The following is a 144,179-nucleotide window of genomic DNA, read 5'->3' on the forward strand; positions in this document are numbered from 1 at the left end:
AGTGGTTTCAGTTAGTATCAGGACTCAAAATCAACATCGGCAAGTGTGAGATTTTCCCGGTAGGTGAGGTTGCTAATATTGATGCCTTGTCTAATGTTCTCAAATGCAAGGTGGGCTCCCTTCCCACTATTTACCTGGGCCTCCCATTGGGCGCTTCATATAAGGATACTACGGTTTGGAATCTAGTGATCGAGCAGGTTGAAAAAAGATTAGCAAGCTGGCAGAAACGGTATATGTCAAAAGGAGGTAAGGAAGTGCTTATCAAAAGCACTTTATCGAGTATGCCCACCCATTACTTATCCTTATTGCAAGCACCGGTGAGAATCACAGAAAAACTGGAGCGACTTCAAAGGAACTTTCTTTGGGATGCGGCGGATGGAACTAGAAAGTTTCATCTAGTGAATTGGCAGACAGTCACTTCCCCAAAGTAGTGGGGTGGACTTGGAGTGAAAGACCTTAGGGTATTTAACAGAGCTTTAATGGGGATGTGGCTGTGGAGATTCGGGGTAGAAGAGCATGCTCTATGGAGGGAGGTCATAGTAGAAAAGTACGATTCCATGGGAGGGGGTTGGAGGACCAAGGCAATTACAACACCTTTCTGGTGTGGCATGTGGAGGAGCATCATGAAGAATTGGGAAGCATTCAGTGGCAACATCACTTACAGGGTGGGAGATGGAAGGAGAATCGGCTTTTGGAATCATAGGTGGTGTGGAGAGTATACTCTGAGGGTCTCCTTCCCCCACGTCTTCAGAGTTTCAAACCAGAAGGAACTGATGGTCCAACAGATTCGTAAGGAGCATGAAGGGGGTAGTATGAGACCTCTCATTCAGAAGGAACATACAAGATTGGGAGATTGCGGAACTCCAAGATTTGTTGGCACTGCTATATGGCCAAGACAGGCCCCGACCATCCTGCGACTCTTGGAGATGGGGCTTGCGTGGCGATGGTTTGTTCACCGTAAAGTTCTTTTACCAGAGTAGGTTGGTGAGAAAGGAGACCACTTTTTCATACTCCTCGATCTGGATTCCTAGGGCGCCCACGAAGGTGTGCTTTTTTGCATGGCTAGCGGCGAGAGGAGTGATCTTGACTGCTGAAAATCTCCGAAAGAGAGGAATTACACTTGTTAGTTGGTGCTACATGTGTAAAAGCTCAGGGGAAGAAGTTGATCACCTTTTGTTGCATTGCCCTGTGTCCTCTGCTTTGTGGAGGGCAATCCTGAATCTTTTTGGTGTTCAATGGGTGATGCCAAGCACTGTAAAGGAAATCTTATATAGCTGGGCCGGTTTCCGTAGAAGAAGAAAGCAAAAGGCGTGGAAGTTCGCCCCGTTAGCTCTCATGTGGATAGTATGGGGGGAGAGAAATAGGAGAGCTTTTGAGGAGATTGAGTCTCCTTTTTCACATCTTAAGAATAGTCTTTTATCTTTGATCGCTTTTTGGTGCACTCATTTAGCCCCTACTTGTATAGAAAATTGGGCGTCTTTTGTAGAGAATCATGTTCTGATGTAAATTCTCTACGTTTTGGTATACTTCGTGTATACGGGAGTTCTCTCCCTTTTGATTAATACAATTTACCTTATCAAAAAAAAGTTATCGGCGCTAATGCGTTGATGTTAAATTTGAATTATAAAAGATGGCAACATCTGCTTCTCCACGGAAATACGAAAATAGGGAGAAGTCAACCAAATAAGGTGGATTAAAGAATGAGAAAAATTCTCTTACTTTTTCTTGCCGTAAGCTTTTAGTTGGTTTCCTTTCCTTTTTCTTGGATAAGCTTTTGTGGCTGACTGGTTGTTACTAGACAACACAACATCTGCGTTGACATGTACCATATCGATTCACCATAATTTTCTTTGATGTTTGTGGTGATTTGAGTTCAAGAACATGTTACCAATTAACTCAGATACTTTATTGTACTTTTCAGCCTGACTTCTTGGTTTTATGTACAGGAATTTGTCTAACATCTTTTTTTGTGCATCATGCAGTTGTATGCTGTACAATTTCACTTGTTCATTACTTGTGTGCTTTTTCTTAGTCGAGAGGGCTTCAGGCGAGCATGCATGAGGGCTGACATTTATTGGTACTATTGGATTTTTTTTTCATGCTTCTTTTAGTTTGTTCTTTGCATTTCATTTCAGAACTTCTTTTAGCTTCAATAAATAAAATTATCAAATCAATTCCGTCTCTCTATATTGAAATTAAAGAGTTCAATGCTTATCTCGTGTAATAAGCATATATTTTGCTTCAAGTTGTTATGGTCATAGTCAATAAAATGCTCTTTTCTGTTTTTGTCGGGAAATTATGAAAATCTGTTTTATGTGATCCACATTATACCTAATTATGCTTGTTATTTACCAATTGGAATAGCGGTGAAACTAATCTCCAGATTATAACTTCTTTAAAAAGAAAATACTATATTTGTACTTACACAAGAACCAGGTAGGTGTATTACCAAAGATTTCCATTTAAGTTGCAAAGAGCTCAAAAAGTTTGTAAAATCATCCACTTCCTTTTACATTTTCCTGTCTTCTCCACTAAATTCACCGTTTTTTTCTCAGCATTGACGTAAAAAATGTAAAAGGCCTATCTGGTGAAGGACTTCCACGTCTGTAACAACGTGGATAATCAGTTGAAACTTTCTAGAGGTTCTTGACAAAGACGACATCAAATAGGTGGTTAAGGTTTTGAGTTCTCAGAATAAATATGTGAGACAGGGCTAGAGGATATGACATTTTAGAAAACCAAATGTCAGATGTTTGACCATTCAGATGGCACTCGTAATATAAAGTTCAATTAGCTAACAGACCCCTAAAGTTAAGCAAATAGAGGGTGTAGTCTATCTGGTTTGACATTGTGTAGTGCCAGCGGGATGAGTACATGAAGGTTCTTTTATCTTTTGTTTCTGTCATTCTGTTTCTTCTTTGAGACTTTCGTTAGAAATATATATAAATATACCTACATATATATTGGATCTGCTTTTGAAGTTTGGAAGTCATTGTGTTTAAATTGCAGTGGCGGATCATCAAGGAGAGAAAATGCAGCAAAACTGTTGAAAGTAGCATGGATGACCCTCCCTTTGGGAATAATTGTCACATTTGCGGGATGTCTTTTTGTTATGTGGTGGCAAGAACTAAGTTACTCTAGTCAATATGCACAGGCTATATGGATAAATGGTGAGCTTAAACTTTGATATACAGTCTTTAAGGCATTGTGTTGCGTCCCTATTCTACAAGCTGGTTATCAATATGAGTCAGGAAACCTATGCTTTCTATGGTTAAATGGTTGCATCTGTTTTCGGCTTTTGAACTGTCACTTGTGAGGGTTTGTATGTATGCGCTTCAGAAGTCATGTCGTTGGCTGTTTGTCTTTGGCTTCAATGTGATTTTAACATAATCCTGGCCTGCTTAGAACCGTTTCTTCTACCTACATCTGGTTGGAGGTTTGAGACTTGAATATATCATGTATTGGATTGTCCCTGAAGTTGATTTTGGCGTGACTTTTTGGGGGAAAATTCTCGTCTGACTTTTTTTATTTTTATTGGAAATTTTATTTCCATTGACCAGGTTTTGCATGTATACTGGAGCTACTAGCCGAACCCTTTTACATCTTATCCCAGAATTTACTTCTCCTTAAGTTGCGTCTGATTGTTGAAAGTGCAGCTACCCTTTCACGATGCATAGCTACCTACATCCTCATTGTAAAGCTACCTGGCATGGTAAACAACTATTGATCGTCTTCATTATTTACTCTTTTATAGTTTTCATTTTTTATTTTTATCTTTATTACGGTAAAGTTTAAGTGAGTTTACTGTTAGGTGCTTTCCAGTCATGTTTCTTTATAACATGAAGTACTGCCTTAAATTGTTTATGCAAAAGATGGATCCTATTGTTGCTCGGTGGAATAATATACCTCTTGAGGATTGAATTATATTATGAATAGTAATCATATCGCGTTAATTTATGAAGTTTAGTCCTAAAAAATGGCTTTGATGAAATGCCAATTTGACCATTGAATGTGTGCAGAAACAATGTTTTGCCACCCATCTACATAGTTTGAAGGCTAATGTTTAGTTAATCTAGTTTTTGGTGTAATCTTAAACATATAAGTGATGTAAATTCTCTGATGGACTTTATTAGATGTTGTCATTTCTTAAAAGGACCCTACTTTTGTACTTGGTTGCATCTCCGTGATGCTTCTGGTAATTCCAATTGCTAGAAGGAGCTGCCAGCACAGTAAATATTTGGTGGATTTCAGCAAAGTTATCCATCATGCCTTATTTCACACATTCTTCCTTTGATAATTCAAATTTGAAAGACATGATTCCATTTACTTATTTAATTTTTGGTCCACCATTTCTGGTAGGTGAATGAGTTTTTATCTTCTGTAGTTCCTAATTTGATGATCTTTCAATAAAATCTGCGTAATTTTTTCCATGTCCTAGGTCTATATGCTTGCATGAGTTACTTGCAGGGATGCCTGAACTTAATTTGGTTTAGTTGTGGTGACAAATTTTGAAAATCAAAATTTCAAATCTTCAGGAGAAAGCATAATACCCATATTTAAGATTAGGATTTCTTACTTTCAGGAGAAAGCAATTGTATTTGCCTTGTCACAAGTCGCATTTGGAGCGTGTGTGTTCTTTGGCTACTGGGGCTACTTTCTTTTTTTTCACATGTATAGCAGTTCTGAGCTCTTCCCTTTTGGGTAAGAATTCTAATGTTTACTCATCCTCTTTTGTTCGCATGCATGTTATACGCTTCATATTTTCTTTTGATAAGTGATATGTAAAGTAAGGCACAAGCGGGTGCTTATAGCAGATTTACAGACAAAGCACAAAAACATCTAGAGAGAGAGAGAGAGAGAGAGGGAGGCGGGAGAGAGAGAAAGATGGAGAGAGACAGGTGGTAGTAGATGCACATAATGCATCTGTATTGGTCCTAAAGAAAAAAAGTCATCTTTTTATGAGAATGGAGCTTTTTCCTTCTTTTGAAAGTGGGGGTGGCTGGGGCGTGAAGAAATACAAAGGAATGAGTGGAAGCCTGCTCTGGTTTGGTTCTATCAATTGTTTAACTTTGTTCACAAAATCTCTCTGCACTCCTCTCTTATATTGACAGTCATTTTCTTCTTGTCATTGGAATTTATTTTATTTGACAGTCAACACCCTATTAGTGTAGGAAATGGAGGCATTGATGAGCAACTTTCGAAAATGTGTATGTTGTTTACCTTTCAATCTTGCCGCAAGTTGCTTCTTCAAGAAGGAGAAAAGATGGTTCTTGTGTGGTTGGACACACCATATAACCAAGCAGTATATGGGCTTGTAGACAAACTAGGTATGCTTTAGCTAACTATTATTGCCTTCTACTTACGGCCTTTCTTAACAAAGCAGCATATTGCTTAAACAGGTCATATATTTTACCGGATACAAACATATAAATTGATTTTTCAGGCAGCTTAGTGGTTAGGCTGGTATTTCTCCCATTTGAAGAAAGTTCATATGCTACATTTGCAAGGTCTGCATCAGGTTTATTCGCCTTCCTCTTAGGACTCTTGTTGGTTATAGGACTTCATTTAATCATTTTATTTTTTCAATTCATATGTTTTTCTAAATCTTGCTTAGTTGTTGTCATGGTGACTAATGCTAATTTGATTTCACAAGGGGGAGGGGAAGTGCAAGGAGAGGGAAATTCATCAAGTTACTTCCTTAGTTGCACTATTGTTCATATATTCTGACACACAATTATTAGGAGAGTAAAAGATATAAGAATTCCTCCTTTTCTGTCTAGATTTGGGAGGTTAGATGGCCCATTTTTGCTTGCTTACCAAACAGGGAAATGACAAATAATCATCCTTCTACATACCTCTTTTCGCCCTACAGATCCTGTTCTTAACATGATTTATTGATTGGCTCGTATGGAAGTTTTTCATGCCTTATTGAAAGACAAGACGCAGATACAATGGTGGTTCCTCAAGTGATGCATGCCTATTAAGAAATACTTCTGAACCAAAGGTTTACTGGTTTTTACTAGTTGTCGGCATGTTTTACATTTCTGGTTTGACTTTTCAGGATTTTGCACAGAAGCTAAGAAATAGATAAATGAGCTTATCTTTTTCTTTAACCATAACAACCTACATGAACTATTGCTTTTGACTATTTTCTGATGCTACTTGGTGTATTTATTTCTTTTAACCGAATTTTGCTTGGTTTATTACTTCCATGAACTAGGTTTATTGGTAACATGAAGGTACTGTGCACTTGTCAGACTTAACCTCTTCCAGGATCTCAATCTGTAGGCCTTTGATCTTAATCTTTTCAAAAAAACTGGTATTTGAAGAAAAAGTATCTTCGATAGCAAAAGGCAAAAGGCCATCTTATTTTTCCTAAAAAGCTTCTTTGACTTGATGACAGAAATTGATACTGTATTCTCCAAGAATTCTGGTTTAGTGCACCAAAACCCAATGAGTAGCTATATTTCAGCCATGGCTTACAGCTTCATCTCCAAACTTGCTACCATTTACTTAACCTTGTCTCTGATATTACATTATTGGGGTTTGTCGCCACCACAAAGCTGTAAACCAAAATTTTAACTTTATGCTAATGACTTTCTTCTGTCATTCAATTTGAAGTGGCAATTTGATACCTCAGCTGTTTCACTGTTTTGACAGGTAAAGACACGCAGAAGCAAAAGAAATTGGGAAAAAGTTTGACTGAGGCTTTGAAACTTGTTTTACTAATAGGTAACTATGACATCTTACATAATTGAACTTGCTTCAACATTACTTTGATCTTCTCTTTTTCATTTTTATTTATTTATTTATTTGCATCTGTTTTGGAAATCATTGTAGCTATAAAGCTGGACTCGTCGTTACCTACATTTACTTATCCTACTGGCTCATAATCAACATTTTCTAGTAGTTTTACCCAAGTCTCAATTTTCCCTGACCGTTGTCTTAGCAAACATTGGCAAGACTTCCCTAATCCAGTTTTACAAAATTATCGACGTCAGTGTACAAATGATGTCAAGCCTTTTTGGAAATGATTCTACTGGTAAACATTCTGGGTGCTAATCATCGACCTTCTGACAACTTATACGGTATGTCTGATGCACATGCATAGGAAGCGATGTATTTTCTTACAGGAATTCAACCTAGTCTTTCGAATATGAGTATTGCTTCAAAATAAGAGTAAGGATCCTCTCTGTCCTTGTTAATTACTCTTTATACAGTCCTGTATAATATGGCAGAAAAATGCGAGACATTTCTCCCTTTCGCATCATATGGGTTATCTGGAATGAGAAATACGAGATGTTTGAAGGACAAGCTATAGAGTAAAGCATTGTTATTTTAAGCATATTCTAGGCAAACAGAAAGATTTAAATTGCTTAGACACTTTTATGAATTTTTTGGGAGCTCTAAAGATGAAATCTTTTGTAAAGTTAAATGTAGCACCTTGTTGGTGCCATTATGGTAATGTGAAGAAAGAACTCTTTCTGTGTTACCCCCCCCAAAAAAAACTCTCCTCAACTCTCTATGGATCCAAACTCAATCTATGCCAGTCTTTGTTGCAGAAGTGACATTTTTTGTAATGGACTACTAAATCTTGAAGCTAATAAAAACCTGAACTAAAAATATCTTCTTTTGGGCACACGACTAGTGTGGCGACAAATTCACAATCTACCTAAGGAAAAAAAAAAGTACATGAAAGCCTCAAAAGATGGAGGCCGATGTACAAGACTCAGCATTTAAGACTTAACTAAGACTATAAAATGTGTGGAAGACTTGCTACCTGGCTGCCACTGAAATAGACAGCTTCCAAAATATGATACGTTCTCTAGGCTTGCTTTTGCTGGGGCATTTGCTTGGTTAATCAGCATCATTACCATATGCTTCAAACTAATTGTTTCTCTTTTTGATAAATATGCCTCAAACAATAAATTGACACACATTATGCTTCACTTGCTGCTTGTATTTATTACACTGAAAAACTTGGTAAATTTTTATTTCATTTTGGCTCTTAGGTTTTTCAGAATGAATTAGACTCTAAATAGCTTATCTTCATTTTCAAAACTGCTTTTCTTGTAGGTTTGGTTGTCATGGCCTTTGGCCCTAGCTATTCCTACTCTTTCGTCAGATTGCTGTATGGTCGCAAGTGGAGTGATGGAGAAGCTTCAACAGCTCTACGATACTATTTCCTCTATGTAATTCTGTTGGCTATGAATGGTAAGGTCATGTTTGGTTTTCATAATAGAAATCGATTATAATATCTTAAATAAGTGATTATTGAATTTTTTTTATCACTGTTATATAATAACTAAAACCAATTAGAGTTAATGAAACAAATTTGATAGGATTACTGATGAATAAGATAAATGATCCCAAATAAACTGTTTCGCTCCATATTTTATTTGAGTAACGCTAAGTGAGCAGAAAAAGAAGTTCCGTGCTGAAAGGTTTCTGTAATACTGAAATTTGAGGGACCCCCTCAGCAACTGTCAAGTATTTTGGAAGGTCCAGAACGAATCCTATTCCTATCCTTCCTTTTCATTAATTATTTTGGGTGCTTAGGATTCAATTTGATTAGCTACCTTGAGATTTACTATAGGTTTTCTAGTTCAGAAAAATGCTTCTGATCATGAATATTGTGGGCTTTTGACTGCTTCTCAACTCTGTAGATTTTTATATTTGGGCAGCCCATATGTATTGGTGCTTCTGTGATTCCTTTGTATTTTTAACCGGGCCACAGCACATGAACTGGAGCTGATTTACTTCCATACACTCAAATGTGATACTTGGCACCTATTCAACCTATAGCACTCAGTAAAGAAGGCTGGAGAATGTCGAAAACTCTGGAAAACAAACTAGTTTTAGCAACGGGATTATCTTATGAAGTTGGCACGAGATGAGTTTAAATGGAGTAACATGATAAGTGAGTTAATATAACCGATCCCAACTTTTTGGGACTGAGGCGTAATTGTAGTAGGATTATCTTATGAAGCAAGAAGCAGTGTATGATGATAATTAAGAAGGTTCGGTGAAACTTCAAATTTAGTAAATAATGATGTGGGGACATAGCTGTATATATATGGGATAAAAGGTTGTGAAGATTGGAACTCCCAACCTAAGTTGCTCCGACACGGCAGTTTAGGTGCCGCACCCGTGTCGACACGACACTAGTATGGGTGTGGGATCCGTACCGAATCTGGTCAAACAATTTGGGTACTTTGACCCTGACGGATGGAAAAATTCCTGACAGATACAATTTGATTCCGGAACTAGAACCAAAACTAGGGTAAATTTGAAGAAAATAGCATATCTCATCCAGGAAATCAATCCTTTACTTATCTACAACTTGAGAATAAAAAAGGAATTCACACTTTACAAGCTATACGCAAGTATTCCACAAAATTTCTCGAATTAAAGATATTTTTATTTTTTTGAATTATTTTTAGCCGGATTCCCGCACCCGTACTTAGAATTTACATCTCGAAGGATCCGACCTCTAGATCCGCACCCTTGTCGGACACCCACACCCGTGTCCGAGCAACTTAGCTCCCAACTTTGGACTTCTATTTTAATGTGTTTGAGTTTGTAAATAACTGTACTGCCGCAGCCTCCACGGCAAAAGTTTCTTAGATAAGAGTACTGTTCATGTTTGAAACTTCTGTGAGGGATGCAGTTTTTGAGCTTTCTGATAAATTTTGGCAAAGCACAGCTGAAGCTCTTAACTGGAATCTGGCCATATTTATCCACCAGTCATTTATTGTTGAAGCGCTACAACCTTGATGCGTGCTTTTGAAATTGGTGACTTTTGTCTGACTTTTTTGGCAGAGGAGAAACTATTGGCAAGTTTCTCGTCTTATTAAATTGTGTGAAAGTTTAAACTGTTAGAGAGTGTACACTTTTATTTACTTAATTATGTCTTAGCACGCCTTCTCACGTGCTAGCCTGATAATTTTTATTGGACAAGCATGTGAATATTTATTAATGGATGGTGGTGCAGCTTGAACTCAGTGATACCATGTGAAATTGTGTGAATCACCTCATCTTAAAGCTTATAATGTTAGAGAGGGGACATTTTGATTTATTTAGTTATTTCTTAACATGTTCAAATGCCATTTGATGGACACCTTTCTTAAATGGTGTGTGGAGCATTCGAGAACTTTGTTACCAGCACTGCCTTTATGAATTGTTATTATTGGAGGTTTTAGCTCATTTTTTCGTACAAATTAGATTTTTTTAATTTTATTATTTATGAAGCTGTTTATTCCCTTGACTTTTGCCTGATAAGGCTACTTATTGCTTTTACATAACTGATAGAAAGCTTATATATTCGTTTTCAAGTAGCTGAGATCTACAATGAAGTATGTTCCCTTCTCGTTTTGCAACCTGCATTATTAATTGCAATAATTGTACCACTGATTTGCTATGTATTTGCTTTCGGCTTGTGAAGACGATATGTTGAATTTGCCCTGGCCTATTAAAGTTTTCTTTAGCTTTACCACCCTTAAGGTTTACAGATACTATTCTGAAATTGTCGAGTTTTTCTTCGTCTTTGGTGCAGGAACATCTGAAGCATTTTTGCATGCAGTCGCAAACGAGATTCAACTCAAGCGCTCAAATGATTCCTTGCTTGTGTTTTCACTGATTTACGTGGTGTTAAATGTTTCTCTTATACGTTCAGCTGGTGCAATTGGGTTGATTTTAGCAAATTCTTTGAGTATCCTTTCCTGATGCATTAAAGTGTTAGATTTCTTCTTTTCCTGAAATTCTGACAGTGGTTGCCTTTTTTTTTTTGGGAAAATTGTTGATCAGTGTTTCGCACTGCAGATCTTGATTCAAAAATAAGGCAAGGTCTTACAGTTTGGTGGCGGGTTCTGATTAGGTTGTCGAGGATAGTGAATATCATGTTTGTAACGCTAGTTCCTTGACTTGTTGAAAGATATGGCTTTAAGGATCACTTACTCAGCAATATTCATCAGGAACTATTTCCAGGTATTTGCTAAGCATGTGAAATTATTTTGCTTTACATCATCAAAACCAAGAAATTATCTGATGCTTGAGGATTTTAAATATTTAAGTATTTCAGAAGTCAAAAATTTCCTTGGATGCAGACGAAAACGATGATCTATTCTTTGGATTTTTTTTCTCAGGGTTCGTCCTCATTTTCCTTTCGTAGCTGCCTTCCCTCTGGTTGGACATTTCTGCTTCTTTCTGGAGTAGTCACTCTAATTTCAGAAAAGATATTTTTGGATCGGGATGACTTCTGGAAGACATTCAGCGTTCACTTCATAGTGGGCGTCACCAATTTCATGCTAGCAGCCTTTATCATGTAAGTTTGTAGGGAACTTACGAAAATGACCTTTGCAGCGCTAACATTTTGTTGTCCAATGCACTCTGTGAACTAGAAGTGTAGTAAACTAGGCTCAAATACAGAAAATCAAAACTTAAATGCTCCAATTTGGAAGTCCTGTAACTAAATTGTATTCTGAAAAGCATGACGTGTATATTTCTGAATCTTATCTATCTTAATCTTCAGCTATCGTCGCGAGAGGAGCTTTATCAACAATATCATACGTTTCCGGGAGCATGCTGACTGAAGAAGAAAATCACACTGCAGTAAGGATTTATTTTCCCCCATCTTTAATACTCACAATTCTTTTGTCTTTTATTTTGATGTTGACGTTCACCTAGCATGATGTCTCTCAATGCCAGGTCAAGCAAGAACCTTAGTCATCAGTTATTTTATGGAGAGAAGATGGCATTTAGCTCTTTGATGCATATTGGCAATTCTTTGTTGCATTTAAAGTGAAAGTCATAGTTTACTAGGTATGACAGAACTCTGGTTTGATGTTTTCATGAACTGGTTCCTGTTCCTTCTATTTTGGCCGTAATATTAGCTTAATGCTGCAAGCAGGTGTTTTCACTTTGTCGGGTTTCCACATCAAATCCAAGTGGTTTTGGCATCTCAGAATTGTAATTGTTGAAATCAATTATCTGAATTTTCCAATCGTAAAAGAATGCGTACTTTCAGATAATGTTCGATGAAGGGTGAGAAATTAACTTATTAAGAGACCACATCTTTTTACCTATTAAAAGACAACAAAATTATTAGCTGTTTATAGAGACCACTGATTAATTTGTTTGGTTTACAATGTTCTTTTTCTGCTTATTTTCGATTTCCAGAGGTGGGTTGTCTTATTCTGGTCTTTGCTTTGGATTTCACTTTTTTTGCAAGAATATCCTAGATCAACCAGGATCAAGAACAGATGATAATATAAAGTGATAAATCGTTGTGTTCCCAAGTACATGATACATTGACAGCGTAGTGATTTCCACATATTAATTTCCCGTATTTTATAAATTGGTCGATTATCTTATGCAGTTCTTTTTGTTTCATCTTTCTCCTGCATTTGACACTCATGTCACCTAAGTGATGCAAGGGGCAAAAGGTATCACTCTTTCACTGCTTTCGCCTTTATTCCTTTCTTTCAAACATTATTTGATTGAATTGGAGAACTGATGCAGTGCAGTGGCAGTAAGAATGGTGTCGTTACTATATTGTGCATCTGTAGCAGTATTGCCCTATCTTTTCATTGGTTTCCTTTTCCCTTTTTTACAAGGTAAAATTATGCAGTATTATTAGTGTGGCATCTAATATGTATACCGTGGTTTTTTGGGTAGAAATAAATTTATTCAGGAGCTTTACTATAACATGACCTTAGAAGCCTTCTGTTCAGCATTAATAGAGGGATTCATATAGTCATCTTATCAATTCTGTTGTCCAGTGCTCGGATGCTCGGATTGCCTCCAACTGCAGTAAAACTTATAAAATCTTTGTTCCTAGTTTGGTTCCTCTTAAAGGATAAAATCTCATTCCTGCTTTTTGCAACTCATAAGTGATCCTCATATAGAAATCAAGTTTAACCAAATAGATAAGAGATGTATACATAGGTCTTCAGCAGAGTGATAGTCTAAGCCATGGAAAATAAGTTATCATAGAGGACTATCATGGTTGTATGCGTTGTCTTCCAATGTCTATATAAGTGACTAGTAATGTAAAGAGTTTGGTAGTTATAAGCAATGAAAACTTGGGCAAAAAAGGTAGCCAAAGTGGGGAAATGAAACCTATGATGATTAAGTAGAGTAGGTCTTAAACAGGTATTCTTAACAAGAAGGAAGAAAAGGTAGACAAAAATTCAAACATTCTTAAGCAAGATGATTATCTTGTTTGTTTTTTGCTTGAAAGGTTGAACCCTTTTTTAGTACACCCCTCCCTTTGCTTCAAATTGCAGAAATTAGATATATAGATACCAAAGGTGTAAATGTGTCTTAGGTTGTCTAAATCGGTTTTTGGAGATTATGCATTATTTGGGGGTTGGGGAAGCAGAAGGCTGACCAACCAATGTAAACTTCACTAAACATAGTCGGTTCCAAATTCAGATAAAGGGTGAGAATTGCAGTTATGGCTAGCATAAATTGTCTAATTATAAAATAAAAAAATCTCTAAATTCTGAATAGATCATACAGAAGATTATATTAACAACAACTAATTTTGGATATACCTATATTTGATTGAAAGAAGAGAAAACTGAAAGGTGGAGAGTAGCAAAAGTTGAAAAGATGGGAAGTTTCTTATGAGCCTTGTCAACAATAAGTGCAATGGCCCCAGGTTTGTATCATTGTTTCATTGGTTTAAGCCATACAAAGATAACTCTGTTCACTCAAGTGTCGATACAAAATAGGGCGTGCGCGAATTTTGGAACATCTTTTGTGTTCGCCATATATGTTGAGTTTTAACTATTGTTCACTATATTTTCGGATAGTTAAACTAAGTTTCTTTAATTGTTTATTGTTTATTGATTTTACTTAAGCTGAAATTATTAGTCCTAACTTGATTAAACTAAGTTATTGCTTGATGCTACTTTGTTTCATCTTTCCTGCGCCGAGGGTCTATTGGAAACATGCTCTCTATCTTCTCAGGGTAGGGGTAAGGTCTGCGTACACACTACCCGCCCCAGACTCCACTTGTGGAATCCGACGGGATTTTATGTTGTTGTTTTAGGGGTTTGGGATACAGTACAGTTTCCTAAACTATTGCATGCTAAACTAGGAAAAATGTTTACCTGCAATGCACATTGTGGCATGGGTTTGTTCATTTTCCACTTAATGAATTTCAAGTCTCAGGTGTAGAGCTTTAACTTTCAACATTTATGAAAATGCTATCACTGTCATTTTTTTGAATGCTTAAGAGCAAATGAATCACAGCTATGTCATTTTGTGTGGCACAAGCTGTTAAAAAAATAATTATCCATTTATATTCATTTGTTATAGGTAGGGTAAAAGAACAGTTATTACAAATAGTAGAAAGACAAAGGATCAATTAGTCTCTTGGACAAAATATTATATATCTTGGAGGAAATGATTATCAAGAGGAAATAAGAGCATCGTGATACCCTTTTTCCTGTAATTTAGCAAATATACTTTTGGAAATTCCTAACAAACAATCTCAATATAATTTCTACTCCTTTTTAACTAATTATACTTCATTTAAAAGGCATAAATCATTTTGTTTTCTATTTATTCTTTGGACACGATTTTAGGTGGGACATAATGCTCCTATATCTTCACTTTAAAGCAACTTCATTTATGAGTTGCAATGATATTTATGGGGCCTCCTTTGAAATCCTTTTGTTGTCAATCTTGAATTTCTTACATCACTCTTAATGTTCAAATGTTTCCAAACGAGTAATTATGGGAATAGTTAAAAAAGTCACATGTATGCCTTAATTACCTTCTTTAGCTATCTAATCACCAAAAAGCTCAGCTTATTTTCAATTCGATCATTATGAAACAAAGATTTAATGCTCTTTGCAGATTAGGTCGTGTTCGCTACGCTCCTAAATTGTACATGTCCTATTAGGATTTAAATTATAGTGTAAATATATTTACCTACAATTGAATTTTCTTATAAGTATCATTTTCATCAAGTTATTAATTACTCCCTCCAATCTATTTTAATTGATTTTCTGGTTGTTTTCACAATTAAAGTGGACAGGAGGTAGCCGTCTCATATTAACTTACTAAAAATAGTTCTCAAATTATTTGTTATTTTAGAAGTTTAAGACAAAATTGATTGTTTTTTCGTTTTTTATCCTCAGTAATAATTGTTTTTGACGATGAATATAACACATAAATAGAATAAATATTCAATGAAAAGATATTATATCTTAAGACATAAATAAGAGTAGAATAATCTTATTTCTTTTTTCGTTAATATTTCTTAAAGGATATGCGAGAAATACAACAAAGTAATACCTATCTTATAAAGTGAACCAATCGTATCGTTAGTGTTTGAAGCTTAAACTCTACTTGGAAATAGCCTTTTTTGCCTAAGCAAGTGTAAGGGAATGTTTTGTTGACTAGAGATGGGACTTTGACATGCCCTTTCTCAATCTCCTTCACAGCTTAATGATTTTGTCCTCCACTAGGACAAAAGTAAAGTCATTGTGTGGTAAATGAAATGCTCTTTTCTCCTAAAGTTATTAAACTATTTTTTTTGTTTAAGAAAACACTTTAGTTTTTTTTTTAAGTATTACAAAAAGTCTAAGCAATTTTGTACAACTATAAAGTCACTCAAGTATTATAAAAAATGTATCTTTAGTTTCCTCCTAGGCACTGATTGAGTGACTTTTGTTACAAAAATAGTTTAGTACATTTTTCGTTAAAAAAAAAAGAGTCGTTTAGTAACTTTTGATGCAATAGCATAAAAGTTAGAGTGATAATTCATGAAATTAATTCAAAGAAGTTCTTGTAGACTATTGATATGGCCTCTATCTGTAGGGAAATGGATTGCTTTGAGGGTCAATTCTTGTTTGGTACCTCCTTTGTTCCAAAATAATTTATGGGATTTGAAGTACGAGAACAAAATATTTAATTTTTTATAATTAAAACATGTAAAATATTGGAAAATGTAATCAATGAAGAAATATTTGAGTGTCTAAACAGTATTGGTGTCGTATAAACTGAGCTGACATGTTCTTTTTCTTTTTTCCCTTTTTCTTTTCCTCATTCAATCGCTTTTGCTCAGCATATTTTTTTATAATTTTGGACTCATTCACTATTCATATTGACTGTCAGCTTTCAGCTGCTTTCTCAGCTTCTGTTAATTTGTACTGTGCTCAGCGAAATTCAAGATTTTATAAAGGGTGAAAATAGGGAGAAAGGGACCAAATTTTTACAGTGTTGATACGAAAAGTAGAGACAATAACTGTTCTTAATTTATCTTAATGCATTTGCATGGATGTTACATATCATATCTTAATCTATTGTGTTGCATTGTATCTTATTGTTTTCTTTCGTTTCATAATTGTTTACCCTCAAAATCAGATAACAATTGAATTTGTTAGTGGTTTTAAAGACATGCGGATTAATTTGATAATGAAATATAAATTAAAATGCGATTAAAATAAATAATGACATAGTAAATGCAAATCACACGAATTAGATAATTTCAACCTAGGGAGGTTGGATATCCTCAAGTTGGAAAGATGCTCAGATCGGTACCACGTCACCAAAGAATGTAAGAGCCTCAAGAACTAATAATGATATATTGTTTATGAGTGTAAATATGTAATTTACAACATATCCAATGAATTGTAAGGTCCCCTTTGTATATTAGGGGAGACATACTTTTTAAGATATTATTTTATTGTTCTATAAAAGGCAAAAGTCCTTGATTTGCTGACTGTTGATCCCTTTTTTTACGTGTTCCGTGATTTTCGCCGTTATGATCGGTTAGTTGCGGGAATTGCGGACGCATGTCGGATAAGTTGGCAAGACTTTCTTTGAGACCGTTAGAACCGAGATCGGTTACATTTTCGGTAAACTAGAAGGCAAATCTGATAGTTTCGATAACTAATTTTGACAATGCTCTGGGTCCGGTCTTAATTACCATATTTCGATCCTGGTTGATTGTGTTGGACGCTAGATCGAACTTCGAGCTCGACTTTACCCGATTACCATATTTCGACCCTGGCTTACCATGTTGGATGCTCGATCGAACATCGAGCTCGGTTTTACCCGTATACAAATAGTCCCCTAATTTTTCGGAGAGTAGGTGACGAGAAACGATATGAACTCCCGATTCTCACTTCGATAAATCATGACATAAGCGACAAAAAATAGTTAAAATGTCCCGTCGGTCCAGTCTTTCAGGCATTAAATGTGTGTCAGTTAATGGTCGGCCACTCCAGGATGTGAACCGTCGTTTGGAAAACTATAAATATCCTTCCATCCATTCATTTGAACTTTACATTCAAACTTTTTGCTCTTGTGCTTTAAGAAACTTTATCACTCTCACTTTCTGATTTTCTGGTTTACATTCAAACTTCTTCCCTTCTGGTTTTCTGAAAGCTTCCATAAGAGTTGCCTATCTGCCAATCACACCTTCTCTTTCATCAACACCATCATTTCTCCACTTTTTCACTATTTAAAAGTAATGGCAAAGACTTCAAAATCCGTTCTATTCTTACGGGGTGCTCAACCGAAGCCGATTTCAAGGTCGAAAAAATATCCTCGGTACCGGGTCGGTGTGAGCCGATCTCGAGATATATATGCTCGGTCATCGAGAGTGTCTTCACCAAGGTCAATGAAGATTGCAACTAGGCTGATAAGCACGTAGTGGTCCCTACGCCCGAGGAAGCGATTACTACCCACGTGGAGAGTTTTTTAAGTGTTTACACTTACCCCTTCACGCTGGACCCCTTAGATCCGACCATCATTACCTTCTGTAAGAGGTATGAGGTGACCCTCTGTCAAATTCATCATTCGTTCTGGAGGATAGTAATTCTGCTCCGCTTCTTCGTGAGCAAGATCGAGGGGTATCCATTCTCCATCGACCATCTCATGCGTTTGTATAGTCCCCGACTCTATTGATGGGAATTAATCAAGCTTGCACGCCGGGCTAGTAAGGCCCTGTTCTCGAGCATCGATGAAGACCGGGACCGAGGTTGGTTAGGCCGATTCGTCCGAGTGAAGTCCTCGGATTTAATCCATGCCGATTATATGCCATTTCCTGAGAATTGGAACATGTCACGTAAGTACAATATTAGTTTCAAGGTTTTGTTCATTACGCTTCCCTTCCTTTTCTTTTTTCATTAGTGCCTTGTGGTGGTGCAGTTGTCGCTCAGATTTCGGAAGCAGTTCCTCGACTCAAGGAGTGGGTCGAGGGTATTGCAACACAGAGATCATACTCCGAGAGTTCGTGGCATGAGCTTTCGAAGGGCCGATGGGAGGCCCGTTCCCGAGGTGATATTTTTATTTAAGTTACATTTGACCTTAATTTCACGCCGTCGATTTCTGATTTGTTTACTTTCTTTTTGCAGGTTTACCAAAAGATGTTGAAATGAGGCCTCTATCCGCTGACAATGATGTCTTCACTGAGCCCCCTGCTTCGAAGCAGGATAAAGAAAAGAAAAGAAAAAAGGCTCCGAGTTCTCTGGGCCCCGAGAAGGACAAATTGAAGAGGCGATTGGTGCTAAAACCCAAGGAAAGCACCAGTGCTCGAGCACCGTCTCCGGATTCACTCCACCGATTGAGAGATGAATCCGATGTGGAAGGAGGGGCCTTTGATCTGATGGATAGCGTGCCGCCTCAGCCCAATGGGCAAGGAGCTTCCGAGCCGGATGTGGGTAAGGTTGACCATCATCAAGTTAGAGAAACTGAGGCGGCCAGGGCCGAAGCCTCGCAAGCTGCGGGCAACGCTTCGAAGGAAGCACTTGGCGAAATAGAGATTGTCGAGTCACCCTCATTTAGAGAATCGATGTTTAACGAGGCGCAAGCTACTAAAAAATGCCCCGCTGAAGGGACTCATGGAACGAATGACCTTTTCCGCGGTATCTTCGATGGCGTGGATTCGACGGCAAAGGAAGATGCTACCGGGTTGGGAGACTTAGATATACCGAGGAAAAGCCAATCCCAGGAAGCAAGTGGGCCCTCTTCGAGAACGAGATTGGCCGGTAAATTTCCTGCTCTGAGTGCATATCTCGATCGGAAACGTACCATTATTTTTTCAGTTCGGTACCACATAACCAAAGAATGTAAGTGCCTCAAGAACTAATAATGATATATTGTTTATGAGTGTAATTTACAACATATCCAATAAATTGTTAGGTCCCCTCTGTATATTAGGGGAGACCTACCTTTTAAGGTATTATTTTATTGTTCTATAAAAGGCTAAAGTCCTTGATTTTCTAATAGTTGGTCCCTTTTTTTACGTGTTCCGTGATTTTCACCTTAATGACCAGTTAGTTGCGGGAATTGCGGACCCCTATCGGATAAGTTGGCAAGGCTTTCTTTGAGACCGTTAGAACCGGGACCGGTTACGTCTTTGGTAAACTCGAAGGTAAATCTGGTGGTTTCGATGACTAATGTTGACAATGCTCTGGGTCCGATCTTAATTACCATATTTCGATCCTCGTTGATTGTGTTGGATGCTAGATCGAATTTCGAGCTCGACTTTACCCGATTACCATATTTCGACCCCGGCTTACCGTGTTGGATGCTCGATCTAACATCGAGCTCGGTTTTACCCGTATACAATAATATCATACACCGGCAATTCGTAAAATAAGCTTATAATATTACCAAAAAAAGTATAGGATAGGATAAAATAATTATTAAAAAACGTATGATAAAGAGTAAAATAAATTTATAATTACGGCAAGATGAGAAAAAAAAGGTAATGATGTGATCACATCAAATTGCTCATTACATAATAAAAAATTTATCAATACGAGTGATACAATAAAATTTAAATAATAACGAAAACAAATATTGTATTTAAAGTAACAATAACAACTAGAAAGTTTATATACGTAAATATATGTATGTATGTATTTTGGCTGAAAACTATAAAGTTGGTAACCATGACAAAGTAAATCCAAGCAATCGCTTTAACCAACATTTTAATTAAAGGAAGAAACAGTAGAAGCTACGCTCCCACATAAATAATCCTTATATATATACTTATTTAATCAACACTCTGACACTATCATTGCATTCTTTTGTGGTAGGATTTGTTGTTTAGTCATATTCAGTCGACCCTTTTCTACTTTTATTTTTTATTGTGGGTTTCGAACAATACAAATTTGAAATTCACTGTCATGAAAAAGATACAAAATGATACCCTCATATATATATATATATATATATATATATATATATATATATATATATATATATATATATATATATATGTGTGTGTGTGTGACAATATATATTTTATGTGTGTGTGACAATATATATATATATATATTTTATATATTCGATGATCGCGACGGCTCATTGACTTCCGCTCAAACAATATATATAAAGTTAAAATTATTTTTTATGCTTGTAGATGTTAAATCTTTTTGACTTGTTCGTGTATTTATTTTTAATATTTCGAATTCTGTTGGTAAAAATCTTGGCTCTGCCATTAGCGGTGATTTAGGAGTTTGAGCTAGGTTTTTAGAATTATTGGCTACTGCCTTACAAATTAATAGGTGGCTATTTATAGTGATTATTAAAGTATCATAAAGGTAGTCCGAGGAAAACGAACTAGCCTGTGCATGGATTTTTGAGGGAAGAACTCCACTCAAAAGCATATAGTGTTAGAGTTCAGCTTTTATCTAGTAAGTAATACAATATAAAATGAATTTTTTACTCGATTAAGTCATACGAGTAATAACAACATATCCAATGTAATCTCACAAGTAAAATATGAAGAGGGTACTATATATGTAGACCTTATCCGTACCTTGTGAATGTAAAGAAACTATATATTTCCGATAAACATTCGACTCAAAATAAAAAAATTTATTTTTTATTTTATAAGTTTTTATTCTGTTTTTATATGGCTTTTTGGTACTGTCCCTTCTTGTCTATATTTTCATTAATGTGGTGATTATGCTTTTCTGGGCCGAGGGTCTATTGGAAATAACCTCCTATCCTCACAAGGTAGGGGTAAGGTCTGCGTACACACTACCCTCCTCAGACCACACGATGTGGGATAATACTGAATATGTTATTGTTGTTGTATAGTAATATGGAGTAGTATAAAATGAATTTTTACTCTGTTAAGTCATACATGTAAGTTGTAACAGTCACATTAAGTAGAATAGTTAATTAGGAACCTGACCAATAAGTCAATAGCCTACTATAACATTAGAATATATATATATATATATATATATATATATATATATATATATATATATATATTAATAGTGTAAATTTGGATTATTCGTGTATACAAGTTAATTCCTTAATTAAATTAACACTTTAACATAGAGATTAAAAAAAAATTATTTTATGTGTCACATAATAATATAACTTATGTAAGGTTCACCTATTACGTGGCTCATGGGTCCCACATGCTAGCTTTAAATCATAATGAAAGAGATACTCCCTCCGTTCCAATTTATATGAAACTGTTTGACTGGGCACAGAGTTTAAGAAAAAATAAAAAATTTTAGAATTTGTGATCCTAAACAATTCAAAAAGGGGTTCAGAGTATTTGTGTGGTTATAAAAGATTTTTATTAAATATAGAATTATAATTTTAAGTAAAATTATTTCTAAATTTAAAAAAAAATTATTTTTTTTGAACTGATAAAAAAAAAAAGGTTCACATAACCCGAAAAGGAAATAATAATTATCTAGCAAGACTTAGCACTGGGAAAATTATAACGGCAGTGAGTTTGAAACAGAGTTCACGCCCAGAGGGACCCACCTAACAGAGGATTGTGGGACCCAGACTCCCCACGCGAGTAAAGCCTGACGAGACACACGTATTACTGTATTTAGGGAACCACCAAACAATATGACGCCAAAAGTGTAAAAATAACACGAGCTACCAGTTTTGAACTTTGATAACTAAAAATAGCTAGAGTTTGTAAAATTATTAAAAAATAATTATTATTTTACTGTAATATAAAAATTTTAGTATAATATATTAGAGATTAGTATATTTGTGTATGAATTTCATACTGAAACTTCAACGCATGAAAAATTTCAGCGTAATATATTAGAGATTGAAGCACATGTGTATGAATTTTCATCATATTATGCTGGAACTCCAGTATATCATGCAGGAATATTTTTCGGATTTTGAATAATGTTTTCGTTCAGATTTATCTTTACATGAAAAGTGATTAAATTTTAATTATTTTTTAAATTATATCTATTTTTCAATTATCACTAAAAAATCTGGCTATTTTTTCTTTTGTGAACGATGGGTATGAAGGAGACATAACCAAAGTTGCGCCCCACTTAATTGTGGGGGCACAACACTTATCCTGTAACTGCGCTCTACCCTTTTGGTCTTGAGATTTTTACATGATAGGTCTCTTATTTAAGACTATATATATATATATATATAACATCCATCACTTGTGGTTTATTTCAATAAATAAAGATTTTTTTTATTATTTTGGGGGGTTAAAAAAATAAATAGATCTCACTAAATCCGGGATTTATTTTATTCCCTTCTTCTTTATTAAATATTTCTCTCTCATCTATATGGTAATAAAAATATGAAAAATTCATTTTTTTTGGAGTTTAACTTTTTTAATTGTTTGGACATTTAGATCTAGGCGAAATGGCTTCTTGGCCACTTAAATTTGACGGGGTTTTAAAAGCCGATACATAAACTTTCAACTTTTTCATTTGAACACTCGAACTCATTTTTTCCAACAACAACAACATACCTAATTTTATCCCACACCGTGGGGTCTGGGGAGGATAGTGTGACGCAGACCTTACCCCTACCTTGTAAGGATAGAGAGGCTATTTTCAATAGACGCTCGGCTCAGGAAAGCATAATAAGCACCACATTAATGAAAATATAGACAAGAAGGGACAGTACCAAAAAGCCATATAAAAGCAAAATAAAAATAATAAGATATTAAGGTAATCAACAATAAAAGAAAATTACGGTTAGTCATAAAAACGAACTGCCCACAAAAAGCGAGACTGCGTGCCAATACTATTGTTATGAACACTCTAGACTACATACTCTACTACCCTAATCCTCGACCGCCATAACTTCCTATCAAGGGTCATGTCCTTGGTCAACTAAAGTTGCGCCATGTCTTGCCTAATCATTTTTTCCGTAACTAATAAACACATTTGACCATTGACCATGCCCATGTGGCGTCAGTTGGTCCTAATCAGCAGTCCGCGTGAGGAACATGACGCACATGAGCGTGAAAACCCCCTTCTCAATGCCCAACAGTACAAAATGGGTTGTATTTAAGTGTCTTCTTATTCATTCATTCTAAAATACCCTCTTACTCCATTTTTAAAAATCTAAAGCTTAATTCCTCCTTCTTGTAAAATTTGAAGCTCCATTTTTAATTTTTTTAATTTTTTTCAGACCGTAAAAATGATGAAAAGTTGTATATTTTGTCATTGTGGAGTTAAAGCTAAGTTTTGCATCACTTGGACTAAACGAAACTCGATTAACAGATAATAAACGAAAACAACAAATATGGGTAAGTGATTATGATCGATTTTGGAAGGGGGTGAGTGATTATGATCAATTTTGGTGGTTGCTGTAAACCCTAGGGTCAAATTCAGCGATAAGCAGATCAATGCCATTCTCGAAAAGGTTTTTCGAACTTATGGAGAGTTCATCGATGGCGAGAAGGGCCTTACATATGATGGCCTATTGCGTGCCTACTATGATGGCCTATGGGCCTTACATATGATCCCCTCACTTTTCAGATTCTTTTCACCTTCTCTGATCATCAAAATTCTGGAATGAACAAGGGAGGGTTTGGTCAGAGAGATGTTAAATGAGGGGAGGGGGGTCGGTCTATGGAATGAAAGAGGGGACCAGGGTTAGGATTTTCGTGCCCTTGACGTGTAAGACATCCATTGGTCATTTGCTGACTGGATGAACACGTATGTGTATGTGTAATACACGCGCGCATGGTCTCTTGTCAGATGTGTTTATTAATTATGGAAAAAATGAGTTCGAGTGTTCAAATGGGAAAATAAAAAGTTTATGTATTGACTTTTAAAAACCCGACAACTTTATGTATCGGCTTTTAAAAATCCGACAAGTTTATGTATGAAGTAATGTAACTTAAATTCATTAAATATTTAGAAAACGCACATTGTATAACCACATATTTTTTTATTTAATAATTTTATATTCTATTACATTTGAATATAACATTTACAGATTCATCGTATCTTTCTAGAATAAATTTAATGATTTATGTTATTTTGTTAGTATAAATTTGTCATAATAAATTTAAGAATCCTTTATGCCATAATTTTCTCTTTCTTTTCACTATTTTCTCTCCCTTCCACAAAATTCAATCACTAATAAAATGAACGGCTTTAAACGTGAAGCATTCATGAGTCATTTTTATACTTCATATATAATAATAATACTATATAATATTTAAACAACTACAATGTGCTCTAAATATATAATATTTTTATACAATAAATATGTGGTATATTTTATATTATAAAATTTAATACTCCGAATATACGTCATATATATTTATCATATTGAGAAAAAGAATTATATACTATGTATATCCAAATAAAATAAAATTTTATACTAATAATATTTAATTTATACTTCATAATATACTTATCAAATAAATATTAATGTATTATACAAATTATATAATTTGTATAATATCTAAATATTATAAATATCACTTATTCATCCAAGTATGCACTATTATACGAGCATTCACGTTTATCAATAAAATATAGTTATACCACCAAATAAAACGTTACCAATTGAAATAGAGAGAAAGTACCAATAAAATCATAATTAATGACAATTTCATTATTAGATGTGAAATTCAAACCTTTTGGTTTTATATTTAAGGAAATGAGCACTTCAGAGCGTGATTGTAGGTAAGGGTATAAAGCTTTCTACTAGAAATATAATTATTTAGTTGTTTTGAATGCAAAATATCTATTGTTGCTATGTTTGTGAATATTTTTCTTAAATTTTGTCTATTTATGTTTTTTGCCCTCTTAATCTTTGGGTCTACTTCTGCCCTGACTGGGATTTCTCTAAGGTCGTATGAATTTAATTGGAAAACTAAATAGCATAGTTGCTCTCTAAATAATGAGTAAGTTATATATTTATTTAGTCAGTAAAAAATAATTATATTTTCACACATATATATATATATATATATATATATATATATATATATATATAGAGAGAGAGAGAGAGAGAGAGAGAGAGAGAAATATGTATAAAATATATATATTATATGTATAATATATTACTGTACAAAAAACATCAATGCGTCAACTATTATTTTTGGGAGCGGCTATATTGCGTAGTTTTACTAAAAATAATAGCTGAAAGAATATATAGTTATTATATATCAATGTAATATATATAATTTTTATTTATTTAGCTAGTAAATACAATTATTTTTATCGCGCGGCCAAATATCTATCTTACCCAATTTAATGCTGTTACAATTGAAAGTGCCTGTTGACGGAAGTTCTGAATAAATAGTAACACTATGTAAATTCTAGATTTTTCGTAGTACAGTAAAGGGAAACAATTGGAGACAGTGTTATAACTTTATTCTTTGTCAATGAATACACTTGAGTATCTTTAATGATACAAAGTAATGCCCATCATTTTTAAAAAATTACCAAAGTCAAATTGATAGGAAATAGCTGGTATTAAATACATTATTCACTTCGCTATTGTCCAAAAAATAATAATCATTAAACAAGTGAATATTAGGATAGCACCTGAAAATTATGCTTATTAGCAGTTTATTTAATATAGTGAACTAAACCTTTTGCGAATGTTTTATGTTTCGGTTAAATATGTGATCTTTCATCGATGGTCCAGTGTTTAATATTTTTATTTATTTTCCCCTCTTGAACATAATTAATAGGAAGAAGGGAATATGTAATTATGCAACAATGTTCAAAAAGCCAGTAATATTCAAATTCGTAATATCATTCAGAAGATTCATCCCTTAACTAACAAAAAGATCTTAGCAGAATTGTTACACATATGAAATTGAGTACATTTTTTGCAAACAAAAAAAAAATCATTTATTTCTCGAAAAGACATAAAAAATATGTTCAATGTTATAAAATAAAAACTGTAAAGTAAATAAATCGAAGACAAGTATAGAGAGAGATTGATATATTATTCAACTTCAAACTCATGTACATAATGAACTGAAATCTCTTATATTTATAGAAGAAAGGAAGTTGCTACTACAAGTTGCTGTGTAAGCTGCTACTGCAAGTTGCTGTGTAAGCTGCTTGTAAGCTCCTACGGCAAGCTGATGTGTAAACTTCTTGTAAGATGTTATTGTACCAGTTATAGATAATCTTCTAAAGAAGTAATATTTATCCACAACGGAGTGTCGAAATGATAAGCTTCTTCAAGAAATTTATTTCCAATAGAGTACTAAATATATAAACATATTTACGGCGGAATCCAATATGAATAAGCTTATTCAGGAAGCTTATTTACAACTGAGGCACATCCATAATATAATATATTTATAACATTCAATTTCAATCTTAGATTGGTTGATTGTCAAAGCCTTCTATAATATGTTGGAGGAGATTGATTGGACTGTATATCGTTCCATATTTCGTTTTTTTTTTTTTTAAAATTGAATTCTCTAAAACTTAAATATAAGTATCACTTGAGTAAATCTAAAATTCTAGTATCAACGCTCAAATTGTAACATCTTAATCATGAAGTTATTCTTTTGGAATCAGTATTTTGTTTAGTAGTATAAAGTATAGAAAAAGAAGAAAATATGCTGAAAAAATGAAAAGAGAAGGAGGACCAATAAAATTAAAAATTGGGAGAAATGGAAAATTACTTTCTTGGATCCTGAGACTGCTAGAGACATTGCCACTATTATTGCCAAAAATCAATATCATTCTGTTTGGGATGGTTAAAGAAAAAGAAAACAAGGAATGATGAAAAAGTGGTGCCTAGATAAAACAAAAAAGAGAAGGAGAAAATAAATCAAAGAAAAATCAAAAAGTATTGCAACAGAGCAGACAAAGGAGAAAAGAAAATACTAAGAAATAAAGATGTGAGGCACAAAAAGCAAAAGAAAACAGAGAAATAGACTTGTTAGCTTTACCAAATGGTGATGAATTGTGTGAATAGAAGCATGGGAGTTACATAAAGAAGTAACAACAAAAAACTTAGAGGAAGAGGAAAAATTGGTATTGTTGAATTTGAGGTATTGGAATTTGAGTTTAAATCCTATACACTAATAGTGTAAAAGAATTTGTACATTATTAGATTATTTAAAAGATAATTATATATAGTCGTCTATTATAAATAAGATTAGTGACCCACAAATAACAATAACAACATAGTCAGTGTAATCCTACTATATAACAATAACAACATAGTTAGTGTAATCCTACTATATAACAATAACAATATAGTCAGTGTAATCCCACAAATGAGATCTGGGAAAGAGAATGTGTATGCAGACTTTACCCCGACATTGTACAGATAAAGAAAATATTTTTCATAGACCCTACAAATATAAACACAACAATTTAGAACAAGTGATGCAGGAATCAAGAAGGGAAACATGCAGAAACAATAGTAATCTAATAATATATTAAAGCAGAAGTAGCATCAGGAAGTAATTGAAAACTAAGAAAAAGAAACCATAATAGTAAAGCTACTGGTATGGGAAGAAAAAGGAAAAAATAATAATTTTTTTACACTATCACTATATACAAGTCAAATCCTTTGAATTTTACATATGACTCTTTTTCTTTTCTTTTCCTTTCCTTTCCCCCTCTCTACTCAGACAAACAAAACAAACTAGGTAACTAATCATCATGAAACATCCTCTATATCCAACACTAAGAAAAAGCAATTCTAACCAACAAAACATTACTTCCCTTAAATTTACCACTCTTTACAAAGCCTATTTCTCAACCATTTCCTACACAAACACAACCCCAAAACCATGAACCATTTCCTTTCTCTCTTTCTCACTACATCTTTCTCAATTCTCTTCTTTCTCACAAAAATTCCACTTGTTTTGTCCATTACCACCACCTCTACTTCAAATCTTTCAATTCAACTCATTTCTCTTTTGTCCTTAAAATCTTCTTTTCAAGATCCTAACAATACATTCCAAGATTGGAATCCCACAACCACCTTCTCAAAATTTAGTTTTCAACCCTTTTGGTGTTCATGGTCTGGCATTAAATGTGACACAAAAACAAGCCAAATTACAACACTTAATCTCTCAAGAAGAAATCTTTCTGGTAAAATTCCACAAGATATTAGATTCTTGGTACATTTACACCACTTAAATTTAAGTGGAAATTCTTTTGATGGTCCTCTACAAACAATTATTTTCCAATTTCCTTTCCTTAGGACACTTGACATTAGTCACAACTCTTTTAATTCAACATTTCCACTTGGCATTACTAAGCTCAAATCTCTCTCACATTTAAATGCCTATAGCAATAGCATCACTGGCCCTTTGCCACAAGAAATTGTTCAACTTCAAAATCTTGAGTACTTAAATCTTGGTGGAAGTTACTTTGATGGTGAAATTCCAACAAGTTTTGGAAATTTCAAAAAATTGAAATTTTTACACTTGGCTGGAAATTTACTGTGTGGTAAAATCCCACTTGAGTTAAGTTTCTTGAACCAACTTGAACATATAGAAATTGGATACAACAATTACACTGGCAATATTCCTTCTGAAATTTCCTCTTTATCAAATTTGGCCTATTTAGACATTTCTCAAGCTAATCTCTCTGGTGAAATTCCATTTCAATTAGGAAACTTGAAAAATCTTGAATTTTTACTTCTTTTCAAGAACCATTTTATTGGCAAAATTCCTCAGAGTTTTTCCAAACTGACATTGCTGAAATCACTGGATTTATCAGATAATCATCTCTTTGGCACAATTCCAACTGGATTTTCAGAATTAAAGGAGCTGAATATGTTATATTTGATGAACAATAATTTAACAGGTGAAATACCACAAGGAATTGGTGAGCTACCAAATCTTGAATTATTATCTCTTTGGAATAATTCACTCACTGGAATTTTACCACAAAAATTAGGATCAAATGCAAAGTTACAAAAACTTGATGTCTCTTCAAATTCTTTGTATGGTCCCATTCCACCAAATCTTTGTCTTAGCAACAAGTTAGTTAAACTCATCCTTTTTTCAAACCAGTTCAGTGGTAAGATTCCTTCATCCTTAGCAAATTGCACAGCATTATCGCGGTTGAGAATTCAAGACAACAAAATCAACGGCTCGATTCCTTTAGGATTCGGGTTTTTGCCAAATTTCACATACATGGATATCAGCAAGAACAATTTTTCAGGTACAATTCCAAAAGATTTTGGAAATGCCGTGAAAATGGAGTACTTGAACATATCTGAGAATTCATTTAACAGCGAGTTGCCTGAAAATATTTGGAAAGCGCAGAGTTTACAGATATTCTCCGCAAGTTACAGTGGACTTATTGGAAAGCTTCCTGATTTTAAAGGGTGTGAAAATTTGTACAAAATTGAGATTGAAGGAAATAATCTCAATGGTAGTATTCCATGGGATATTGAACATTGTGAAAAGCTAATTTCGTTAAATTTTCGACGAAACTCGCTTACTGGAATCATTCCCTGGGAAATATCTGCAATTCCTTCAATAACAGACGTTGATTTGTCACATAATTTTCTCACTGGGACAATTCCTTCAAATTTTGGCAAGTCTAGTACATTGGAACATTTTAACGTGTCATATAATCAATTAACAGGTCCATTGCCTTCTTCAGGATCAATATTTTCTACATTTCATCCGTCGTCGTTCATTGGAAACGAAGATCTTTGTGGTATTATTATACATAAACCGTGTAGGACGGACAGACTCAACGACGGGGAAATAGAAATTCGGCGACAACCCAAACAAACGGGCGCCGGTGCAATAATCTGGATTGGGGTTGTAGCATTTGGAGTAGTATTGTGTTTCCTCTTTGTGGGTGTCCGATGTTTCTATTTGAATTATAGCCAAAGATTTTCAAGTGATAAGGTAATTGGACCGTGGAAATTAACAGCATTTAAAAGGTTAAATTTCACGGCAGATGATGTCCTGGAAAGCATAACAACCACAGACAAGATACTAGGAATGGGATCTGCAGGTAAGAAACATCCTAAATATTACGTCTTTGTCTCAATTTATGTGATGCAGCTCCGATTTCAAAAGTCAAATGAGATTATTTTTTTGTCGCAAGCTTTTGATATGCATTTTTAATATTCTGAATTGTCAAAATACTGTGACCTGAAGAACTTTTTATATAGTTTCCAAATATGTATTTTTATTTCAAAAAAACTTTAGTCGTTTTGTCATAAAAACTGTAAATTTTTTTAAAATATAATATTTGGAGTTAAGTTGAAAAATAGTATTTGGAATTTGAAATTATGTTTGGACTTGTATTTCACTTGAAAAAATATTGCAGTTTTGTGAGTTGGGAAAAAAAAAATTCAATTTTTAAAAAAAGTGGGCTTTTGTAAAACTCATTTTCTTAAAATCTTCAAAAACTTACAAAATTTCATTTTCAAGAAGTTTGACTCTCGAAATCCGAACTACATCAATAATAACTCAGAACGTTGATTCATCTTGATCTGCCTCAGGTACAGTGTACAAGGCAAAAATGCCAGGTGGCGACATCATAGCGGTGAAGAAGCTATGGGGGAAGCAGGTGAAGGAGACAATAAGGAAAAGAAGGGGTGTATTAGCTGAGGTTGATGTCTTAGGCAACGTAAGACATAGGAACATTGTGAGACTATTAGGTTGTTGCAGTAACAATGAGTGTACCATGTTGTTGTATGAGTATATGCCTAATGGAAACCTAGATGACTTGTTGCATGGCAAGAACAAAGATACAAATTTGGTGGCTGATTGGTCTACTAGGTACAATTTTTCTTCACTTCAAATTTATTTGGTAATGATAATGACGTGAGTTGAGTCAATGGTCTATTGAAAACAGTTTATCTACCTCACATAAGGTAGAGGTAAGATATCAGCGTACTCTATCCTCCATATACCCCACTTGTAAAATCATACTCAAGTGACACCGCTTCGTCGAATTTTCTCCCGTAATTTATATGTAATTATTGGGTATAAATATAAAAGTGATACCGTTTGCCATTACAATAAATTATTCCTTTTTTATTTCTTCAAATATTTACATCGTTTACGAAAATTCCTGCATACGCCACTGATCATATTATATATGTTTTTATTATTTTAATGACGTGAGTTGAACTTATACGAAGAAGTATTGAAACTTCATATTGCGGACCTCGATATTTGAATCTAAAACATAGTTATTGTTGTTTGATTTACTAGGTACAAAATTGCACTAGGGGTGGCACAAGGAATTTGCTACTTACATCATGATTGTGATCCTGTAATTGTTCATCGTGATCTAAAACCTAGTAATATTCTTTTGGATGGAGAAATGGAAGCTAGAGTTGCTGATTTTGGAGTTGCTAAATTGATTCAGTGTGATGAATCTATGTCCGTTATTGCTGGATCTTATGGCTACATTGCACCTGGTAAGTTTTTTAATCCCTTTAATTTTAAAGGATTATTCTCAGGGAATCAGTTCAACAGTCAAGAGAATACAATTTGAACCACAACACATAAATTCGAAATCTAATTTGTCTAGTGTGTGTTTGGTACGATCGAAAATCTTTTTTCCATAGAAAATCTTTTCTCCAAAAAATGTTTTCAATGAGGTAATCACAAATATCATAAAATGTTACTAACAAAGGTTGTGGGTGTTAAGTACTTTTTTATCATTAATCATTGATCAGAGATCTAGTGTTCGAGTCTTGAGTATGTAGTCGTCTTTGTTAGGGAGTTATTTACCTTCCAATGTAGTACTTTCTGGTGCGAATCCGAATTTAATGGGGTAATAATTTATATATACCGGATTTTCCTTTCTATTAGGCGGAACTCGAACATCATTTTTCTAATCATATTTAGTTCTCAAAAATATCTATCATAAAAATGACATTCTTAAAAAATGACTTCCATTATGAAAATACACCTTATATGATCAGCAAAATCTGATTAAATTTTCTGTCCCTATTGACTATGTAAAAGAAAATTTGGAATGTCCAACGTATCTTATTTTATGCTTGGTTTGTGCTTTTTCTGTTGTGTAATGTTTATCCAAAAATCTATCGCATCCTGTCGGTTTAGTTCGTTCTGTAGGGTGACGAAAAGGGGTCACTTACGTGCTTAACGTGGTGTCATGTCATAAAATACTGTATTTGGTGAACATATCTATCTTCATCGTTTCCATCCACTTTTTTTTTTCTCTAATCAGTTTTCAAATCGATAATTAAAAAATAATTATTATTTTACTGTAACACGAAAAGTTTCAGCATAATATACTGGAGATTGGTGTATGAACTTCCAGTATATTATGTTGAACCAGTATATTATACCAGAACTCCAGTATATTATGCTGGAAGTTCACATATAAAAAAAAATTAAACTCTATTATATTATGGCAGAATATTTTCTGGATTTTGAACAGTATTTTCGTTCAGATTTATCTTTCTATGAAATTGGCTAAATTTCGATTACTTTTAAAATTGTGTCTATTTTTCAATTACTACTTGTAAATCTTGCTATTTTTGAATTTTTTTCCTTTTTTTCTTTTCTTTCATAACCGTAATATTTGTGCTAGTTTGCTCGAATATTTTGCTCCATCAAAATTTAGGTAGAGGCAAAAAAATTACTTAGCTTCTACTGATATTTGAATTTAAAATTTCATACCAACACTTCATTTCATTGATAACTAGGTCACCCCTATGTTACTCGTTTCTGTCCACTTTCATGTGTCAAGTTTCAAGTTTCAGCTTATAGGAATCTTCTATGTTACAATAATCAATTCTGGGAGACCTAGGTCATATTTTGAACTTGTGCACCAATATTTAAAGAAATATTTCTCTCTGTTTCTAAAATTTTACATACTAGGAGAGAGTTTATTAGTGCTTTGTGATGATAGGTATGAATTTGTTAAAAATATGTATTTTCAAGAAAGTTCTCATATCATCACAAGTGTAAGGGTGGCACCATTATTATCACCTTCTTTTTTTTGCTTTTTCTCGCCGTGATTTACTACTATAGTTTTAACCTTTTAGGGGCCATGGGCAGTATTAATTGCGCGTGAATTGGCCCTTAGGCTTTAATTTTGATTTTTACTTTATGTTATTCTTTGGACCCACAGAGATTTTTCCAAAATATTATCTGAATCTTCAGGATGATTAATCCCCCTAATTTATTACTAGACCTTAATATTAAAGAGTCAAACTTTCTAGATTTCCTTGGCGCTATAAGACAATATGTTATGATAACCCATTTAATTTTTTAAAAAAATTTTGGTTTTCCACATAGTGTACGATGTTCTTAAATGGAAAAATGATATTGTATGATCGTTCTTAAAATAATAGTCAAAAGATATGTAAATTTATATATTTTCGGCTATCGAATGTAAGTAGTGTCTGGCGCGGGCTAGAAATGATAATACCCCTTCTTAAATTTCTTGTTGTTTCGTTCACATAAGTTTTCTGATTGGTCTGCTTGTGTTGATGCTAGTTGTTATTCTTTCCTTTTATCCTTCAGGAACTTTTTTACCCTTTTTATCTCTTTTTTTCTTGAGTCGAGGGTCTACCGATCGAAAACAATCTTCTCTATCTTCTCAAGGTAGGGGCAAGGTCTGGCTATACACTACCTCCATACTTACAATATTACACTGAATTTTTTGTTGTTGTTATTGTTGTCCAGTATCCGCGTTGAGGCGCCGACTAATCCGAATTCTCACCTTCTAAGGCCGTTAAAGAGGAAAGCACTCCAAATTATTTCCATTTCGAGACAACCCATTTATTCGTGCTAGATAGCTATGTTTTACTTAATTATCTTACTTCTAAAACTTCTGAATTCGTAGTACAAGTACTAATCCAAGTCCATTAAAATGTAGTAGTACTAGTTTACTAAGTATGTTGTACGTTTGCAGAATATGCTTATACATTGCAAGTGGATGAGAAAAGTGACATCTACAGCTATGGGGTGGTGCTAATGGAAATTTTGTCCGGAAAAAGATCGGTAGATCCAGAATTTGGTGATGGAAATAGCCTTGTTGATTGGGTGAGGTCCAAAATGAAGAACAAAAATGGTATAAATAGCGTGTTGGATAAAAGTGCTGGCGCTTCATGTCCTCGGGTGAGGGAGGAAATGATGTTGTTACTTAGGATATCGTTGCTATGTTCTAGCCGAAATCCGGCTGATAGACCTTCTATGAGGGATGTTGTGTCTATGTTACATGAAGCCAAACCTGAAAGAAAGTTGTCTACGAATGGTGGTGGTAGTGCAACTGCGGCTTTTTCTTTGGCACAAAAGACCAATGTTGAGTGTTAATATAATTGGAAATTTGGTTTGTTTGTTTTTTTTTGTCTCTTTTTCTCTTCAAATTGTGGGGGATTGGTAATTTGGTATAGGAGAAGTCAATATTTTCTTTTAAAATTTATCTAGTGGAAAGTCATGTGTTCTGATTCTACTATTCTATCTTGAATAGACCATTAATTTTAACTTGACTAGTAACAAAATAGATATTGATATCAAGGATTACAAAAATGGAACAAAATAAAATGATATTAAGTACTCTTAGAATATCTCAAAACTGTGTGTTTCGGCAAAGGAAAAAAAGATATATTCAAGATCAAGCTCCTTCTCATCTGCTCCACTCCTTAGCCAATTGGATACAATGTACTCTCAAGGTTTCCTCTTCTACCTGCACATAGAATGATATCATTGGTTTTGCTGTGGCCAATTAAAAAGAATGATTTTTAATTGGTTGAACTATATATTCGCCTTAAACAATACATAACTAAATGAAGTTAGCAAAAACATATATTTACAAAAAATTAGACTTTTAGTGGCGAATGATCGCTTGAAAAAGTTTACGTTGAACTTGAAGTTCAATTGATAATTCATTTGCAAAATATTGTTAGGTGTATTTGCTTACCCAAAGTTAAATGTCATATTCAGCTGTTAATGCTCCAAATAAAATAAAGTTCATAATGAATAAAGTCTATGGCATGCATAAAGCATAATAGACTAATCGGTTACAAAGATAAAACTCCTTGAAGAAGGAGAGGAGCAAATGCTCAAGACTCGATGATCGCTTGGAAAAGTTTAGTCGTTGAAGTGGCGATATTGCATCGCCACACAAAATCACTACTAGCGACTCTTAATTCCAATATATTTGAGCTATGTTCTAGCTATAGTTAATTAGATGAAAAGGAAGTTGGCAAATTCGTGAGGCTAGCAAATGGAGCTTGGAACTAGCTGTTGTTTATGAGGTATGGCAAAAGAGATCGTACAGTCAAACCTCTCTATAATAGCCTCGTTTATTTTGATATTTTTTGGTTTCTATAGTAAATTGTTTATTATAGAGAATATATATTATAGCATAACATGAAAAATTCAACAGTTGCTAAAAATAAAAAATTGTCACAAACAAGCTCGGATTCATGGGGTATTTGTCAAATTAGGTTTTCTGTTTTGCGTGTTGTATTCTTATGAATCAACTCGTTTTTTCGAAAATTAAATAAATTAAACTTCGAGGTTAATTTATTTGAGAGCATTATTCGTTTCAATTCGATATTTTTTGGCTGCTATAGTGAAGTGTTGTTATAAAAAATATATATTATAGTAATAAATAACATGAAAAATTGATTCCAAGAAAAACTTGGCCATTATAGTAGACATTAACAGGTCAATAAGAAAAAACAACATACACTAACAGATAAATTAGCAGAAAATAAAGAACGATAAGGAGAAAGAATTCAAGTAAACAAGAGTGCATCTAATAGTCATCAAAGAACAAAAAGGAAATTAAAAGGTAGATCTGACCTCTAAAGAAGAAATTGTATTTATATGATTCTCTAGTTCCTCCGAAAACTCTTTCTCCTGCTTTAAAATGACTATAAGCTGTGTGAGCAAAAAACATGACTGCTCAACCTGGAAAACCAATCACAAAAACTGTTACTAATCTTCTTCATTATTCTAATTAATATATCTATAAATTTTTGAAATGAACAATTTTAATTAATTACCTGCCATTGCATATTCATAATAAAATCCTCGATACCGTCCATGACTTCCTCAGCTGAGATCACAGCATCATAAACCGACGTCACTTTTGCCTGTCCAAATAATAGAAAATTTGATCTTACGATTATTTGTATATATATATATATATATATATATATATATATATATATAAAATTACTTTAATATGACAAAAAATAATAATATTACAAATTTATTATCATAGTAGATAATCTATACGTGTGATTATAGTAGATAATCTATATATGCAACACACGCCTTCTCTCCCTTGTATTTTCATTATCTTAAAGAGCTCTATTTGTCACGGATACCTTAATTTCTTGTTACAAACTTTATAATTGGCAAGAAGTAACCTTTATATATTTTCACTCCAACAAAATCAAGTACTACTATAATAAATTTTTCAACTCTACTTAACATATATTAAAAGTATTTCAAAGTAGGTCAACAAAACTGCCACAAGGTTACGTTAGTACTACTAAAATTGTTCTCTGTCCCACAAATTTTTAATTTTCTAAGATTTTATTGGAAACAAAATACGATGTGCCACCAAAAATACGTTTTTAACTCTATCCAAAGCAACTTCTTTTTATAATTGCTCTATGCCCAACATGATCTCGACTAATAAACTTAATTTACTTCAATAAACATGTAAAATTGAAGTAAAAGTTTTTTAATTTAATAAAAATAAAGTAATAAGCATACCTCAGCTCCATCGACTAATGGAAGACAAAGAGAAACTGCTGACAATTTCCTGGCCACCCTTCCAACTGCTTCAGAATTTTTGACCTCTAATCTTTGCCATTCTCTAAGTAAACGACCTTGAGAATTCATTATTTGGTTTATTTTAATTTCGTGCTTCAATTTTTGCACTTGAATTCTCTTCTCCGCGGTGAAGTTTCTCATAATTGAGATTCTTAACCATACATTGAACAGCTTCTTCTGTTACACAACCAAGAAAAACAAGAATATGCACTTCAGTGGAAATAATGTAATTTAATTTCATGTATGGTCATTCGATCTTTATTTATTATAGTTTATTGCACTAAAGTCACAAATATTTTTTCATAACAAAAAATAATTCAATTGTGCCTATATATGACAGAAAATAAATTATATAAAAATGTTAAATCCAATCGTGGAAACACAAGTAGGTACACATTTGAGCTACTCATTTTACATAATATCCATGCGGTACCACTTAAAAAATAAAAACTTACTTTTTTGACAAAATAAACCCATGATCGATGTGTGCCACGTGGTGAAAGACAGCAGTAATATTAGGTTGGATTGAAAAAATGACTGACTTGTTTTTTAAGTGGTGTCACCTGAATATTATGTAAGATGAGTTGTTGATATATACTAACTACTTATGATATGTCAATTTTCTACATATGGCGTCTTACTTGTATTTTCTGGGATCAGATTTAGCATTTTATCTCCTTCCTTATATTTTTTAGATATACAAATGCATAATTGAGTTATTTTTGCGATACAAAAGTTAATTTTATAATTTTGGTGCAAGACACTAAAAGTTGGACATCCATCCATGTAACCTGAAAATTAACGGAAACATTCTTTCTATCTCACAAAGTAAGGATAAGGTCTGCGTACTCCACTTGTGGGGTTACACTGAGTATATTATTATTGTTGTAAATTAAAGTATCTAGGCATTGAAGAATTCAGAATTTACCTGTGCAACCCTCTTGATTGTAGCCATAGAAGCCTCAGCACGAGCATTGGCAAACCTCCATTGTACCAACCTATTATTCATAATCCTATATTGATGAAAATCTTCTTCTAATACAGGTGACACTTTTCTCTGCTTAAAATACTTCAAAACCCCAACAACACCACTTCGACTACCACTACTCTCCTTAGACTCCGCTTTCAATTTTCTAGTGCTAGGCGACTTAGGGACCGTATTAGGCAATTGAGATGCAGTCGAATTAGGCAATGGACGTCCTGGTGACAATGCCCATGCAGAAGAAGAATTAGTAATCTTACTCTGATTATTGCGTTGTAAGAATTTACCAAAACTATAATTATGATCTCCATTTTCTTGAGACGACTTTCTAGTCGTCTTGATTTGTGTATAGTTTGGGCTTCTCATCAATGGGCTAACATTTTCTTCACCTCTATAAGTTCTCATTTTCGTCGTTGATTTTGACCGATTGACAAGACTTGGCACTGGGTCTGTTGATGAGTAGGTGTGGATTTCGGGAAGTGACATTCCGCTTTTGCTTCTTAGTAATCGTGGAGAGTTAGCCGGTGATCGCTGAATATTAATGGCTGGTTGATAATTTTGCTTGCGAGTACTGCGATTTTTCTCCTTCTCCATTTTGATGATTTGATGTAAGGTCTTTGTTTTACAGGTTTGTATTTTTGGGAGAAAGATTAGTGTATAAAATTCAACAACTAGTTTTATAAGAGAAAGAAATGTAGGTTTAGAGAACTATAGCTCGAGGGCTAGTAGTTGATAGCACGTTAATATGTTTTTTTCCTTCTTATTTCCAAATTGTAGTTCGAGGCTAACACGAAAATTGGTCGACTACGTGTATTTATTTTATCATGTATATATGTCAAATGAGGAGGACTTTTTGGAGGTCAACGTTAATATGTAATCATTTGATTATAGGAAATGTTAGACACGTCCTATTAACCAATATATGTTAAATCCCATAATTTGACTACTTAAATTATTACTCTAATTAGCAATAACAATAATATTTAGTACGCTTCAATCTCAAATAAATAGGAGTTAAATAAATTAAAATCGGTTATATAAAGTCTCATTGGCCATTTTTCTGATTCCATTAGTACAGGTTCAATGATACCTCCAAAATAAAAACAAAACATAAAAAGTAGTATTAGAGGTCTGTTTTTTTCGACTGACATAAAATATGTAATTGGACTAAAAGATTTCTAAGAAGAAATAGGACCTAAGGTAAATGAACTAACACGCCTAAAACATATTCAGAACTAATTAGTATCGCCTATAAAAATTATTTTTTTATTGTGTATTATCTTTCGCTAAACTATTATAGAGGGTAGGCCTTTCGAAATTTTTTCTCCACATGTGATTGTAGGTTTACCTCGTTCTCTTCTAACATTTCACTTGGCATGGTTTCGCATCTACATATGAATGCATTTGGAGGGTTGATCTCGTCCAAATCACACCTTAAAACAAGGATATGAAACGGTCAATTGCAATAATAGTAACCCAACAACGAGTCGGGATCGAATCCACATGGAGTTTATATGGGAATTAGGGGTATATATTCTAGTACGTGAGTTTGACCTATCTTAATTTACACTTCCACAAATTGGTTTTGTTTCTATTTCTATTTTTAAAACTAAGATTGCAAAGTTAAGAAATAAAACTAAGATAATAGTATTGTTGTTTTTCAAGTTTGTAAAAAGCCTAGGGTTATGACCATCACCTAGGTGTTCGCCTAATGGGATATAAACCTTAATACTTGTTTTGTTGATCGGGGTGTATTATAGCTATCAACTCTCAATTACCCACTCAGTACTTCTTGGTCAAGGAGTAGTTTTGCCCAATTTGGCTTTCTCAAGTCTAAATGGGTATCACACAAAATGGTTGATAAGAGCTCAAGTCGGATTATTACTATCTCTAGGTTGAACCCTTTAATTGGGTTGATCAATCTCTCGAATGACCCAATTTCTTGTTAGACGAGTTTTCCTAGACTAAGTCTCTTTTTCTCAAGTAGAGACTAAGTCAATTAGGCATGAACTAATGTTTGCAACCATTAATTCAACAAATTAAGCATGAACAAGGCTAAATAATAAACACCCAATCATAAACAGACATTAATTAGATACCCATAAGATTTATACAATAGGTTTGGGTCACAACCCTAGTAAACATCTAGCTACTCATGCTTGAAATTGAAGAAATAGAAGAAGAAATAGTAATTAAACTCATATTGGAAAGTCAAAATGATAAAATATAAGTTAAAATATCCCAAAATATAGAAAACTACTAAAAGAAGCAAAGAAAAACGGCTACAGGACTTGCCGATGTCAAAAATTAACCTAATTTTGTGAAACTCGTCTATTTATACAAGGCTCGAAATTTCGAACAAAAATGCCCTTCGGGAGGTTCTGCGGCCGCACAATTCTATGTGCGGTCCTCAGAAGTCTTCATCTTTGCAGGAGCTGAGATTCTACGGCCGCACAATTCTCCACTGCGGCCGCGAGGCATTATTTCTGCGGTCCGCAGATTTATCACTACGGCCTCAACCTGGTCTTCTGCGGTCCGCATCTTTACTTTTGCAGCAGCAAGACACTCCTTCTGTGGCCTCACAATTCTTGTGCGGTCCGCATTTTTTAGGGAGTGGACTTTGAAAATTTGCACACCCTCTGAATTTCATTTCCAGTTCTTCATTTGCGGCCGCACAACTCCTGTGCGGTCCGCAGTTTGCTAGAAAACCCTGTTGGGATTTGCTTCATTGTTTGCGGTCGCAGATAGAATTTTGCGGTCCGCACTTTGCAAGCTATTGTGCCTTTTGTTGCCTTGTGTTTTGATTACTCTTTTTTGAGTCGGATTTTATCTCGGGAGTCCGACTTCGAACATTCCTGCAAATTTTGCATATTTTATCAGTTTTGGGAACACAATTAAATGCTTTTAGACCAAAACAAGAGCTAAAAGGTGATAATAAGTAGTCAAAATCCTCACTTATCAACTTTCCCAAACTTAATTTTTTGCTTGTCCTGAAGTAAATATAATAGTCCCCACCTTCACAAGTTAAGGGTCACTACAACCAATCAAAAGTGACCCAATCACACATCAATTGGGACCAACAATTACCCACACTACTTATGCATTATCAACAAGGCGACCAGTTAAACTTTTATGCATATGTAGTTCTAATGTGACACTTGAGCATCAAAATTTGACTTTATTCATCAAGAAAACTCGCTATTTCGTGTAGGTCATTGTGAATCCCAAACTCCTCCTCCTTTACTCTTCATTTGCCTAGCTCACTTAAGAATTTTAGCACTCAATCCAAAGATTTGTGAAAGTTTCACTCATCTCTCTCAAGAGAATGTCGCAAGTACGGCTTCAAGTATCATAGGCTTGTCTCTCATGTAGATCGTCACTAATGTAAGCTCACTCGACTTGAAATCACATAGGGCTTTTTCGAGATGTAATGAAGGTTTTTGGACTAAGGTTGGATACACTATGATTGAGTGGGATCACCCTTCCTTAAGCACTCTATTTTTTTATTCTCGGCTCAAGCTTTGCCAATTCCTTGAAGCACTTTCTTTTCCTTGGGGAACTAGAGAGACTTAACATCACTCTTTCTTGATCATGACATTTATTTTCTCCCTCCTTGATTTCTCCATGCTTTGTATCATTACTTTTCTTTGAATTCCTTCAATTTTTCCACTTATTCGCTTTCTTTTTGTATTTTTCTTTTTCTTCTTTCCTTTTCTTGCCTTTCCTTCTCATCATTTCTTTTCTCCTTTTTGTGCCTTGATACCTCTTTTAAGTTCCTCGTCTCTCCCCCAAACTTATATTTTTAGCCAATTGTTTCACAAGAGTGTTAAGGAAAGCTCGGGTGCCACGAGAGGGTCACGACAAAATGGGTAAAGGCTTGTAACATGGTTATCAAATGAGAAAGGCTCGAGGCTCGTAGGGATAACAGTATTGGTAGGTAATGGAAAATTTTAAGCGGGTCAAGGAAAGCCTACAATCACTTCTCAAGCCAAGCAAAACTTAAAAATTTTCCTTAAAACACATTCGGGGCAAGTTCTAGACCATTCGCACGGGTACTTAGACTACCAAAAAAATACCTCACCCCTTACGCAACTGAATTGCTAAAGAGGATAGAGTCTAGGGCCCACAACGACCATATTCAAGATTGAAAATCATTATGGTTCGACTGAACCACTCGATGATTGGCTAAGTCAATGCAAGAGTCACAAAGTCACTAACTAGAGCTATTTCTTTCAAAAACCTTGTTTCTAACCATAAGCACGTAGTTAACTATGTTGGTACCAAGTGAAGCATGTTTGGCTCTTCGATCATGACTTAATTAGGTCTTTTTATTCATTACTACTATTATTATTGCCTAAACACCAAAAAATAAAATAGACTCAGTCCCTTAAGAAGGTTGTCACGCCATCCATCATTGGGAAGAGTCATCCGGTTCACACAAAAACTACCTTTGGAAAGAACTATGGCATTAAGAAAACCAAAGCCTTATTATCCACTAAAACATAAAAGAGAGCTACTAAATCGAAAAAGAAGCTACTAATTCAAAAGGAAGTTACTACATAGAAAAGATGCTACTAAATTAAACACTAACTAATAAGAGAACCAAACATGAAGAGGCTACAAACAAAAACTATTGAAAGCAATACGAATATACACAATGAGAGAAGATATATACATAATGAGAGAAGAGAAGAGAGAATATATACAGAATAAGGAAAAAGAAGAGAATAATGTCGGTTATTACAAACCAATTGTCTCAGAATCATCAAGTCATATCAAATGAACTCCACCCCCATCCCCCATCCCCCACCCCCGAATAAAAATAAGCATTGTCCTCAATGCTTAACAAAATAAAATTAAAGGAAGGGTAAGAGTAAAGAAAACTCCCTATGGCTCCTTGGCCATCTCTGTGTCCACAGCAGCATCACCACCCCCAGTCTTCTCCAACTGGATCTCATCGTCCTCAACTCTGGGAGTGACTGGGTTGGTGAACATCTGATGCACTGCCTCAACAGTGTCAACAGTAGAGTCTGGCTCCTCAGACTGGCCAACTGGTGATGCAGGTGATGTGGAATCTGGCATGGATGGTGTGGGTCAATCAGCATATCAAATGAAATATCTCTGGCTGCCGCAAGCTTGGTAACCTATCTCCGGAGCTTGTCCACTGATTTCTTGGATGCCTGGGACTTTCTCATCTTTTTCACTTCCTTGCCCAGTTCTTTTATCACTGACCCATGCTGCACTAATTGGCCATAATCATGTTCTGGTTCTCTGGGAGCTTCTTCAATGTTTCTTCCACTGTTGGGGGCATCTAAGGTGCCGTAATGGAGGACTATGTTGCAACAGTACTAGATATGTCAGATAACTTTGCAGTAGCTGTCTGCATCTAGTTGTTGAGGCTCGCCAATATCTGGGTGAATCGCAACGCAGAGAGTGAGGTAGTAGGCATTGGCACCGGCCTCAAAGCCGAGGTAGAACCTGTAATAAGAGTTGTCGAAGGCACTGAGGCTGGAGGTGGAGGCATAGATGTTGCACTAGCTGAAGGCTCAGCTGAAGTGGATGGAATGTCAATTACCTCTGCAACTAGCATCGATGGCTCATCAGACTGGCTTGTGGTGGTAGACGGCTGGCCCTTTTTCTTAGGGTTTTGTTCATCCATCAGCGAGTACCATGAGAAGGGCTTCTTCGCCCGCACCTTCGTATCAAAATCTCTCGGCTCCACCCTCGCATACGTAAGATACACAGTAATGGTGTTGGGATACGGATAGGATGTGTCAGCTTGCCTGGCGACCACAGAGATGTTGACCGACATCACGACACCCACATTGATCGGGTACCCGTCCATGATGGAGGCAACTAAAACTGCATGCAGGATCGGAAGATTTGTCTCATTCTGACATGGGTCTAGTCGGCTGCATACAAAGGTCCGCCACCCCTTTGCCTTAAAACTCAAAGTGTTTCTGTGAGTAGCCACCCCTGTCGTGATTTATGAGGGTGGTTCCCTAGTAGCTGCTAGAATTTTAACTAGCCACGGACGAGATGCATCCCTAAGTGCCAACTTCTCCAAATACTCTGTGGGCTCGACATAATCAAACCCCAAGTAGGTGTTCAATGTGTGCTGGTCAAAACACACCTTGAGGTTCCTAACTTTAGTTACCTTTGTCCCTTTCTTAGTATGCTCCACATTGTCGTAGAATTCCCGGACAAGGTATTTCTTTGCATCCACCACGCTCTGGGTGAACCACATCCAACCCGTGCGCTCTCGGAACTGCCTCAAGACTGCAAGGTTGTACTTTTCTAGATCTTTCACCGGCTACCACCCACGGAAGCTAGAGAAGGCAACCAAACATACGAACCTATCCTCCCACACCTCTTTCTTCTTTGACCGCTCAAGGTCGGCAACTGTAGTATCTCCACCTCGGCCATCATCTGGGATGTCCGGAACTGTGGAAGCATAAATTAAGATAGTTAAAACTCAGATAATTGTGGAAGTTAAGAAATACAACTAAGATAACTATTTTTGTTATTTTTCAAGTTTGTAAATAGCCTAGGGTTATGACCATCGCCTATGTATTCGCCTAATGGGATATAAACCTTAATGATTTTTTTGTTGATCGGGGTGTATTATAGCTATCAACTCTCAATTACCCACTCAGTACCTCTAGGTCAAGGAGTAGTTTTGCCCAATTTGGCCTTCTCAAGTCCAAATGGGTATCACACAAAATGGTTGATAAGAGCTCAAGTCGGGTTATTACTATCTCTAGGTTGAACCCTTTAATTGGGTTGATCAATCTCTCGAATGACCCAATTTCTTGTTAGACGAGTTTTCCTAGACTAAGTCTCTCTTTCTTAAGTAGAGACTAAGTCAATTAGGCATGAACTAATATTTGCAACCATTAATTCAATAAATTAAGCATGAACAAGGCTAAATAATACTCAATCATAAACATATATTAATTAGATACCCATAAGGTTTACACAATAGGTTTGGGTCACAACCCTAGTAAAAATCTAGCTACTCATGCTTGAAATTGAAGAAATAGAAGAAGAAATACTAATTAAACTCATATTGGAAAGTCAAAATGATAAAACCTATGTTACAATATCCAAAAATATAGAAAACTACTAAAAGAAGCAAAGAAAAATGGCTACATGACTTGCGGATGTAAAATATTGACCGAATTTTGTGAAACTCGTTTATTTATACAAGGCTGGAAATTTCGAACAAAAATGTCGTTCGGGAAGTTCTGCGGCTGCACAATTCCATGTGCGGTCCGCAGAAGTCTTCATCTTTGCAGGAGCTGGGATTCTGCGGCCGCACAATTCTCCACTGCGGCCACGAGGCATTGTTTATGCGGTCTACAGATTTATCACTGCGGCCACAACCTAGTCTTCTACGGTCCGCATCTTCACTTTTGTGGCCGCAAGGCATTCCTTCCGCGGCCGTACCATTCTTGTGCGGTCCGCATTTTTTAGGGACTAGACTTTGGAAATTTGCACACCCTCTGAAGTTCATCTCCAATTCTTCATTTGCCGTCGCACAATTCTTGCGCGGTCCGCAATTTGCTAGGAAACCTTGTTGGGATTTGTTTCATTGTTTGCGGACGCAGATGGAATTCTGCAGTCTGCACTTTGCAAGATATTGTGCCTTTTGTTTCCTTGTATTTTGATTACTCCTTTTTTAGTTGGATTTCATCTCCGCAGTCCGACGTCCAACAATTCTGTAAATTTTGCACATTTTATCAATTTCGGGAACACAATTAAACGCTTTTAGACTAAAATAAAAGCTAAAAGGCGCTAATAAAAAGTTAAACTCCCCACTTATCAAGGGGACATGATACAGGTAAAATCGGGGGTAACTTTTCCCTCGATTCCCCAGTAAGAGAATGAAGGGGAAACACTGATCGACATGATCATAATCGGGGTCATGAACCCCTCATATCGAGACCCAAGAAAATGAACGATATATTTGAGATCGGATACTGTAAAACGATGTACCCCAGACCAAGCATGGCTTATGGACCTCGGGAGACGCGGTGAGCGGTTATGCATGACGGATAGGGGGCCTTAATATTCTCCCTCAACCGGATATTACGGCGCAAATCCCATTCAGTATCAATTATAGATCAACAATTACCGGGGAAAGATGATTTTACCCTTTTTATACTTGTACTAGGACTGAAATTCTCCTACTATATAAAGGGAAATGACATATTGTAACACGTAATTCAAAGCAATAAAAGTTTACTTTTGTCTTCTAGCTACTGTTCAAGGCATTACTTGTTTGTTCTCTTCTTCACTCACGACCGAGCTCGTACCGAAGGTCCAATCGAGGACGAGTTCCACTATTCAATCTAAGATCAGACTTGGTCATTACATTGCAATTGGTTTGATCGTTTATTTTGTCTTTAATTCATGTATCTACTAATTCTTAATTATTCGTATTGAATTACACCATGTATCCCTTAAACCGCGTACAAATTTAATTGTTACTCATTTTTGGGGTAAATAATTTGGCGCCCACCGTGGATCGAAGGATAATAGTGATGATTTAGTACGAATCTCTATAACATACCCTATATTACACGTGTTCTTTGAAATATTAAATTCCAGGTCCGCCTAAGAATTTCAAACTCTCAGTCTGCTAACTTGAACGTTGACGTGGAGTCAGGCCATTACGACAAAAATAACAATGTGGTGCCCAGTAATGATGTGCTTCCTGCCGATCCCAATGGTGTCCCAGCTGCTGACCTGGTTGATTCTAACTCACAGGTGGCCATCAACGTCAATTTACCAACTGACCCTGAAAATAGTGTTCACTGGGGACCCAGGCCAACGGCTTGAGAAGCGCCCAATGATGAAGGTGACGGGGTGATCCTAAGATTGATTTTCGAAATGTTGCAGGCTCAACAAGCGTCAATAGCACAACTACAGAACCAAATCCACGTCCTAAAGGGTCGAGCCCGAATAATCCTAGGAAAATACTCTGAGAAACGAACAAGCTGTCATAAGACTAGGTGAAGCCGAGCTTGGAGAAGCTTCAGAGGTAATGAAGATGCTCGAAGCATTAACAAAACGGGTGGAGTCAGGAGAGAAAAAGATTGAAGCCAGCGACAAGAAGGCGGAAACAAACAACTCCAGGGTCGATAAGATTATGGGGCACTTCCGATATTGAAGGGATCGGATTCCAAAATATTTATCCAAAAGCCCTTCCCCCGAGCGCGACGCCGAAGTTGATCCCGAAGAGGTTTCGAATTCCTGACATTCCCAAGTATAATGGGACCTCCTATACATGCGCAATCAAAGGGAACAACTTGGAAGATGACTAAATCGAGTCGGTGTTGCTGAAAACGTTTGGGAAAACTCTATCCAATGGGGCAATGATATGGTATCCCAATTTGCCTCAAAATTCTATTGACTCATTTGTTATGCTTGCAGATGCCTTCGTAAAGGCCCATGTCGGGACATCAAGGTCGAGACCAGAAATCCAGACCTTCTCAATGTCAAACAAAGAGATAACGAGATGCTTAGGGAGTTCGTGTCAAGATTCCAGATGGAACAGATGGATCTGCCACCGGTTGCGGATGATTGTGCCTTTCAGGCATTCACTTAGGGGCTCAACACCTAAAGTTTTGTGGCCTCTCAACAGCTAAAACAAAATTTGGTAGAGTACCCAGCAGTGACCTGGGCCGACATCCACAACAGGTACCAATCGAAGATCAAGGTCGAAGACGATCAACTCAGGGATCCTTCTGGATCTGTTTAACCTATCATAACCAATGATAGATCTAAGAGAGTCATCAATCAGGAGCCAAGGCCGGTCCGATATCGATATCATCCATACAATGCGAATCAGAGGGGAAACGAATGCGGGCATCACCTAACTAGGAACGAGAAGAGAAGTGATCGAGGGTCGAGCGACCGGGGCCTGATGAGCAAGAGCGGTTTTGACAGGTCACTCGGGAGTAGGGAAGCACCAAGATTGTCGGAATACAATTTCAACGAGGACACTGCAAGCATCGTGTCGGCCATAGGTTGCATCAAAGAGACCAAGTGGCCCCGACCATTATAGTCTGACCCTGCCCAGAGAGATCCTAATTTGATGTGTAAGTATCACGGCACTCACGGTCATAGGACCGAAGATTGCCAACAATTAAGAGAAGATGTCGCTCGATTGTTCAACAACGGGTACCTTAGAGAGTTCCTAAGCGAGCGAGCCAAAAACCACTTCAGAAATAGAGACGCCCAACAAATAGGTAGAACAAGAGAAGCCTTAGAATTTGATCAACATGATCATTAGGGGAGTCGAAGTCCCCTAAGGGCCAATGATGAAACGCACTAAAGTGTCTATTACGAGGAAAAAATGCACCCGGGATTACGTTCCGGAGGGAGCTATCTCGTTCAGCGACGAAGATGTCAATGGCATCATACACCCTCACAATGATGCACTGGTAATATCTGTACTTATCAATAAATCTCGGGTTAAACATGTGTTGATTGATCCAGGTAGCTTGGCCAACATCATTAGATCAAGGGTCGTAGAGCAACTGGGGTTACAGGATCAAATTGTACTGATGGTCCGGGTATTGAATGGGTTCAATATGGCATGTGAAACCATGAAATGAGAGATTACTTTGCCAGTAAACACTGTCGGGACAACCCAAAAAATAAAGTTCTACGTGATCAAAGGGAATATGAGGTACAACACTTTATTCGGAAGGCCATGGGTTCACAACATGAGGGTGGTACCTTCGACCTTATACCATGCGCTGAAATTTCCCACGACGGGGGGAGTCAAAATGGTCTACGGAGAACAGCTAGTCGTAAGGGAAATATTTATTGTTGATGAAGTGATCCTGGTGCCTGCGGTCTCAACATCGAGAAGTAAGGAACCGACCAAAAAAAGAGACTAAATAACAATCAATGATACCGACCTCAGACGAACAGGAGAAACAGGAAGAAGAAGAAGCAGACGATGAGGACAATTACAGTGTCCCAAGATCATTCATAGCTCCCGATGACACCGACGCCACCAAATCAATGGTCGAGGAGTTGGAGCAAGTTATATTAATCGAGCACTTACCGGATCGAAAAGTATACCTGGGCACGAGGTTAACCCCCGAGCTTAGGAAAAATCTTATTGATTTTCTTAAAGCTAACGCTGAATGTTTTGCTTGGTCCCATCTAGACATGACATGGATCCCACCGGAGGTAACCACTCACAAGCTGAGTTTGGATCCAAAGTTCCATCCGGTCAAGCAGAAGAGAAGGCCATGGTCCGAGATCAAACACGCGTTCATCAAGGATGAGGTATCCAAACTTCTAAAAATAGGTTCCATTTGGGAAGTTAAATACCCAAATTGGTTAGCTAACGTAGTGGTAGTACCTAAAAAGAAAAATATACTGAGGATATGTGTAGATTATAAAGATCTAAATAAAGCATGCCCAAAGGATTATTTCCCTTTGCCTAACATCGATCGAATGATCGACGCGATGGTTGTACGAGATACTCAATTTTCTCGATGCCTACTCTGGGTACAACCAAATTCGGATAGACCCGGACGACCAAGAAAAGACTTCTTTCATAACAAAGTTCGGCACCTACTGCTATAACGTAATGATGTTCGGATTAAAGAACGCCAGTGCCACTTACCAACGCCTAGTAAACCGGATGTTCGAAGAATAAATAGGAAAATCAGTGGAAGTTTATATTGACGATATGTTGGTCAAGTCCCTGTGAGCAAAGGACCATTTGAAGCATTTGCAGGAAACCTTCAAGATATTAAGGAAGTACAACATGAAGCTAAACCTAGAGAAGTGTGCATTTTAGGTCAGTTGGGGCAAAATTCTCGGGTTCATGGTATCTAATCGAGGGATAGAGATCAACCCCAACAAAATAAAGGCCATAGACATCACCCTAGTCGATAACGTCAAGGCGATTCAAAGACTGACAGGATGGATAGTCGTGTTGGTCCGGTTCATCTCGAGATCATCGGATAAGATCCATCGGTTCTTCTCACTATTGAAAAAGAAGAACATTTTTTCTTGGACTCCGGAATTCCAGCAATCTTTGGAAGAACTCAAGTGATACATGTCGATCCCTCCTTTGCTATACACTCGGAAGGCAGACGAACAATTATACCTTTACTTGGTGGTTTTCGAGGTGGCGGTAAGTGGTGTCCTAGTCCGGGAGGAAGAAGGTAAATAATTTCCTATTTATTATATTAGTAGAACCCTAGGCTATGCCAAAACAAGGTATCCTCACCTAGAAAAGTTAGCGCTCGCCTTACTAAGCACTTCCAGGAAACTAAAATTGTACTTTCAATGTCACCCCATATGTGTAGTGACCTCTTACTCGATGAGGAATGTCATGCATAAGCCCGAGCTCTCAGGACGGCTGGCCAAATTGGACACAGAGATCTGCGGGTACGATATCAAGTACAAACTTCGGACTGCCATAACGTCTGAGATTTTAGCGGACTTTGGAGCCGACTTTATGTCGTCCTTGATACCTGAAGTCGAAAAGGAATTGCTACTCACTTCGGGGGCTAATTCGGGGATCTGGATCCTATTCACGGACGGTGCATCCAATGCGAAGGGGTACGCTCTCAGTATCGTACTAAAACCGCCTGCGGATAGCGTAATTAGACAGTCTATTAGAACTGTAAAATTGACTAACAATGAAGCCGAGTATGAAACTATGATTGCAGGTCTAGAACTGGATAAGAGCCTCGGTGCCGAAGTGATCGAAGCCAAATATGACTCCCTCATCGTTGTAAATCAAGTCAACAGAACGTTCGAAGTAAAAGAGGAACATATGCGGAGGTACTTGGAGAAATTGTAGGTAACCCTACACCAATTCAAGGAATGGACTCTACAACACGTACCTCGAGATCATAACAACGAGGCCGATGCATGGCCAACTTGGGGTCGTCTGTCGACTCCGATGAATTCAACTCATGGCAGTAGTGCGGGCGTGCAACTGATAAATTTTGTGGTAGAAGAAGGTCACACCGAAGTAAACTCGATAAGTTTAATGTGGGATTGGAAAAACAAATACATAGACTACGTGAAAACACAGAAATTTCCACCGGATCCCAAGGAATCGAAAGCGTTGCACACCAAAACTGCTAGGTTTAGTTTAGTCAGAGGGAAATTGTTCATAAGGTCCTTCTTCGGCCCACTAGCTAGATGTTGAGGCCCGGTAGAGACCCAATACGCCACGAGGGAAGTCTACGAGGGCACTTGCGGGAACCATTCGAGGGCAAAATCCTTGGTTCGAAATCTGATCAGAGCCGGATACTATTGGAATGAAATGGAGAAGGATGCGAAAGACTTCGTACGAAAATGTAATAAATTCCAAGAACACGCATCGATGATTCATCAACCGGGAGAGATGCTCCACCCGATTCTGTCGTCGTGGACGTTTATGAAGTGGGGAATGGATATCGTTGGTCCTTTACCATGGTCGCCCGGTAAGGCCCAATACATACTACTCATGACCGATTATTTTTCTAAATGGGTCGGGGATAAAATTTGATAGTTAAGAACGAACGAAGAATCGAGTAGGCATATTGCGCACTGTCTAGTAAAATACACATAACTTTTCGCTCATAACTCCACTCGAGCTCCACAATATATGGTTGGAACGTTAATTCAAAGGCTATAACTTTCATATTTTAGGATTTCCCAAATTCCAAACAGAATAGGGTGAATAATGTGATCGCATCCGCGGCTGCAGATCTGGCCACGGATGTGAGGCAGAACACCAGGTAAAATCCGCGGCCAAATCCGCGGTTAAATTCGCGGTCGCGGACGTCCTGACCTAGAAAAAAGTACTTTTTCGCGTAGGAGAGGGTATAATTGTTTGGGCACGACCCTACTTGGTATATATAAATGGAAAAATGGTATTTTGAGCACTTTTGACATATTTTTGATATAATTTAGACCTAAGGAGGCTAAGGAGACTGGGGATTCAACCTAAGGAGGCAAGAACACACTAGTAGCAAGGCGGAGAATTTTTCTACAAGTTTCTCACTTCCTTCTTCCTATTTCTATTATTGGTTATGAATTCTATTATTGTAGTTATGCATACTATTATGAATAACTAATTTGTTATCTAGGATTTTGATTGAACTTTTTGTAGGATGAATTCTTGTTATGTTTTAATATAATTTAACCTTTGAATTTGTCTATTTGTTCAACTACATGCTTATTTTAGTTGATTGAATGGCCATCGATTGACTGTGCCTATTTATTATGTGTTGCCTAAGAAAGGATACATATTTAGGTGGTTGTTGAATAACGTCACTCCTAACGTATGTGAGAAATCAATACAGCAGGTTTAAAGGTAGGTTTAAAAATAACAAAGCCTTGACGTGGTCATAATGAGCGGTTAGATAAAGCCAACTAGCGTAGTTCGAGAGAATATGCCTAGTAAATTATTGTAGTTTCTCGAGAGAGAATTACGGTACCTAAAGTGCTCATGATCAGTAGAGAATACTTAGGCAAAATTATAAAAGACACAACGGGAAGGATTCCCACAATTGGGGAAATCATAACTCTAGACCTCCTTAGTCTTGTCTTCAACCCTTTGTCTCGTTAGTTGATAATTTTACCACTTTCTAGTATTTGCTAGTTAATTAGCTAGAAATATAAATCTCAATCTTTATAATTTTAAAAATTATTCAAACTTGTCTTCTTAGTGATATTAAACAACTATAGATAAGCCTTAGTTCTCTGTGGGATGTGTGGAATGTGTGTGATACGTGTGGTGGTCAAGATGGTCACTTTCATGGTTGTGCTTATACTTCTTATCTTCCTCCAACCCCTTACTATGACGGTTCTTATTTTTCTTGTGAAGTTAATAGGAACAAAGAACCCAGGGATGATGACCTGAAAGAGATCAAGGATATGCTAAAGTGCCTTGTGGAGCAAAATAATGAGAAACAAGTTCACATAAAAGGCAAGATGATGTTATTCGCAACCTGGAGGCATAAGTGCGTCAATTAGTTGAAGCATTTAATGCACAACTAGATGATATTGTGGATAGTAGCCAAAAAGGAGCTTGTATTAGATGCAAAAATTGAGGTGATAAGGGGGTAGGACAGAGTAGAACACCAACAATCAATTAAAATAGATTTTGAGGATGTCGATGTTGTAGAAGAGATACTAGAGTCAACCAAGGAAGTTGAGGATATAAATTTAGTTGACTCTAGCGTGATTGGTGTTGAGGATGTCGAAAATATTGAAGTTCATATATTTGAGTGCGTTGGACCTCATTTCAAACACTTCTCTACATTATGTTCAGACGGTGAAATGGTAATGGATCTTTACAAGCATAAAAAGCAGTCCAGGGAAGAGGTAGATGAGCCTTATATTTTGAAATTTTAAAGGCCGACTAGGCAAGGTGACACTCCTCAGTGGAGAGCTAAAAAGTGGATGAGAATTCATTTAATTTTTGGCTCGCAACAATTTGTATCGTCCCAAGAGCATGATCATAGAGCAGAATCAAAACTTGGGGTCCAATTCATAAGTTCAAGGTGGAGTCAAAAAGTAGTTTTCGTCGTGCCGCGACGTTAAATCAAGCGCTTGTTGGGAGGCAACCCAACTTTATTTTTTTAAATTTATTTTATTTTATTATTTTTTTATTATAGGATTATTTTTGTAGTGTCGATTTTTGATTTTTCAGGAGCATGGAATGCAAAGCTATTGGAAGAATGCAACAACAAAACCAGATGGTTGGAACTAAGTGTGAGGTACCCGCACGAAGGACCAGGTCTGGGAGAAGTCTGAGTACCCCATGAGATGCTAGTGCGTCGGCCTTTGGCCTTCCAAGGAGTTTCTTTTACCCTCTTGTATGTATGAGTGTGCATTTAGGGACAATGCACAATTTTTAAGTGTTGGGTAAGGAGATTGTTTGGGTGACTTTCCATGCTATTTTAGTTGTGTTAGTTTAATTGAATAATTTTTTTATTCTTAAAAAAATAGAAAGAATTGGACTTTTCCGGACGATGGATCTATTAGATTATTTTCTTGAGGGATTTAAGTTGAAAGGAAAAAGACATAAAGATTTTTTTTTTGTAGGTAGTGTAGTAATTCCCTTTGGTTTTTCTTTGTGCCGCGGTTCTTTTCCAAGGGTTTTGTTTGAACCGGGTGTAGCTAGTTTTTTTTTATTATGAATAGGAGCTATTGTGTTGTGTTTTGAATTGAAGTAATATCTCTTGACTTTGTTATGCCTTGAGAATAGCGAGTACTTTGGTTGTGACGCTTAGGCTCAGTTCTTGACTCTTATATAAGTACCTTAAATTGTATGATTTTAAATTTGCTTAACTGCTTTGACTAGAGTGTCTTGATGAATCCAATCCTGAGTGAGTTATATGCCATGTGTGTGTGAGGTTTGGGTGTTATTATGTGCATTACATTTGATGCCTAGAACTTGCCCTGTGTGTTTGCAAAGTGAAATAGTAGTTTTGTTCAGTCTTGGAAGTGATATAGGCGTTTCTTTGTTGAGCCATATATATATTTTACCCGCCTAATTATTATGTATCGTAATTAATCCATTTGAGCCTGTAATCCTGTTTCTTTGGCAACCACATTACAAGCCTTAACCATTTGTTTGAACCTTCTAACCTCCCATAAGCACTTGAATTATTATGAATTGTGTAAAAGTTAAAGTGTGGGGTGGATGGTTTGGCTTTTGAGTGGAACCAATGAAATAAGGAGAAAGGTACACTGTTTTGAAAAAGTAAGAGCCACTTGAATTGAAAAAAAGAAAGAAAATGAAAAAATAGTTGTATTGATGCGGAAAAAAAATATTCCTTGATAAGTGGTGACTCTTGATGTAATTGTGCTTAAAGAAGTATGGGGTAATATACATTGATGTGAAGGTAGAGTTTGGTTTGACATAAGTATGAGGTTTGAATGTTAAAGTATATGTATTAAAGTGCTTAGGGAGGTGTAGTCACTCTTTATATCTAAATGTATCATACCCATCCCACAGCCTACATTACAACCAAATAAAGTCCTACTTGATCCTAGACTGAATGAGCTCGATTAGTAGAGTAGTACACTATGGGCAAGCCTATGGTACATCTTTTGTGGCATATGAATGTTATTTCTGAGAGTGAGCGAATTCTTTGTATCTTGAGTTCCTAAGTATTCTTAAATTTTATTGTGTGGAACTACTGTCTTTTGTCGTGTGAGGGCACTTGATTCATGAAGGAAAGGTAATGTCAATGACCTCTATGTTAGAGTAAGTGGGTGAGTTGTGAATAATACGTGGTACTTGTAAATCAAATCTTGAGGTGAAGATGTTATGCTTTTGTGCTTTGTCTATTTTAAGTATTCTTGGTGTGATGAGTTAGTAGAATTGTTTAAAAAGGTCGTGTCTATATAAAGTGTAGTTTGATTGCTCGAGGACGAGCAATGGTTTAAGTATGGGGTGTTGATGATAGGCTATAATTACGTATTTTAGTCGCTTATTACACTCTAATTTACTGCACTTTAATTGAGTTTGAACTTTAATCGCTAGTGTTTTGCACTAATTGTGTGTTTTATGCCTTATAGGAGTGATTCCGAGCTATATGGATGATATGGAATGAATTCAAGTGATTTGGAGCTTTGGATTCTAAGTAGAAGACCAAGGAATTAAGCCGGGATCGTGTTTAGGGATCAAATTTGATAGTTAAAAACGAACGAAGAATCGAGTAGGCATATTGCGCATTGTCTAGTAAAATGCACATAACTTTTTGCTCAGAACTCCACTTGAGCTGCACAATATATGGTTGTAAAGTTAATTCAAAGGGCTACAACTGTCATGTTTGCAGTTTTTTCAAATTCCAAACAGAACAGGGTAAAACATGAGGTCGAATCCGCAGCCGCGGATCTGGCCGCGTATGTGAGGCAGAACACTGGATAAAATCCGCGGCCAAATCCGCGATTGAATCCGCGGCCGCGGTCATCCTGACCTGAAAAAGTGTCCTTTTTCGCATAGGAGAGGGTATAATTGTTTGGGTCCGACCCTACTTGGTATATATAAATGAAAAAACGGTATTTTGAGCACTTTTGACATATTTTTGACATAATTTAGACCTAGTGAGGCTAAGGAGACTGGGGATTCGACCTAAGGAGGCAAGAACACACTAGTAGCAAGGCGGAGAATTCTTCTACAAGTTTCTCACTTCCTTCTTCCTATTTCTATTATTGGTTATGAATTCTATTATTGTAGTTGTGCATACTATTATGAATAGCTAATTTGCTATCTAGGGTTTTTATTGAACCTTTTATAGGATGAATTCTTGTTATGTTTTAATATAATTTAACCTTTGAATTTGTCTATTTGTTCAACTACGTGCTTATTTTAGTTGATTGAATGGCCATCGATTGACTGTGCCTATTTATTATGTATTGCTTGAGAAAGGATACATATTTAGGTGGTTGTTGAACAACGTCACTCCTAACGTATGTGAGAAATCAATACAGCAGGTTTAAAGGTAGGTTTAGAAATAACAAAGCCTTGACGTGGTCATAATGAGCGGTTAGATAAAGCCAACTAGCGTAGTTCGAGAGAATATGCCTAGTAAATTATTGTAGTTGCTCGAGAGAGAATTACGGTACCTAAAGTGCTCATGATCAGTAGAGAATACTTAGGCGAAATTATAAAAGACACAACAGGAAGGATTCCAACAATTGGGGAAATCATAACTCTAGACCTCCTTAATTTTGTCTTCAACCCTTTGTCTCGTTAGTTGATAATTTTACCACTTTTTAGTATTTGCTAGTTAATTAGTTAGAAATATAAATCTCAATCTTTATAATTTAGAAAATTGTTCAAACTTGTCTTCTTAGTGATATTAAACAGCTATAGCTAAGCCTTAGTTCTCTGTGGGATTCGACTCTAGACTTTTAGACCGGATTATATTTGCAGCGACCGCTTATCCTTTTTAGGACTAAAGTTGGGTGTGATCAACAACCTAACTAATAACATTATGTCTAACCATTCTTGTAACTTTCTAAAATACATTATCAAAATGTTGCCCAAAATCGGAGGAAAATATGTATAGAAACTTATTTGTAATGGATGTTTACCACAAAACATATAACATACACGTGCATACGGTCTAGTTATTTAGAGCAAAATACCAAATTTGTTGGTCAGCTAATATTAATTGTATTTGCTAGCTAAAATGTGTGTAATATAATTTTTAACATATATTAAAAATTTATTTAAAATCGACTAAAAATATATTGTATACGGTTAAAACCAGGCCCACCCGATTTTACTGTTTGATCGAGATCGGGAGTTTGCATCGAAGGACGATCTCATAACCGAGGTACCTGTCGAGATCGAGGCTAGTAGAGATCGAAGCCAAATGAGACAGACATCGAGCAAGATCGAAGATAGCATAATAACAGAAAGGCAAGATATATGTGGCTGACCGAGGATCATGGCGTAAATCTCGGTGACTGATCGAGGATCATGGCATAAATCTTGGAACAGATCAAATCAGAAACGGTTAATTAGCTAATCATGGGGTTACTTTCTGTAACTAGAATTGTACCATAAGTGGAACTCCTATACTATATAAAGGGGGTTCTAATCATTTGTAGGACATGTTTTGACACACACAAAAAGCAATATAATTCTCTTTATTGTTCTCACCATTGTTATTCAGCTTGTTATACTTTCATAGTTCTTGCATCAACCAGCTCAAGGGTGTCCAAACTCAAGGGCTAAGTTTCATTCTAACACTAGTTTGCTTTACTTTATTGTTAATTTCTATTACTCATCCTTACATTTATCAATTGGTATTAGGTGAAATAACGTGTCCTTAGAACCATATTATAAGTTTAATTGTTATCCAATTTTAAGGGTAAACAGTTTGGCGCCCACCGTAGGGCTAAGGATAATAGTGATTGCTTAAAACTAATTTTAGTAACACACACTGATTTACACTTGTTCTCATAAGAATCTTTGTTTTCAGGACAAACATGTCAACGCAACACCTACATATGGTGACAACAACCTTGGATTTCACAGGGAAAATGACAACATAGCTGCCCCAGGAATCGAGGTGCCTCAGGCCGACCTCGAGGGAGCACCAATTGCAAATCCCGTCGATGTCAGTTCACATGTCGCCCTAAATACAAATTTGGGCGTTGAGCCCAAAAATAGTATGCACAGGGAAGTTTGATCAGGTGGTCGAGGTACACAGGGCAGAGAAGATGGTGGAGTTAGCCTCCAATTGATATTCGAAATGTTACAGGCTCAACAGGCCGCTATAGTACAACTACAAAATCAACACTGAACATCGAGTAAGATCGAACCAGAAGTCCTTCAAAGGACGGAGCCTGTGCCGGAAAGGTCAAATGCCAACTAATCGAGGACTGACCTGCCATTATGAAAATGTCTGAGGAGCTCACTAAACAGATTGAATCAGGAGAAAAGAAAATCGAGGCAAATGACAAGAAAGTAGAGACATATAACTCCTAAATTGACCAAATACCGGGGGCGCCGCCGATTTTAAAAGGTATGGCTTCAAAGAAATTTGTACAGAAGTCTTTCCCTCCGAATGCCAGAAATTCCTAAGTACAACGGGACTACTGACCCTAATGAGCATGTCAATTCTTTTACATGCACAATAAAGAAAAATGACTTAGAAGACGATGAGATTGAATCTGTTTAACTGAAGAAAAATGATACGGTACCACAATTTGCCACCTAATTCCATTGATTCCTTTGCCATGCTAGCAGACTCCTTCGTAAAGGCATATCCTGGAGCAATAAAGGTCGCGATTAGAAAATCGGACCTCTTCAAGGTGAAACAAAAAGACAACGAAATGTTGAGGGAATTCGTATCTCAGTTTTAGATGGAACGCATGGAACTACCACCGGTCACAGACGATCGGCCTGTTCAGGTCTTTACTCAAGGTTTGAACGAATGAAGTTCGGTGGCATCATGACAACTAAATCAGAATTTAATTGAATATCATGTGGTAACTTGGGCCGATGTACATAATCAGTACCAGTCAAAGATCAGGGTCGAGGATGATCAATTAGGGACCCCTTCCAATTTCGCTTACCCAAAAAGGCCTGTCGGCAGAACTCAAAGGGATATCGACAGAGAACCCCGATTGAGCAGAGATCGGTATCTACCATACAATGAAGATCGTAGAAATAGCGGCCCATGACGCAATCCCTTCCGAAATGATCGAAGGAACGATTGAAGACAGAGCTCTCGAGGGATCATGAGCAAAAGTGGCTTCGATAAACATGCTAATCCCGCATAAGCACCACGATTTTCAGAATACAACTTCAGTGTCGACGCATCGGGTATTTGTGTCAGCTATTGAGAGAATCAAAGATACTAGATGGACCAGACCCCTACAAACCGATCCATCCCAATGGAACCCCAATAAAACATGCAAATACCATGGTACACATGGTCATAAAACCAAAGACTGCAGACAACTAAGGGAGGAGGTGGCCCGTTTATTCAATGAGGGTTACCTCCGAGAATTCTTGAGCAACTGAGCTAAAAACCATTTCAGAGACAGGGACGCAAACAGGAAGAACGAGCAGGAAGAACCAAAGCATGTGATTCACATGATCGTTAGTAGGGTTGATATTCCACAAGGGCCCGTGTTCAAATGCACTAAACTATCAATCACCAGAGAAAAATGAACTCGAGACTATGTGCCAGAATGCGCTTTATCATTCAATGATGAGGAAGCAGAAGGGATTTTACAACCCCCACGATGATGCTTTGGTAATCTCTATCCTTATGAATAAAATTCAGGTTAAACGTGCTTTAATTGATCCGGGAGCAGCTCGTCCTACAAGATTGAGGGTCGTGGAGCAGCTCGTCCTACAAGATCAGATCATACCCGCAGCTCAAATTCTCAATGGCTTTAACATGGCAAGAGAAACAACTAAAGGTGAAACCATCCTATCAGTAAATGTAGCCGGAGTTATTCAAGAAACAAAGTTCCATGTGATCAAAGGCGATATGAGATACCACGCACTGCTCGGAACACCCTGGATTCACAATATAAGGGCGGTCCCTTCAACCCTTCACCAAATGCTGAAGTTCCTAACTCCGGATGGAGTAAAAAAGGTGAATGGGGAACAACATACTGCCAAAGAGATGTTCACGATCGACGAAGTGATACCGGTATCGGCACTTTCGTCAACAAAAAGATCGGAGTCCAAAGGAAAACAAGGAGCTAAATAGCAACCACAGCTACCAGCCGCGACTCAATAAGAGAAGCAGGGAACAGACGAGGATGAGGATTATTGGATCCCTCGATCCTTCATAATCCCCGAGGATTCCGACGCCACCAAATCGACAGTCGAGGAGCTGGAGCAAGTCGTACTGATCGAGCATCTACCCGATCGAAAGGTATACTTGGGTACGAGGTTAACCCCCCAGGCTCAGGGAAAAACTCATTAAATTTCTTATCAATAATATGGATTGTTTTGCTTGGTCCCATTTATATATGACAGGGATCCCGCCGGAAATCACTACACATCCACTAAGCTTGGACCCGAAGTTTCGCCCGGTAAAACAAAAGAGAAGACCCCAGTCTGAGGTAAAACATTAATTCATCAAGGACGAGGTAACCAAACTTCTCAAAATAGGGTCCATTCAGGAGGTAAAATATCCCGAATGGGTAGCAAACGTAGTCGTAGTCCCTAAAAAGGGGAATAAACTTAGGATGTGCGTAGACTATAAAGATTTAAATAAAGCATGTCCTAAAGACTCTTTTCCTCTACCGAATATCAATCGCATGATCGATGCCCCGGCCGGCTACGAGATCCTTAGTTTGCTCGATGCCTACTCCGGGTACAATCAAATACAAATGAACCCGGAGCATCAGGAAAAGACTTCGTTCATCGCTAAGTACGACACCTATTGCTATAATGTAATGTCGTTTGGACTAAAAAATATTGGTTTCACCTATCAACGCTTAGTAAAATTAATGTTCGAAGAATAAATAAGTAAGTCAATGGAAGTTTTTATTGACGATATGCTAGTTAAGCCCCTGCGAGCAGAGGGCCATTTGGCATATTTGCAGGAGACCTTCAATATACTAAGAAAATACAACATGAAACTCAACCCATAGAAATGTGCATTCGGGGTTGGCTCGGGCAAGTTCCTCGGCTTTATGGTATCAAATCGGGGGATCGAAATCAACCCCGATAAGATCAAGGCGATCGAAGACATCACAGTCGTGGATAATGTTAAGGTCGTACAAAGATTAACATGGCGCATAGCCGCCCTAGGCAGATTTATCTCGAGGTCTTCAAATAGAAGTCACAGGTTCTTCTCACTGCTAAAAAAAGAACAACAATTTTGCATGGACCCCAGAATGCCACCAAGCATTGGAATAACTAAAGCGGTACCTCTCGAGCCCGCCACTGCTTCATACTCCGAAAGCGGACGAGCAACTATACTTGTACTTAGCAGTCTCAAAAATCACGGTAAGTGGGATCCTAGTTTAAGAAAATCAAGGTACATAATTTTCTGTTTATTATGTTAGTCGACTCTAGGTGAGGTCGAGACCCGGTACCCACACTTATAAAATTAGCACTTGCCTTAATAAGTGCTTCTAGGAAATTATAACCATATTTTCATTGTAACCCGATCTTTGTGGTGACTACTTATCCCCTTCGCAATATTTTGCATAAAACCGAACTTTCGGGCCGATTGGCCAAATGGGTCGTTGAGATCAGTGGGTACGATATCGAATATTGACCCCGAACGGCCATCAAGTCTCAAATCTTAGCGGATTTCGTGACCGACTTTACGCCTGCCCTCATACCTGAGGTTGAAAAAGAACTGTTATTAAAATCAGGTACATCATCGGGGGTGTGGACCCTCTTCACAGACAGTGCTTCGAACGTGAATGGGTCTAGGCTAGGCATCGTTTTGAAGCCTCCTACGGGTAATACAATTAGACAAGCTATCAAATTTCCAAGTTAACTAACAATGAGGCCGAGTATGAGGCCATGATTGCAGGTCTTGAGCTAGCTAAAGGTTTGGGAGCAGAAGTCATCGAAGCCGAATGTGACTCCCTGCTCGTGGTTAACAAAGTCAACAAAACTTTCGAGGTCTGAGAAGATCGAATGCAGAGGTACTTGGACAAATTACATGTGACTCTATATCGGTTTAAAGAATGGACCTTACAACATGTACCTCGAGAACAAAATAGCGAGGCCGATGCCCTTGCAAATTTGGGGTCATCAGTCAAAGACGACGAGATTAGCTCGGGGACTGTCGTGCAACTTTCAAGGTCAGTAATCGAAGAAGGCCATGCCGAAATCAACTCCACAAATCTGACCTGGGATTGGAGGAACAAATATATCGAGTACCTAAAGAATGGGAAGCTTCCATCGAATCCTAAGGAGTCGAGGACTCTACGTACGAAGGCCGCACGATTCACATTGGCCGAAAATGGAACACTATATAGAAGGATGTTCGATGGATCATTGGCAATATGTTTGGGACCAGGAGATACCGACTACGTCCTACGAGAAATTCACGAGGGCAAATGCGGAATTCATTCCGGTACCGAATCATTGGTTCACAAAGTCATCAGAGCAGGATACTATTGGGCCGATATGGAAAAAGATACAAAAGAGTTTGTTCAAAAGTGCGACAAATGTCAAAGGTATGCACCGATGATTCACCAACCTGGAGAGTAACTTCATTTAGTCTCATCCTCATGGCCATTCATGAAATGGGGAATGGATATTGTCGGCCCTCTACCATCGGCCCCAAGTAAAGCTAAATTTATTTTATTTATGATTGACTATTTCTCTAAGTGGGTTGAAGCACAGGCTTTCGAGAAAACTAGAGAGAAAGAAGTCATAGACTTCATCTATGATCACATTATATGCCGATTCGGGATGCCTGCCCAGATCATATGCGACAATGGAAAATAATTCGTTGGCGGCAAAGTAACAAAATTTCTCGAAGATCACAAAATAAAGAGGATCCTATCGACGCCGTATCATCATGGTGGGAACGGACAAGCCAAATCGACAAACAAAACCATCATCAAAATCTAAAGAAAAGATTGAACGACGTTAAGGGAAAATGGAGAGAAATATTGCGCGAAGTCCTTTGGGCGTATCGAACAACGTCAAAATCCAGTAAAGGGGAAACACCATTTTCTTTAGTATATGGCACTGAAGTGCTGATCCCGGTTGAAGTCGGGGAACCGAGCGTCATGTTTCAATATGCAACAGAAGAGTCAAATCACGAGGCTATGAATATAAGCCTCGAATTGATAGATGAAAAACGGGAAGCCGCCCTTGTTCGAATGGCTGCACAGAGACAACAGATCGAAAGGTACTACAATCGAAGAGCCAATCTTCGACACTTCAAAATCGGGAACTTGGTTCTAAGGAAGGTCACCCTCAATACTCGAGACCCAAACGAAAGAAAACTTGGCCCGAACTGGGAGGGACCATACCAGGTCCTCGATATCATCGGAAAAGGATCCTACAAAATTGGCATGGTGAACGGCGAGCAATTACCAAACAATTGGAACATATCACTCCTCAAACGATATTACTGCTAAGGTACGACATTTTTCATTTTCATTTATATTTTATACTAACCATCTGCAGGTGTTTAATCGAAGACACCAAAGGATTCTTCAAACGCGGAGTCCTTAGGTCTGAAAGCACGCGTTGCACTCTTTTTCCCTTAGACCGATTTTTGTCCCAAATGGGGTTTTCCGGCGAGGTTTTTAACGAGGTAACCATTGTTCGTGCTAACTTAGAGCAATTCGACAGTATCCGAGGCTCCTTTACAATCAACCTCGAATACTGGGGGGCATTACCTTCGGATAGTTACAAGGAAAATACTTCGTGTCGACATGGTCTCGATAGGTAAAATTTTTGTAGAGGACCAAACGGTCAAATGAACCATGTCCATGTAGATTACTCGAACCCTAATGGCAAAACATGTACACATGTATAATCTATTGAAAGAAGTATTTTCCCTTACTAGATGTTCCATGCTTTAAAAAAGCTTATACTTTACAATTTCATATTTATGATCTATTGTGGAAACCGGCTTAATAGGAGAGCACAACTGAAGTTCAAACAATTTACCCGATACTCGGGGACTGTAGTCCAAAAAATTGAGAGGATCGAATTACTAAACCTCGAAATCGTAAGACCTTAAAAATGCAATCCTCGATTTTATAGGCCACGACCACCACAAGTTAAAGGCTACGACCAAATTAACATGGTTCAGAGACGTCCGATTTCCGTTATTAAACAAACCTTCTAATATTTTTACAAACCGGTTAAAAAGGCTACCCTCGGCTAAATTTCTAAAAGTCTCGATAATATCGACCCTCGAAAACCCTAATGGGTACAAAGTCGTTCGAACTCTAGAACAAATTCTTTATTTTATGCTAAGGCATTACGAAACAAAGGGTCTCGATAATATCGACCCTTGAAAACCCTAATGGGTACAAAGCCGTTCGAACTCTCGAGCAAATCCTTTATTTCGTGCTAAGGCACAACAGAATTTATATGATTAAACAATAAAATTTTCAAGCCGAAAAAGGGGGGAAAGCCATTCTTTTTGCTATGGGCGTATCGGCCTAATTCAAGAGCCTAAAGGGCCAGTTTATTTTTGATAAATCATCCTCACCCAATTAAAAACCTAAGGGTCACCCTACTCCGAGTTCGAGCAAGTACTCGCTCGATTATAAAAACTACACTAGCTCGGCTTCGATCGCTACTAGCCTCAAATTGCCTAAGCCTCGAATTTACGAACAAAATTTTCATAAGGCATAAATAAAATAAAAAAAATTCACAAGGCATAAATGAAATAAAAACAAGTCAGAAAGGAAAAATATCTTTATATATATGCGAATATTCACAAGGTCCGATCAGGATCCTATACAAAAGACCAAAAGTGAAAAATCATAAGGTTCTTGATCTTCTCCGGGGGCAACTTCTTCTCCATCGAGGTCCTCCCCATTCTCGGACCTGCTCTTGCTGCCATCATCATCATCATCATCGGAAGTGGCCAACGCCCCATCTTCGGCTTCATTCTCTCTAGCCTTTACTATCTCGTTGGTAAGATCGAAACCTCGAGCGTGGATTTCCTCGGGGGTTTCCCTCCGAGATTGGCATCTGGCAAGTTTGGCAATCCAATATACTTGAGTTTGGGCGGTCTCGACTGCCTCTCTCGCTTGGATTTGAGCGGCTTCAACATCGGCTTAGTAGACGACTACGATCGCATCTGCCTCGGCCTTTGCCTTTTCGGCTTCAAATTTAGCCTTGGCAAGTTCAGAAGCCAATTGAGTCTCGAGTTCCTCTATTTTCCTTGCTTGAGTCAAGCTCTTATCCTTCATACCTTGAAGCTGACTTTCGGCTAATGATAATTGGGCTCGAGCTGTCTTTTTTTTCTGCAGCAAAACGGTCCATACCTTCTTTCCACCCCAAAGACTCCACTTTTATCGTATCTACCTCCTCGTGGAACTGCTCGACCCTCTCGATCTTCTGCTGTAACTGTGAGATCGAAATGTTAGCCACCGTTCTCGAATCGAGCCCATGAGCTTTTAAAATTTTCATTACCTGCTTGATCAGGTCGGTTTGATCTTTGTGAGCCGTTGTCAATTCGGCTCGGAGGTCCTTGATCTGTTCTTCTTTTTGATTACCGAGAAGATTGAGGGCATTCCTCTCTTCTGTAAGCCTTTGAATGTCGGCCTCGTACCGATTCAGTTCGTCTCGAGACAGAGAAAATGCTTCTCGGTGAAGTGTTGAGACCTACGTAGAAAAAAGAAAAGAAGTTAGATAAAAAGAGAAAAATGAACACAAAGATAATACCAACAAGGGGAGCTAAGGCTTACCCGATTCAGAGCTTGCTGCGCTTCATTGAAAAGGCTCGATGACTCGCCCGAGTCCTTCCTCTAGACTTCCAAATCACTCAGGCCGGTAGTATCTTCGACCCTAGTAAAGTAATCACGGAAGGGATCCTCCATTCCATGGGCTCCTTCGATGGAGAGGGTCTTCAAGGCCCGAGCCTCTTGAATCATCTCCTCAGAAAATGAGGGGATTAGCGGGGAGCCTCCAATTTCTATTGCCCTAAGTGGATCACTTGGGGCGTTCTCCTCATCTCGAAGGGCCTCGACAGCCGTACCCACAGTTGGCTCAATGTGGTGGGAAGCATCTTTGATCCTCAATGACTCGGGGACTTCGCCCAAGTCTTTTCCCGAGACACCCTCATCTCGAGATGGAGTCTCTGCAACCTTCACTGATTCAGTGGACTTTGGGGCCTCGGTGCTCATTCTCGCTCGGGCCACTAGCCCAGAGTCGTCTTCTTCCTCTTCTTCATCCTCCTCCCTTAGACGCTGAACATACTCTTCGGTTAGGAGGATGATGTTCTTCCTCGGCTTACGAGCCTTCTTCTTCTTAGGTTCTGGATCCTCAGAGGGTGAGGTCTTTTTCCTCTTTTTGTCTTTCGCCGGTTTCGGTGCCGGGATCGAAGTCTCTTCCTCACCAGATAGGCCCCCCATAACAGCATCTTTGCCAAGGTCTATATCAAAAGAAATTAAGTGAGAAATGCCTTAACAAAACCATCAAATACATGGAAAATGGGCTTACCATGAGTTTTGGCCTCCCATTGGCCCTTTGATAAATCGCGCCATGAGCGCTCGTCATACGAATAGGTCGAGGCCAGGTCCCGAACCCAGCTTTTGAGGTTAGGAATTGCACCGGGAATCCAAACGACCGCTACATCATGGAATGAGATATCTATGAGAAGAAGTAAATGGGAAAAACAATAAATAATAACTAAAAGTGGGATTGTACTTACGCTTCATGTTCCATTTCTTAGGAAATGGCATCTTCTCGGCCGGGATTAGGTCGGAAGTTCTCACTCGAACGAACCGGCCCATCCAGCCTCGGTTCTTATCCTCGTCTATGCTCGAGAATAACACTTTGGTGGCCCGACTTTGGAGTTTTATTAACCCGCCTCGATAGAGGCGGGTGCTGTATAACCTAATGAGGTGGTTGAGGGTGAAAGACATCCCCTCGACGTTGCTCACGAAGAATCGAAGCAAAATGACAATTCGCCAAAAAGAAGGATGGATTTGGCCTAGGGTTATTTAATACTAACGACAAAAATCAATGACGACAGGGTCGAGGGGGCCCAGCGGGAAGGGTAAGTGTAAACACTTAAAAACCCTTCCACATGGGTGGTAATGTCTTCTTCTGGGGTCGGGATCACCACTTCTTTGCCCTTCCAGTTGCAGTCTTTCTTTACCTGCTTAAGGTATCCTTCGATTATCGAGCATATATACCTCGACACTGGATCACATTGACCAGGAATCGACGAGGCTTTATCGGTCTTGAAGTTAGAATTGAAAACATACCCCCCGGGAACACACTCTTTAGGTTGTGGCTCCACCGGTGTTTTATCGCCGACCGGCCGCGATGAAGAAGCGTTTTCCTTTTGAGAAACAATTTTTGATGCTTTTGTCATTTTTGTATGGATTTGAAGTTAAAAATAGATGGAGATGATAAGATTTGGTGTTTTGAGAAGATGGTAGCAGTGAAAATCGTAGATTTGCAGTTGAAGAAGTTAGAAGGTATACAAAGCTTTGGAGATTAGAAATCTGAAAGTAAAAGTTCGAAATGGTGGAGAGAGGGACTATTTATAAATTTCACAACGACGATTCAATATTGGCGATGGCCGACCATCGACTGACGCACATTTAATGCCTTGGTAACTGTACAGACGGGACGTTTCAGTCACTTACGTCACAAGGATGACGTCATGACGGATCGAGGTAGAAAATCGAAGGCTCAATTCGTTTCTTGTCATTATACTCCAAAAAAACGAGGGGACTATCTATATACGGTTAAAACTAGGTACACACGATTTTACTGTTTGACCGAGACTAGGAGTTTGCATCGAAGGACGGTCTCGTAATCGAGGTACGTGTCGAGATCAAGGCTAGTAGCGATCGAAGCCAAATGAGACAGACATCGAGCAAGATCGAAAATAGCATAATAACAGAAAGGCAAGATATCCGTGGCTGACCGAGGATCATGGCGTAAATCTCGGTGACTGGTCGAGGATCATGGCGTAAATCTCGAAACTGATCAAATTAGAAACGATTAATTAGCTAATCATGGGGTTTCTTTCTATAATTAGAATTGTACCATAAGTGGAACTCCTCTACTATATAAAGAGAGTTCTAATCATTTGCAGGACACGTTTCATCATACACAAAAAGCAATATAATTCTCTTTATTGTTCTCACCATTGTTATTCAGCTTGTTATACTTTCATAGTTCTTGCATCAACCAGTTCAAGGGTGTCCAAACTCAATGGCCGAGTTTTATTTTAACACTGGTTTGTTTTACTTTATTGTTAATTTCTATTACGCATCCTCACATTTATCAATTGGTATTAGGTGAAATCACGTGTCTTTAGAACTATATTATAAGTTTAATTGTTATCCAATTACGATATCCAATTTTTTTAAAGTCAAGGTGGGTTGCTCTGATGGTAAGCACTCTCTACTTCCAACTAAGAGGTTGTGAGTTCGAGTCATCCCAAGAATAAGGTATGGAGTTCTTGGAAGGAAGGATGCCAAAGGTCATTTGGAAACAGCGTCTCTATTCCAAAGTAGGTGTAAGGTCTATATTTCTCAATTTTGGGATAAATAATTGTATTTAAGGCTCAATTGTATTTGTTACGGAGGTCATACACACTAGTTACATACTATAAACGAAGCCCTTCCCGCCATTTGTTCCCTAGGCCTTTCCCATACGAAGCGCGAAGAGAGAGAAAGAGAGAGAGAGAGAGAAGTGAGACTGTAGAATTGTGCTTCAGTGCCGTCAACTCAATTACGATATCAATCTTCACTCTTCGGTAGAATCGGCGCGTGTAACTCTCAAGAAAAATGGAGGATAGGGTTCCGGCGACAGGGATGCCGAAGCGTCTAGAAGCGGGTATTATTTCAAAAATCCGGCTGGAAAACTTCATGTGCCATAGTAACCTCGAGATCGATTTCGGTGACTCCGTTAATTTCATTACTGGTCAGAACGGAAGTAAGTTCTCTCTTCCTCTTTAAGTTCTGTTATGTTCTCGTTTTCCCCCTTTACCGTAATGGAAATTGCATAAAGTCTTTGAGTTCCGAGTACCTCTGCACCCATCATTATTCCTCTGTGAGAATGCACGCGGACTTAGTATAAATATTATTTTTTCAAAATTTGTGTGGCCTAGTGGTCTATAATGAAGTAAGAGGAGAACCAAAAAGTCTCAGGATTTGATCCCGGCGGATGCAAAAAATACTACTTCTTCCGTTCCAATTTATGTGTCTTGTTTGACTTGACACGAAGTTTAAGAAAGAAATAAAACTTTTGAAACTTGTAATCTAAATAAGCCATAGATGTCTGTGTGGTTGTACATCATGTTTAAAGTTAAATTGTTCTTGAAGAAGGAAGTATGATATTCTTTTTGGACAGATTAAAAAACAAATATGACACATAAATTGGGACAGAGGGAGTATATGATTTCTTCTCATTTGCTTAAGCTATGGTGGGCAGAGTTACTCGGTATCTGCACTAGCGGGAGATTGCAGGTGCCCGATAAAATATTGGAAGAGCCAGCAATCTGGCCCGAACTCCACATTGATAAAAAAAAAAAGAGTCACTATTGCACATTTTTTCCAGAATTAAAAGGATAGTAGGTACACCGTGCTATTGAGTGCAAACTTGGTAAAAATTTGAATGTTTATAATTTATCTGCTATTGCCTTTTTTTTTTTGATGAAGTAAGTTGTTTCATTAACAAAAGGCATCTAGGAGATGCAACGTTACAAGGAAATTGGAATGCATAAATACTACTCCCTCCGTTTCCGTTTCAATTTATATGAACCTGTTTGACTGGGCACGGAGTTTAAGAAAAAATAAAGACTTTTGGAATTTGTGGTCTTAAACAATTCAAAAAGGGGCTCAGAGTATTTGTGTGGTTATAAAAGCTTCTTATTAAGGATAAAATTGTAAGTTTAAGCAAAATTGTTTCCAAATTTAGAAAGAGGTCATTCTTTTTGGAACGGACCAAAAAGGAAATAGGTTCACATAAACTGAAACGGAGGTAGTACTACATGTTAGTCCCTCTACATCTTGTCATTCTAAGACAAAGGAGCTAACAAAATCCATTAATTGGTCAGTACTGATTACAGTAGCTAACTTAGTCCAGCAAAAAAGATTGAGTAAGCATTTAGCTTTGAGAACGTGATTTGGAGTTGAGATTCCATCAAAACATCTGCAATTCCTCTCATTCCATAAACAACAAAAAATAGCAGCATAGATCATCAACCAGATCTTTTTGATGGTCTTATCAACTCTCCATAAACTCCAGCTCATGTGTGTATCTCTCAAATTCTGTGGCATGACCCACTTTAAACCAGAAAGACAGTAGAACATGTTCCAGAGGTCGGTGGCCACTGGGCAGTGCAAAAATAGGTGGTTGACAGTTTCCTCATTCTCCATACAGATGTAGCATCTGTTGACCAACTGAAAACCTCTTCTGTTTAGGTTGTTTTGTGTTAAACATGCCTCATTGAGCGCAATCCAGTTATGACAAATGACTTTAATAGGTAGCTTAGTCTTCCATATTAACTTCCAGGGCCATGCATCTAACACTTGATTCTGAGTACCAAATTGTCTGTAACATTCTTTCACTGTGAAGGTGCCCATTCTCCCCCAACATATGGTGTCGGGTTGGTTCACATCCATATTGAACCTTTCCACTTTTGCTAGCATATCCATCAGGCTATCCACTTCCCAGTCCTGCACTGTCCTTTTAAGATGAACATCCCAATTACTGCCATTTCTGTTATGTGCTATGGAGGAATTTTTGTCTAGAGCAATCTGGTATAAGCTAGGATACTCATCCATGAGAGCTGTATAGTTTAGCCATTTGTCTTTCCAGAATCTGATGTGAGCCCCATTACTTGGTTTGAAAGAGATATTTTGAAAGAATTCATCCCCCAGTTTACTAATGTACTTCCAAGGACCCACTCCATATGGTGCATTAGAACTATTAGAACTCCAGTTGTCTCTTTTCCCATGCTTGGCATTGATCACCTTCTTTCAAAGGCTTGACTCTCCTGTTCCATACCTCAAAGCCATTTCATTAGCAGACATTTGTTGTGGACAACTAGATCTCTGACTCCCAGACCTCCATTTAGTTTTGGTTGTGTGACTTTGCCCCACTTTATTAGGTGGTACTTGTGAGTGTTGCTATTGCCCTCCCAGAGAAAGTCTCTCCTGATTTTGTCCAATTACTTTAGCACCTTCTTGGGAATAGAAAACAGTGACATGTAGTGTGTTGGAATGCTATCTAGTACACTATTGATGAGAGTTAATCTGCCCCCCCCCCCCCCCATAGAAAGATATTGAAGTTGCCAAGAAGTTAATTTCCTTTTGAATTTTTCAATAGCACCATTCTATACCTCACAATTTTTGAATTTGGCTCCCAATGGAAGGCCCAAGTATGTGGTAGGTAGTGACCCAATACTGCAGCCCATGATACCTGTGAGCTCCTCTATGTTGGGCACATGATTGACATGATAAATTGTACTCTTCAATACATTGACATGTAATCCTGATAGAGCTTCGAAGAGAAGTGTTAGATTCAGGTACATAACTTGAGATTTCTCGGCCTCACAGAAAATCAAAGTGTCATCAGCATACAACAGGTGAGAGATAGTGATTGAGCTCCCAATATCTGAGCCTATTCTGAATCCCTGAATCCACTGTAATTCTCTGGCCTTCTCCAACATCTTGCATAGCCCCTCCATGGCTAGAATGAACAAGAATGGGGAGAGTGGATCTCCTTGCCTAATCCCTTTCTGGGGTGAGAAGAAGCCTGCTGGTTCTCTGTTAACAAGCACCGAGTACTTAACTGTTGAAATGCTGAATTTGATCCACCTTATCCATTTATCTCCAAATCCCATCTTCCTCAGTATAGAGATTAGATAAGCCCAGTTCAACTGGTCAAAAGCCTGCTCTATATCAAGCTTGCACATAATGCCCGGGTGTCCAGTTTTAATCCTCCAATCTAGAGCCTTATTGGCTACGAGAGCTGCATCAGTTATTTGTCTGTGTTTGATAAAGGCATTATAGTGACTAGAGACTAGCTTGCCAATGACCTTCTTCAACCTTTCTGCTAACAACTTGGCCACAATCTTATAAACACTGTCAATAAAACTTATTGGCCTGTAATCTTTAAGCTCTATTGCCCCTTTCTTTTTAGGGATCAAGGCAATGAAAGAAGCATTGCATGATCTCACCATGTAGCATTGCTGATGGAAGTGATTGAGTGCCCCCATTAGCTCTGACTTGATGAACTCCCAAGTGTTTTGAAAAAAAGCCATAGCGAAACCATTTGGGCCTGGAGCTTTGTCTGATGCACAAGATAAAATGATAGTATGTACTTCCTCTTCCTCAAAGGCTTTCTCCAGCATTTCCCTATCTTCCCCTAAGAGCCTCGCCACTTCAACAAAATTGGCAGTTGGTCTCCACTCCTTATTCTCTGTGTATTTATCTGCTATTGCCTTAAATCTAGTTTGCTTTGCAAAGCAGGAGTACAACTTCCCCAGATTCATTTTCCCCTAGTGTATGCGCACAGTCCTAATTGAAAACGCGCTCGTACTTGTCTGATCTACCTTGGTGCAGGGAATTGCAGATAGGTGGTTCACTCTTAATAAGTGGGGTGTCAGGTTGGGATTAGAGTGGCAGTTTGACGTGCACAGCAGAGGGAATCGTGTTGTCAGCCTTTAGTATATGACTTGAGACCGGCCCTCAAGAGTGTAGCCTAATGGTTGATGAAGTGGGAGGAGAACCATGAGGTCAAAGTTTCAAATTCAAATCTAGGCAAAAAACACAAGTAACCTGGTACTTGTGCTTGTGGGAGGTAGCGTATACCTGGTGGAATTAGTCAAGGTGTACGCAAGTTGGCGCGTACACCACCATTATAAAAACAAGAACTTGAGACCAAATAACTTAATTATTTTGGTTAAAGAAAAATTTACTTCTTGAGCCGAGGGTCTTTCGGAAATAACCTCTCTACTCCCTCGGGGTAGGGGTAAGGTCTGCATATACGCTGCCCTCCCCAGACCCCACTAGTGGGATTTTACTGGGTTGTTGTTGTTGTTGTTGTAAAGAAAAATTTACTATGTGTGAATCATTGACTAAGTTGGTGTTTGCTTTTCTTATCATTTCCATGATGTGGCTTGAGAGGATCTATTTGTAGTTTTTGTACTGGTTTTTGATTGGTGTAGGTGGGAAAAGTGCTATACTGACAGCATTATGTGTGGCATTTGGGAGCCGCGCTAGAGGCACACAAAGGGCCAATACACTAAAGGATTTTATAAAGACAGGCTGCAGGTTTGTTATTGTTTGATTCTTACCTCGTTCTATTTTGCAAAGAAGCATTTATTGTCCTCTATTTGTGGATTGTGTTAAAAGCTTTTGAGTTTATTTTCTAGTTTTAAATTACTGTTAGAACTTAGAACCGATGAAGATAAGCTTTAGAGGAAATGCCCGTCTGATGTGATTCATGGATAAAACAGAAAGTTAAATATAGATTAATATCTTCAGTATATACCCATGTTATGGAGGCTTGAAAGTCGAATGATTCTCTTCTTAATTTATCAAAAAAAGAAAACATTGAATGAGTATAGCCACAAAAAAAAGTTTTCTTTCTATATATAAAGAAAATGGAAACAAACAAATGGATACATGATATCATAAATATATACCGGGGAATTTCTTTTATTTTCTTAATGAAGTAGGAAATACTATTCAGTCTGGTATTCATCTCATTAATCATCTCTCCTTTAGCAAGATAATCTAAGTTGAATTCTATGTTTGAGTTTCTACTAATGTGCTTATAAGGTGCTGGTAATTTGTATCTATTCACAGCCATGCCCTTGTTCACGTGGAAATAAAAAACCGAGGAGAGGATGCTTTCAAGGCAGAAACTTATGGTGACCTCATAATTGTAGAGCGCAGGATCTCAGAGTCTACCGGTTCTATCGTTCTAAAGAATTACCAAGGTTTTGTATTGTGATTTCAATAGCTCTTTCTAGTTGATAGAATATGCTAGTATCTATGAACATATAGAATATGTAAAAGGACAGCAATCTAAAGTTATGTGATATTAGAAAGCTTATATCTTGCTTTTTACTGAAGATATCTGTCAATTAAGATGTTATTGTCTCGTGTGCTTGCTTATTTTTGTTTCCTGAGATGTTCTGTTGAAGAATTCGCATTACAGAACTGATGTAATTAGTTGTTGGTTATTGCTTTTAAAAAAATTCCTGGTAAAGTAAATTTTTAGTCATAAACTTTTGTCCAAAGTCCAGCTGAACCTTGTTTTCTTCCTTGATTTTTCTTTTTTTTTTTTTCTGAATTTGGTTTGGCAGTTTGTTAGGGTCTTCCCGAAGCACATTGATATGGAAATTCGTTTGGATATTGTACTAGCTTTGCTCAACTGGATTTGGGAGTAATTTGTGTTGATATTGGTTGTGTGGCCTGATGAATTTACAATATATTAATTCTCTATCTATCTGTGTCTGTTCCTCCTTTTAAGTTCCTAACTTTAGGAGTTTAATCCAATTCTTCTGAAATTTGAAGACCAAGTTGGACACCAAGCCGTGCAACATTTGTGCATCATGTTTTCAGTTTCCAGTTCACAAATTCTAAATCATTGCTTTTCATGTCACATTTGATGATTCATTTAATAATCAAAGTTAAGAAAAGTTCATCAAGCTTCCAATTTATGCTTGTGGAGGCAGAGCTCAACTAAACTATGTTACCTTGCTTATTATCCTTGGCTCATTGGGTGGAGCTTGTCGATTTCATGCTGGATCTTCTTGTTTTTCCTTATCCTTTTTTCCTTCTTCTAATGGCATTTAACAGGTAAAAAGGTGGCTGCCAAAAGAGAGGAACTCCAAGAACTTATAGTTCATTTCAATGTGAGTGCATGCCTAGACAGAGAATTTGTTCTTAATTTATTGGTGAAGCTTAAGCTTTACTTCTCCAAAACTGATAGGCTTTTTAGTTTTTATTCCTTAATAAGCACGAATATGAGCAAGTGCAGGGAATCATTGACTTCCTTTTTATGCCATTATAGAAATTAGGCGTTTAGTTATTGTGCATTTTTTATTATGCAGATTGACGTGGAAAATCCATGTGTAATAATGAGTCAAGATAAAAGCAGGGAATTCTTACATTCCGGAAATGCCAAAGACAAGTTCAAGGTGAGGGGCTTAATAGCTAACATTATCAGGTGATGCTTGTGTAATTTGATCTTCCACTTGGTAGCCTTCTTTCTGCTGTGTTTATATTTCGTTCTGAGTTTAGAGGTTGGCCAGCATTGTTCGTTGAACTTTGTCTTTTTCTGTTTCATGTTTTTAGTTTATCAATGACTACTGCTTAATGGAGGGAGATCCTATTTAGTGATTAATCTGCCACTATCATGATACTTTGCAGTTCTTTTTCAAGGCAACACTACTTCAGCAAGTGGAAGATCTTCTGATTGGTATTCAGGTTCAATTGAAAAACGCAAATGAACTAGTTGCTGAACTGGAGAAATCAATAAGTCCTATAGTGAAAGAACTTGATGAGTTGCAAGTAAAGATTAGAAACATGGAACATATAGAGGAGATTTCTCATCAGGTAGACTTGTTGAAGAAGAAATTGGCATGGGCATGGGTATACAGTGTAGACAGGCAGTTACAAGATAAAAGTAAACGGATTGAGGAGTTGAAAGGACGGATTCCCACATGTCAATCTCGAATAGATCAGCATCTTGTAAGTGCTCTGATTCTTCCCTGAGAAAGTTATGCTCAGAGTCATAATGCCTTTGTTATAACCGTCTCTTGAAGCTTTCTCCTCTTCTGCATATGCTACCGGAGACTTCTTCATTTCTTTGCTGTAATGTTTATTAGTATGACAATCCTGCCCTTGTTAGAAGCGGCTGGCCTTAGTGCCTTTCTGGAGATGGTGCTATCCTATATATATAAAAAAGAAGTGGATAATAAAGAGTAGAGTGTTATTGTTCTTATTATATTATCAAATGAGAACGAACATCAGTAAATATACAGCAGAGACATAAGTTTTTTCAACCAGCGACATATCCTAAATTCAACAATGAATTTGAATAATTATGAAAGAAAATTGAATTTATTGATTGATCTTTCCGCTATTGTCAGACTTCTGTTTCTTTCTTCCTTATGGATTCCCCTCCATCATGATATTGTTGTGGTTTAATGGGTTGGGCACAATTTTGCTCCTTTCCACCAACAACCAAATATTGTTAAACAAAACATTCCGTCGGCTATTATAACAGACTTAGAATGGCTGACTCGTCCATTTCAAGTGAGTAGTTTCACTCGACATGTCCTCTCTTCCACTAATGTGATAGCAACATCAAGGAGTCTGTCACACAACTCAACTATTCACCGTAACTGGTCAGTCGTAAGCCAGCAATGCAAACAACAACATCAACAAACCCAGTGTAATCCCACAAGTGGGGTCTGAGGAGGGTAGGGTGTACGCAGACCTTACCCCTAGCTTATGAAGATAGAGAGACTGTTTCCGATAGTCGTAAGCCATCAATGCGTATTGCAATAATCTGCTTTTATCTCCTTCACACATTTCAACCTCCTTGGAAGGGCTTGTGGTCCACGAGGAGGAATGGGTCCCCCAGCTGCCAATGTCCTTCTCCAGTACCCATTTTGCCTTAAATGCTGATGGATTTGAACATTACAACAGCTTGCTTAGTGGAGAAACTCTCAATTGGGCTGAGACGTGCTATTACCTTTTCTGCATGTGGATATTGTCTCTCAGGCGGTACAACTTGCTTGTCAATGTTCTGACTAGACTTGCTTTAAGAACTCCTTTCTCCTTTCCACTTCATCCATAAAGCCTGAGCATATGAACTAGGCATTTGGACAATATTTTGTTGAAGTTAAAAAAAAAGGCTTTTTGAAATTGAAGTTGAAATTAAGTTTGTGTTTGGGAATGAACTTCACTTGAAAATAAGAGGGTGATTTATGATTGGAAACCATTATTTCACTTGAAACACTCCTCAAACTAGCAGTTCAGTATTTCAAATAAATGTTCATCATTTGCAAATACTAATGTCTAACCAGTATTTGCAATACTGATGTCTAACCAGTATTTGCAATACTGATATATTTGTATATGGCGAAACAAGATATATTTTCCTTCTAAATAAAGAGTTGGCCATGCTGTCATAACGGTGCACACAGTGTATGTGATTTTTTCTAGTCTGATTCAGTGGTTTCTCATATTCTTTTCTCCTCTTGTTTTTCAAAGATTAAATATCTATATAGCTAGAAGGAATTAGGGGATACATTCTCTCTCTCTCTCTCTCTCCCCCAAAGATTCATCTAGCTTGAGTCAAATACAGGATAGGTAAGATATTGTTGCTATTCCTTTCTGTACCAACCTCCACTACTTTGGGATTGAGGCGTTGTTGTTGTTATTGATCTCTTTCTGTACCAAAGTCATAGAGGTCTTAGTGGTTAGGCGGTTACGGTAATTTTACTTGTGATCAGAAGGGAACATTCACAATTTGTCGTTTGTATTCTGTGGTGAAACTTTTGTTTGTGACTGCATTTTCTACCCTTCTCTTTCTCTTCTTCCATAGTTCATTTGTTACTTCACATTGCTTGATCATATGATGTCTTATTCCTAGAAAACACTAAGCAAACTTGGTTTGGTTGACAGAGGAAGATGGAGGAATTGAACGATCAGTTGGCCAAGAAGAAAGCTCAAATTGCTCATTTGATGGAAAAGACATCTGAGGTGAGGAGGATGACAGAAGAGTTGAAGCATAGTCTTTCTTCGGTATGTGAGCACTTCTCATATAATTCCGTTTCTGATTTGGATAGTGTTATTTGATAAGTATGATGATTGAATGATTGTTTTGTTGTCGTCCTAGTTTTGAGTTTTAGCTGACTCCCAATTCTGCTACTCTTGTTCTTTATACAAAAACAACTATGCCTCAATTCCAAGCTAGTTGGAGTCGGCTATATGAATCCTCATTATCCATGTTCATCCTTTTAGACCTTGTTCGTTATACTGAAAGAAATTTGTTCCTTTCCTTTGTCTCCTTACATATTGTCCATGTATAGTTGGGAAATTAAGTTATCAGTGTGTATATATAGATCATCTTCGGTGGTGAACTATTTGTACAAAGTACTTGCCATGTGTTGCTCCTTCGACTGCGTATTTCCTGTTGAAGATGACTGAAAGCTGTATCTATTCAAATGCTCTTTCTCCACTTCTATCTTGATGCCAAAACCTTTCTTTAATATGTGAATTTCGTTTGGTAGGCTACAAAGGAAAAGCTTGAGCTGGAGGAGGAGTGGCGTCGTAGAGGTAATTACATCCAAAAGATGGCAAAACGGGTCAAGATGCTTGAACAACAAATACATGATGTGGATGAGCAGAATATTAGAAATACACAGGTTGTCTACACTGATTTTCTGTACCTCCGTGAATTGATACTTTATTTAATTAGTTCTCAGTACACCCTGATATTGCAAACCTAGAAAGAAAGTCTGCTCCTTATAGAAATGAATGTAAGCTCTTTCTGACCTATTCTTTTATTTCGATCCTTCAGATATTCCTTTCAGCCTTTCTTGGTGTGATTTGGTACCTAGTTTAACTGTAGCTTTCCAGTATTTAAGCTAACAATAGTAAGTCTACTGTACAGTATGGAATTTTCACTGTACTATCTCAGAGGGCAGGGACAGATGGGTGAGGCTTTCTTATGCTATATGCTGACTTTGAGGCTAGCTAGTAATAATGACGCAAAACACCTCTATTTTACTGCCAAGAGTTGTTGTGATCACCCAAAAAGGTCGTTCTCCATGCACCTCAGTTTTACAGTCAAGAGTTGTGATCACCCAACAAGGCTGCTTTCCATGTCTGGGGCTCATGCAGAAGCTATAATTTGTAGACATTTCTCGTGTAAGCGCTGCAATTTGGGCAGAAATGTTGAAAGTGATTTTGACCTCAATAAATCTGCTCATTCTTGAGCCGAGGGTCTATTGGAAACAGCTTCTCTACCTTACAAGGTAGGGATAAGGTTTGCATACACGTTAGCCTCCCCAGACTCCACTTGTGGGATTCCACTGGGTTTGTTGTTGTAAATCTGCTCATTCTCTATGAGTAGCATAGCCTTTTGATATAAAAATGATACTCTGACGTGTTTCCAGCCAGGTGAAAAAGGTGTTTTTTCAGATAATGTCTGTGCCTCATAAAAGCTGTTACTGTAATGTTCGGTTCCATTGTGTGATTCTGGTGTTGAGATAAAAAATAGTCATCCAGGATAAATGTGTGTTCCATTGAATTCAATTCTTCAGCTGACTAAATGTGGGGTTTATGTATATCTTGTGGAAATGATTTACATGCTTCTACATTCCAATTTACTGTAGGCCGAAGAACATGATATGGAGGTGAAGCTGGAGGAGTTCCAAGCTGAGGTTGATAAGGCTAATGTTGTATTTCAAAGGTCATAGGATATGGTGTTTAAGAAATATTTGATTGTGTTACTGCTTGACTGCTTCACGAGTACAGTTCCTTTTTTTGAGAAATTAATCTCTTGATCCAACTGAAGTTTTGAAGCTGTAATATGGCAGGTTGAAGAATGAAGAAGTTACCTTAATTGAGAAAATCAATCAGGCGAAGGAACAGATAAGCAATATCGTTCATGAGGTATGAAGATATTAGCTGATTTTCCTCTTTTGAACAAGCATGCCAGAGTATGAGGAAAGTTTTCCTGACTTTGATAACCTTGTTGATTAATGCTGTGTTCTTTCTTACATCTTTTGTAACAAGACGTTGTAGTTCTACTGTCACTATCCAAAATTGGCTGATTTTCCTAATTGTTTTTCCATTTTTCTCTTAATTTTCATTTTAGGTGCAATTTATAACTTTTGCTTTGGAAATCTTGGGCTTATACTATTATTCTTGGACTCTTTTAGATTGAAGAGAATGACAAGAAGGATCGTGACATACGCTCTCGCATTCGTGAGCTTCAACTTCATAAAAGCAACAAGGTATCTTAGTTCTATCTGTCGAGGATTGTTCTTTATTCATCTTAGCTTGCTTGGAGGGAGAAATTCATTTTGCAAAGTTCTTAGGTTCCCCAACTCTAACAATTGATACCTTAGTGGTCTTCCAAATTTTATTAGTTACTTGGGTTTGTATCTTGACACTATCATATGATTTTCTATTTTCCTATGGTTAAATGGTAGATGAACCATTTTATTTACCACTTTCAACAATTGTTTCAAAGATCATCAGTTAGAATTGTATATTGGCAGTCAAGAGCTCAAATATAGAGACATATGATAGCTAAGAGAATTAAACATGGGACAATATATATCTCAGTGACGTATAATGCCATCTTTTACAATCAACCCTTTGTTTTTTATTCTTATCTTTGTCGAATGAATGCAAAGAGCACCTCAATATTCTCTCTGATTTTTCTTGTGTCTTCTCTGCTTTCTGTTTACATCTGCCTTCTTTAGCTTATTATATCAATAAGCTACGCTTTCATCATTTATTAAAAGATCTTCTCTGTCCGAGTGTTGTTCAATTGATGTTAATAGACTTGAGGGTGGAAACTTGGCATGACGATAGCCATATACATAAGCAAGCAGAACTGTCCTGCAGTTTCTGTTGTTTTTTATTCAGCCATCTGTGGAGTTTTTCCTGTTTTCTTATGTATTAACATGACAAGAAGATTAATATTCCAAATCTCACTTTAAGAGGAAGTTTCTGATTTTTTTAACTGTGCGGTTAACACGCAGCTTAACTTAATATAATACCCAACAGGGTTGGAGGCTAGAGTATAGAAGACATTATCAGGATTGTGAAATTGACAGAATATCCTGTTAATTGGAAGAGCCGAAGAGGTCAAGGAACTAACAGCAGAATATAACTTCATATCCTTGATGTTGGGAGTAAAAAGTTGTGGGTGATTCTCAGTGAAGTCTTGTTACCATGCATTGCAAGGAAATGAAGTCACCATGACTGTCCTTGGAGATGATAGGGGAAAACAAACCATCTATTTTTGCAGTGTATAAGTGTAACAACATTATGGAATATGGAGCATGTTACTTTAACTTTTCTTATATCAAGTGGTTGATACCAAGATCTCTGAAGGAAGCGCTTTTGAGCTGGTCAGGTTGGAGGACTGAAAGAATTTGGCAATATTTGAAATAGAACTCGGATGCATTTTGTGGATCTTTTGGAAGGAGAGGAACACTACGTGCTTACAGAAGGGAGCAAAACACACACAAATGCTTGTGTGTTTTAACTTCATCATGCAACATGACAGATGTATTCGATTCACTTATCTATAAAAGTAAAAGAAAAAGAAAACAAAGATGTATAAAATATCAACTCCTTTCTTGGAACTCTTAACTCTCTAGGATCTATGGGAGAGGGGGGTTCATGCACTTTTTTAATCTCAATGTAAATAGTCAGCACCTCCTTGTTTTGTCTTCAATAATTTAATACAATCATCGACGTACAAATGGAAGGAACTTTCTCTAATCAATAAAAAGAGAACTATGTCTTATTATTGAAGACTTTTTTAAATCATAGGTTATACCTTGTTCTTCTCAATTTAAGTTGTAAAGATGATAGTAAAATAAATGAAATTTTATTGTGATTCACTTTTGGTTTCAACATAGATGCCCGGTGAGTAGGTATGAGAGGCTAGCCATGGTGGGACTGAGGAGAGGTGGGGGTAGGCCTAATAAGTATTGGGGAAATGTGATTAGGCATGACGCGGAACTTCAGCTTATTGAGGACATGGCCCTTGATAAGAAGTTGTGGAGGTCGAGAATTAGGGTAGAAGGTTAGTAGGTAGTCGTGCGTGTCTCCTTTTCATAACATAGCTTTACTATTAGTCTTGTATTTTCATTTTCATTCTTTCGCTTCGGTTATTATCATCTATCTTGCTGTTGTTATTGCTTGTCGTTTTTGCTTCTTTTCATACGGGGGTCTATCGGAACAGTCTCTCTATCTTCTCAAGGTAAGGGTAAGGCTGCGTACACTCTATCCTCCCTATATCCCACTTTGTGGGATTACACTAGGTTCGTTGTTGTTCTTCTGGTTTGTGGTCCACCTCTGGCAGCATAAGAATCTGTATAAGAATTTATACGGAAGTAAAAATTAAAGACTTATTTGCATTTCCTAAATCATTATTTTGTCTTTATTTCTTTGCAAACCTTTGTTGTTTGTACTAATTTCCTTTTCTCAGGTTACAGCCTTTGGAGGAGGTAGAGTGATGGGCCTTCTGGAGGTGATTGAAAGACATCATAGAAAGTTCCAGAGGGCGCCGATTGGTCCAATAGGTGCTCATGTGGTATGTGATGGATAAAATTTATTGTACATCTGTGGAGTATATCTTGTCCTGTTTTTCTTTGCTGAGCTTACAAGCAACTGAAGACTGATTCTTCTTTTGTCATTTCCACAGTCAGATATGGTCATTATTCCATTATAAATGTTTTCATTATCCCCTCAGTTTGTTAGGGTTATTTACTTTTACAGTTGGCCATCAACATGAACGTACCAAATGGAAAAAATTGTACAAAAGTGGTGAATCTTTTAGATTGTTATGTACCTTAGAGTTAAGTATAATAGTTAACTAAAACATTGTGCTAAGAGGGTGAATCTGTTAGATAGTTATGTAATGAAGATTAGACTTAAATGTAATATAGTTGACTATGTATATGTTTCTACCTTGGGTAAATGTTAAATTGTACATTAAAACTGTGAATTTAAAACGATTTAGGCCTATGGCATTGGAACTCTCATGCGCTCCTCTCAACTCTTTCGCCGCTCTCTTATTCTCATGGCATCTATCACCAATGAAATGTCTGAATAATATTCCTACAAGTATGGTCTTATATATTATGTGCTTCTTCCGCAAAAAAATAGGATTACTGTCCTTCAATTTGGAACCCTCAGCATCATTCTTTACATGCTACTTTACTACCCAAAAGTCATGCTAGAATTGGCATTTCTTTCAGCTTTTAGGATCTACAGTTTGCCTGCCTCACCTCTTGTCCATATTTCTTGCAACAACCTCAAGTTTCGTGTTTTGTCCCAAAGCTCCATTCTAAGAACAATTCCACCTGCCACAATTCAAGTGAGAACTCAGTCATAGTAGCTTCACTAAGAATAAGACAAATTGTTATATAACAGATCCAAATGAAGCCGGCGGATTGTACAAAAGAACAAAAGCTAACCTACTGTTAATATAGTTTAGAAGAAAAGTAAGCTCATTTTTTTGAAGGATTTCCAGACTCGGATTGGTGTTTGTAGCTAGGTATACCCTCTGTCCTCTTAGGCATTTGTAACTGATAACAAATTTCCTTTATAGTCGAAAAGGGAGATTTTTGAGGGAGCATATCATATACTTCACTGATTGTTAGTTTGTATTTGAACGCAAGCATAGAAAGAGGCATGTACCCAAAAGGAGATGTGCTTGGTTATTGCAGGTAGAGCTATCCTCTCGTCCAGGGAGCCTTTTTTTGGCAAATTGTGCAATTTATGTATTAGTGTTTAATACTTTCGTCAATTCTCGTCATTTAAATCCTCCTCAACCTCTGTTTGTATGTCAATTCATTCTACTGAAAAGTGAAACCAAATTAAAATGTAAGGTGATCGCTTCTGTGAACCAAGTTTCAAACAGCTGCCTGTCTGCATTTTCCCTCTGCATTTTCCCTCTGCATTTTCAAGGGGAAATGCATGCTACAGAACATAGAATGGAGCTCATCGTACCTTTGGATGAAATACTGGAAACCCTCTCCTCAATTAACTGTATATTTTACTGGAACCACTCCCAATATGCTTTCCATTTATGCATGTGAATAGGTATTCGACTTGGCCTCCTTGCTACTCTTTAGTTCACTTGTCCTGAGATTCTGTAGTATAACTGTGTCAGATCTACACGAGATGCCCTCCCATAATCACGGTTCTTTGCCCATGCCCTTTTAATTTTTTTTCCATATTATTCTGCCTTCCGTGTAGTATAAGTGGATCTGTGGTTTCTTTGTTTTCTATTTCCTGTATTGGTTTTAATTGCATATGCAATTAATATGTTTAGCTTTCTTGCTTGTTTAACTTTTGAGAGCCCATGCTAAACATTTATCAACTTGTTATTGCAGACCTTGGTTGATGGTGACAAATGGGGTATTGCTATTGAAAGTGCCATTGGCTCGCTGCTTAACGGTTTTATTGTAACGGATCATAAGGATTCCCTTTTATTAAGAGCTTGTGCAAGGGAAGCGAATTATAATAACTTACAGATTATCATTTATGAGTTCTCTAGACCAAGGTAATGATCTTGCTCTATATGTTCGATGTATGTATGTATGTTTGTGTGTGCGTGTGTATTGATGAGGATGATTTATGTCCTTACACATCGTTGATGACAATGTATACCAGTCACTTCTGGGTAGATAGATACTTCTCTGGTTTCTGATAAAGCTTTTGCTTGTATTTGTTGGTGTAGGTTGAACATTCCCGATCACATGCTTCCCCGGACTCATCATCCAACTGCAATTTCGGTCCTACGTTCTGACAATCCTACCGTACTAAATGTCTTGATTGATGTGGTAAAGTTGCTATTTCTGTGGGTTAAATTATTCTTACCAAAGCTAAGCTGTTCTTTAGTTTTGTAGCTTCTTACTGATCATAATAAGCGGTTTCGAGTTCAGATTTAATTTATGCGTGGACAGATGATTGCCAATTTGCAGAAAACTCATTTTATTTTCATATCGATTATGTTTATGATAGCTTGGCTTATCCCTGGCAGTCAAGTTCATAATTCCTTTTTTCATTATTCTCCTCTCTGCCGGGGTTTCTCTAAGTTTTTAGTCACGATTTGGGTTCTTATTTATTGCCATGAACTTCAGACTAATTTCCAGTCTCTTGTGTTGATCTTTTGTCACTGTTACATCTGTATTTTTCTGTTGTTTAGGTTAGTTATGCTGATTATGCCTTGATGTTTCCTTTGTCTTGTTAGGGTAATGCTGAGAGGCAAGTACTTGTTAAAGACTATGATGCTGGAAAAGCAGTTGCTTTTGAGCAAAGGATTTCAAATTTGAAGGAGGTTTACACTTCTGATGGGTACAAAATGTAAGATTATGTGGTCTCTCATATGCCGCTCAATTTTGTATCTTCATGCTTAATTGCTTTCCTGTATTCCTGTGAGTAACTTCCTGTCTGGTCTGTTCAAGGTATTGGCTAGGTTGTACATAGTTCGTGTATAGATTCATCAAGTACTTGGCGGGCGAAATTGTTTTTGCCAGTTGGTTTTGATTTATTCTAGATTAATTAAATCTATGAATTGACTTCCATCGGTTTATTTTGTGTGGAGCTGTTTAGGATGACTAACCCGATGCTCTAAACCTGTCCAAAATTTTGAAGTATCCATTCCAACGACAGCAAGTCTGGCAAGAGTTTGTTTATTTCATGGAGAACTGTGGCCATCATTTTAATTCAATATGGTTTAAACATTATAGTTTGCATTTTGTGAGCCTTAATTAATCTAATTTACTTTTTTTGCATTGCTTGGTTTAGTATTGGCTTGGATAGAACAGTACATTTTGCACTGGCATGATTAACATACTCTAAACTTCCTAGGTTTTCTCGGGGTTCAGTCCAAACTATTCTTCCACCAATGAAGAATGTGAGGAGTGGACGTCTTTCTGGTTCATATGACAATCTAATTAAAACTCTAGAAAGCGAAGCATCCGAGGCACAGATGAAAGCTCGACAAACCAGGGGTATGAAGAGGAGTATTGATGAAGAGCTTCAAGGACTCCAAGATAATTTGCAAAGCGCTAAGGTATTGATATTTTTAGCTAAGTGTTCCACCAGAATAATAGCTTTTACTCCCTTTCTAAAGCTGTTACAAGTTTCACTTTGGTTTTACTTATCATAATCAAAGTGTTTTCCCTTTCTTCAGTAGTTCTTCAAGTTTCACTAGGTTCCTTCTTTTTTGTGGGTCAAGGAAGATTTATGGCATCCTCAAATTGAGATCTAGCACCTTCAGATTTTTCTGCAAAAAAAGAATGCTTGCAGCTTGTGCCTCGCCAGAATAGTTCCATGTGACTGATCATTTTCTTGACAAATCAGCTAACATTCAGAAAATGATAAATTAGAGTATCTTGTAAACAAAGTATAATTAACTTGTCTCTTTAATTTATTAGTTGTTCGAATATATTGAAAAGTTGCCTCATTTTTATGATATCTTTAGATTGTTAGGGCAACTCCTCTCTCTGGTTGTTTGAAAACATCTGTGTACCCACATATATATGGGAAAAAATGTGATTTGATTACCTAGTGATAAAGAAATATATTTCCCACAGCCACTTGAAGAAGATTTGTGAATGTGAAAACCGCAGGACACAGGAGGATCCATTGCTAAGCTTTTAATATGCTTTTCATGGATGGTTCTTTCCTGAATCAAACAACCGATTTAGGTACAACAAGAAACCTTGACTTGTTGTTATTTTTTCTTCTCACAGAGGTTTGCTGCCTCATCAAGAGTAAAACATTGCTAAACCCTCTATAAAGAAAAATACAGGAAAATATGTACTTATGCTACATAGAAATTGGTGATACTCTCATCTAATAGGGTGCGGTATTCTTTCTGGAGCATCATTTGTATGGTCAAGTCGTCAAGACAAAGGTGTTCTTGGTAGTACTACTGACTGTCCTCCATATTCTTTTGGATTTTGATCCATATGGCTCCTGAATAACTTGCTATAATAAACTTTCTTTTAACTAGTTCTGGTAAGAGTAATTCAGACTGATATATGTGAGTGGGGCTTTCTAAGTTTCGAATGATATGACCAACTATTGATATAACCATTAGTTCCTCTGCTCCTGCAGAAGAGGCGCCATGATGCAGAGCGCGTTTTGAGGTCCAAGGAGTTTCGCTTGCAAGATTTTAAAAAGTCATATCTTGCAGAATCTAGCTCCACCGCTGTATCAACAGTAGATGAGCTTCACGTCGAGCAGTCGGTCTGTTCCTCTTTCCATCCTTCTCCACTAAAAATTGCACTTCGGTTTCTGGGTCTTCAGTTTCAAATTCAATGTTTTCTTGATCTTTTAGATGGTATTCCACTATAGTTTATATTTTCTTAAAACTATGTACAGAAAATCCGTGATGAGATACATGAAAGAGAAAATTCATTGGAAGAGCTTCAAGTGAGGCTGAATGAAGCCGACACCAAAGCTAATGATGTCAAAATATCCTTTGAAAATTTGTGTGGTATGCCATTTTTGCTTTCTTTGTCAGGTTGGAATTTCTCCAAGTATATTCCTTCTATATATGCCTTTTAGTAAAAGCTCTTCCATTCTGGAACTGTAGAATCAGCAAAAGTGGAAATTGGAGCCTTGGAGGAAGCAGAGCGTGAGTTAATGATGATTGATAAAGATCTAAAAGACGCAGAATTGGTTCAGTCCTACTTTTCTTATTTTTATTGACACTTCATATTTATTTTTTCCCGCATTGTGATGTTTAATTAAATTCATGGATGTATTACAATTTCAGAAGAAGAATCATTATGAAGATGTAATGAGTAAGAAGGTTCTTTCCCAACTTAAAGGCGCAGAAGAAGAATATCAGGAACTTGAGCACAACCGTAGGGTATGAATAGTTGCTTATATTCATATGAATCCTATGAGCACTAACTGGGATTGACTAAGAAATTATTTATTGTAATACTTACCAAAATAAAAAAATATTTATAGTACTCCATTATCACTTGTGAAGTTTAACTAGTTAAATATAGGCCAGAAAAGCTTGATAAAGTGCTAAACACAAAGGCTCTTAATTAATTAGAATATTTATAGTATACTGGTTGACAATTTTGGCTTTCCTAGATCCTTTTCCTATTGTAATGCATTTGCATTTGTGAGTTTATGATGCTTTCGACTTTATATCATTCTAATTTGTTTTTTGGGCCTGTACGTTTGATTTTTACTAAACAAATATAGTTACTATTAGGAAAAGAATATTGTCGGATTTCTTCCAACAAAATCTGTTTTTAAGAAGCATCTTCATTGCACTTAGAAATTGGAACTGCAAGTACTTGAGATTTTTTTTTTAAAAATTATTCGTCTTATATTCTGAATTTCATGAAATCACTTAAATGGAGGGATTCAAATTAAGATAGGTGTGGAATTAACCAGAAGTATACTTTTGGTACATTGCTATATTTAGAGATTGATTATTAGGTATATAGATCAGTTACTGGTAGATCTATGTACTTATGTATTTTTGAGTAAGACATTTATTAAGTATGAGATTCCATGAAAGGCCTTAAGTCTTAGCATCCGTATTAAGTCAACAACAACAACAACATACCCAGTAAAATCCCACTAGTGGGGTCTGGGGAGGGTAGAGTGTACGCAAACCTTACCCCTACCCCGGAAGGGTAGAGAGGCTGTTTCCGGAGCATCCGTATTAAGTATATTGTATAATTAGTCAAAATGGTAAAGGGAAGTATTAACATAAGGAAAACTATGACCACAAATATTTTCACCACTTACATTAGTAGTTTGGTTAGTTGCTCACTGCCTTGGTCCCCCCTTTCCATGGTCTACCTTATTGGTGCATCTCTCTCTCTCTCTCTCTCTCTCTCAACTCCAGTTTCCATTTCATGTCACAGAAAGCATTTTATATTACCTTGCTTTAACTGTATCCCTGGCTGCAGGAGAGCTACAAAAAAGCTTCAATCATCTGTCCTGAAGGTGAAATCGAGACTGTAGGAGGCTGTGATGGAAGCACTCCGGAGCAATTAAGCGCCCAATTAACTAGGCTAAGTCAAAGACTTCAGCAAGAGAGTCGGAGGTAATGATTTGACTGTATTTGATTGGTTACCAATTCAATCTCATTTATGAAACTTCTTTGCAGACATCCAGAGTCTATTGAGGATCTCCGCATGTTGTACAACAAAAAAGAACGCAAAATTTTAAGAAAGCAGCAAATGTACAAAGCATTTCGCGAGAAACTAGGTGTAAGTTACCTCCTTTTTGGCTATAATCCAGTCTCCTCCATCTGGGAAAAATAAAATTTGTTGTTGGCTCATGGAGATATTATATTGAAGGACTTCATGTGGCCACAGAGGCTTAACAAGGCATCTCTAGTTGCGTTGTATGTGAAAACCAATCTGATTTTGCTTTGTCATCTTCTTAGAGTACTAAGATGTTAAATTTTGTTTTGCGAAGAAAAATATGTAATGCTCATATGAAGACGCTATGCTTATAGTTTTCAGTGGTTTTCCTTGTGTTATTGATCTTTAATTGAGTACAGAGGGATGTTAGTGGGGGGCAATAAGTTTTGCCAAAGTTGTGTAACATCCTCAGAAGAAGGCAATTTGCTTAAAATCTCAACAAACGAACTTTTCATACACTGGTTTGCAAGTTGGGCATGTGCGCATCTTTGCGCCAACTTGAGGGGGAGTGTTGACCAGCTTAATTGTGGGAGAAGAATAGTATTTTAATTACTAGCTTGATTGTAGGAAGTTTGTGTCCTAATTAGCTGTAACTAAATATTCAGTTGGGTGAAAGGGTCAGGAACCAGATTGTCTTCACTGAAGATCTTTCATTGCCTTGGCAAGTTAGAGCTTACTTGAAGCAATAACAGGGTGGCTTTCCAAACTTCAGAGTTAGGCCAAAGAAGAGTCTCTTCTGTGTTAACCATGGAGGAGTTTAACTATGTTATACACTTAAACTGTTTAGCTTTTTGCTTTATAGTTGGTTGTTCAAATTTTGTAATGGAGGAGTCCTCCCATATCTTAGCTACATTTCTTCTGATCACCTTCATCATGCTCTGGAGGCTATGGTCTATCTCCTCCTCCATGTACTTTTGTTGTTCGATTTATGTATAGGTTAGGGCTATTCCTAACCACCCACCAACCAGGTGGATCTTTTAACTAAAAAAAAATATTCTTTTATTATTTTCTTTCCTAGTATATCTGCATAATACTTTTATATTAATACCCATATGCTTGGGACGTAAAATATACTGAAAAATTTTTAAAAAGGTAAAAACTAATTTTATTTTTAAAAAATGACATGTGGACTGAGGTTTTGGGGTGGGGGTGGGGGGTCAAAGCTATCAAATAGAGTCTAGAGGGTAATTAGGACAGAAAATTATTCAGGGCTGCACCGAATAAACAGTGCCAAGTTCAGGGGTTGATATATGCCTTATTTTTCCTAATTCTTCCAACCAAAGGACCTCTACAGGTTGTATGTTTTTCCTCCATACAGTTGAGTGGTATCCCATAGGTCAAGTCTCAATTCTTACTGATTTTGAATTGCATTTATCTTTGTTTTGATGTTTTCTGCTTTTATACTTGAGTGCTGTAAACAGATAATCGTTGGGGTCTTGTATAGATTATACGCTGCTATTTCTAGATACTTGCTATTTGATTACCTACTAAGTGATTGTTCAAGATTGATTAATGAAAATTGTACATTGAATTCGCAGCTTATCTTTGAGTTAATTGAAATGACTAGAAAGCTCACCATCTTAATATAAAGTCTCTTGACCTCCAATTTTACTTAAGTTTCTGGCTCACAGCAGAGTTGGTTAGGCAATAACTCCTTAAGATAGATGTCATAGTTGTTAGTTTAGTAGTAGCAATTCAGCCAGTATTCATGACACAAGGGGAATAATGCTATATATCAAATCACTGACGTTTCTTCTTAATACTTACCTTTCTTATTGCTTCGTCCAATATTGGTACTCATTTTCATTTGACGTTCTTTTACCCGCTTGCTTTGTGCTAATATAATCCATCTTGTGTCTTGACTTTCTGTTTTGTAAGCGTTATCTAATAGAAACCTTCCTAAATGTATTGTCAGGCATGCCATAAAGCCCTCGAGCTACGATGGAGTAAATTCCAAAGAAATGCAACTCTCTTGAAGCGCCAATTAACATGGCAGTAAGATCTCTATCATTTACTTATCCATCTTATTTACGATTCTTCATTGGTAGTCCCTTCATATCTCAAATTTCTTGTTTGCTAATTTTGCGTTAGATTTAATGGCCACTTGGGTAAGAAAGGGATCAGTGGGCACATCAAAGTTTGTTATGAAGAGAAGACCCTTTCGATAGAGGTGACTTGAACTGAAATGACATGGTTCTGTTTGCCTGAGCTAGTCCTCCATTATTATTATTGCTATTATGTCAAACTGATTCTTAAAAGTTTAATTTTTGTTTCTGCCTGAAATCTTCCGCAGGTAAAAATGCCCCAAGATTCATCAAGCAGCAGTGTTCGTGACACACGAGGACTTTCAGGTTTCCTTCTCATTCTTTACTAATACTTGGAAAGTGAATCCAAGAAACAACGGGCGAAAGCCCTAGTGCAAAAAAGTTGACTGTTAAAGTCCCTTTTCTCAAATTTGTATATATACTCACACCACAATCAATCAACTGGGCCTTAATTCATAGATAGTTGGGTCCGCATTGTGATAGCATGTCGTAGTGGTTTGGGAAAGAAGTTTTCTTAACACCTTGAGAAAGATCAACTTTAGATCATTAAATTGATGGGGAGCTGGTTTGTTGCTTTTAATCCCTGAAGTTCATATTTTCTATCTAGATAGCGGCAGATACAATATGAATAGTTCACACATAGAGGATATACTGAGAGGTCTAATAAGATTATTCGGTCATGTCCTATGTGAACTAAGTTAGTAGATGGCATATTTGAACTATTCTATCTTGGCTCATTTACGGATCATTTAAGTGTAAATCATTACTTCTAGTAATGTAACACTGTCATAATCAACACAACTTTGACTTATCAAAAATAATAGTAATAATAATAAAAATCTCAACACAATGTGGAGTTAGCGAACAGTCTAACAGACGTCCTCTTTCGGCAAAAGCCAGCCCTGTTTCCAGTAATCTTCCATTGTTTTCTCAAATCCAAGCTGAGATACTTTAAGAAAGTGTGTTTTGGGTGAGGGATCGCCGTCGATAGAGTAAAAACTTGGAGATTCAAACAAGAAACCAGTGCCATATATAGCCTTGTTGCGATTTGTTTTTTAAAATAAATAAATAAATAAATGTGTGTGTGTGTATATATATATATATATAGGGATCGCCGTCGATAGAGTAAAAACTTGGAGATTCAAACAAGAAACCAGTGCCATATATAGCCTTGTTGCGATTTGATTTTTAAAATAAATAAATAAATAAATAAATAAATGTGTGTGTGTGTATATATATACATACATACACTATCAGTTAGTGTTTTTTGCTAGTTTTTTCTTTCTTTCTATATTCTGTGAGTTTAAGAAAAAGCTGTTGCGGTTGCTGCCATTCTTTTTTGAAATGTCGATTGCACTAGGTATGGGGCTCAATTTCCAGCTTAGTGAGGATTGTTTGTTGTTTGAGCTGTAATTCTGCTGTTTTTGGTAATACTATTCTTTATTTACCGAAACAAATGCCAATTGCTGATTGAAAGATTGTGCTTTTTTCCATTTCTTTTTTATTTTTGGAATTTTCATTGTTTGATGTTGCAAAGATTCTGAAACTTGATTTGCTCCAACTGTGGGATTCACATTCCATTGCCCATTTGTATTTGAATTAGTTTTTGATGTAAATAAAAGAGTATTCTGGCGGTGTTAAGGAATCCAGCTGTTAAACTGTTGCTGAGACAGAGATTAGTATTAACCACATAGGCAACCTCAGGAAAATTAAACAAAGAGAAGGGAACAAATAATACGAAGGGAGTAAGGGGCATGGCCTTCTCTTTACCTTCTAAATGAATAGGAGCGAAAAGATGTGAAAGGTTTCATAGCAGAAGATATGCCAGAAGGGTACTGTCAGAATGTAAATTTCAGTTCCTGCTAGGTTACTGGCAGAGTGTCACTATTTACAGTAACGAACTAGTAATAAAACGTTACTGTGAGTAACATTTTAAATCTCCGTTTACCCTGCCAGTCATTAGTTTCTGCCTGTTGGAATTTTAAAATAAAATAATAGCTAAAACATTACTGAGACATACGTTTATTCTGTTAACTTTATTCCTCTTGTAGCGTTTGTTATTTTTGTTCTTTCCCTAGGGATATGGACTCGATGCCTTCGTTGAGTATCCTGGTTATTTAGATCCGATGTGAAACTATTTTGTTTTTGTTCTGATGTAAAATCAGGGGGAGAACGTTCTTTCTCAACTTTGTGCTTTGCACTTGCTCTTCATGAGATGACTGAAGCTCCGTTTAGAGCAATGGATGAATTTGATGTATTTATGGTGAGTTTTACAACATGACTTTAACTTTCTTAAAAGATACTTTTCTTGTTAATTAGGAAATAACATTTGGTGGAACTGTGTCACGGGCCCCCCCCCCCCCCTAATTTGGAGAAGTTGCAGTTTTGGTTCTTAGTTATTACTTTATTCCGGTTTAGCCCCTGTATTATACTATTATTCACTTGAGCACATTTTGATGTTTAATTAAGAAAAATGTGCAATTTTAGCCCATCGCTCATTGAAACTAACAGATGTTTTAATGGACATCAACTTGTGCAGTTTCTACACATTAGTGCTTTCAACTTGAAATTAACAGGAATCTGAAATATGCTTCTAATCATCAAATTTCGCGCCATCATCTTTTGCGTTGTCATTTACTTCACCTTTTATTAGTCTTCGTCCAAAGCCTCCAAATAGAGACCCAAATGACTTAGAGAATGCAACTGGCCTTCAAGGGCAATTGCAGTATACAAGCACGATGCCAGAGCGGGTCTGTCCTTCGTTGGTAGTCTCTATGTTCAATACAAAAGCCATCATCAGTGTAATAAACCTATTTTCCTACCTCGCTCCAGGCTCAAAGGAAACATAGAGTTGGGCATGACAAGTACATACACATCTGGTGTATGTTGTTTATTGATACATTAATTACAATTTTGATGGAGGGCAATGAATGAAGCCTAAGGGATAAAGAGCTTTGTCAGAAGAAGGAACTCATAAAGCTATGTTGAAAGCTGAAGGAATTTACTGTCAGCTAGAGAATATCTCCGACTACTTGTTGCCTGTAATGTTCAGATGGTAGAAACGGCAAAATATTAATAACCATATATCTCTTGAAAGCTAAGTCACAGTTAGGACACAAGTTGGTGTTCTGGATGTTTGTTACTTTTATTGACGTCTAAACCATGAAATTGCTGACTCTTCATTTAACAAAAGGTTAATAAGAAGTCTTTTTCTCTGTCAGATAAATGAAAGAAAGCACTTGGCTGTCTTTTAACTATTCACAGTTTGTCCACTATAACTTCCATATATCGTCAGGGATCACAATGGATGGATGATTATGAATATTTATATTATTCTGATAATAATGAATATGGCTCAAATGGAGTAATGCAGATGCTGCTAAAGGATTGTGATACTTTAAGGTGTTCTTATGTAGATCATATCCTCATCAATTAATGGCACCCCCATGTATCTGAGGATGGATGGATCTTTTGATGCAATCATGGTGGGGTGAACTATTGTAATGGAGGACTGGTTTACAATCATTTATTCCTAATCGTGCACAAGACGGGCATTTCTATTTGTTGAAATTTACTAATGGGTTATGCATCTATAAATCCTTATTCTAGTGGATTGCATGGGAACATGTTTCGTTGCACTAAACATCGTAGAGAAACAGTCTATTGGTTGCAATCTTTAACTTTCCATTAATGTACAGGATGCCGTTAGCAGAAAAATCAGTCTAGACGCTGTTGTGGATTTTGCATTGGCACAAGGATCACAGTGGATATTTATTACCCCTCATGACATCAGGTAGTCTGAAAGCATGAATAAATATTGTCTATAAATCCAGCAACCTGAGTCTTTGCTTTGCCTTCGGTATACTGTCGCTTAATTTGACTTATTTGAACCATGTATAATGAGTATATGTCTCTTCAATTTTTCCGTTCTCCCTTCGGAGTCTGGTAGAGTTAGTTCTTTTTATAATACTGGTTTATTATCAATCCCCATCTAAAAGATTTTCCTTTTTTTCATCAGTCAGCATAAATACTTTCGTCTGACTAATTGTGTCTTTTTGAAAAAGGAAAATTTAAAAAAGAGTGGGATAATGGCTATTTTCCTATACTGGTTGGAGTGGATTCATCAATTCACTGTAATGTGGCAAGCATTTATTTATCTCTTTACTTTGAATTGGTTGCAATGTTGATCCATCAAACATTCTTTTGTATTCAGTATGGTGAAGCAGGACGAGAGGGTAAAGAAGCAGCAAATGGCGGCTCCTCGTGCCTGATTCGTTTTGCATTTTATTTTTGTGGGAGATGGTTATTTTTTGGGGATTTCAGGTGGGCGTGAAGAAGAGTTCGCTAGTGAAAGAGGTCTTGTTTTACTAGTCTTTGGCTTAACATGTCCTAAATGATTTCACAGTTAAATCATTAGAAATTCTAGTGATAAATAAAACTAGAAGGTGAGTTTATAAATTTAATGTGTTCTATGTCTAGTCTTGTTTCCAATTTTCTTATTGAGGTACCATTGGTGCTTCTAAATACCGTAGATCAAAGCCAAGCTTACACTGTCCTATGTATATAAAGTCTTTTAGCATGTTTCAACATTTGCTATATGAAAGTATCATGCAACCTAAATCATTTTGGGGAGTTGTGAAGAGAGAAAATAGAGTCGAATATTCTTGGACGCATATTCTTAGGATATTACATCGAACAAAAAGGATGGAGATGTTTTGCCCTACCCGTAAAAAATATGTTTTGAAAAGATGGGTATTGTGGTTTCTGTTTCATGTGCACTAAAAGGAAGACTGGTGTGATTATAGTAATATCAAGCATATAAGCAAAGGACTCTACCTACCCCATTCCGACGATAAGATAAGCGACAGCGGTATATTTAACAAAGAGTGAAACTAAGAGAATACATTAAGGATGGGATTTTGATCATTGTTTGAGATTTTAACTGTTCTTTTTGACATAGTAAAATTTTCTCGTTGGTCGATTTCCTAAGAACATAAACATCATTGTCAATTTTTTTTAAGTCTTAGGTCGACCTATATTGTTATTGGGTCATAACATATTAGTTTTAGAGTCAATTTACCTTTGCACGTAATATCATTTACGGAAGTAAATGTACCTTTGTGATATTGAAATCGTGCTTATGACATGCTCAACTTCAAAAAGTTGCATTTAGCTCACATTGATTTTATAGTAATGTTATCAAAGAAAATAGTACGACACTGCGCCAATTATTGGGTTCTAAAAGTCAAGATAATAGTTTGCAATATCAACTTCGGTACAAATCTTATTTTAATAGTTATCTGGTACAAACTTCAAACATACACGAGAACAACAAACCTCAAAGTTGGTTAGTGAGAAATTCATGGACGAGAAGTCATATACACCACCAAAGTTGCAAGCCAATGAAGAATAGTTTCAAGGAGATCAGGATACAGAAAAGAAGAGGACATGAAATGAATGTACTATAGAAAGCAGAATACAAGATTTTTTATTATAGGTTAGTCTTTTTACCTTTGACTCTAAATAAATTTAATGGAGTTCTGAAACACTCAAACAAAAGGGTGCACTAGAGTGCAAATGCCGCTACTCATTTGCAGTTCAATACATTATTGGCCGAACCTGTGCATCAAAAAGGCCAATTTCATCATAACAAGAAGTTGAAGAGCTATTTTCCTCTAAAACAATGACCATCTTTTCTTGTATAACTTAGCTCCAAGGACACACTCACGCGAACTCTTTGAGCAGCTATCTGATATAGTAAATTGATTTTTAGTTTTCACAGAGCTTGCATCTCGAGGTTGGTTTGTTCGGAGCTACTTGGTACAGATTCACGGTTGTCAATAGCAGAATTCATCTCCTGGACAGGGGGAGGATTGACTATTGTCATTGGCATAGCAGCATTATCTGACAGACGGCTTTTCATTTCCCTATGCTCCTGGCACAAGGCACACCAGTGCAAGCAGCAATGCACCATGCAAGGATCACACGGAGAATTCTGCATCATTTAGAAAGTTGCAATATTAACAAATAAACGTGAAGTTATACCTGGTTGTTCCTGCCTAGCTTATGTGCACCTCGATTAATCTAGGCTACCAGCTAAATGCTAACGGCTACCTCCCACCAGTACAGATTCCGAGTACCTCTATCCAACAAGGTTTAGACAAATGGGAAAAATCACCGAGCGTTTTTTGCCCCTGCCGTGATTTGAAACCTAGTCTACCATGGTTCATTCCAGTTTCCTTAATCGCTAGGTTACACACTTCTTAGGGTGCTGAAGTCTCACTATCATCTTCCAGCAGTTAATTTGGGACAAATAGAGATAAGACTGCATTGTACAGTAAAAGCATGCTGTTGATATTCCCCCATCTTACATTATCCATGCTCCAGATGTAAACGGCGTGCGAGTGGGGGTTGGGGATGTTGATATTCCTACATCAGATGGGGATGGAGCCATTGGTCTCTTTATATGGTTTTGGGCAATCCTCACCTCTTGAGCTAACTTTTCGGGTTGAGTTAGGCCCAAGATCCATTTCTTTAACACATGCCAAAATTCAGCTAATTCAATAAACAGTATACTCCAAAGCTTTCTCGCGACTGGTGTTTAAGATGATCACTGTCTTCTAGATGAAGCGAATTCTAGGCTAACAACTTTTTAACTGTCAAAATTTGCAGGACTTTCAAGAACACAGTGAGTAAAATTGATCAAGGACATAGGATTTGATCCTAATTAAAATTACGCATAAGTTTCACATATAAACACAAACGAAATGAAGTTACCTTGAGATGATACTTCTTCTGCAGTGACTGCCGGAAAAGGCCAGTATATATTCCACACATCCACCAACCAAATAACAAGCCTTCACCAATGAGGAACGATGTACTTGGATCAATACCATGAAATGCTGCTGTTGCAGCTGCACAAGCAATGCCACCCTCAACAAAAATGGCATGACAAACACAAGGGGTAGACCAAGGAGTATCTTCTCTCAGGCTCTCGACATTACGCCCAAACAAGATGCACGGGCAGAAAAATCCCGTCCAGCCTATAAAGGTAAGATAAATTCAGTGTGTTAAAAGAAGCAAGAGCTGCACGCAGACTGGCATAAAGTGTGTAATCCTCAGTCAAGACTATGATAAAAACTTTTTTTTTTACTGAGATGGAATGATCTCAGAAATAGAACCAGAGTAATAATAACCTAATAGTGTTAGACATTGGTTTTTTACAAATTAAATAAGGACGAATTATTCGTTGATTATCAATATACTTGATGTATAGAGAGCTTATTCTTCAAACTGCAACGAAAGACTGATCTATTTCCCCTCCTAACTTTCAAAATGATGACCAAGACTATAAGGAACAAATCAAAGATCAAGAGGTCTAAATGGAAATAGAGAGACTAAAGCTTTCAGTTTCTCTGATAAAGCTATACGATACTATTCTCATGTTTCAAGTGCTTAGTGCCACAACAGGATATGGGTTAATGAGAATATGAAAATGATAATGAGCAGTATTAACTTAATTTAGACAAGAGGACCTCAATCCCTTTTAGATAATGTATATAAATGACTACTTAATTAGCTTATCCAGAGTGATATAAGTCCTCCCAAAATGATAGTGTGAGTAGCGTGAGCTTCTTTCACATATATTTTTTTCAAAAAGAAATTGAAATGAGGAAATGAAACAATTTTGTCAAGTTTTTGGTGAAATAGCTGCAATGAAAGTTCTCTTTTTCAAACACACTGTTACCAGATAGAGAAACACAAGGATCAAACCAAAGTGGAGCAAGGAAAAATCAGGAGACGAGCAGCCCATACATAACAATGTCTTTTGCCAACTGTTTAGACAGTGCAGTGAGGAACATATGAAAGTGATTACAAGCTATATTTACATAACATAAGGAAGAACTCTTACAACTATCTTTGTCCTCCGCACATCCAAAAATCCCACTTGTCCAAGGCTCATCTGCAGGAGGCTCAAAACTTTCAGGTAAAACTTGTCCACATTCATTGCACTTGTGAACGACTAGCTGTTCAATGAGACATGAAAATTGTAATAGAAGGAAAGATAGAGAAGAACCAAACCCTAGTACAAAAGCAACACCAATCAAGAACATAGTAATATCTGGCAGATATATTGGAATTCAAATTACATGCTTATCGACAAATTCAATTATGTATGCAGCTATACGCTAGGCCAATTAAAATACAAGATGGGATAACGCTCGACCTAGGTGATGAAAAACCTGCTTTCCCCATTTTGGTCATTGTTTTAGTCTGCATCTTCAGTAAAGCCAGTGAAGGATTAACAAAAATACCGCTAATTTTTCTAGAGTAGCCTTAGCTTGGAGTTCAGCAACTGCCAATGGGAAGAAGAAATTAAAATATTCTGATGACGATGCTGATCTTAATACTGGAGATGGACTACTAATTTACTGCAACAGGTTTTAAGTTTACTTTTCATTATCCTTTCATACTGTAATGTTGTACTGTAATAGCTTGAGTACTGTCAATAGTATCTTGTTAGATTGAGATTATTGACATATCTCTCAGTTATTGAAGTATAAGTAATTGTTGGTAATTTGCAACAAGGCTACTACACAACAATAGAGATCACTAAACTTGCAGAATAAGGATTTTGGTATGCGGTAAGAATCCTGCTTTGAGAACTACAGTCTACTGTTTTACCAAACCGATCCAAAACTAGTTCATGACATATATGCATCAGTCTTGAATTTCCGTAGCTAGATTTCAATAAAAAGGGGGATTCAAATTACGATTGTCATCATCAATGTTCCTAGGACCCTCTTACGTTCGGCATTAAGGTCCTAAAAAGGCAGGCCTCTTAAAATTCTGACACCTTTTCCCTAGCGCCCTATCCATCTTATGGACATCTGTACTCGTAACCAAGTTAAACTATACTATCTTGCCCACGCAAGCTAAACTTTGGGGGTTCAGAGTTTTGATGGCTTCTGAAGAAATCTAATTATTATAAACTTTTTATAACGGTGGTGATGTTTAGGCCAGCTTGTGTACACCTTGACTATTCCATCGGGTATCTGCTACCTTCCCACCAGCAAAAGTATTGGCCGAACTACTGGATCTTATGATCAATACATATTAGGAGATGTACAGAGTTTCTGTCTAGCAAAGAAATCAAGAAGCAAATATCTGTACACTTTTCACAGTGTAATCCAAATTACCACAAATCACATCAATCAAAGATGAATCCAGGATTTAAACTTTATGGGTTCAACCTTTAGGTTCTTAGCATTGAAACTATTGTATTTTTAAAGTTATAGATTCATATCTATTATTTGTAATAATTTTAGTCAATATTTACACATAAATTTATGCTCCGTGTCGAAAGTTATGGGTTCATTTGAACCCGTTCCTATAATGCTACATCCGCCAATGACGTCAATCACCACTCAGTGGCGGAGCCACATTGAACCAAGGGGCGCCGGAAAATTACACTATATCGCTAGATAGATTTTTTTATTTTATGTAGATTTACTGTACATTGATTCCCCTTGACTTTTCGTTGTATCTAATTATTTATATTTTGACATCCCTTGGTGAAAATTCTGGATCCGCCACTGATCCCGCAAAGTCATTTGTAAAGGCCTATACATCATTACCCCTAGAAGATTAATTGACTTGAACATTTAGAGACAGATCTAGTACAACTATTAAGCAATGCACTCACTACAAAGTTCAAATCCTGAATTCGCCTCTACGACAACAAAATTAGTATTATTATTGAAGAATTAAAACAGATCAGAGAGAGAGACCTGAGGGACATGAATGGGTTGATTGAGTTCCCCAGGCTTAATATCTTCTTCAAGAGGTGCTTGATCTTTTGTTAACTTTACATACCTTGACTCAATTCCTCCTTCCGCCATATTATTGATCTCCTTAATACAAATAAATTAACAAAATATATATATAGATAGAGAAGTCAACTTAAATTTGTAGAGAAAATCGAGGTTTCCTCGTACCTTGTAATAGACCGGAAACTCAAATGAGGAAAAATGTAACTGCTAATGAGTAAGTAACAAACAAGTAGAAAGAGTGAAAGGGATTTTGGATTAAGTATATTTTTTGTAGTTAGTAGTTACACAAAGAGAAAGAGATCCTCGGCGTTTATTACAACGCGGAAATAGCAGATTGTGTTCCGAGAGTTGCGGGGTTTTACCTTTTTGTTTAGTTAAGTCATACTTCGTACGGCATCCACGCCAAGCTTAGTGATCTATTCTTTTTTATTAAAAACATTATTTTTAGGCAATACCAATTTGGCCAAGCTTTATTTTGTCAAAAATAGTTTTTTTTTCTGTCAAAATTATTTTTTTAAAGTTAAGGTGTTTGGTCAAGTTTTTAGAAAAAAAAATAATTGCTCTTGAGTAGAAGCATAATCAGTTTTTAAGTAGAAAAAAGTAGCTTATTCTTAAAGGCATTTAAAAAAAAAATACTTTTGTGAAAAATACACTTAGAAGCACTTATTAAAAACTTGATGGAATACTAATTACTATTAAAAAGTAATTTTTAAATTAATTATCCAAATACAAACTGCTTCTCACCAAAATTACTTTTTTAAAAAGCACTTTTAAAAAATAAATACTTTTCAAAATAAGTTGATTTAGAAACTTGGTGAAACATGCTATTAAATCTAACTATTACTCCCTGAATCCATCGGTCCCAATTTATGTATCACATTTTTAATTTTGGTCAAAAATGATATATTTTTATATTTAAAAAATAATTTCATTTTAAACTTTTCATTATATCATTAATGAGATACTTTTACAATCACACAAATGTTTATGATTTATTTTAGACCATAAATTTTAAAAATATTTCTTTCTCTCTTAAATTTCGCATGCAGTCAAATAAGATCACATAAAATGTGTAAATGAGGGGTTAATCATCATGCTTAACTTGTGTGTTTGCACCAATATCTATATGCAATATTTGCTTACGACTCGATTAATTTACCTATTAATCTACAATTCAAGATAAAACATTTTACTCTATTCTAGAGCAGATAAACTCATATTGGATGTTGTAGCGAACATCTGAAAATAGGGTTTCACGTTGTTACTTTACGAGCCAAACATTCCATCATTCCCTTGAAATTACCTCTTTTTCTTTTCTTTTCATTTTCCTATTGGAATGGTTTTAGTAATCTATGAAATTTTTTATAAGAAAACAATTTATTTTAACGGAATTATATTTCAACAAAGGATTCGTTGCTTTAAAATGATGGTAACAAAATTGATTTGCATCATTTTCGGGAACAAGTGATATATTTTTTTTCAAGCCTTGACTTTTTATTTATATTGCTGGTTTCAATAAACAAATTTTGTTTTCAGTCTTTAATATGCAAGAGTCAACAAATATTATCTCATGCATTATTTTTCTGAATTCATTCAACCTAGAAATTTTCACATCATCTGATTAGAAACTTACTTTAATCGCACTTCAAGTATAATTTCCTTAACTCATAATAACATCAGATATATATTTTTTGTACATAGTACTAAGATTTGCAATTTCCTAAAGACCTGAGAAAAAAAGAAGAAAAAACAACAATAAAAGAATCAGCTTGAGCTCGATTCACTCGATTGCATAGAAGAAACAGCAGATCAGGAAAGCTGCAGATTTACTAAATATGTTTATTTTCTTTTGTTACTTCCTATTGGTACTATTCACGATACATTGATACTGTATACTCTTGTTTATGCTAATTTTTATTAACCACCACTTTCTACTGTTATTAATCATTTCGTCTGATAATAAGTTGTAGAAGTATCAGCTATCTCGTAATCAACCAAATTGACTAGCTTCAATGTTTTTATATGCATGAGTTCGGGCGATCGGCCTCGATTTTCCTAAAATTTTGCGGGCCCATAAAAAACGAATGAATAATAATCATCATTTCGTCATGTCCGTTCCTTATTTTTTGGTATTTTAGGGCTGTAAAGCAGAAATTCAGGACGATTATCAAATTTTCGTGTGCAACAGTTCACGCCATCTGTATGAATTCGGGTAACTAACCCCGAATTTCCTAAAATTTTGCGAGCCCCATAAAAAACGATCTAATGAACAATATTCATCGCTTCGCTATGACCGTTTCTCATTTTTTGGCATTTAGGGCCAAAAACAGGAATTCAGGACGATTCCCAAATTTTTGTGTGCGTCCACGCTATCTGTATGAATTCGAGCAACCGGTCCTGAATCTCCTAAAATTTTGCGGGCCCATAAAAAATGACCTAATGAACAATAGTCATCGCTTCTCCATGATCGTTTCTCGTTTTTGGCGTTTTAGGGCCATAAAATAGGAATTCAGAACGATTCCCAGATTTTCGCGTGTTATAGTCCATGCCATATGTATGAATTCAGGTGACTCGTCCCGAATCTCCTAAAATTTTGCGAGCCCATAAAAATCGACCTAATGAACAATAATCATCGCTCCGCCATGACTGTTCCTCATTTTTGGCGTTTTAGGGCCATAAAACAGGAATTCAAGATGATTCCCCGATTTTCGTGTGCTATAATCCATGCCATTCGCATGAATTCGGACGACCGGCCCCGAATCTCCTAAAATTTTGAGGGTCCATAAAAGATGACATACTGAACAAAATTCATTACTTCTCCATGACCATTCCTCATTTTTTGGCGTTTTAAGGCCATAAAACATGAATTCAGGAACGATTCCTAAATTTTCGTGTGCTATAGTCCACGTCATATGCATGAATTTGGGTGAACGACCTCTAATCTCCTAAAATTTTGCGGGCCCATCAAAAAATGACCTAATGAACATCATTGTTGCGCCATGACCGTTCCTTATTTTTTGGTATTTTAAGGACATAAAATAAGAATTCAAGATGATTCCTAGATTTTTGTGTGCTATAGTCCATGCCATTTGTATAAATTCGGCGATTGGCCCCGAGTCTCCTAAAATTTTGCGTGCCGATAAAAAATGACCTAATGAACAATAGTCATCGCTTCGCCATGACCGTTCCTAGTCTTTTGGCGTTTTAGGGTCATAAAACAGAAATTTAGGACGATTCCCAAATTTTTGTATGCTACAGTCCCTCTATCTGCATGATTCGGGAGACCGGCCTCGAATCTCCTAAAATTTTATGGGTCCATAGAAAATGACCAATGAACACTAGTCATCGCTTCGTCATGGCCGTTTCTCATTTTTTTAGCGTTTTATGTCCATAAAATAGGAATTCAGGACAATTCAAAATTTTCATTGTTATAATCTACGCCATCTGCATGAATTCGGGTGAATAGCGCCGAATCTCCAAAATTTTCCCATCAAAAACTATCTAACGAAAATAGTCATCGCTTCGCCATTACCGTTCCTCATTTTTTAGCGTTTTACGGCAATAAAACAGGAGTTCAGAACAATTCCATGATTTTCGTGTGCTATAATCCACGCCATCTGCATGAATTCGTCGGCCCCGAATGTCCTAAAATTTTACGGGCCCATCAAGAATGGACTAATGAACAATAGTCATCGCTTCGCGAAGACCGTTCCTCATTTTTTGACGTTTTAAGGCCATAAAACAAGAGTTAGGACGATTCTATAATTTTCATGTACTATAGTCCATGACATATGCATGAATTTAGGTGACTGACCCTAAATCTCCTAAAATTTTGTGGGCCCATAAAAGTGACCTAATAAATACTACCTTCGTTCCAGTTTATGTGAACCTATTTTCTTTTTAGCCCGTTCCAAAAATAATGACTCCTTTCTAAATTTGGAAATAATTTTGCTTAAACTTACAATTCTACCCTTAATGAGAAGCTTTTATAACCACACAAATACTCTCGGCCTCTTTTTGAATTGTTTAGGACTACAAATTCTAAAAGTCTTTTTTTTTCTCTTAAACTCTGTACCCAATCAAACAGATTCACATAAATTGGAACGGAGGGAGTAATAGTTATCTCTTCGCAATGACCATTCCTTATTTTTTGGCGTTTTAGGACAATAAAATAAGAATTCAGGACGATTCCCAGATTTTCGTGGGGTAAAGTCCACGGAATCTGCATGAATTCAGGCGTTCGGCCCCGAATCTTCTAAATTATACGGGCCTATAAAAATTGACCTAATGAACAATAGGCATCGCTTCACCATGACCGTTACTCATTTCTTTTGGAATTTTAGGGTAATAAAACAGGAATTCAAGACGATTTTCAGATTTTCGAGTGCTATAAGTCCACGCTATCTGTATGAATTTGGGCGACCGACCCCTGAATCATATAAAATTTTGCGAGCCCATAAAAAATGACCTAATGAACAATAGTCATCGCTCGCTATGACCATTCCTCGTTTTTAGTGTTTTAGGGCCATAAACAAGAATTCAGGAGGATTCTAAATTTTCATGTGCTATAGTCCACACCATCTATATGAATTCGGGAAACGGACCTCGAATCTCCTAAAGTTTTGCGGTCCCATAAAAAATGAACAATAGTCATCAGTTTTCCATGACCATTCCTTATTTTGTTTTGCATTTTAGGGTCATAAAACAAGAGTTCAAGAAGATTCCCTGATTTTTGTATGCAATAGTCTATGCCATCTGCATGAATTCGGGTAACCGACCCTGAATCTCTTAAAACTTTGTGAGCCCATCAAATACGACCTAATGAGTAATAGTCATCGCTTCGCCATGACCGTTTCTTATTTTTTGGCGTTTTAGGGCCATAAAACAAGAATTTAGGATGATTCCAAGATCACGTGTGCTATAATCCACATCATCCGAATGAATTCGGGCGACCAACATCGAATCTCCTAATATTTTGTGGCCCCATAAGAAATGACCTAATGAACAATAGCCATTGCTTTTCCATGACCGTTCCTTGCTTTTTAGCGTTTTAGGGCCACAAAATAGGAATTCAGGACGATTCCAAATTTTCTTGTGCTATAGTCCACGCCATCTCTATAAATTCAAGAAACCGGCCCCGAATCTCCTAAAATATTATGGGCCCATAAAAAATAAATAATAGTCATCGCTTTGGCATAGCCGTTCCTTATTTTTTGGTATTTCAGGTCCATAAAATAGGAATTCAAGACGATTCCTAGATTTTCGTGTACTGTAGTCCACGCCATTTGCATGAATTCAGTCGACTGGCCCTGTATCTCCTATGGCTTTGCGGGACCATCAAATACGACGTAATAAGTAATATTCATCACTTCACCATGACTGTTTCTCATTTTTTGGTGTTTTAGGGCCATAAAACAGGAATTAAGGACGATTCCAAGATTCGAGTGTGCTATAATCCACGCCTTATGAATGAATTCAGACGATGAACCCCGAATCTCCTAAAAATTTTTGGGCCCATAAAAAATGACCTAATAAATAATGGTCATCGCTTCGCCATGACCGTTCCTCTTTTTTGGTGTTTTTAGGCCATAAAACATGAATCGGGACGATTCCTAGATTCTTGTGTGTTATAGTACACGCCATTTGTATGAATTCGAGCTACTAGCCCCGAATCTCCTAAAACTTTTTGTGCCCATAAGAAACGACCTAATGAACAATAGTCATCGCTTCTCCATGACCGTTTCTAGCCTTTTTGGCGTCTTAAGGCCATAAAATAGGAATTCAAGATGATACCGAGATTTTTATGCATTGTAGTCCACGCCATCTGCATGAATTAGGGTGACCGACCCCGAATCTCCTAAAATTTTGCGGGCCCATCAAAACGACCTAATGAATAATAGACATTGCTTCGCCATGACCGTTCCTCATTTTTTGGCATCTTAGGGGAATAAAAAAGGAATTTAGTACAATTTTCAGATTTTCGTGTGCTATTATAGTCTATGCCATCTATATGAATTTAGGCGACCGACCTCTAATCTTCTAAAATTTTGCGGGCCCATTAAACATGACCTAATTAATATTAGTCATCGCTCTCCATGACCATTCTTCGTTTTAAGCATTTTAGAGCCATACAACATGAATTCAAGACGATTCCCAAATTTTTGGGTGCTATACTTCACGCCATCGGCATGAATTCGGGCTACCGACCCCGAATCTCCTAAAATATTGCGTCTCCATAAAAAATAACCTAATGAATAATAGTCATCGCTTCGCCATGACCATTCCTCACTTTTTAGCGTTTTAGGGCCATAAACAGGAATTCTGAACAATTCTAAATTTTTCGTGGGCTATAGTCTATGCCATCTGCATGAATTCGGGAAACCAGGTTCGAATCTCCTAAAATTATGTGGGACCATAAAAAATAAATAATAGTCATCACTTTGTCATGACCATTTCTTTTTTTTTTTTTGCAGTTTAGGGCCATAAAACAGGAGTTCAAGACGATTCCCTGATTTTCGTACGCAATAGTCTACGCCATCTGCATAAATTTGGGCGACCGACCCTAATCTCTTAAACTCTGTGAGCCCATCAAATATGACCTAATGAGTAATAGTCATCACTTCGCCATGACCGTTTATCAGTTTTTGGCATTTTAGGGCTATAAAACAGGAATTTAGGACGATTCCAAGATCGCGTGTGCTATAATCCACTCCATATGAATAAATTCAGGTGACTATCCCCGAATCTCCTAAAATTTTGTGGCCGGATAAGAAAAGACCTAATGAACAATAGTCATCGCTTCTCCATGACTATTCCTCGCTTTTTAGCGTTTTAGGACCATAAAATAGAAATTCAGGACGATTCCAATTTTTCATGTGCTATAGTCCACGCCATTTGCATGAATTCGGAAAACTGATCCCGAATCTCCTAAAATTTTGCAGGCCATAAAACATGGACAATAGTCATTGCTTTGACATGGTCGTTCCTCGGTTTTTAGCGTTTTAGGGCCATAAAACAATATTTCAAGACGATTCCTAGATTTTCGTGTACTATAGTCCACGCCATCTGCATGAATTCAGATGCTTGGTCTCGAATCTTCTAATACTTTGCGTGCCCATCAAATATGACTTAATGAGTAATAGTCATCGCTTTGCCATGATCGTTTATCATTTTTTGGCTTTTTAGGGCCATAAAACAAGAATTTAGGACGATTTCAAGATTCACGTGTGCTATATAATCCACGCCATCTGAATGAATTTGGGCGACCAGCCCCGAATCTCCCAAATTTTTTTGGGCCCATAAAAAATGACCTAATAAATAATAGTCATCGCTTCGCCATGACCATTCCTCATTTTTTGGTGTTTTAAGGCCATAAAACATGAATTCAGGACGATTCATAGATTCTTGTGTGCTATAGTTCATGCCATTTGTATGAATTCGGGCGACTGGCCCCGAATCTCCTAAAATTTTGTGTGCCCATAAAAAATGACCTAATGAACAACAGTCATCGCTTCGCCATGACCGTTCCTAATCTTTTGGTATTTTAGGCCATAAACAAGAATTCAGGACGATTCCCAAATTTTTGTGCACTATAGTCCACGACATCTGCATGAATTAAGGTGACCGGCCCCGAAACTCCTAAAATTTTGCGGGCCCTTCAAAAGTACCTGATGAATAATAGACATTGCTTCGCCATGACTGTTCCTCATTTTTGGCATATTAGGGCAATAAAAAAGGAATTTAGGACGATTCCAAGATTTTCGTGCGCTATAGTCCATGCCACATGCATGAATTTGGGCGACCGACCCCGAATCTCCTAAAAGTTTGCAGGCCCATAAAAAAAACCTAATAAACAGTAGTCATCGCTTCGCCATGATCTTTCCTCGTTTTTGGCATTTTAGGACCATAAAATAGTAATTCAGGACGATTTCCAGATTTTCATGTGCTATAGACCACGCCATTTACATGAATTCGGACGACCGACCCCGGATCTCCTTAAATTTTGTAGGCCCATGAAAATTGACTTAATGAACAATAGTCATCGCTTCACTCTGATCGTTCCTCATTTTTTGGCGTTTTAGGGCCACAAAACAAGAATTCAATATGATTCCTTGATTTTCGTGTGCTATAATTCTCACCATCTGAATGAATTCGGGCGACTAGCCTCGAATCTCCTAAAATATTGCGGGCCCATAAAAAATGGCTTAATGAACAATAGCTATCGTTTCACCATGACCGTTCCTTATTTTTTGGCGTTTTAGGGCCATAAAGCAGAAATTCAAGACGATTCCCATATTTTTTGGGTGAATTAGTCGTGCCGTCTACATGAATTCAGGAGATCGGCCTTGAATCTCCTAAAATTTTACGGGCCCATAAAAATGACCTAATGAATAATAGTCATTGCTTCGCCACAACCGTTCCTCATTTTGTTTTTTGCGTTTTAGGGCCGTAAAACAGGAATTCAATATGATTCCCGGATTTTCATGTGCTATAGTCCACGTCATATGCATGAATTCGGGCGACCGACTCCGAATCTCCTAAATTTTTGCTTCCACATTAATAACTACCTAATGAATAATAATCATCACTTCGACATGATTGTTTCTCATTTTTTGGCGTTTTAGGGCCATAAATAGGAATTCAGAACGATTCCCATATTTTCGTGTGCTATAGTTCACGCCATCCGCATGAATTCGGGAGACCGGTCCTAAATCTCTTAAATAATTGTGGACCCATAAAAAATAACATAATAAACAATATTTAACGCTTCTCCATGACCAACCTCATTTTTTGGCGCTTTAGGGTCATAAAACAGGAATTCAGGATGATTCCCAAATTTTTGTGTGCTACAGTCCACGCCATCTGCATGAATTCGGGCAACCGGCCCCGAATCTTCTAAAATTTTGTGGGCCCATAAAAATGACCTAATGAACAATATTCATCTCTTTGCCATGTCCTTTCCTCTATTTTTGGCATTTTAGGTCATAAAACAGGAGTTCGGGACGATTTTTAAATTTTTGTGTGTTGTAGTCCATACCATTTGCATAAATTCGGACGACCGACCCTGAATCTCCTAAAATTTTATGGGCCCATAAAAATCGACCTAATAACAATAGTCATCACTTCTCCATGACCGTTCCTCATTTTTTGGCATTTTAGGGCCATACAGAAATTCAGGACGATTCATAGATTTTCGTATGCTATCGTCCATGCCATCTACATGATTTCACGCAACTGGCCTCAAATCTTCAAAAATTTTGCGAGCACATCAAAAGATATCTAATGAATACTAGTCATCACTTAGGCATGACCGTTCCTCGCTTTTTGGCGTTTTAGGGCCATTAAACATGAATTCAAGATAATTCCCAAATTTTAGTGTGCTATAGACCACGCCATCTGCACGAATTTGGGAAACCGGCCCCGAATCTCCTAAAATTTTGCGGGCCCATAAAAAATAAATAATAGTCATCGCTTTGGCATGACCGTTCCTCGTTTTAGGGCCATAAAATAGGAATTCAGGATGATTCCCAGATTTTCGTATGCTATAGTCCATGCTATCTGCATGACTTCGGGCCCGGCTCCGAATCTCCTAAATTTTTTCGAGACCATAAAAAATGACCTAATGAACAATAGTCATCGCTTCTCCATGACCGTTCCTCATTTTTGGCATTTTAGAATCATAAAATAAGAATTCAGGACGATTCCCAATTATTTGTGTGCAATAGTCCAGGCCATCTACATGAATTCGAGCGACCGGCCTCGAATCTCCTAAAATTTTGCAAGCCCATAAAAACTCTCTAATGAATAGTAGTCATCGCTTCGCCATGACTGTTCCTCTTTTTTGGCATTTTAGGGTCATAAAATAGGAATTTAGGACAATTTCTAGATTTTCGTGTGCTATAGTCTACGCGATCTGCATGAATTCAGGCGACCGACCTCGAATCTCTTAAAATTTTATGGGCCTATATAAAATGACCTAATGAACAATAGTCATTGCTTCACCTTGACTGTTCCTCATTTTTTGGCGTATTAGGGTCATAAAACAGAAATTCAAAAATATTTCTAATTTTTAGTGTGCTAATGTCCACACCATCTTCATGAATTCGGGATACCGACCCCGAATGGACTAAAATTTTGGTGGGTCCATCAGAATTGACCTAATGAACAATAATCACTGCTTCTCCATAACCGTTCCTCGGTTTCTGACGTTTTAGAGCCATAAAATAGGAATTCATGATGATTTCTAATTTTTCATGTGCATAGCCCACACCATCTTCATGAATTCGAGCAACATGCCCCGAATCGCCTAAACTTTTGTGGGCCAATCTAAAACGTCCTAATGAACAATAATTATCGCAATGCAATGACTGTTCCTCATTTTTTGCGTTTGAGGACCATAAAACAGAAATTCAAGACGATTTTTAATTTTTCGTGTGCTAATGTCCACGCCATATTCAAGAATTCGGGTGACCAACCTCGAATCGCCTAAAATTTTATGGTTCCAACAGAAAAGACTTAGTGAACAATAATCATTGCTTCACCATAACCGTACCTCATTTTTGGTATTTTAGGGCCATAAAATAGGAATTCAGGATGATTTTTAATTTTTTGTGTGCTAATGTTCACGCCATCTTCATGAATTCGAGCGACCAGGATCTAATCGCCTAAAATTTAATGGATCCATTAGAAATGACCTAATGAATAATAATCATTACTTATCCATGACCGTTCGTCATTTTTTGGCATTTTGGGCCATAAAACAGGATTTCAGGACAATTTCTAATTTTTTGTGTCCTAAAGTCTACGCCATCTTCATGCATTCGGGCAACCGGCCCCGAATCGTCTAAAATTTTATGGTCCCATTAGAAATGACCTGATGAACAATAGTAATCACTTCGCCATGACCGTTCCTTGTTTTTTGGCATTTTATGGCCATAAAACAGGAATTCGGTGTGATTTCTAATTTTTCGTGTGCTAATGTCCACGCCATCTTCATGAATTCGGGCGACCGCCCCGAATCACTTAAAAGTTTGTAGGCTTATCATAAACAACCTAATGAACGATAGTCATCACTTCACCTTGATTGTTCCTCATTTTTTGGCATTCTAGGGCCATAAAACAGGAATTCAGGACGATTTTAATTTTTTCGTGTGCTAATATCCAGGCCATCTTCATACATTCAGACGACCGACCCCGAATTGCCTAAAATTTTGTGTACCTATAAAAAATGACATAATGAACAATAATCATTATTTCTTCATGATCGTTCCTCGTTTTTTGGTGTTTTAGGGCCATAAAACAGGAATTCAAGACGATTTCTAATTTTTCGTGTGCAAATGTCCACGTCATCTTCATAAAAATGAGTAATAGGACCCGAATCGATTAAAATTTTGTGGGCTTAGAAATGACCTAATGAATAATAGTCATTGCTTCGCCATGGCCATTTCTCATTTTTTGGTCCATAAAACAGGAATTTAGGACGATTTCTAATTTATCGTGTGCTAATATCCACACCATCTTCATGAATTCGGATGACCGTCTCCAAATCGTCAAAATATTTGTGCCTATCAGAAACACCTAATGAAGAATAGACATAGCTTCGTCGTGATCGTTCCTCATTTTTTGGCTTTTTAGGGCCACAAAATAGGAATTCAGACTGGTTTCTAATTTTTCGTGTGCATTTAATGTCCACGTCGTCTTCATGAATATGGGCAACCGGTCCCGAATCACTTAAAATTTTGTTGGCCCATCAGAAACATTCTAATGAAAAATAGTCATTATTTCTCCATGACCTTTCCTCGTTTTTAGAGTTTTAGAGCGATAAAACAGGAATTCAGTTTGATTTTTAATTTTTTGTGTGCTAATGTCCACACTATTTTCATGAATTCGGGCGACCAGCCCCGGATCGGCCAAACTTTTATGGGCCTGTAATGACCAAGCCGGTCGTTTCGAGAGTATTAGACCCGAACCCCTATTTATTGCTTCCTCTACTTCATTTTGTGGTTATGTAACTTGTCGGGAGTATTTGTTTTTGGTTTCGGAGTTAAATGGAACACATAGTCCCTAAATTGGAGGTTTAAGTCGTAGGAATCGACCTTAATTTGATTTGTGTGAAGACGACTCCGGAATGGAGTGTCGACGGTTCCAATAGCTCCGTAGGGTAATTTTGGTCTTAGGAGCGTGTTCGGATGTTGAATTGAAGGTCCGAAGGTCATTTTAGCGTCAATTGGCGAAAGTTGAAAAATTGGATGATTTTTGGGAAGTTTGACCGGTATTGGACTTTTTGATATCGGAGTCGGATTCCTATTACGAAAGTTGAAGTAGGTTCGTAATGCCAATTATGACTTGTGTGCAAACTTTGAGGTCAATCGAACTTGATTTGATAGGTTTCGGCGTCAGATGTAGAAGTTAGAAGTTTTAAAGTTCATTAGGCTTGAATCGATGCGCAATTCGTGTTTTTAGCATTGTTTGATGTGATTTAAAGGCTTGACTAAGTTCATATGATATTTTAGGACTTGTTGGTATGTTTGGTTGAGGTCACGAAGGCCTCGGGTGGATTCCAGATTGTTAACGGATCATTTTGGACTTAGAAGATTTCTGGTGCTGGGCTGGTTCTGGTGTCCTCGCACCTGCGATGGATCTGGCCGCAGGTGCGGTCTCACATAAGTGAGCTGGGAGTCGAAGATGTGGAGGCGAGGAGGATGGCCAGTGGTCGCAGGTGTAGTGTGAAGGCTGCAAAAGCGGAGTCGCTTCTGCGGAAGATTGATCGTAGGAGCGAGCGAGTGTGGGGAGCGCATCCTGCAGGTGTGGAACCTGGAGCGCAGGTGCGGCCTTGAGGGACTTAAGTGATTTCCACAAAAGTGGAGGAATTTACCGCAAAAGCGGTTCCGCAGGTGCGAAAAACCTGGGCAGTGCTTAAAACCAAAGGGTTTCGTGATTTCTCTTATTTTGAACTTTGCAACCTCGGTCTAGGGCGAGTTTTGGGAGCATTTTCGAGTGATTTCTTGAGGTAAATCCCTTGTGCTTATTTTTGATCAATAATCTTGTTTCTCCATTGATTTTTCCACCTAGTTAGTGTGTATTTAAGGTGGAATTTGGGAGTTGAGGCTAGGGCTTTGGAGAGTTTGATTTGAGGATTTGAATGGCGACTTGGTGTCGGATTTTGGTAATTTTGGTATGGGTGAACTGCATATCGAATGGATGTTCGTATTTTATGACTTTTACCCGATTCCGAGACGTGGACCCGGGTCGATCTGTTGGGGCGATTTTTCAATTCTTTGCTTAAGTCATAATTTTATTATTTAAATTAGTTTCTTGTAGTTGTATTCATGATATGTTATTGCTTTTGGCTAGATTTGGGCTATTCAGAGTCAGAAAATCGAGGGAAAGGCATCCTTATCGAATGATTGAGCGAGATTTGAGGTAAGTGACTTGTCTAACCTTGTGTGGGGGAAATACCCTTAGGATTTGGTACTGTTGTGACAATATATGATACGTGAGCGCTGTGTACGCGAGGTGACGAGTGCGTACACGGGCTAAATGTGGAAATTCCAGTTCTTGCCGAGTAGTCTTTCTTTTAAATTCGTTAACTGAGATGCCTTAGTATATGTAGTACTCATGTCTAGCCTAGTATCGCATGTCTACGTGCCTTAACTCCTACTTGAAATTTGTGCAACATGCTTAGTTGAATTACCTGTTTTTCCTTTATTTGAATTAAATCTTTAACTGTAAGATTTATTTTTGTAAATTCGTGTTCCTTCGGTTTTCTGCTGCATATTTACTCTGGGACTACGAGGCGGTTCCTCGGGAGATCCCCCTATATTGCATATTTACTTTGGGACTATGAGGCGTTTACTCGGGAGATTCCCCATGTACTGCATATTTACTTTAGGACTACAAGGCAGTTCCTCGGGAGATCCCCCTGTACTGCATATTTACTTTGGGACTACAATGCGTTTACTCGGGAGATCCCCCATGTCTTGCATATTTACTTTGGGACTACGAGGCGGTAACTCGGGAGATCCCCCCCTGTTGAGCATTTACATTTGGGACTACGAGGCGGTACCTTGGGAGTGCCCCTGTTGTTTATCTCTATTTGTTGTGCTGTTATTTGCTGAAACTTCTCGTTGTTTAAATTCTCAGTCATTTCAAATATTATTATATCTTCTGCCTTACTTTTATTTTAAACCAGTAGGGCCCTGACCTGACCTCGTCACTACTCTACCGAGGTTAGGCTTGACACTTACTGGGTACCGTTATGGTGTACTCATACTAGACTTCTGCACATCTTTTTGTGTAGATCCAGGTTCTTCCCACCAGACCAAATATCAGTGAGTTGGGCCGCACGTGGAGACTTCAAGGTATATCTGCCAGCGTCCGCAGACCTCAGAGTCCCCCTCTATCCTTACTATGTTGTTTTTCCTTATTCTCTTTAGACTCTAATGTATAGAGACACTTAGAATTTTCTCTTAGAAGCTTGTGACTTATTTCCACCGGGTTTTGGGAGTTGTAATTATTGATTTGCAGTTTTATATTTATTTTATATGTTGAGAATTGGGTTTCAGTTTTATATTATGTTATTCCGCAAATTTGTTTGGATTACCTAATCTTAGAGACTAGGTGCCATCACGACATCATATGGAGGGTGAATTGGGGTCGTGACAAGTTTGGTATCAGAGCTCTAGGTTCATAGGTGTTATGAGTCACAAAAGCAGGTTTAGTAGAGTCTCGCGGATCAGTACGGAGACATATGTACTTATCTTCGGGAGGCTATGGAACTGTTAGGAAAAGCTTCACTTCTTTGATTATTTATCGTGCTAGATTTTGACCTCGGATTCTAAAATTTTTGTCTTTCTATTCCCTCACATATGGTGAGGACACGTACAATTGGACAGATGACTAGACACTCGCGCCCCTACTAGAGCCGCGAGAGGCCGAGGCCGGGGTAGAGGTCGAGGATGTCCATATGGTGCAGCCAGAGCACCCGCACGAGCTACTATAGAGGAGCCACCAGTAGCTCCATTTAGAGGACAGGCACCTGAGATGCTCGTTACTGCACCAGCCCTCTAGGAGACCCTAGCCCAGTTTCTGAGCATGTTCAGCACCTTGGCTCAGGCAGGATTGATACCTCTTGCTCCCGCCGCATCTCAGGCCGGGGGAGGAGCACAGACTCCCGTCGTCGGTACCCCAGAGCAGCGGGTTCATGTTGACCAGGTTCCAGAGATTATACCGATGCAGCCGGTAGCTCCAGTTTATCCCGAGGTTAGGGCAGCAGCTTCTGAGGTGGAGCAGCTCAGGCTCGAGAGGTACAAGAAGTACCACCCTCCTACTTTCAGTGGCTTGGCGTCAGAGGATGCCCAGGGTTTTCTTGAGGAGTGCCACTGTATCCTCTGTACTATGGGTGTTGCAGAGACTAGTGGGGTTTCTTTCACTATGTTCCAGCTTAGAGGAGCGGCCTATCAGTGGTGGCGTACATACGAGTTGGATAGTCCGGCTGAGGCAACTTCACTCACTTGGACTCAGTTCTCAGATATGTTCTTGAGGGAGTATGTTCCCTAGAGTCTCAGAGATGCTTGGCGCGCAGAGTTTGAGCAGTTGCGCTAGGGTGCTATGACCGTGTCAGAGTATGTGGTCTGATTCAGTGATTTGGCCAGGCATGCACCAGCCGTGGTTGCTACTGTTCGAGAGCGGGTTCATCGATTTATTGAGGGGCTCAACCCCAGCATCAGATTAAGCATGGCCCGAGAGTTGGAGATGGATATTGCGTATCAGCAGGTAGTAGGGATTGCTAGGAGGTTAGAGGGCATGCTGACTCAGGATAGAGAGGAGAGAGAGGCCAAGAGGTCTCGAGAGTCTGGCACTTACAGTGGTACTCGTGCCCCAGCTACAGCTCGTCAGGGCAGAGGTTATATGGGTTGCCCTGTTCATTCAGCACTTCCAGCCGCCAGCGGTGCTCCAACCACTACTAGGCCCCAGGATCCTTATTATGCACCGTCAGTGTCTATTGTGCCTTCTATATGGGGTGATTCTAGTGGACAGTCCAGTCGATCAGGCCCGAGCCAATCGCAACAGCCACGTCCTCCGAGAGCTTATTTTGAGTGTGACGACACTCGTCATTTAGTGAGGAATTGCCCCAGATTCAGGAGGGGTGCACCTCCACGAATTTCTCAGGCACCGTGTGCTCCACCAGGTGCTCAGGATATGGTTACAACATCAGCTACCACCCCACCTGCACAACCAGCTAGAGGTGGAGGTCGCCCTAGAGGGGGAGGCCAGGCTAGATATTATGCCCTTCCTGCTAGGACAGAGGCAGTTACATCAGATTTTGTTATCATAGGTATTGTTCCGGTCTGTCATAGAGATGCATCAGTCTTATTTGATCCAGACTCCACTTATTCTTATGTGTCATCTTATTTTGCTTCATATTTTGGTGTATCCCGTTATTCTCCGAGTTCACCTGTTAATGTATTTACACCCGTGGGTGATTCTATTGTTGTTGACCGTGTGTATCAGTCGTGTTTAATTGTTCTTAGTAGTTTTGAGACTAGAGTCGATTTATTATTACTTAGTATGGTGGATTTTGATGTTATTTTGGGCATGGACTGGTTGTCGCCCTATCAGCTATCCTTGATTGTCACGCCAAGACAGTGACGTTGGCTATGCCAGGTCTACCATGGCTAGAGTGGAGAGGTACCTTAGATCATATTAGCAGGGTTGTCTCATTTCTTAAGGCTCAGTAAATAGTTGAGAAGGGGTGTGATGTGTATCTGGCCTATGTGAGAGATGTTAGTGTTGATACTCCTACCGTCGAGTCAGTTTCGGTAGTGAGGGATTTTGTAGACGTACTTCCAGCTGATTTTCCGGGCATGCCGCCCGATAGAGATATTGACGTTGGCATTGATTTGTTACCGGACACTCAGCCCACTTCTATTCCACCTTATCGTATGGCCCCAATAGAGTTGAAAAAATTAAAGGAACAGTTGCAAGAGTTACTCGATAAGGGCTTCATTCGGCCCAATGTGTCGCCTTGGGGTGATCTTATCTTGTTTGTAAGGAAGAAGGATGGTTCTATGCGAATGTGTATTGATTATCGCCTGTTGAACAAGGTTACAGTGAAGAACAGGTACCCATTTCCACGTATTGATGACCTATTTGATCAGCTTCAAGGTGCCAGAGTGTTCTCTAAGATCAACTTGTGTTCAAGCTATCATCAGTTGAAGATTCGGGAGCTAGATATCCCGAAGACTGCTTTCAGGACTCGGTATGGTCATTACGAGTTCCTTGTGATGTCTTTTGGGATAACCAACTCCCCAGCAATATTCATGCACTTGATGAACAGTGTGTTTCAGCCCTATCTTGACTCTTTCGTCATTGTGTTCATTGACAACATTCTGGTGTACTCCCGGAGTCGGGAGGATCATGAGCAGCACCTGATGACTGTGCTTCAGACCTTGAGAGAAAAGAAGTTATATGAAAAAATTTTGAAGTGTGAATTCTGGCTAGATTCAATGGCATTTTTGGGTCATGTAGTATCGAGTGAGGGGATCAAGGTAGATCCGAAAAAGATTGAAGCAGTGCAGAGTTGGCCTAGACCGTCCTCATTTATGAAGATCCGGAGTTTTCTTGGGTGGGCGGGTTATTACCGTCGATTTGTAGAGGATTTCTCGTCTATTGCAGCACCTATGACCAGATTGACCCAGAAGGGTGCTCCGTTCAGGTGGACCGAAGATTGTGAGGAGAGCTTTCAAAAGCTCAAGACTGCTTTGACTACATCCCAGTGTTAGTGTTGCCTACCGGATCGGGGTCCTATACAGTATATTGTGATGTGTCAGGAATTGGTCTCGGCGCGGTATTGATGCAGGATGGTAGGGTGATTGCCTATGCGTCTAGACAGCTGAAGGTGCATGAGAAGAATTATCCTGTCCACGACCTAGAGTTAGCAGCTATTGTTCATGCCTTGAAGATTTGGTGGCACTACTTGTACGCAGTTTATATCGCTGTTCTGGAGAGCCGTACAAAGTGAGTTGGGTACTCGTGTGGAGTTGAGTATAGTATTTCACCCTCAGACGGACGGACAGTCCGAGCGCACTATCCAGATATTGGATGATATGCTTGGTGCGTGTGTGATTGATTTTGGGGGTGCCTAGGATCAGTTCTTGACACTTGCAGAGTTTTCCCACAACAACAGTTATCAGTTAAACATTCAGATGGCATCATACGAGGCTTTATATGGTAGATGGTGCCGATCTCCAGTGGGTTGGTTTGAGTCGGGCGAGGCTAGGCTATTGGGTACAGACTTGGTTCAGGATGCCTTGGAGAAAGTTAAATTGATTTAGGATTGACTTCGTACAGCCTAGTCCAGGAAGAAGAGTTACGCAGATCAAAACGTTCGCGACGTTGCATTCATGGTTGGGGAGCGGGCCTTGCTCCGGGTTTCTCCCATGAAAGGTGTTATGAGGTTCGAAAAAAAGGGCAAGTTGAGCCCTAGGTATATCGGGCCTTTTGAGATTCTGGAGAGGATTGGAGAGGTGGCTTACAGACTTGCACTACTACCTAGTCTCTCTGCAATTCATCCAGTATTCCATGTTTTCATGATCCGGAAGTATTACAACGATCCGTCTTATGTGTTAGACTTCAGCTCAGTCCAGTTGGACAAGGATCTATCCTATGTTGAGGAGCCGGTGACCATTTTGGACAGGCAGGTTCGAAAGTTGAGGTCAAAGAACATCGCGTATGTGAAGGTTCAGTGGAGGGGTCATCCGGTCGAGGAGGCGACTTGGGATATCGAGCATGATATACGCAGCAGTTACCCTCATCTTTTCACCACTCCATGTATGTCTCTATACTCGTTCAAGGACGAACGTTTGTTTTAAGGGGGGAGGATGTAACGACCCAGCCGGTCGTTTCGAGAGTATTACCCTGAACCCCTATTTATTGCTTCCTCTACTTAATTTTGTGGTTATGTAACTTGTCGGGAGGATTTGTTTTTGGTTTCGGAGTGAAATGGGACATATAGTCCCTAAATTAGAGGTTTAAGTCGTAAGAAATCGACCGTAGTTTTATTTGTATGAAAACGACCCCGGAATGGAGTTTCGATGGTTCCAATATCTCCATAAGGTGATTTTGGTCTTAGGAGTGTATTCGGATATTTAATTGGAGGTCCGTAGATCATTTTAGCGTCAATTGGAGAAAGTTGAAAAATTGGATGATTTTTGGAAAGTTTGACCGGTAGTGAACTTTTTGATATCGGGGTAGGATTCCAATTCCAGAAGTTGGAGTAGGTCCGTAATGTCAATTATGATTTGTGTGCAAAATAAAATTTGAGGTCAATCGGACTTGATTTGATAAGTTTCGGCATCGGATGTAGAAGTTTAAAGTTTTAAAGTTCATTAGGCTTGAATCGATGCGCAATTCGTGTTTTTAGCATTGTTTGATGTGATTTAAAGGCTTGCCTAAGTTTGTATGATGTTTTAGGACTTGTTGGTATGTTTGGTTGAGGTCCCGGGGGCCTCAGGTGGATTCCGGATGGTTAACGGATCATTTTGGACTTAGAAGATTTCTGGTGCTGGGCTGGTTCTGGTGTCCTCGCACCTCCAGTGGATCTGGCCCAAGTGCGGTCTCGCATAAGCGAGCTGGGAGTCGCAGATGCAGAGGCGAGGAGGATGGCCAGTGGTCACAGGTGCGGTGTGAAGGCCGCAGAAGCGGAGTCGCTTCTGCAGAAGATTGATCGCATGAGCGGGCGAGTGTGGGGAGGCTTGTTCGCAGAACCGGACATGTTTGCGCAGATGCGGGATTGGGACCGCAGAAGCGCATCCGCAGGTGCGGAACCTGGAGCACAGGTGCAGGCCTTGAGGGACTTAAGTGATTTCCGCATAACGAAGGAATTTACTGCAAAAGCGGTTTCGCAGGTGCGTTGGAACTGGTCGCAGGTGCGAAAAGCCTGGGTAGTGCTTAAAACCAAAAGGTTTCGTGATTTCTCTTATTTTGGACTTTGCAACCTCGATCTAGGGCGATATTTGGGAGAATTTTCAAGTGATTTCTTGAGGTAAGTCCCGTGTGCTTATTGTTTTATCAATAATCTTATTTTTCCATTGATTTTCCTACCTAGTTAGTGTGTATTTAAGGTGAAATTTGGGAGTTGAGGTTAGGGATTTAGAGAGTTTGATTTTAGGATTTGAGTGGCGACTTGGTGTCGGATTTTGGTAATTTTGGTATAGGTGAACTCGATATCGAATGGGTGTTTGTATTTTGTAACTTTTATCCGATTCCGAGACGTGGGCCCGGGTTGACTTTTTGGGGCGATTTTTCGATTCTTTGCTTAAGTCATAGTTTCATTATTTAAATTAGTTTCTTGTAGTTGTATTCATGATATGTAATAACTTTTGGCTAGATTTGGGCCATTCGGAGTCGAAAAATCGAGGGAAAGGCATCCTTATCGATTGATTGAGCGAGATTTGAGGTAAGTGACTTGTCTAACCTTGTGTGGGAAAAATTCCCTTAGGATTTGATACTGTTGTGACAATATGTGATACGTGAGTGCCGTGTACACGAGGTGACGAGTGCGTACACGGGCTAAATGTGGAAATTCTGGTTCTTACCGAGTAGTCTTTCTTTTAAATTCCTTAACTGAGTTGCCTTAGTATATGTAGTACTAATGTCTAGCCTAGTATCGCATGTCTGCGTGCCTTAACTCCTACTTGCAATTTGTGCAACATGCTTAGTTGAATTACCTGTTTTTCCTTGATTTGAATTAAATCTTTAACTATAAGATTTCTTGCTGTAAATTCATTGTTCCTTCGGTTATCTGCTGCATATTTACTTTGGGACTACGAGGCGGTTCCTCGGGAGATCCCCCTGTACTGCATATTTACTTTGGGACTATGAGGCATTTACTCGGGAGATTCCCCATGTACTGCATATTTACTTTAGGACTACGAGGCAGTTCCTCGGGAGATCCCCCTGTACTGCATATTTACTTTGGGACTACAATGCGTTTACTCGGAAGATCCCCCATGTCTTGCATATTTACTTTGGGACTACGAGGCGGTAACTCGGGAGATCCCCTCCCTCCCTCCCCCTCCCCCCGTTGAGCATTTACATTTGGGATTACGAGGCGGTACCTCAGGAGTGCCCCTATTGTTTACCTCTATTTGTTGTGCTGTTATTTGCTGAAACTTCTCGTTGTTTAAATTCTCAGTCATTTCAAAAATTATTATATCTTCTGCCTTAATTTTCTTTTAAACCAGTAGGGCCCTTACCTGATCCCGTCACTACTCTACCGAGGTTAGGCTTGACACTTACTGGGTACTGTTATGGTGTACTCATACTAGACTTCTGCACATCTTTTTGTGCAGATCCAGGTTCTTCCCACCAGACCAGATACCGGTGAGTTGGACCGCACGTGGAGACTTCAAGGTATATCTGCCAGCGTGCGCAGACCTCGGAGTCCCCCTCTATCCTTACTATGCTGTTTTTCCTTATTCTCTTTAGACTCTAATATATAGAGACACTTAGAATTTGCTCTTAGAAGCTTGTGACTTATTTCCACCGGGTTTTGGGAGTTGTAATTATTGATTTGCAGTTTTATATTTATTTCATGTGTTGAGAATTGGGTTTCAGTTTTATATTATGTTATTCCGCAAATTTATTAGGCTTACCTAGTCTTAGAGACTAGGTGCCATCACGACATCCTACGGAGGGTGAATTGAGGTCGTGACAGGGCCCATCAGAAACAACCAAATGAACAATAGTCATTGCTTTTCCGTATGACCAATCCTCGTTTTTTAGCATTTTAGAGCCAAAAACAGGAATTCAGAACGCGATTTTTTCGTGTGCCAATGTCCACGCCATCTTTATGAATTCGGGAAACCGACCCTAAATGGTCTAAAATTTTGTGGGCCCATAAGAAATGACCTGATGAACAATATTCATTGACTCGCCATGATCGTTCCTCGGCTTTTGGTATTTTAGGGCCATAAAATAGGAATTCACGACGATTTTTATTTTTTCATGGGCTAAAGTCCACACGATCTTTATGAATTCGGGCAACCGGCCCTGAATCGCCTAAAATTTCTGGGCCCATCAAAAAATTTAGGGCCATAAAATAGGAATTCATGACGATTTTTAATTTTTCATGTGCTAAAGTCCACACGATCTTTATGAATTCGGGCAACCAACCCCGAATCGCCTAATATTTCTGGGTCCATCATAAACGACCTAATGAACAATAATCATCGCTTCGTCGTGAACGTTCCTCATTTTTGGCATTTTAGGGCCATAAAATAGGAATTCATGACGATTTTCATTTTTTTGTGTGCTAATGTCCGTGCCACCTTTATGAATTCAGGCGACCGGTCCCGAATCGCCTAAAATTTTGTGAGCCCATAAGAAACGATATAATGAACAATAATCATCGCTTCACCATGAATGTACCTTATTTTTTGGTGTTTTAGAGCTATAAAACATGAATTAAGGACGATTTCAAATTTTTCGTATGCTAATGTCCACGCCAACTTCATGTAATTCAGGTGACTTACCCGAATCGCCTAAATATTCTTGGGCTCATCAGAAACGAACTAACGAATAATAGTCATTGCTTTGCCATGTCCGTTCATCGTTTTTTGGCATTTGAGGGCCATAAAATAGGAATTCAAGACGGTTAAATTTTTCGTGTGCTAATGTCCATGACATCTTCATGAATCCGAGCGACCGACACCTAATCGCCTAAAATTTTGCGGATCCATCAGAAACAACCTAATAAATAATAGTCATTGCTTCGCCATGACTGTTCCTCATTTTTGGCGTATTAGAGCCATAAAACAAGAATTCAGGACAATTTTCAATTTTCGTGTGCATCTTCATGAATTCGGACGACCGACCACGAATCGCCTAAAATTTTGTGGGTCTATCAGAAATGATCTAATGAACAATAGTCATGGCTTCGCCACGACCGTTCCTCATTTTTTGGCAGTTTAGGGCCATAAAACAGGAATTCAAGACGATTTATTTTTTGTGTGTTAATGTGCAAGGAGTACAAAGTATATAGCCAAAGAGATAGCATGTGTGATGTGAGAGCATCAGGAAAGACTAGAATTGTATAGCAAAAGCTTTATTTCTAGAAAACCAGTGCAGGAGTAGTGATTAGGGGATACTAATAGTATATAGAAATGGAGAGGTAGATAGATGATGATATTCTTATACTTAGCTGGAAATAGTGCATAAAAGTGTAATAGAGGTTAATTATCTACTTTGTTTTGACAGCAAGCTGGGTTGCAGCTAAGCTGTGGATACTTGGTGAATAATACAATATAGTTACCAAACAAAAAAAGAAGTTTGATTTATTTATATATTCCGTTTGTTTTACATCGACCCACACGCGACCATAGTTTTTAAGTCGTTTATAATATGATAGTCACAATTTTTTTAATCTAAAATTAGCTCATAACCCACCCACGAGGCATAAATCGACATGGCATAGAGGTTTGGCCTTTGGTGCAAGGAAGAATAAAATGCATTCCCAGTTACACCATTAGATTGTTAAAAATATTACCAGGAAACACATGTTTAAAAGTAACAGGCGCTATGCACATTATATGATGTAACAATCTTCATTACTGTTTATATCCAGTGGTCCAAGCAAACCACAGTTGGTGTTCTAGTATGCCAATGTCATACTAAATTTCTAGGAGTACATGCTCTTACATCTCAGCAGCAAATGATTTACCACAACCACAGGTTTGCGTAGCATTTGGATTTTTGAAAGAGAAGCCCCCACCTATCAATGCATCGCTATAGTCCAGTTGCATTCCAAAGAGGAAGAGAAGACTTTTTGGATCACAAACTGCGAGAATAGTCAAGAAAATCAAAATTTCAGGAATCAAGTCAAATAATCAACAGAAAAAGAAGCAGAGAAGGAGGTAGAACGTATAATACAAGAGCGAAATTATACAAGTCTCCGGCATGCACCCAACACTATAAATAGCTCAACTACTTGATGAGTAAAAGGTCGCACAAACTGACAATGCAAACCCTCTGAATCAAAGCCATTATAATTGGTCTTAAAGTAACATTTCATCTGAAAGTGAACTAAATTGTCTAGTAGACCGGCATAGTGAGACTGCAGAAGCATGCAAGAGCAAATATAAGTAATTGCAATACTGCATTCATTATCAGATAATCAGGCAAACATTACATAGCACACAAGTCTCCAGATATGAAGCATAGTTTAGATCCCTGAGAGTGGAATTCCAAGGGAAATGAGAAGCGGAATTCCCTGCAAATGTTTATATGGCAAGGTTATACTTCAATGGAGTAGCGATCTCCCCTCTGTTTCCCCACAAGACTGAGAATATGTTCTCATTAAAACCCTGAAAAGTCTTTGCATTTTCATTTATATGGTAGTTGTCATGTTCAAGTTATAATGCATCATTACCGCTTTAATCTACCAGGCCAACCACTCATTCATTCCATGCTTTTTTTACTCACCTATTGTCTTTTCCTTTAATGAACACGACTAGCTTATCTCATCAACTACTATGAAAGCTGAGTATCCATGAATAACACATATATAGTCGTTTCACTTAATTTATCTTCTTCCATGTTAAGAGCTAGGGGTCTGCAGAAGAATCCAAATTCAACAGAAATGAACTGAAAAATTGCTCTAACTTTGGTGTGCGGCATAATCCTTCTCATGGCAAAAGACACCAAGATTGTCATGTTAGCAAATGACAGACACTGACACATACCAATATTAAATCCATTGTATTCAATGATCGAATCATCTGGTCTAGCATTTTCTCGTTTTTCAAACTCCATTGTATATGACATGCCTGAGCATCCACCTTGTTTAACACCAATTCTAAGACACAAGTCCTCATTCCGCTCATTCCTCATCTTATTCAAGTGCTTTAATGCATTGTCGGTTAAGGAAATAGCAGGTGCTACTCCTCCAGATGCAGGTGCTGCTGCATACATTAAGAATAAAAGCAACTAATCAGAGAGCAAGAGATCGCCTAGGTAATAATGTCAAGGGCATATTTTAACTATTTCTTGAAAGTCACTTTACTATTTTCACTCTGAAAAGAAAAAGATAATGGAGTTAATAATTTTAGAGAAATTAACTTAGAGTTTACAAAATCATATTAAAAGTATTATGGCTTGTAAAAAGACATAAAAATGATAAAGAAAATTGCAGTTAAAATGCATCCCTTTTGCTAAAGAGAAATGCAATTAATAATTCATCCTTTTGGCTCGAGGAACACAATCACAAGAAATATGACGGAGCAATAAGGAAGCAGATAGTATAGAAATCCAGTTTAAGTCTTGCAAAACGTAAACATAATTTCCTCATATAAGTTTTTGAAGTGAAGCAATCAAACTCACTCAAGAGTATGGTACACAAAAGTTTGCATAACTAATCGGCCTCCCTCACAGTTTCTTGACCCATCATTTTCCTCATTGTTCATGAGTCTTTTCTATTAGTTTTTTTTTTTTTTTTTTTTTTGGATAGGGAAAATAAACTATTCTAGTCTAGTCACATTCATAAGATATAAATAGAAGTTTGAAGTCCTTAGCAAGAAAGATTTAGCATAAAGGGACAGATTTATATATCGGTATAGACATTGCCATTTTGCCACCTCACTTTGTTGTAAATCATATACGCCTTGCTTAACATATTAATCTGACACTCGTTCTATTTAGGGATATTTCAAAATGTTTCACACCATTCCACAAATAATATTATTCTATACAACTTTTATAACTTTCAAAATTTCAAAATCATTAAACTATACAATTGTTTGTGATATTTTCTCTATCAAGCTAACCTTTCATATGTCTTTATGTTTTCTTTCACTATCACTAATATAATGTGTATCAAAGCAACATCTTGAACTCCACATTTAGTTCGGAAATCAAGGTATGGAGCTATCAGTATTCTAGGATGAAAGATCAGAAAATTGTTCCATCTCAACAGAAACATGGATAGAATTCATAAAAATATTAGCCTAAGCTGAACTTCACAGCTTACGAAATTACTCTTCTTTCTCCAATTTTTATTCAATTACATTTGAAATCAAATGTTTCCTTACATTTGAAGTGAACCACTCAAAATTTCTTAAGAATATCTGTGGTGCTTTTTTTAAGGCTAATTTGAGTGTATGGAAATTTCACAGCGTAACTTGATCATTATTTCTCTCAGAAGTTCATGGATCTCGTTCTAGTCTAGTTCGAGAGGATAATATAACTTTTTTCTAATCAGTTTCGAGCAGATGATATAACTTCAAAGCTAAGAGCCCTTTGAGCAAGATTTGGAGTGGAAAAAGGAGACATTAGTAAATACTACACAATTATGAATTGTATCTGGCAGAAAACGAACTACGCAAATGAAAGATCCTACTGAAAAATAGTTACGGCACCTTTAATTGGTTATCTTCATGAAGTAAGCTGATTTTTTTTTTTAATTTACAAATGGAAGGAAGACGAATTATTTCTTCTGCATTTTGGTAGGGCATTCCAACTTACGCCATTTTTAGATTAATAATACCATCATTTATACAAACGCAAAATTTATTTCTCCTTCAGTTTTACAATGTAGAGCAATGAGCCAAAAGTTAAAAGTTATACAGTCGTAATCCTGGAATAATTACAAAGATTATCTTCTGTCAATTGAGGCTGCAGCTCTAGTCCAAGACCATTTGACAAATGAGAAAGTTCCTTTTCAGGCTCTACTCCCAAATTTTAAATGTTATTATTAGATTGTTCCCTTTCCCTGCTGTTAAAGTTACGAAAGGAACAAAAGAAAACATAGACTGCTCTGAAAAGCACTACATAATCTTCTTTTAATGGATGAAAGGTACAAAAGCCAGTAGAATCATCCTTGACTTACTAAGCACAGAAGAGATAATAAGATAGATACAAGCTTTCACCTCATTTATGATGGTTTTGATGCAACAATCCTTACCAGCCATTTCTTAACAACTTGTTCAACTCCCCAAATATGTTACTTAGAAATTGAGATAATAGAAAAACCAGCTAAATTCAAGAAAAGTGATCAAAGCTGATTTCATTTCTTCCCAAGGATACGGCACAGAGTGGTGCCGTGGTGGGAAGCGAAAAGAGAACACATCGTTTGAATCTCTCTCATATAAGTTTCTGAAGAGAAGCACTAAAACCTCTTAAGAGTATGATATGGTTAGGGATGGCAATGGTGCGGGGCGGTGCGGGTTTAGATACATGCGGGGCGGGGCGGGGGCGGGGCGGGTTGCGGGTTTAGACACATGCGGGGCGGGGCGGGCCAAAATAAAAAATTTAAATCTATGTGGGTGCGGGTTTAAAAACTTCATCAAAGAAGGAAACTCAAATTTCTGACTTTCTGACAATGAAATTGATTCCACGTAATATATTAAAGCAAAATAAAGTAAAATACAGTGCATATAATTCTTCCATTTTTCGAAAGTAATTTTAAAATAATAACTCAAAATTACAAATACAGTATCCATCTTTTCTATGTACTTGGTGCCAAATATTATCAAATTTCTTAACAACGATTCTTCGGATCTACTGCCCATATTTTGCTTTATTTACATTTTAGAAGTAAGAAACATGATTAATCTTAACGACTGTTGTTAGTAATTTTTGCCAATATTAGTTCTTCTGATCGATAAGTATAGGAATAAAATGAGTCTATTAATTATTTTATGATCCACATGGCATAAATCTAAAAGTTCATTGAATATTACTTGAGGCGAAATTACTTGACGGGATCTTTTTTCCTAAAATTAACATATATACTTTTATCAAATATAAAAAGTTAAAAAACAACGAGGTATTATGATATCAAAAACTTTTTTTAAGTTAATTTTATTGCATATGTGCAAGATTTAATTCTCGTAAGTATCTTATCTTCTTCTTTCCATAACTCAAGTACTCCGTAATCGTTAGAATTAATAAAAAGCACGAGTAAAAATAGTAAAAGTGTAAAAAAAATTCTAGCCAAAAGATTAAAAAAAAATTAAAACTAACAAAATGAAAAAAAAACATTTATGCGGAGCGGGGCGGGGCGGGGCGGGTGTGGATGCGGGGCGGGTTAAATTTTGCGGGTTAAGAGAAAAACCGCCCTGCACCGCTTGCCATCCCTAGATATGGTATTCAAAAAGTTTGGTTAATTTGGAACTATGTAATGGATCTTTCTCAAAGTACCTTGAACTGTTCCATCTCCTCAGAATTCATGAATCTTATTCTACTCTAACTACATTCAAATGATATGATTAGAAGATTGAAATCCTTAGCAAGAAAGATGTAGCATAGAGGGACAAATACCATCCATCCAAGTCTTCAATACAATGTAATCATTTCCCACCTCATTTTGGCTGAATCCTACAGTTTCCTAGAATGTAAGATAAAAAATTATAGTCTTTATTTCCAACAGAAACACGTTGCACACCAAGAATTCACACCAAGCATGACTGTGAGACTTGGTCATAAAAAGCAAAAGTAATTTATGTCACCTAGTCACTGACAAGATAAAGCAGGCACCAAAAGTTGGTTTGAAAGGTCACAACAGCATGTATAAGAGCTGGAACAGGAGTAGATGAAGGAGCCAGTGTCAGTGTAACTACAGTTGGAGGAAAGGGTGAGTTAGGGCTAAATGATTGTAGTCTTTCCTATTCCAATAGCGCAAGGTGCTGGGCGGAAAGTAAGACTGAATCAGCCATCTACTGAGAAGAAATCAGAAAATATAAGCCTAAGCTGAACTTTGTAGCTTAAAAGTCCTTTTCTGCAGATTTTACTTAATTATTTTCAAATCACATCTTATATCCTTATCTTTGTTGTGAACCACCCAAAATATTTTTATATATATGCAGGGGAATCATGACAGCCTAGTTGTTTGGCTACCTAAACTTCCACCTTGTTTGTGGGAGTTCGACTCCCTACCTTGTAATCTCCCTTCTGCTCCCCCTATTTATAATAAAAATAAATAAAAAGATAAAGAAGCACCCAAAATATCATGAGAATATGCTGGTGGTGCTTATATGGTGTACCTTTGTCAAGGTAACTTACACACTCGTAATCCTACACAATGTTTAAAATGCAAAGTTGTGACTCGCTTGCGAGCCGCCTCAAGGAATTACAGCTAGGAGACTTAACTCCCATGGGGTTAACAATTAACACTTCAAAAAGTGGGGTATTCAACCACGTACAATTTACTCCTTGAATTGTTCGCTCTGCACATCCCAAGAATGCCCCCTGCATGCTTTATCATTTGCCCTACACACTCCCAAAACAATCTATTTTAGAATTTTCTTTTACTTCGATGATGTTTATGTACACATATTATTCTGACTAGATACAACAACAACAACCACCCAGTATAATCCCACTAGTGGGGTCTGGGAAGGGTAGTAAGTACGTAGACCTTACCTCTACCCTAGGGTAAAGAGGCTGTTTCCGATAGACCCTCGGCTCTCTCCCTCCAAGAACTCCCCACCTTGCTCTTGGGGTGACTCGAACTCACAACCTCTTGGTTGGAAGTGGAGGGTGCTCACCACTAGAGCAACCCACTCTTGTCATTTTTCTGACTAGATAATTAATATTATTTCTTTTATTTTCTATTTTCAAATGTAATGAAAAACTAGTGATTGCTTCACCTCTAACATACCAAAACCAAATCCAATATTCTATTAGCTAACCGAGAAGTTTGAGGCAGACTACTACAAAATTAGCACATTTTCACATTAAAATGTCCAAGCACAATCAAACATTCAAACCTATATATTTATGTTTTTTCTCTTAACAAAATGATATGGTTTCTATTAACTAGTAAACCAATCAAGTGACAAAAAGAGTCATCGACTGGATTGTACATGAGGTACAATTAGCTGGGAAAATAATATCCTAAATGACCTCTACAGCATGAGAAATGAAAAAAAAACATCCAACTTCATCTATTCTAATGCATAATTGTCAGTCCAAAGTCTAAAATCCAAGTTTCAAACTAAAACTATCATTTTCAACCCATATTTTAGGACAAAAAGAGCAGTCCAAGGGTGAGGAAACGAGATTCTAATAGAGATTTACAGCATACTATTCTCACAACTAGAACCATGAAGAGAAATTGCAATAGACTAAGCTCAACTGTACTTCACAGCTGGCAAAAATTCTCTTCTTTCCACAAGCAAAATCAATCAAAGAATTACAGCTTATATTTACTTTACTCATAAATCAATTAATCCTTAATCCCAAATTAGTTGAGATCGTTCGCCTATACGAATCCTCTTATCATTCAATAATTCATCATAATTTAATTAATTTTAATCTAACCATCAACATACCACAAATCTCCTCCTTTATACCACAAATATACTTTGCGAAACTCAAATAAACAGAGTCTACTTCACAAAAAAAAACTATTAAGCTATTAAGTCAAAAGTCAAGTATGTAAAAGATTACCTTCAAGTGTAGCAGATCGAATAGAAAAAGATTTTTTGCGGTTAAAAAGCGAAGGCGAAGATCGAAAGGAGAGTGAAGAAGACGAGTGAGGCAAAGCGCGTGAAATTGTTGAATTATTCAGAGGACGGCATAGAGAAGATGAACACCGAAAAGTTGCAGAGAACGCCATTGTTTTGGAATGACCCAATCACCTGAAAATGAAGACAAATGAATATTTTTTTTTCTGTCTATAATACCCTCTTATTTGCGAGTTTTTAAAATTTTTATGTCTGCGTTGTTCACACGTGGTTGTTGGATTGTGAATCATTTTGTCTTTTTATTTTTAATTTTTTATTGAGGTGTATATAATGTGCGTAATGGGAAGATATTTTGTGCCAAGTTCATTTCTAATTTTCTACCCCAACTTTTAAAAGGACATGGGAAACCATGAGGGAGAAAATTTGCAAACTAATTTTAAAATTTTAAAAAGAAAAAAAGAGTCAAAATTATCTCTATTGTTTGCGAAATGATTTATAAATACCTTTCGTAGATGTGTCTCTCCAAAAAAGTACACGACGTTAATCTATCAGTCCAAAAATATACACTACGTTATTTTTGTTAATAAAAGGGAAAATGACCAAATATACCCCTCTACTTTAAGATATTATCTACTTTTAACATCCTTTATACTATCGGGCCAAATTTACCATACTGTTATATTATCGGGTCAAATTTACCCCAACAATCAATAAGCTTTTAAAAATTACCCATCAGTCTGTCAGGTGACCCAGAATCTCCCAAATCATTTTAATTAAGTTGTTGATTCTGCTTCTCGGTCCACTATTTTTAAAATAATTGACATTTACCTGCTATATGCATTGGAGAAACAAATAAGAGGAAAAAAAATACTAAATAATACAGCGTTAATAAACAGAGTATAGTTATTTGAAAAATCTAAATTAGGTAACTTGTGTAAATTCTAAAAGTATTTACAACATCCCAATTTTAATGAATTCGTTGCACCAAATGTACGGAGACTTTGCAAATATTAGTGATTGAAGTTGAGGTTCCTCGGACACTTTACATTGCCGAATTCAACTTTACTTTAATCAAATGCCTACACATTGTGCACTCTTAAGTTAGTCGATCGAACTCTATACTAACCAGATAATGACAAAATATATTTGAATATAATACATGTACATACATAATGATCAGCTGCATATAATTCACAATAAATAGACCCACTGATTTTACATTGTGTATATGGTTGAAAAATAAAAAGAAATTTAAACCAATTCCAAACCCATTATTATAAGAAGAAAAATGGGTGCATTGATAATTAAAAATATTCATGAATAATTTGTATAGTCTAGTAACTTTAGCATTCACATCAATAGTAATTTTTGAAAATAGTGGAGCAAGAAGAATAACAAATGATTTAAATAAAAAGAATTTGGGAGATTTTGGATTACTTAACACATCAAAGAGTAATTTTTAAATGTTTGCTGATGATAGGGATAAATTTGGTCAGATAGTATAACTGTAGGGGTAAATTTGACCGAATAGTATAATGAAGGTTAGATGTAGACATATTCGAAAGTAAATGGGTATATTTGCCTTTTTTTCTTAATAAAAATAGCCCTACATTTAACGGCAAACTAGGTGGACCTTCAAATTAATGTGTTGGCTTCTTTACTAGGCCACGCGGCACTCTTGTTCAGAAATTAAATTTAGGTTTAATTGTGACTCATTAACCGAATGTGACCCTAATTGTTTTTACCATATCCACTCCCACTCACCTGACCACCCCCCTTCCGTCTTCTCCCGCTAAAAACCTCATCTCTACAAAACAAACATACTATTAAGAATCAAGGAAATTTGAAGATATAAGAAACAGTTGGACCCTCAATCTTCGGCCGTTTTCTCTTACTGTTATCAGTCAATACTTCATCGGCCACTTGGGTAGCCATGACTTCGCCGCCATTTTCCGTGTCACCATCCTCTTCATACCCATTGCCTTCAATTTTTGGGCATGCCATACCTTTTTTGTAAAAAAAGGTAGACTTACGACAATAATGAAATCATAACACTTATTTGCAATAAAATCACATAGCATGGAGGTAGAAAAAGCGTCAAAAACAAGCCAAGAAAACATCAAGTGTATTTACTGGCCATATCAGAATGATTCTGGTTATGTTCATGACTACTCATCGTTACTAGTTACTATTTTCGACGAGGAGATCCGGCGGTCACCGTTGCCGGTGGTGAAGGAATGGTGTCAACGGTAGCACCTTAGAGAGTGAGAGAGGGGGGAGGGTTAGGTTGTCAATAACATGAGAGAAAGAGAGACGAAAAGGTAGGGGTATTACCGGATTTTCGATGGTGGCGACGATTGGCCGGTGGTAACGTCGACAGTGATGATGATGGTGATGGTGATAGAGGAAGAGAGACTAGAAAGAGGAGTTTTTTGAGGGTTTAGGTGGGGTGGGAGCAGGTGTGTTGGGTGATAAGGAAAAAAAAGGTAGAAAAAGCAAAGAAAAAGAAGAAAATAACGTGGTGGGAATGGTGAAAATAGCATGGGCGAGCCAGTTTTCGGATTGGTAATTAAAAAATAGCTAGCGTTTGTAAAGACATTGAAAAATAATCACTATTTTGCTGCAATACGGAAAGTTCCAGCATAATATACTAGAGATTGGTGCACCTGTGTATGAACTTCCAGCATATTATGCTGGAACTCCGGTACATGGAACGTTCCAGCATAATATACTGGAGATTGGCGTACTTGTGTATGAACTTCCAGCTAGGGGTGTTCAAAACCGAATCGAAACCGAAAATCGAACCGAAACCGAAACTTAATGGCTTATTGGTATCGGTTTAACGGTTTAATGGACGGGGAACAGATTAAATTTTTTTATTAACGACTTATCGGTTTGGGGGCGGATTATTCAATTTTCTTAACGGATAATCCGTTAACCCGTTAAGAATATATATATATATATATATATATATATATATATATATATATTTTAAATAATCAAAAACCCTTCTTCCACTTCCAGTACTCTATCTATTACTAATTTACTATTAGACATTTAGTTATAATTTACTATTCCAGTTAGTTACTATTAGATAATTTTGATGTCATGTGTTATACCCAGTGTTCTCTTCTATTTCTTATGATAGTTATAAGTTGTTAATAGGCTCATCCCCAGAGATGATTCTACTGGAAAATACGCTGGAATGTAGCTCTATATTTCTTCTATTTAGCTCTCTTCTTAGGTGCCATATTCTATAGACTGGAATATAGTCTGCTGAGCATAGGAATTTTATTTTGAGTCACAACGGTTAGCAAACAATTCGATAAACCGCCCGATAACCGCCCGATAAGAGCTAAACCGATACCAATCCGCCCGATATCTTATCGGGTGGCTAGCGGATTAATACATTTAAAAGCCGATAACCGATAAGCCAAACCGTTAAGAGTAAATAACTGCCCAATCCGCCCGATAAGCAGCCCTACTTCCAGTTCCAGCATATTTTGTTGTACCAGTATATTATGTTGGAACTCCAATATATTATGCGGATAGTTCACTTGTAAAAAATTCGAACTCCGGTATATTATGCTGGAATATTTTTCGAATTTTGAATAGTGTTTTCGTTCAGATTTATCTTTACATGAAAAATGGCTAAAATTCGATTACTTTTGAAACTGTCGATATTTTTCAATTACCACTTGTAAATCTGACTATTTTTGAATTTCACCTAAATAAATGAGGTATTATACCCATATTTGGTTTCAGTCCGAGATTGCTACGTGGCCCAGTAAAAAAATATCACATTATTAAATTGAAGACCTATCGGTTCTACCGTTAGACGTGGGGGCGATTTAGTAATAAATTTAACGGTGTGTACTTTTTTGGACGGATACATGGACATAGGGTATTTGTAAATCATTTAATAAATAATAGGGGGTAGTTTTGGCCATTTTCCGTTTAAAAAGTATCAATTACCTAGACTTCTCCCCTATTTTATGTGATGTAAATACTCTATTTGAAAAAGAATTAAGTTACAGTATAAATCATATTATAATTTAGCAGTGTCCTCTGCTACCCCTAGTATTTGCCGTTTTTTTAATCAAAAGACATGAGAACACCTCTTCTCCTTTTACATGGTTAAAAGACAATGGGATAGCTAATTCATAGGATATCCTTGTCTATCTCATTCGATATCGAAATGACTCCTTAATATACTTTACTTGTTCAATTGTATCGATTTGGAGTATGATTAGTTCACCAGGAGGACCAACTTTCCAATTCGAAGTTTTTTCGTGAAAGTTTCAACCTTGAATGTGTTGCAATAAACGAAGTGGTGAAGGAGAACATTATAATGATGGCAGAATTAACGTCCATTTGAAAAGTTTGAAATTAGATGGCACATAATATGCTTTGACTTGTTATTCAGGTACAAATTTAAGTGCAGAATCATTCAACTAATTTTGTCATCTGGAATGAATTATTATACAACAAACAAGAAAATTTTGGAGGTAAAAGAGCACACAACTAAAGGAAATACTAAAATTTTCTGGAGACATTTATTTTTTACCTTTTGTAAAGTATGTAAACTTTTTCAGATCTCTGTTAGGAAAAATATATGAGAACATATAAAAAAAATGCTCATTCAATGTTTCAGGGCAGAGGTCGATCCAGTGTGAGAGTTACGGGTTCAATTGAACCCACAATTTTCGACGCGGAATAGAAATTTATGTGTAAAAATTCATTAAAATTATAAAAATAATAGTTTTGAACCCATAACTTTAAATATATAATGAGTTAAATATTAAAAATCTTAAAAATTAAACCCATAAAATTAAAATACTGAATCCGTCTCTATTGCAGAGGGCTTAAATATTTGGAGGCCTTACCCTAGAGCCGCCCTTGCACAATGGGGAAGAAGAGAAAACACACTGAAACGGAGGCTTTGGCCAACGGAAACAAAGAATATGAAACTGCAATTGAAAGGCCTAAGAGAACTCTGTTAGGTTTTAAAGATGGTTCTACTGAAGAAGAAAATAAAGAAACTTTACTGGTTACTTTTAGAAATAAAGAAAAAGTCTTGGTCACTTGTTCTCGTCGTATTAGCTTCAGGTATAGACATTTAATGTTGAACTAACTTGGCGTCACTTTTTCCACGAGAAAATGATCACTTTTTCCACGAGAAAATGATCAAAATGGTCATTAATGTTGGGAATAAACCCCCTACAGAAATAATATTCACGGTAGTAAAAACAAAATAATAACGTAGCATCGAGATACGGTAATTAACAAGAATAAAAAGGAGTGATAACGACACCAAGATTTTGCATGGAAAACCCTTTTGAATAAGGAAAAAACCATGGCCCCGAGAGGAGCAACTGATATCACTGTAGCAAGAAATTTTTACACTTTGTAGGTTCGAGTAAAATATTTCAAAGACTACCTTTGTCTCTTTCTTTGCATGGCCTCTTTCTTTGCATAGCTCAAACTTGTCTCTTGGTATCACCTTTGTCAGCATATCCGAAGGATTCTCACTTGTATGGATCTTCTTGACCTGTATAGATCCATCTTCTATTCTTTCTCGAATCCAGTGATATCTCACGTCGATATGCTTCGTCCTTGCGTGATACATGGTGTTTTTGCTCAGGTTTATTGTACTTTGACTGTCATAATAGACGACATACTCATTTTGATATAGTCCAAGCTCTCGAAGGAACTATTTCAGCCAAACCATCTCCTTGCCAGCTTCAGTAGTAGCAATATACTCTGCTTCAGTTGTAGAGAGTGCAACACACTTCTACAACTTCGACTGCCATGCTATGGCTCCCCCTGAAAATGTGAACATGTATCCTGTAGTAGATTTATGATTATCAAGATCACCTGCCATATCAGCATCCGTGTAGCCCTTCAAGATTGGATCAGATCCTCCAAAATACAAGTAATCTCTTATAGTATCTCTTAGGTACCTAAGTATCCACTTGACTGCTTCCCAATGTTCCTTCCATGATTTTCAAGGAATCTGCTAACAACACCAACCGCATAAGCAATATCAGTTTTGGTGCATACCATTGCATACATCAAGCTTCCGACTGGTAAAGAATATGAAACTCTAGCCATGTTCTTTTTCTCCTCCACTATTGTAGGACACATCTTCTTGCTCAACTTTAGCTGACTAGCAAGAGGTGTGCTGACTGTCTTAGCATTCTTCATGTTGAAGCGTTCCAGTACACATTCAATGTATTTTTCCTGAGACAGCCACAACTTTCTGTTTGTTCGCTCTAGAACTATCTTCATACCCAGAATTTGTTGTGATGGACCCAAGTCCTTCATATCAAATGACTTGGACAGATCTCACTTAACTTTGCGATTAGCCCCTTGTCTTTTTCTACAATTAATACGTCATCCACATACAATAATATAATAAAGCTATTCTCAGAAAATCTTTTGAAGTATACATATGGATCAGCATAGGTCTTTATGTATGTTTGACGTTTTATGAATGGGTCAAAACTTCATGTACCACTGCCTTGGTGCATGCTTCAATCCATAAAGACTCTTATTCAATTTACACACCATGTGTTTCTTTACAGCTACTTCAAATCCTTCTGGCTGCTCCATATAAATCTCCTTTTCTAAATCTCCATGAAGAAATGCAGTCTTCACATCCAACTGCTCCACTTCAAGATCTAGGCTAGCTGCTAAGCTCAAAATTGTTTGAATAGAAGTCATTTTGACAACATGTGAGAAAAGTTTGTCAAAATTAATATCTTTCTTCTGTTCGAAGCCTTTAACCACCAATCGAGCTTTGTATCTGACCAGCTTTCCATTTTCATCTTTCTTGAGTTTAAAGACCCATTTGCATTTGAGTGGTCTTTTACCCTTTGGAAGTTCAACCAACTTATACGTGCCATTTTTCTATAGCGATTCCATCTTTTCTTGCATGACATTCATCCACTGGTTCTTTTCTGGATGAGACAGCACCTCCTTAAGACTTTCTGGCTCCCCTTCATCACTGATGACGACATACTCTGTGGAAGGGTACCTGCATGACTCTACCCTTGGCCTTTCTGATCTCCTTAGAGGTTGAGGTTCTTCTTCTTCCTGAATGGGGTACTCCACTTGCTCGACATCATCATCAAGTTGCTCCCCCTATTTAATAACCTCACCAGGTTGCTCCCCCTGCTCGGCAACCTCTTCGGTCGTACTTTCTATACTTGTGTGATTGTCAGAAGTAGAAGGAATAGTAACAAGGTTATGAATTATACCATTCTTGGCCTTCTCTGCATATCATCAGCAGTTCCAACTTCACTTTCTCGGAAGACTACATATCTGTTTCTCATGACCTTCTTCTTTATAGGATCCCACAATCTATATCCAAACTCTTCACCTCCATATCCGATGAATATGCAAGGAATAGATTTATCATCCAGTTTTGTTCTCTGCTCCTTTGGTACATGTGCAAAAGCTCTGCAGCCGAACACCTTTAAATGCGAGTAGGACACCTCCTTGTTGGTCCAAACTCTCTCTGGGATGTCAAACGCCAATGAAACTGATGGACTCCTATTGATCAGGTAACAGGCTGTCTGAACTGCTTCACCCCAGAATGACTTAGGTAGTTTAACCATTCTAAGTATGTTTCTCACCTTCTCCACTATGGTGCGGTTCATCCTCCCGGCTTTGCCATTGTACTGTGGGGTTCCAGGAACTGTCTTTTCATGTCTGATCCTATGACTTGAACAATACTCTTCAAATTTCCTTGAAGTGTACTCACCTCCATTGTCACTTCAGAGACGCTTTAGATTTTAACTCGTCTCCCTTTCTACCAGAGCATGAAACTTCTGAAAAACTTAAAACACCTGATATTTGGTTTTCAAAATATAAACCCATAATTTTCGGGAAGAATCATCAATAAAAGTAACAAAATATTTATTACTGCCCATCGATTTAATTTCTATTGAACCACAAACATCAGAATATACTAAATCAAGTATATTCAATTTTTTTTTCAGACGATATCTGAAATGAGACTCTATGTTGCTTAACAAATAAACAGTAGTCACAAGGTTTTACCGTTGTACTTTTGGCATAAGAAATGAGTGATTTTCTGGCAAGAATCTGCAATCCCTTCTCACTCATATGACCCATCCTTTTGTGTCACAAATCTGCAGAATCTCATCTTGTGCCGCATTCAATTCACCTTGGCATATTTCTACATTTGTCCCGTACAATGTGCCATGAGCAACTCCCTTTGCAATCACCAATGATCCCTTGGTGAGTCTCCACTTTTGATTTGCAAAATAGTTCTCGTATCCATCTCGGTCTAAAGAAATTCCTAAGATCAAGTTCAGCCGCAAATCAGGTACATGTCGCACGTCCTTTAGATGCAATGTGCATTCAACATTTGTCTTGATACAAATTTCACAAATCCCCGCAATCTTTGGATAACTTGTGTTACCCATTCTCACAGTGCTGAAATCACCTGCTACATATCTGTAAAAAATGATCTCTTACCGGTGTGGCATGGTAAGATGTTGTATCAACCACCCATTCCGACTCTGGACCTGATAAGTACATGTATTCCTCATACTCATTTATAAAGAGGACAACATTATCATTGTTTGGCACCATGACTGTTGTATTGTTGTCATTCTTCTAGACACTAGTTTCACCTTTTCCCTTCCTTGAATTTGGGCAATCTCTTTTGAAGTGACCTGGTTGATCACAATTGTATCAATTTTAGCTTTTGATTTGGATCGGTTCTTAGATTTCCCACGAACTCCGGATCTACCATAGTTTCTCGAGCTCCTTTGATAACTCTTGCCTCTACCTTCTGTGATGAGATCTTATCCTTGATTTTCAAGCTTCTTTCTCATCTTCTCATTGAGTAGAAGAGCCGATGTGACATCTTTCAACTCAATGGTAGTCTTACCGTGCAGGATGGTTGTTGCCAAATTATCGTATGAAGATGGCAACGAGTTCAATAGCAAGATAGCTTTATCTTCTTCCTCGATTTTCACTCCAAGATTGGCAAGCTGTGTGATTAGTCCACTAAATACATTTAAATGTGACAAAAAATTCATACCTTCACCCATGTGTAGGGTGTATAGCTGCTTCTTCGGGTACAATTTATTTGTCAACGTTTTGGACATGTATAGGCTTTTCAACCTTGTCCAAATGCCACATGCGGTATCTTCATCAATGATGTTATTTACCACATCATCTGATAAGTGCAACCTGATTGCACTAGCAGCTCTTTCATCCAATTCAGCACAATCCTTAGCTTTCATGATATTAGGCTTTTTGGCATTAGCATATAGTACTTTGTGTAAACCTTGTTGGATGAGCAGATCCCTCATCCTTCTTTGCCATGCTGATAAACCGCTATCTCCGTTGAATTTTGCTACCTCGTATTTTACTTTGGACATTTTAGTTTTTCATCAAGTATAGTACTACCAACAATGAATAGTATTTCTGTGAACGAGTAAAACATGTGCTCTTATACCAGTTGTTGGGAATAAACACCCTACAGAAATAATATTCACGGTAATAAAAGAGGAATAATAATGTAGCACCAAGATACGGTAATTAACAAGAATAAAAGAGTGACAACGACACCAAGATTTTACGTGGAAAACTCTTTTGAATAAGAAAAAAAATCACAGCCCCGAGAGGAGCAACTGATATCACTATAGAAAGGAATTTTTGCACTTTGTAGGTCCGAGTAAAACACTACTAAGACCACTACAACACTCAAAAGAAGTAACTCTATTTTGATATTCCCACCTCACTACAATATCGTTCACTCTCTATTTTTTTCACAGACTATTTTCTTATACCCGGTTTGTGAAACCTCACTCTTTCTTTCTAACTATCTGATATATTTTTCCTCTGAGATTTGGAGTGTAAAGATGAGAACCGAAGTTCTCCTTTTATAGGTGGAGCCTTACTCTATCACGTCTACTATATTTGACATTTTCCTCTCACGCCTACAATGTTGACGACATCAAAAGAAACGGTGGATGCCAATTTTGAAAAAAGACTTAAAAGTCTTTATCAAAGGAAGAAAGTCAACAACAACAACAACAACAACAACCACCCAGTATAATCCCACAAGTAAGGTCTGGGGAGGGTAGGATGTATGTAACCTTACCCCTACCCTGGAAGGGCAGAAAGACTGTTTCCGATAGACCATCTGCTAAAGATGATGAAAGAAGCCCTGATAGCAAGTAATAACAAGACAAATAATTAGAAAACTAAATCAAAGATATCAACAAAGAATATGAAAGAGGTACCGATAACAAGTAATAGCAAGACAATATTTTTAGAAAACTAAGTCCAAGGTAGCAAACGAGAATATGAACGAAGTACTGCTAGCAAACTAATGAATTGCCGATGGCAAGCAATAACGGAAACATGACATGCGAATATAGCAAACTAAGGAAAAAAGATACCGTACTAGCACTAATACTAACGAACTAGAGAAGACAAAGGGAAACAAATGACTACCTACTAACATTCTACCCTAATCTTCAACCTCTACACCCTTCTATCTAGGGTTATGTCCTCGGTTAGCTCAAGCTATGCCATGTCCTGCCTGATCACTTCTCCCCAAGACTTCTTTGGCCTACCTCTACCCCTTCTCTCACCTCCCAAGGCCTCTCACATCTCCTGACTGGGGCATTTGTGCTTCTCCTCTTAACATGCCTGACCCATCTCTACCTCGCCTCACGCATCGTTTCCTCCACATGGGCCACTCCCACCTTGTCCCGAATAACTTCATTTTTAATTATATCCAACCTAGTATGCCTACACATCCATCTCAACATCCTCATTTCTGCTACTTTCATCTGCTGGACATGGGAGTTTTTCACTGGCTAAAACTCTGCCATATACAACAAAGTCGATCTAACCACCACCTTGTAGAACTTACCCTTAAGTTTCAACAGCACATTCTTATCACACAAGACACCGGAAGCGAGCCTCCACTTTATCCACCCTGCTCCGATACGGTGTGTGAATCCTCGTCTATCTCCTATCCTTCTGAATTATAGACCCTAGATACTTGAAACTCTCTGTCCTGGGAATGACTTGCGTATCGAGCTCACATCCCCGTCCACCTCCTGGGTAATATCGCTAAACTTGCACTCCAAGTATTCTGTCTTGGTCCTACTCAACTTGGAACCCTTAGACTCCAGAGTATGTCTCCAGACCTCCAACTTCTCATTAACGCCACCTCGCATCTCATCAATCAGGACTATGTCATCCGCAAATAACAAGCACCAAGGCACCTCCCCTTAAATGTGTCGCGTCAATGAATCCATCGTCAGGGAAAACAAAAACGGGCTAAGTGATAATCCCTGATGCAACCCTATCTCAACCTGAAAGTAGTCAGAGTCTCCTCTTACTATCCTAACCCGTGTCTTAGCTCCATCATACTTCTCCTGAATCACTCTAATATACACTACATGCACTCCTCTAGCCTCCAAACATCTCTATAGAACCTCTCTCGAGACTTTGTCATAGGCTTTCTCCAGGTCAATGAACACCATATGCAAATCCTTATTCACCGCCCTATACTGCTCCACCAATCTCTTCACAATGTGAATGGCCTCAGTAGTCGACCATCCCGGTATGAAACCAAACTGGTTCTCGAAAATGGACACACTCCTCCTCAACCTCCCTTCAATCACCCTCTCCCACACTTTCATCGTGTGGCTTAACAACTTGATACCCCTATAGTTGTTGCAGTTTTGGACATCCCCCTTGTTCTTGTACAATGGGATCATCGTAATCCGCCTCCACTCTTCGGGCATCTTATTCGTCCTAAAAATGACGTTGAACAACCTAGCAAGCCATTCCAAGACCTCATTACCCATGCTCTTCCAGAATTCCACCGGGATCTCGTCCGGCCCAGTCGCTCTACCCCTACTCATCCTGCGCATAGCCCCTACAACCTCCCCCACTCGTATGCGTCTACAATACCAGAATCTCGCTGCCACTCCGAGTACTCCAACTCCCCCCAACACAATTAATGCTCCTATCTCCCTCTTCATTTAAGAGTCTATAGAAGTAAGACTACCATCTCTGCCTAATATGTGCCCCTCCAAAGGAAGAAAGTCATCTTCCTTAAATTATGGGATGGACCCATCACTTAATATATTGGATTGGTTTATTTTGGTCCTTGATATATGCACCCTAATGGATATGGTTTTTAATGTATAAAAAAAGTGTATCATTTTAGTTTTTAACCCTAAAAGCTAACAGATTTGTTAAAAGTTCTGTTAAGTTTAACCCTTCAAAAAACAAAGAAGGAAAGTTAGCCTCATCTCTGTCAGCTCCGACGAAGGAGCTCCATGAAACCAAACCCCTCCCTTTTGATTGATAGGAAAAGCTCCAAATCTCAACTATCAACCATTTTATTTTCTCGCAAATACAAAAAACATACCTTTAAGTTTTGAGAGAAGATCGGGGAAGGGATTTACGGGCTATTTTTTGGTTAAGATCAAATTTGACCGCACCAGATCTAGGTATAAAGAAGTTCAACCAAATGACTCTTGTTTGTTTAACAAAGGTTAAAAAAAATTAATAACCAACTCAAACATTTCCAAGAAAAATAAAATATTGAAATAAAATTAATCATTTGTAAAAACAGCCCAAACAAATGCAAAAGTTTTACGAACTTTTTTTTTTTGAAAATTTTCAAACAAACGGGTGAATTTGAGGTCTGAAGTCTTTGGAAAAGATTCAGAAAAAGTTGTAGAGTACTTGTTAAGTTTTTTTTTTCCAAACA

General features: G+C 37.5%; 8 protein-coding genes across 15 annotated transcripts in view; 4 read left to right on the forward strand and 4 right to left on the reverse strand.

The window, feature by feature from the left end:
* Nucleotides 1–12,371, forward strand: part of LOC104087475 (uncharacterized) — an 18,789-nt gene extending 6,418 nt beyond the window's left edge. For 2 of the 5 annotated variants that reach the window (XR_011415928.1, XR_011415930.1), the window contains 14 exons: nucleotides 1,983–2,077; nucleotides 3,010–3,170; nucleotides 3,561–3,712; nucleotides 4,583–4,701; nucleotides 5,167–5,327; nucleotides 5,444–5,518; nucleotides 6,661–6,732; nucleotides 8,077–8,214; nucleotides 10,556–10,711; nucleotides 10,934–10,986; nucleotides 11,145–11,323; nucleotides 11,531–11,610; nucleotides 11,707–11,820; nucleotides 11,909–12,371. Coding sequence is in view for 1 of the 5 variants with exons in the window: in XM_070202004.1 (XP_070058105.1) it covers nucleotides 1,983–2,077; nucleotides 3,010–3,170; nucleotides 3,561–3,712; nucleotides 4,583–4,701; nucleotides 5,167–5,327; nucleotides 5,444–5,518; nucleotides 6,661–6,732; nucleotides 8,077–8,214; nucleotides 10,556–10,711; nucleotides 10,934–10,986; nucleotides 11,145–11,323; nucleotides 11,531–11,591 (1,422 nt within the window). In the remaining 4 variants the exon portion in view is untranslated. Of the gene's footprint in view, nucleotides 1–1,982; nucleotides 2,078–3,009; nucleotides 3,171–3,560; nucleotides 3,713–4,582; nucleotides 4,702–5,166; nucleotides 5,328–5,443; nucleotides 5,519–6,660; nucleotides 6,733–8,076; nucleotides 8,215–10,555; nucleotides 10,737–10,821; nucleotides 10,987–11,144; nucleotides 11,324–11,530; nucleotides 11,611–11,685 lie in introns of those variants that run through there. The other 3 variants (XR_011415929.1, XM_070202004.1, XR_011415931.1) reach the window with 3 other exon arrangements.
* A 15,581-nt stretch (nucleotides 12,372–27,952) lies between these two features.
* Nucleotides 27,953–34,524, forward strand: LOC104106374 (leucine-rich repeat receptor-like protein kinase TDR). Its single transcript, XM_009614910.4, has 4 exons — nucleotides 27,953–30,206; nucleotides 30,700–30,979; nucleotides 31,418–31,626; nucleotides 34,101–34,524. The coding sequence occupies exons 1-4, from the start codon at nucleotides 28,013–28,015 to the stop codon at nucleotides 34,499–34,501; spliced, it is 3,084 nt and encodes a 1,027-aa protein (XP_009613205.1). The 5' UTR covers nucleotides 27,953–28,012; the 3' UTR covers nucleotides 34,502–34,524.
* A 138-nt stretch (nucleotides 34,525–34,662) lies between these two features.
* Nucleotides 34,663–38,599, reverse strand: LOC104106375 (QWRF motif-containing protein 7). Its single transcript, XM_009614911.3, has 5 exons — nucleotides 37,911–38,599; nucleotides 36,923–37,159; nucleotides 36,202–36,291; nucleotides 35,999–36,106; nucleotides 34,663–34,874 (listed from the first exon to the last, which is right to left on the reverse strand). Exons 1-5 carry the CDS (start codon nucleotides 38,556–38,558, stop codon nucleotides 34,815–34,817), a joined length of 1,143 nt encoding a protein of 380 aa, XP_009613206.1. The 5' UTR covers nucleotides 38,559–38,599; the 3' UTR covers nucleotides 34,663–34,814.
* Nucleotides 38,600–64,883: 26,284 nt separating this feature from the next.
* Nucleotides 64,884–66,515, reverse strand: LOC138891941 (uncharacterized). The gene is made up of 3 exons (XM_070175629.1): nucleotides 65,916–66,515; nucleotides 65,354–65,766; nucleotides 64,884–65,130 (listed from the first exon to the last, which is right to left on the reverse strand). Exons 1-3 carry the CDS (start codon nucleotides 66,513–66,515, stop codon nucleotides 64,884–64,886), a joined length of 1,260 nt encoding a protein of 419 aa, XP_070031730.1.
* A 2,203-nt stretch (nucleotides 66,516–68,718) lies between these two features.
* Nucleotides 68,719–95,715, forward strand: LOC104106376 (structural maintenance of chromosomes protein 6B-like). Of its 2 annotated transcripts, none has more exons than XM_009614912.4 (28): nucleotides 68,719–69,060; nucleotides 73,301–73,406; nucleotides 73,944–74,077; nucleotides 74,943–74,998; nucleotides 75,197–75,283; nucleotides 75,516–75,836; nucleotides 77,781–77,900; nucleotides 78,389–78,523; nucleotides 79,496–79,572; nucleotides 79,700–79,775; nucleotides 80,045–80,119; nucleotides 82,336–82,440; nucleotides 84,248–84,417; nucleotides 84,595–84,718; nucleotides 85,108–85,220; nucleotides 85,728–85,932; nucleotides 86,982–87,113; nucleotides 87,249–87,363; nucleotides 87,463–87,548; nucleotides 87,646–87,741; nucleotides 88,811–88,947; nucleotides 89,011–89,113; nucleotides 90,966–91,045; nucleotides 91,142–91,220; nucleotides 91,344–91,401; nucleotides 93,261–93,358; nucleotides 94,794–94,888; nucleotides 95,309–95,715. In XM_009614912.4, exons 1-28 carry the CDS (start codon nucleotides 68,913–68,915, stop codon nucleotides 95,364–95,366), a joined length of 3,189 nt encoding a protein of 1,062 aa, XP_009613207.1. In that variant the 5' UTR covers nucleotides 68,719–68,912; the 3' UTR covers nucleotides 95,367–95,715. The 2 variants fall into 2 exon arrangements, with proteins under 2 accessions (XP_009613207.1, XP_009613208.1); XM_009614913.4 differs by having other exon boundaries at nucleotides 84,595–84,697.
* An 824-nt stretch (nucleotides 95,716–96,539) lies between these two features.
* Nucleotides 96,540–101,271, reverse strand: LOC104106377 (cell number regulator 6-like). Of its 2 annotated transcripts, none has more exons than XM_009614915.4 (5): nucleotides 101,094–101,271; nucleotides 100,887–101,009; nucleotides 99,008–99,122; nucleotides 97,873–98,138; nucleotides 96,540–97,090 (listed from the first exon to the last, which is right to left on the reverse strand). In XM_009614915.4, exons 2-5 carry the CDS (start codon nucleotides 100,995–100,997, stop codon nucleotides 96,872–96,874), a joined length of 711 nt encoding a protein of 236 aa, XP_009613210.1. In that variant the 5' UTR covers nucleotides 100,998–101,009; nucleotides 101,094–101,271; the 3' UTR covers nucleotides 96,540–96,871. The 2 variants fall into 2 exon arrangements, with proteins under 2 accessions (XP_009613210.1, XP_009613211.1); XM_009614916.4 differs by having other exon boundaries at nucleotides 100,887–101,006; nucleotides 101,094–101,270.
* A 15,392-nt stretch (nucleotides 101,272–116,663) lies between these two features.
* Nucleotides 116,664–119,074, forward strand: LOC138891942 (uncharacterized). Its single transcript, XM_070175630.1, has 2 exons — nucleotides 116,664–117,392; nucleotides 118,916–119,074. The coding sequence occupies exons 1-2, from the start codon at nucleotides 116,664–116,666 to the stop codon at nucleotides 119,072–119,074; spliced, it is 888 nt and encodes a 295-aa protein (XP_070031731.1).
* Nucleotides 119,075–124,460: 5,386 nt separating this feature from the next.
* LOC104106378 (iron-sulfur assembly protein IscA, chloroplastic) lies at nucleotides 124,461–131,608 on the reverse strand. Of its 2 annotated transcripts, none has more exons than XM_009614918.4 (3): nucleotides 131,376–131,608; nucleotides 125,672–125,890; nucleotides 124,461–124,767 (listed from the first exon to the last, which is right to left on the reverse strand). In XM_009614918.4, the coding sequence occupies exons 1-3, from the start codon at nucleotides 131,542–131,544 to the stop codon at nucleotides 124,625–124,627; spliced, it is 531 nt and encodes a 176-aa protein (XP_009613213.1). In that variant the 5' UTR covers nucleotides 131,545–131,608; the 3' UTR covers nucleotides 124,461–124,624. The 2 variants fall into 2 exon arrangements, with proteins under 2 accessions (XP_009613213.1, XP_009613214.1); XM_009614919.4 differs by having other exon boundaries at nucleotides 125,672–125,887; nucleotides 131,376–131,604.
* Nucleotides 131,609–144,179: the final 12,571 nt, after the last annotated feature.

This window comes from Nicotiana tomentosiformis, chromosome 5, assembly GCF_000390325.3.
Source record: "Nicotiana tomentosiformis chromosome 5, ASM39032v3, whole genome shotgun sequence".
NCBI classification, from domain to species: domain Eukaryota; kingdom Viridiplantae; phylum Streptophyta; class Magnoliopsida; order Solanales; family Solanaceae; genus Nicotiana; species Nicotiana tomentosiformis.

Coding starts and splice junctions, on each gene's coding strand:
- LOC104106374 (XM_009614910.4), top strand. CDS start 28,013: ATGAACCATTTCCTTTCTCTCTTTCTCACTACATCTTTCTCAATTCTC. Junction 30,207..30,699: donor ACTAGGAATGGGATCTGCAG/GTAAGAAACATC, acceptor GATCTGCCTCAG/GTACAGTGTACAAGGCAAAA. Junction 30,980..31,417: donor GTGGCTGATTGGTCTACTAG/GTACAATTTTTC, acceptor TTGATTTACTAG/GTACAAAATTGCACTAGGGG.
- LOC104106375 (XM_009614911.3), bottom strand. CDS start 38,558: ATGGAGAAGGAGAAAAATCGCAGTACTCGCAAGCAAAATTATCAACCA. Junction 36,292..36,922: donor CATTAGTCGATGGAGCTGAG/GTATGCTTATTA, acceptor TTATTTGGACAG/GCAAAAGTGACGTCGGTTTA. Junction 36,107..36,201: donor TTATGAATATGCAATGGCAG/GTAATTAATTAA, acceptor TTGGTTTTCCAG/GTTGAGCAGTCATGTTTTTT.
- LOC138891941 (XM_070175629.1), bottom strand. CDS start 66,515: ATGGGGGGCCTATCTGGTGAGGAAGAGACTTCGATCCCGGCACCGAAA. Junction 65,767..65,915: donor CCGGCCTGAGTGATTTGGAA/GTCTAGAGGAAG, acceptor TTTTCTACGTAG/GTCTCAACACTTCACCGAGA. Junction 65,131..65,353: donor AGCCGAAAGTCAGCTTCAAG/GTATGAAGGATA, acceptor CAAACTTGCCAG/ATGCCAATCTCGGAGGGAAA.
- LOC104106376 (XM_009614912.4), top strand. CDS start 68,913: ATGGAGGATAGGGTTCCGGCGACAGGGATGCCGAAGCGTCTAGAAGCG. Junction 79,573..79,699: donor GCTAATGTTGTATTTCAAAG/GTCATAGGATAT, acceptor GTAATATGGCAG/GTTGAAGAATGAAGAAGTTA. Junction 91,046..91,141: donor AAGCGCCAATTAACATGGCA/GTAAGATCTCTA, acceptor ATTTTGCGTTAG/ATTTAATGGCCACTTGGGTA.
- LOC104106377 (XM_009614915.4), bottom strand. CDS start 100,997: ATGGCGGAAGGAGGAATTGAGTCAAGGTATGTAAAGTTAACAAAAGAT. Junction 98,139..99,007: donor TGCGGAGGACAAAGATAGTT/GTAAGAGTTCTT, acceptor TTACCTTTATAG/GCTGGACGGGATTTTTCTGC. Junction 97,091..97,872: donor AGAAGAAGTATCATCTCAAG/GTAACTTCATTT, acceptor TAAATGATGCAG/AATTCTCCGTGTGATCCTTG.
- LOC138891942 (XM_070175630.1), top strand. CDS start 116,664: ATGGCCCGAGAGTTGGAGATGGATATTGCGTATCAGCAGGTAGTAGGG. Junction 117,393..118,915: donor CTCCGAGTTCACCTGTTAAT/GTATTTACACCC, acceptor ACTTGTACGCAG/TTTATATCGCTGTTCTGGAG.
- LOC104106378 (XM_009614918.4), bottom strand. CDS start 131,544: ATGGCGTTCTCTGCAACTTTTCGGTGTTCATCTTCTCTATGCCGTCCT. Junction 125,891..131,375: donor TCGATCTGCTACACTTGAAG/GTAATCTTTTAC, acceptor TAATGTATGCAG/CAGCACCTGCATCTGGAGGA. Junction 124,768..125,671: donor ATACAATGGATTTAATATTG/GTATGTGTCAGT, acceptor CTATTCTCGCAG/TTTGTGATCCAAAAAGTCTT.